At 40.8% G+C, this 144,179-nt stretch overlaps 2 protein-coding genes across 10 annotated transcripts; both read right to left on the bottom strand.

Annotated features, from left to right (window-relative positions):
- Positions 1–47,058: 47,058 nt before the first annotated feature.
- Positions 47,059–122,481, bottom strand: LOC134227168 (somatostatin receptor type 2-like). 9 transcript variants are annotated; one of them, XM_062708479.1, is made up of 3 exons: positions 122,417–122,481; positions 103,265–105,079; positions 47,059–47,786 (listed from the first exon to the last, which is right to left on the bottom strand). In XM_062708479.1, the coding sequence occupies exon 2, from the start codon at positions 104,955–104,957 to the stop codon at positions 103,362–103,364; it is 1,596 nt and encodes a 531-aa protein (XP_062564463.1). In that variant the 5' UTR covers positions 104,958–105,079; positions 122,417–122,481; the 3' UTR covers positions 47,059–47,786; positions 103,265–103,361. The 9 variants fall into 9 exon arrangements, with proteins under 9 accessions (XP_062564463.1, XP_062564465.1, XP_062564466.1 ...); XM_062708481.1 differs by having other exon boundaries at positions 103,265–105,009; XM_062708482.1 differs by having other exon boundaries at positions 103,265–105,009; positions 122,343–122,476.
- Positions 122,482–122,566: 85 nt separating this feature from the next.
- Positions 122,567–130,563, bottom strand: LOC134223068 (uncharacterized protein K02A2.6-like). The gene is made up of 5 exons (XM_062702204.1): positions 130,046–130,563; positions 128,542–129,945; positions 128,380–128,481; positions 126,804–128,290; positions 122,567–122,780 (listed from the first exon to the last, which is right to left on the bottom strand). Exons 1-5 carry the CDS (start codon positions 130,538–130,540, stop codon positions 122,567–122,569), a joined length of 3,702 nt encoding a protein of 1,233 aa, XP_062558188.1. The 5' UTR covers positions 130,541–130,563.
- Positions 130,564–144,179: the final 13,616 nt, after the last annotated feature.

Here is a 144,179-nt window from a genome sequence, read left to right as displayed (position 1 = left end):
AACGACATTTCACAAATAGAATGAAAGTAAAGAATTGTGTTCCCGCCCACTGATATGGGTGACACTTCATGCAAGATCCCTCTCCTAGCAAGTGGGAGTCGAGTGCGATTTTGTGTAGTGTATCATTCAGAATGGGATGCCAACATAGAATTATAATAGCAGAATCATGATTCTCTTGTCTATTGTTTTAGCATTTAGAGACATAGAAAGATTACTAATCCAATAACGTATCAGTCGGGATGGAAACATGAACTTCTATTTGGAAAGATAATTCTTAAAGAAGAAAATAGATCAAACAAACACACTTGCACAGACGCATAGGTATATACACTCATGGACACAAAACCACACTCATGAATTGTACTACAAATGGAAAAGTTTAGGTTTTGTAGGACAATTGTCTTGACAATTTTGTTCACAAAAAACGAAGAACATACGAAACTAAAATGCGCAAACTTAGGCAGAAATCAATAGAGCTAAAAATCTTTGAAAATGTTTTCAAATTGAAAGTCATTACGTATCCGATGGTTAAGACTTGTGTTCAAAAAGTAGAAATGAAAAGAACAAATAAATGAATATTTTTGTATTCTCCGCTAAGATGGTCTTAAAAGAGTTATTAGCACAAATGTATTTCGCGTGAATCAATTGTAAAAACTTTTCCAATTTCCTGTTTCTGGTTTTCCATCAGCAAGGGATAATAGCACCATACTCAAATAGGCACATACGTCCAAAGCCAGGCTTCCTAATAAACTTGTTGACAGGTAAGGAAGCAAAGTCAATTTATATTCAATCCCCGCCAAATCATATGCAGAGCTCATGTTCACATGTGAGGAGCATGTCTATACTTCATTTGCCAAATCACACCAAACTCAATCACGATGCATTATTATTTTGTTTACTGAGAAAGCACGTGTCGAAACAACACCAATTTCGGGGAAATCGGTGAACCGTACCGCAAATCTTTGCCATTGACCATGATCGAAAGCATCAGTTTCAATCAATATTTTTGAAACGCTTGAAAAAATTAAGGAAGCACGGTCATGACTTTGGTAAAGAAATAATGGTCTCTGAATTTCTTCTACACCATAATTCAGTCTTCCGGTATACCCAAAAAACAAATTTAACAAATTTCTATTCTGCATTTTTAATACAATAATTACAATAAATGTAAGATACTGCATTAAAATAATGCAAAATTGTAAGATTCCAATACAAGGGTTGTAAGAAAATCTTCCGCAATTATATACAGTTTCTGTAAGGTTCTTATGCAAAACTGTATTAAAATCTGCCATCCGCTGGCTGGTTGGGTGTAGTAAAGCAATGTTATACAGCAATGGATCTGTTCGAAGAAGTTATGATCAACAGTTATGTATGATCAAAATTAATTGGGTTCCATTCCCAATCCCGCCTTAGTAAGCATAAAGTATAAGTGTCCTGCCCGTGCTAGGTGTTAAGGAGGTTTTTTGCGACCTCTGGTCGAAGTCGGTAACCCCCTCTTTTATAAAATCAATTTGGGTACCTATCCTATGATGGTCGAACACTCTGTGTTGTCCGGAGCAAAACCGAATGTAATCTCATATTCCAGGTCGGTCGTTTTTGGACCGCCAGTCGACTGCAGTCGCCAGACTCTCTGCACACGCACCAACCGCAAGCGTATCTTCCTCGATTGCACACAGCCAGCGAGTGCGGGGTCTACCCCGGAGCCGACGTTCTCTTTCAGATTCTCTGCTAAACATCACTTTTGCTGGTTTCTCTTCCGGCATATGCACCACATGTCCATCCCACTGAAATCTGCTGTCATTTTTCAACCTGCCGATGTAAAATGGCGATGAAAAGGTATTTACTAATAAACAAGCACAAGTCCTTATCAAAAAGTCTCGCAAAAAGCAATCGCCAGGAGAACAAATGAACGCTGTCATCAGATGAAAAGAAGAAACTTCAAAAAAAAAATATTCGAAATACAGCACCAACTTTGTTACCTCATGCACATGCGTGCTCACTATTGAAAAAAAATACAAAAATAAGTGACAAATCGCTTTCCATTGCTTTGTTTTTGATGGGATGAATATCGGAGCCATGAGGTGAATTCCAGGAGCAGTTCCCCTACCTGGAAAATCCAGGAGCAGTTCCCCTACTTGGAAAATTTCGACCTGAGATTTTTTGAAAACCGATTCGTTTCAAGGATCAGCAATGCAATAAACTTCAAAACTAGCAAGCATTAACATAATATAATTGAACGCATCTATTGTGTAGACAATCAAAAGTCTAATCTCATGCTCCATACTATTTTCAAATAAATATCATTATTTTGAAAATCGCATTTTATATACATACATATATCTCGCTGTGGAAAATTGTCCATTATTTTACTTTTTCTCAGGATGACAACGTTCATTCTTCTCCTAGCGTATGATCTGTTTTTCAACGGTGGTGAACTGTGTTCTAATTAGCATTCCCACAGCTATGCATTATAGACTTTGCATGCCTGTCATTATCGTATGATTCATTTGGAAGGCCAACGGGATGCTATTCAACGAAATCGGTTTTTATTTTTGTTACGATGGGTTCAATCGAGTGGGTGTTGATCAGGGAGTACTGATTGATTGGCGGGTAATTGCGTTTGAATTTTCTGAGAAATAACGAAAGCTGTTGTTTCATAAATGGTTTAAAAAGTCGTCGGAAAATTGTAGTGAATAATTGCTTGGCATTCTGAGTAACGTTGATTGAAATGATTATGGAACACATGTATCGTTCAATATACAATCTACTTGATTTTTCTGTGGAACCTTTGACCTTTGAAGTTTTTTTTGCATTATAATAATTAATTATTAATTCGAATGAATGAAGTGAGGGCACATGCTTGGCACAAATTGTATCGAATTTTTATTAATTGTATTTTTCATTAATTATATTTTTCATAACAAGCTGCAAAGATTAATCTTCATTTCACATGCCAAAGACTCGGTTTTTAAACGGCTAATAAGCTCAAAATATGTTAAACCAAGTGATGTTGTCTGCATGGGTTAAAAATTTAGAACGATTTTACTCGCGCTCTCGTAAAATAGAACCCAAATTTTAAAGTCTATAATTAAAACGATGAACATAACATAGTTAAAACGATCCTGTTAAAAGAATATAAGGAATTTTGTGCCAACTGGAACAAATGTTGGCAGCATCATCTCAGATTTCAAATCAATTTCTTGGACATGTAGACTTTGTCACAAAAAATCCTCTTTCCATACTTAATTTTAGGTTGGTTTTCAAAAATGATGTAGGTTATCTTTTGAAAAGGGCCAAATTGCTTGTACGATTTTTTTTTCAAATCGATATAATCGATTTGTCATGTAATCCTACGAAAAAGTATTGTATGAGTCATTATCGCTAAATCAGTCAAATTTTTGAACAAAAATATTGAAAAAGAATCAAAATTGAGTATTACACTGAAGAAAATCGATTTTTGAAATCTAAAGTCGATTTGGTTAAAAATCCCTTTTCTGACTTGGACGAAATTATATTTAAATAATATCTTCATACATAAGAAAATGGTCTCTTTTAAGGAAAAAAAAAACAGATTAATCCACCAATCGATGATGATACCTTTCTCGCGCATTACAGACCTCTGGTTTCCAAGCTTTCTATCAAAAGTTCGGTTTTGGAGCGGTTCTATGACCTTTACGTATACATACTTAGTATACGAGATAGGCAAAACGTTTTTAACAAAACCTTTTTCTTTCCAATTAGATTTTTTTTCAGTTTAACTTCATACAAAATTAAACAACATTCGCCTATTTAGTTTTAACTAAAGTTACTACTGATTAGACTGGCCCAGGAAACAAAAAATTGTCAAATTCCACGTGGCACACCCCAGAATTGTGTCTTTAGCATTAGCATTAGCATTAGCATTGAGCAATTCGCACAAATTCGTAGGTGGTACAAGCCAAGACTATTGTATGAGAGTAGCATCACTTTCATCCGTTACCACAGATGTTGATTTGGGACTAACCACTATCTCTTAGATGGAAGCAATGCACTTTCCAATAGTCGAGATCTGTCCTGGCCACGTCCTTGCGAATGCTGAGGAAGGGGAGGGATAGTTTGTTGGACACCTACTTAAGAGAGATGTAGAGAACTCTACGACCTCTCATAGATGCCACGGGAGGTTTTGGGTTTGTTTGGAAGGTTATAACAGTAGGAATCGTTTTGGTAGAACGTGAAACACAGAAAGAACTAAGATAGAAATACAAAGTAGGAAAGGGACGAGCCTGGAATTGAACCCACGACCTCCTGCTTAAAAGGCAGAAGCGGTAGCCACTAGACCACCGAGCTCGTCTGGCACACCCCAGAATTGTGTCTTTGGGTGAGAAAATCAATCTCTGAAAATTTCAGCGCAATCGCTTGTTGCATAAGCTGGCGCATTTGATTTGAAGTTTGTATGGGGATTTCAGCCAAAATGTATAGGAAAATACACCTCCGTCACTCATTCGATCTGGAAATTGGTTCTGATTGCTTGATTGACCTCAGAATTGCAAAAACGGCAGTTGGTATGCTACAGAACAATTTCACAGAACATTGTATGATGATTAAATGAACTTTTATATATGTTTTGGCTGATGCGATTCGATAAAAAAATCCAAAAATACACAAATCAGCTCCTAATAAACCAGCCAAAACATATGTGAATATAGTGAATATATATTGTGAATGAAGTTAAACTGAAAAAAAATTCTAATTAGAAAGAAAAAGTTTTTGTTGAAAACGTTTTGCCTATCTCGTATACTGCCCATGATCGCATATTTGTAACACTCGCATTTTTGTTCATTTTGTAAAACGCCTGTGAATCGTACAGAAAGCTCAATTTATTGCATCTAATCCTACAAAAGTAAAATAGGCTTTATAATCTTGGTTATCTGTGGTAAGCTGGAAATGATTGAGTTTGTGGGGAGGATTGACAAACGATTTACCAATTCAACAAAAATGCAAATGTTACAAATATGCGATCATGGGCAGTATACTAAGTATATATACGTAAAGGTCATAGGACCGCTCCAAAACCGAACTTTTGATAGAAAGCTTAGAGACCAATTTCCAGATCGAATGAGTGACGGAGGTGTTTTTTCCTATACATTTTGGCTGAAATCCCCATACGAACTTCAAATCAAATGCGCCAGCTTATGCAACAAGCGATTGAGCTGAAATTTTCAGAGATTGATTTTCTCACCCAAAGACACAATTCTGGGGGGTGCCCCGTGGAATTCGACAACATTTTTTTCTCTCCATACTAATCTGGGCCAGTCTACTACTGATACATGGTATTGTAACATGTGGTGTGTCTGTCATTTCGAGGTGTGTGCGTTTTTTATTCCGTGTAATAAATATATATATTGACAAACCAAGAACATGTTTGAATATGCGCTAAGCATCACAACCACCCATCACCCACCGGAAAGGATGCAGCCACACCACACACAGTTCCGCTATTCACCACCAGTTGTAGGATCACGGAAAACTGGGCGGCCATTGGGGGGTGGCGTAGAAGACGCCATGATGAGCGAAAAGCTTGGAGGGGAAATGAGCTAGGTCGAGGGTATGAAAAGGAGATGCGCCATTGCTAGGAATCATTATCCAATCGACAGCCTGGTTCGACAGACGTGAGCGATAAATCAATAAAGTTAAAAAACCAAATTGAAAATTATAAGCAAAGTTTGTGAGACAGTGGAAGCGACAAAGTGGAAAAACCATCCAGGTAAAAAAAACCTCGACCAGAACTCAAACCCCTCCCTAATTAAAACGGTACTTATTACCACCTTTCCCCTATGTCCTCGCTAGGGTGGCTCAAATTAGTATGGGAAAAACTTTTTTCAATTTTTTTTATGGGCCGCCCTCTTATTCGGTTCTATTTGATGCCCTGATGCTCTGGACAAAATTTCAGCCAAATCGGTCAACGTTTGGGCAGTGCTAAACTCGTTGGAAGTTTATATGGAAAAATGTATGCAGAAACATCCAAAAACAGTAAATTGCAGCTGGACTACACAACTTACGATGAAGAACTATGATACTCATTCAGATCTTGGAGAATTTGATACAGAATGTTCTGCAGAACACCGCGAGACGATTCGAGCTTGCCCGGCTGCGTTATTAGCATTTCTCTGCAGTGGGGTTTGAGCAAATTTCGTTTCTTTTACCTTTGAAAAGAAATAAATTCACCTCTACAACACTCCAGTAAAATGCTAATAACTTTGCGTAATAAACTCTAATCTTCTCGCGGTTTTCAGCATAACATTCTGTATTTTATTTTACAAGAACTGAATTAATATCATGGTTCTTGATCATAAATTGTGCCGTCCAACTGCAAATCACTGTTTATGGATGTTTCTGCATACATTTGTCCATATAAACTTCCAACGAGTTTAGCACCGCCCAAACGTTAACCGATTTGGCTGAAATTTTGTCCAGAGCATCAGGGCATTAAATAGAACCGAATAAGAGGGCGGACCATCAAAAAATTTGAAAAAGTGTTTTTTGAGCCACCCTAGTGCTCGCAGGACCCCTCTTTTACTTGGTGGTAATTCTTACCGGGGGCAATACCTGTGATCTCCTTCCGACCGACTGATCACGTTCCCGGCCAGAAGTGCGAGAATTCGGAAGCGACGCTCGAGGCATCATTTCCGATCGAGTAGATCCACAGAAGCCTTCTTCGTGGGCGCCGCCATTTTGGCCATCAGTTTCGGGACGCTGTAAAACCTGTCCGCGATCAGCTCGAGCGTGATAGAACCGTGACGGTACGAGGAGGAGTCGAGAACACCACAGAAGTGTCCCTGAGAGTGGTAGCGGCGATAACGGGGAGAAAGCAGGCGAAGAAGCGGAACGGTGAAGGGGCCCCACCGCACCGACAGTTGGTGCAACGCGAGCAGTGCAGAGGTAGGAGATAGACGGTTAAGGAAGTGGGAGAAGTGAAGGTACCTGTGTGCTTAATAAAGTGGGAAGGTTGCTAAACAGTATTCAGGTGTTTTCTTGGTCGCGAGAGAATCAAGCGCGTATGCCGACCCTGAGGTTTTGAGGAGGGAGTCTCATGTGTGCCGAAGTGAGGGCTGCCCCATTAGTTACAGTATTCTGATTTATTATAAAGGAATATACAGGTATACCTCGATTATGTGGACTTTTTCGATGCAAAAAAAGTCCATATAATCGAGTTTTCCATATAATCGAAGCAATTTTTTTCACAAAATTTATGTTCAACATATGAAAAATCCATTAAAATAGCAATGTATCACAAGACCAAATGTTAGAAAATAGTTTTTGTAATAGAACTAGTAAAACAACTAATTGTTTTTCCGTGATTGTGACAATTGGCTTTACGATTTCCTGTGGCTATAGGACAGTAGAGGTTAATGCTATGTTACGTAGTTTTTATAAAAGCTAGAACAAATTATTTACATTTATTTCTATTTTTTACGATACTTTTCATGGGGTAGTCGAAGAAATAAATCTTAAACGGAAAAAAGTAATTACAAAGTAATAAGACTTGAATTCTCAGTCTCAGTGACTAAGATTTGTAGGATATTGATACCATTGCCTGTTCACACTCATTTCCTAGCAGTGAAAACTGAAAATGATTAGCAGCAGCAATAAAAGATGATTCCTCCGGAAGTTCCTCCAGGAAGTTCCTCCAGGAATTTCTCCGGAAGTTCCTCCAGGAATTCCTCCGGAAGTTCCTCCAGGAATTCCTCCGGAAGCTCCTCTAGAAATTCCTCCGGAAGTTCCTCTAGGAATTCCTCCGGAAGTTCCTCCAGGAATTGCTCCTGAAGTTCCTCCGAGAATTCCTCCGGAAGTTCCTTCAAGAATATCTCCGGAAGTTCCTTCAAGAATTCCCCCGGAAGTTCCTCCAAGAATTCCTCAGGGAGTTGCTCTAGAAATTTCTCCGAAAGTTCCTCCGGAAGTTCCTCCAGGTATTCCTCCGGAAGTTCCTCCAGGAATTCCTCCGGAAGTTCCTCCAGGAATTCCTCCGGAAGTTCCTCCAGGAATTCCTCCGGAAGTTCCTCCAGGAATTCCTCCGGAAGTTCCTCCAGGAATTCCTCCGGAAGTTCCTCCAGGTATTCCTCCGGAAGTTCCTCCAGGAATTCCTTCGGAAGTTCCTCCAGGAATTCCTCCGGAAGTTCCTCCAGGAATTCCTCCGGAAGTTCCTCCAGGAATTCCTCCGGAAGTTCCTCCAGGAATTCCTCCGGAAGTTCCTCCAGGAATTCCTCCGGAAGTTCCTCCAGGAATTCCTCCGGAAGTTCCTCCAGGAATTCCTCCGGAAGTTCCTCCAGGAATTCCTCGGGAAGTTCCTCCAGGAATTCCTCCGGAAGTTCCTCCAGGAATTCCTCCGGAAGTTCCTCCAGGAATTCCTCCGGAAGTTCCTCCAGGAATTCCTCCGGAAGTTCCTCCAGGAATTCCTCCGGAAGTTCCTCCAGGAATTCCTCCGGAAGTTCCTCCAGGAATTCCTCCGGAAGTTCCTCCAGGAATTCCTCCGGAAGTTCCTCCAGGAATTCCTCCGGAAGTTCCTCCAGGAATTCCTCCGGAAGTTCCTCCAGGAATTCCTCCGGAAGTTCCTCCAGGAATTCCTCCGGAAGTTCCTCCAGGAATTCCTCCGGAAGTTCCTCCAGGAATTCCTCCGCAAATTCCTCCAGGAATTCCTCCGGAAATTCCTCCACAAATTCCTCCGGAAGTTCCTCCTGGAATTCCTCCGGAAGCTCCTCCAGGAATTCCTCCGGAAGTTCCTCCAGGAATTCCTCCTGAAGTTCCTCCAGGAATTCTGCCGGAAGTTCTTCCAGGAATTACTCCGGAGGTTCCTCCAGGAATTCCTCCGGAAGTTCCTCTAGGGATTCCTCCTGAAGTTCCTCCAAGAATTCCTCCAGATTTTTCACCAGGAATTCCCCCGGAAGTTCCTCCAGGAATTGTCTCGGAAGTTTCTCCAGAAATTCCTCCGGAAGTCCCTCCAGAAAGTCCACCGGAAGTCTATCGAGGAATTCCTCTGGAAGATCGTCCAGGAATTCCTCCGGAAGATCCTCCATGAATCCTCTGGAAATTCCTCCAGGAATTCCTCCAGAAGTTTCTCCAATAATTCGACGTGAGGTTCCTCCAGGAACTCCTCTGCAAATTCCTCCTGTCTCCAAAAGTACCTCCAGGAATTCTTCTTATATTTCCTTCAAAAATTCTTCAGGAATAACTCCGGAAGTTTTTGTATTACTATAGAAGCTTCATGATGAGGTTAAAAGACTATTATTCTTCCATTTACTTCCACTATTCACTTTTTATGTATCAACAGATACGTATTTCGTTTCCTACTTGGAAACTTCTTCAGTGTTTGTTATCGACTTAGCCGATACGACCTGTTGATACATAAAAAGTAAATAGTGGAAGTAAATGGAAGAATAATAGTCTTTAACCTTGTAGCATTTCCCTAAGACGCTCTAAAATAATTATTAATTAAGCTTCATGATGTTTGCTCAGGAAATCCCCGAAAAGATCTGTAATTTCATCTAATAATTATTCTTAGAATTTCTCCTGAAATTCTCTCTGAAGGTTCCTTCAAGAACTCCTCCAAGAACACTTCATAATTTATTTCACAAACTCCGAACTTTAATAATTTGCTTCACAAACTTCCGAAATTCACATGTAATTCAACTCAACCCAACTCCCAGGAATTCTTCCGGAAAATTATCCAGGAGTTCTTGAAGAACTTCCTATGGAAATTAAATTGCAAAATCTAGATCTAGAAAATCGGGCCTCCGTGTGGTAAGATCCGCGGCTACAAAGCAAGACCATGCTGAAGGTGGCTGGGTTCGATTCCCTGTCCGGTCTAGGAAATTTTCTCGGCTACTCTACTGGAAGCCCTTTCAATGAATACTAAGCTGCGAGGCGGCTAATATCCCAATGGGGGATGTAATGTCAATAAGAAGAAGAAGAAGAAGAAGAAGAAGATCCTAAAAATCTTACGCGCATTTCTCTGGAAATTCTTCCAGAAATTCCTACCCCAATTCTCTTGAAAAGTTACAAGATCCTCGAGGGAAGTTCCCTTGGAAACTGCTCCGAAATATCATAAGGAAAATACTCCGGAAATTCTCCTGCTTTTTCTTCAGAGACTTCTTCAGAAATTCTTCAAGAATTCTCTCAAAAATACCTTTAAATTATCCGCGAAAATTCCTTCAAGAACACTTCCACAAATATCTCTATATATTTTCCTTGAAATTTCTCTGAAAATTCTTCAAGGAACTGCTCCGGGAATTTTCTCTTCTTCACGACGGAATTTTTGTAGAAATATCCGAAGGAGTTCATAAATAATATTGATGATCAATGCATGAACTATTTCTTGAAGAAATTCGCAAAGCAATTCCTGGTTTGAAACTCAGCAGAAATTTGTTAAAACATTCTTGAATGAATTTCTTTCTCGATTGACTTATAGGAAAAAAATCGAAGGAATTCCTAAAAAAGTTTCTGTAAAAATTATAGAAGTAGTTGTATAAGTTCATAAAGGCTTTAAAAAAAATTATAAACTATATAATAAACCCAATTCTTTTTTTATACGGGGGGATGCATGCCGTTTGAAAAAAATTCGTGTAAAAAAATCCGTGTTATTTCGAGAAACCGTGTAAAAATAATCCGTGTTATTTCGAGAATCCGTGCAAAAAAAACCGTGTTGTTTCGAGAAACCGTGTGAAAAAAGCCGTGCAAAAAATATCCGTGTAAAAAAATTAACCGGGTCTTTGCTAATACGGGGGATGCGTTCCGTGTAAAAATAATCCGTGCTATTTCGAGAATCCGTGTAAAAAAAATCACTGTTATTTCGAGAAATCGTGCAAAAAAAATCCGTGTTATTTCGAGAATCCGTGTAAAAAAGCCGTGTAAAAAAATCCGTGTGAAAATAATCCGTGTAAAAAAAGAATCGGGTGTAATAATGTAATTATACGCTCTTGGTTAGGCTGAAAGATTTCAAACGTTACTAGCGCCTTTATCTTTCGATGGATTTTTAAGATTTATATATCAATCGACTCAGGCACTCCCCAGCAATTTGCCAATTTCATTGAAACTTAAGATTATAAACGATAAGCTACTAAAAATTGCAATTCCTGTCAAAGCCAGTAAAAATTTCAGATGTAACCAATCCCGTGCATTTCTAGCACGGACATAAGAATGCTGTTAGTCACGGGCCGTCGCGTCCACCGCAACATTTTTTCTGAAAGTATAAAAGAAGCATTGCCTGCCGTGTGCGAATCATTACAGATTGTGACGTGCTTTTCGCTCGCGCTTGTTTTTTCTCGTTCGTTCGCTGTGTTTACCTACACAGCATGCAGAAGCCAGCGGGAGAGCTGTCAATGGGTCTGCGAATATGCATGAAAGAAGAGGAAACATTTTGTTATCACTCTGCTTGATGATGGTCGGATGCAGTGGTGTCGGTTGCGATCAATGCGATCGCCCATCGCATCACTCGGAGTTATTCTTAATAATAATCAGATTGGTTATTCTTTGCGAATATCGATTGCGATAACGATAGCGATAGCGAGAGATGTTTTTGGAGGTAAATCAAACCTCTCGACCGTATGGGGCATCAGACTACCTAACTAGCTCACGGCTAGAGGTCGATGATGGCTGAGACCTCGAGGACAGTGGACGGTGGTGGATGAAGAATAATAAAATTAGCCCAGAGAGCTGTACGTTTATCCAACGATACTTGCAGAGTATCAATAGCTTTTTTATTATCAATAAGAAATCTATAAATGCCTTACATTTGTAACTGCTGCCGACATCCATACGTCTGTGCAGTGGACGTCCGCACGTCCCAAACTAGCTTGAGATGCTCATGGTTCGCCAACTACCTGCTTGTGGGACATTACGCCAAGAAAGCTGGAGAAAGGTGGACTGAACAACTATGTAATCGACGCCATTGCATGCAAACAGGGATAGCCTATTGAAGTAATTAACACTTTGAATACATTTTTATTATTATTATATTTATTATTATTATATTTATTATTATTATATTTATTATTATATTATATTATATTAATACATTATTATAATATTTTATTAAATAATGATTTTGTGTGTGTTACTTCTACGCCAGTGGAGATATATCATCTTCCACACTGATATTCTTCCCTCCCCCTTCATACGGGAGCTTGGCAGAAGGAAGGTCGTGCGATATGTGCCATCACAAATATTGCCCTCCGCTCGCTTTCAAATCGACTTCTATAAAAACATTCTTCATGCCTGCCGTATCCTAACGGAACTATCAATTATATACTTTCGCCTCTAATTCTATCATGAACATGTACGTCTAAGTTTGGAAGATGATATTAGCATTTCCATATCATTATCTTTTATTTTTTTCAGCCTTTGACGAAGTTGGGGTCCATGATTGGCATGCGCATGTAGTGGGACATACATGTGGTTCTACGGTACCGGCAACGGGGTTCGCCGCGACTCATTCTCGACCTGTCGAAGTGAAGGTTGGCCACGGAGAAATTCGTTCTGATCCCGGCTCCGTCGAGGCTTGAATTGTATTTTCGTCGGGCTGGATCGCGGCTCCGTGGGTGGATAGTCGGCTAGAATCATAGGGTTGTACACGTGGGCGGTGAATCAAACTGACGTAGCTTTTCACGAAGTGAAAAGGGATGTTGGCCACGAAGACGTTTCTCCTGAGGAGACCGGTGAGGCTTTTCCCCGCCTCCGCGAGTGGAGGATAGTTGGCTAAACTGACGGTGTTGTACACGAGGAAGGTGGTCTAATCCGTCGTCGCTTCTTCCCAGATACATGAACTGGAAGCTGGCGAGGCTGCAGCGTTAGACAATACCTAGCTGGGTAGTGGGTATTCGTCTGGGCTTCTTCTCGCCGTGGTGGCAACCAGCCAGGCTGTAGAGTTCTGGTCACGAGATGGCCAGCAAGACTGATGATTTTCCGGTGAACTTCCGCACCGCTTGGTAAGCCCTGCTTATGGGTCGCTCGGAAAATGGGAAACTCTTGAAAAGAGTACTGCTAACATGGATGAACGGCCAAGGATTGTCGACTTTGAAATGCATTCGGTCGTTATTAACCTTCCGCGTGTGTTTCTCTCCACTAATCTGATTATGATCCTACGTGCACGGCTATCTCTAAAACGACTCCCCTCTCAATCGACAATCTCCTTTTCGTCTACCCATCTTCGTTCATTCGGCGGCGGATATTACGTTGCCTTTTCGTTCCATGCTCAATATTGTTATCAATGAACTATATGCAAGTGTGTCGATTTTTACGTTGTTACCACACGCTGTAACACATGCGCTTGTGTAAATAAGGGTTTATTAGATAAAAACAAAGCAATTCTAATTATGTATGTAATGTAATTATGTAACCAATGGGGTTTAATTTCCAGAAGTTTTTAATACTTTATTAAAGAGGCTTTTAGCCCTTGGCTAGCTCACCTTTATTCCAGAAGTTTTGAAAAAACAAATCGCCAATCATTCTACATTGTCAAAGTTGTCGTTTCCAATATCAATACCTATAATCAAGCCCCACAAATTCAAAAGTTCAATACGTTACGTTTATACAAGTCCTATGTCTACTCGCGGTTATGTTTAAAACATTATCCATCACTTTTTGCTTTAATTTTATCGTTGTTCGTTATTTATTGAGAGCGATTTCTGCAAACACTCATTATTTGTAATTATTCATTTATAATAATCGCAATTGGCTCCGTAAAATTTTTAGGAAACGTCTGAGCCTTAATATACAAACGAATAAAAAAAAACTTTTTACCCCGAAATACGTCAAGTGCTTACCCTCTGGTCACTGATCTGCTGAAAATACGCAGACCGGAAAGTAATCCGAAGGTAGGTTGAGAACAGATCGCCGGATTTAAAAAGCGATAATTATCCTAATAGCGTGACATCTTCTTCTTCTTCTTACTGGCATTACATCCCCACACTGGGACAGAGCCGCCTCGCAGCTTAGTGTTCATTCTGCACTTCCACAGTTATTAACTGCGAGGTTTCTAAGCCAGGTTACCATTTTTGCATTCGTATATCATGAGGCTAACACGATGATACTTTTATGCCCAGGGAAGTCGAGACAATTTCCAATCCGAAAATTGCCTAGACCGGCACCGGGAATCGAACCCAGCCACCCTCAGCATGGTCTTGCTTTGTAGCCGCGCGTCTTACCGCACGGCTAAGGAGGGCCCCGTGACATCGTTTGCTACTAATATCAACCTAATCAGAGCGCAGTATTCAACTACAGAACTTTCTAGTGATTTTGATAGCAGTTTCTAACTACTGCAGAAGCTTGACCAGGACCAGGTATTTACATCCTTGCATAATGCCAAAGAAGACCTATGAATAGCTAACCTGGCAAGCTCATAAAAGCAGTTGAATTTATATTTAACTATGCAGACCTCATCCTTAAGGAAGTTGTAAACTTCAATAATAACAGGAAAAATAATTGTGTCTCATCTAACCCAATTATATTCCAGTGTGCTTTTCTTGTACTGGCTACGTTTGTTGGATTGAAATAGATTAGATGTTTGTCTAAGAGATGCCTCCTTCTTCTTCTTCTTATTGGCATTACTTATTTCTTTGAAAATGAAACTCCCACAAAAAAAAGGAGCTTAAAATTTTTCTTCAGGTTTGGTAGGTTTTGGTTTTCTTTGGTAATGTTTAAGTTTTAGGTACTGCACAGGTTACTCCGACATAATTGCTTTGATAATAGATATTTAAATAAACCCCGCACGCACAATTCATCAAATAACGAGGCTGGTTTTATACGCTATGCTCTATTTTTGCCATACTGTTCGAGTCAAAGTCCCAGCGAAAATGTTTGCTACTGGCATGTTTTTCCCAACAAATGATACTGTTCACCATCGGGCTCACACACGGGATTTTACAAATTGCTCCATTAGTTCAGATGACACGCGAATAAGCTTAACTCCGCTCAAGCTCGACATATTTCCCGTCCTTTAGTAGCAGTAAAGCCATTAGCGGTGATGATGAAGCTACAAGGATAACTTATTTTTTTTTTCTTCTTCAATTTTTATGTGTATCGAAAAAATAACCCATTCATGTTATCGTACTTTCCATAAATTTCCGCAGAAATTGATTCCACGTGGTTATTTTATGCCTCATGTTACGCCGATTAATGGGGCCGCGTGTTGCGTTGAATAACATAGTTCGACGTGAGGCATTAATTATTTTTGAAACGGCTTGGCAACCGATAGCCGTAAAACATATTATGGCTTTATGATGCCGGAAAAAGATTAAATCCTCAATCTGTAATTACCCAGGTTCCAATAAATTTATCACAATTTTATCTTTTCAGTGACAAGCAAGCCAACTCAAATGGAGGATACAATTTGATGAGGATGAAGTCTCGTATCTGAACCTTGGCCTTACGGTGCATAGTTTTGTGAATGCACTAAGCCAGGATCATCATATAGTTATGCATAAATGCCGCAAAATAATCATACAAGGATTGTAGTTGCTGAAGTTGAAAAGTTGGCAAAAACAATTAAAATTCAAAGTAAATGAAAAAAATATTACACAATATGTAGTAGGAACAAAACTTTGAAGCTCTGGAAATTGCTCATAATCTGTGATAACATGTTTGAGCTCAATAGTCATCATCATGATCTTGTTTTGAAGTAACTCTATCGGTCAATACCAGAAAAGCCGCATGCATAAGTTTCTCTATGCCACAAAACTCTGGTCACGCCTCAGCTATCAATTGTCAATCATATTGACTGGCGCAACTGTGCCTAAGTTACCGCAACTTGTCTGGAATCGTTTTACGATAAATCTTTCGCTACAAGCTAGCTAACCGGTCCCTTAGGATGTTTTTGCCAAACTCTTATCACCCGTTTGATTTATGGCCAGTAAACAAGCAGACTGAAGTGAGACTGGAACTTTGATGCCCACCGTCAACTGAAACCTCCGCATGCATAGGCAATACATATGTTCCCATGGCAAATCCAGCAATTCCTGCCAATATTCCCGGTAAAGCTTCTTTGCCATTTCCAGGAACATTCCCGTGTGGGGGAGGATATAATTTATCATGGAGTACTCCCCCAGATGTCCTGCCCTTGTTTGGTCATTGGTCATAGCATGAGAGTCGTCACCGTCGGCAATCGGGGCACAGTACTGAAAACGTTGGTTTCATGATCAAAATTAATTCAGATGAATTCACTCTAAATCGTTGGTTTTCGTTTTTATCAATCTAAATCATTTTTTAGAAATTTTGCTTAAATTTGTTGTACCACACAATTAGCTTTAAAACCAAACATCAATTTATGGAAAAGTTTGTTATATATCTCAAGAGAATAAGCTATAAAATATTGTTTTATGATTTCTGAAAAAAGCATTTAAATTAAAAGATTTAAATAAAACGTTATGATTATCAGGATAGTTTAGAATATTTCTAACTCGAAAATATCTTGCTTCGTAGAAGCGTGTATCACCGTTAAGCTAAGGAAGGCCTTCTCAACATGAATATTTTAAAAGTTACTTTTTTTGGTCGGGAAATCTGTCGTTATTTCACTATGCGACATGTGGTTGCTATGATGTTGTCCTACAAAACACGGCAGCTGTGATAAGGTAACGTACAGCCTCGGCAAACATGTGCATTTTGTTTCGCAACGAAAAATATGTTGCGCATTTTGGATCACATTACCTCGTTGCATAATTATTAATGAATTTCATTTTTAATTCCAGTTACAATTTTGTTTATTTTAGTTTCCCCATGAAGGGTAAATATTTCGAGTAACGTGCAGAGAAGCAGCCATTGTTGCAAAGTAACAATATCATTAGAATGCATTATCAATTATCAGGACACAATCGAGAGCCTCTTAGTCAGAGCTGTAATATTCATTTCGTGCAAACTGAACAAATGCCTATACTGCCCACAATTGCATATTTGTCCCATATAAATAGGAAATGCAGCAAAGATGGGACTGGATATGCGATCATAGGCAGTATAACCCATTTCGAAAAACTAATTTCAAATAGGATGAATAATGTGCTTCAGCTCTTGAATTAATTACTTGCTCAACATTGTAAAGATTCAACTCCAATGTTCAAGGTGTTGAAGAGAACAAATCATCAAAAATGTCCATGTAGGTATATTCGTTACTGAATAAATTGACATTTCTGATGAAAAATTGCTCACGCATTCAAGATACAAGATTCTAACAGAAAAGATGTTGTTGAAGGCACATAAAATCCGTGTGCAAAACATTTTAACTTAGTTACCAAAGGCAGAAACCTTACTGTTGAAGCGTTAAAAAGAGGTAAAAAAAATGTCTTAATTTTGACTTATAATTGATATGGGGTAATATGATGAAAAAAAAAGTTAGGCTCTGGAAGCCTTTCAATATTTTATATTCAATTTTAATCTCAACTCTCTACGAAAAAATATCACTGACAAAATTTGTCCATTTGCGATGGTAAACTGATAATATTTGCATTATTCTGAAGCACTCAATCAAATTTGGGTTTAGGTGGTAGAGCATGGAATTACCTCTGTTTCACCCAGGGGCACCATGAGAGTTTGAGGGGAGCTACGTTGGCCCACGCCGTCATTAGCCTCTGGGTTCGTCTCGGAGGTATTGGCATGACTACTACGCACTCCTTGAAAACCCGTGTGACGTTAGGTGAAATTGAGTAGGTGGTTCGAACACTGTTTTATACTTTAATTATTTGCTTTCAATCGGTTCACTTCGCCTTCACACTCGTGAGATATAACTTCCACACTTGTTCCAAGCGTCAATGAGGTGGATAGTTGGCTAATTCTCATTAGCGGAATTTGCGACTAGTTCACTGCCCATGATCGCATGTTTGTAACATTTGCATTTTGGTTGATTTTGTAATTCATTTGTAAATCCTCCCCACAAACTCAATCATTTCCAGCTTTCCACAGATAAGCAAGATAGTAAAGCCTATTTTGCTGTTGTGGGATTAGGTGCAGTAAATTGAGCTTTCTGAATCATTCACAGGCTTGATACAAAATGAACAAAAATGCGAGTGTTTCAAAGATGCGATCATGGGCAGTTCACAGGGGAACCATTTTTCGCTATTCCCGTGATTATGTCGAAGCATGTTATAAACACTCTTCAATAGTGATAAATGTGTACATCGATTGTACGACAATTCCCCGAAAAACAATTCCCCGAATGCAATTTTCCCGAATGTAACAATTCCTTGAATGTAACATTTCCTCGAATGGAACAATTCCTCGAAAAAATAGTACCTCTAACAAACACATCTTTGCAAACGACTGTATGCGTCTAAGCAGCGGCGTTCAAAGATACGTTCAAGAGTGTTTTATTGGATATTATCAGCTGAATAGCCTTTGGTAGTATTTGATGTTCTTGATCCTCTAAGGGCCAATTTCTTCACCTCCGCTTAACTCTTAAGCGATGTTTACCATACGTTTAAACCTGGTTTATCGCCTAAGCGGAGGTGAAGAAATCTGCCCTAAGATGTGTTGTTGAGTTATAAAGATATCAGAGTTCAGTGTTTTCTAGGGTAGTTTTCTTTCCTAATAGTATCAAACTGCAATTCCGATTGAAAGCCTTTTGGTGAATATTTTTCCTATCTTCGGAATTAAACTTCTGTCCTGTATATACCTTCTTCAAAGATATAAGGTAATGGTAGATGTGAATCCTCGTAAGCTAAAAAAAATGCGTTTGCCCGGAATGAGGCAATGGTGAATGTGATTCCTTCTTTAAAAAGAATGTATCTGCTCGGAATAATGCAATGGTAAATGTGTCCCTTCTTCAGTGGGTGTTGAACCAGATAATGAATGTTATTCGTTATTTAATAACATATATCTGCCCTGAATATGATAATGGGGGATGTAATCCATTCTTTAAAAAACCCAACTTGATTCACCGAGTAGTAGAGGCCTTATACTAAACCGGATACCGCCTTCCTCGCATTTAGCCAAGACACCAACCTTATATGGTAAATATGGTTCAATGTACCATTTTCTTTATAACTTTTAAACGCAACGGTCGATCGTTTTAAATTCAATAGTGATCAACTAGCCTTAGTCTTCTGTCAAAAAAAACTTGTTGCAAGAAAATCGGTTAAGGATTACTATATGAAAAGTTGTCTAATGTTTTTCTTAGTTTTTGTGCATACATACACACACATATACACACATACATACACACGGACAGCAAGACAGTTGTTCAGCTCGTCGAGCTGAGCCGAACGATATATACCACCATGGGACTCCGAAGCTTCTATAAAAAGTTCGTTTGCGGCGTAAAATGATAGCCTTTCGCCAACTTTGTTATACGAGAAAGGCATTTTCACGAAGTAAGGAAATGGTGGATGTGGTCCTGGCGTTAGCTCGAAATAATGCAAAGATAATAAGGGCTAATCTGATCTCTTTAGATGCTTTTAGATTTAGATGCTTTTTATGGATTATACCTTTTTCAGAATGACCTTTGGAAGAATCCCGTTTTCAGAATGTGAAATTAAACAAATTGGCATTTTCTTAGATAAGTGTGGTTTAGTGTAGCAGCAGGTTTGAAACATATATTTGCTCCATATCAATCATTTCTTATACCTGGTAAGTGTGCTACTTGCTTAGTAAACGCATTATTTCCTCTTGTTGCTCTATTGCAGACAGACATCTGTCTCGAGAGGCCTGATACTATACCGGATAGACGAATTTATTTAAAGAAGGCATTATCTCCTCCATTCTCCATTACACCGGACAGACGCGATCATTTGAAGAAGGCGTTGTCTCATTCTTTCACTTTATTCCAGACAAACGAGTTCATTTAAAGAAGGGACTATCTATCCTCTTTGCCTCATACCGGGCAAATGTGGTAATTTGAGGAAGACATTATCACTTCCTTTCCCCTAATACCGGGCGATGCTATCATCTAAAGAAGGCATTATCTCCTACCGTCGTCTTATACCGGACAGACGCGTTCATTTCAAGAAGACATTCTCTTGGCTTGATACCGGGCAGATGTGTTCATCATACCGAGCAAACTTATTAATTTAAAGAAAGCATTATCTCTCTCACTTCGTCCTATACAGACTAAATGCGATCATTCAAAGAAAACATTGCCTTCTTTCAGTGCATTGTCTTCATCTTAAATGGCTCTTCATTCTATCTAAAACTAGGCCTATTTTTCAACTTAGTGTTCTTAGTGTTATTGAATGCTTTCCCGTACCTGCCAGTTACATGAATGTCTTGTGTAGCAGTACAATGGATACACTGTGCACAAGAAGCCGAAAATGCTTCCCACCCTGAAGCATCTTAGACCGAACCGAGAATCGAACTCGCAGCCTTTGCTCGCATGGTTTACCTAATACCCATCGCCTTGTGCCGCACTCAAAAATAATTCGGGGAAATGTTACATTCGGGGAATTGGTACATTCGGGGAATTGTTATTCGGGGAAATTGCATTCGGGAAAATTGCATTCGGGGAATTGTTATTCGGGGAATTGTCGTACAATCGTGTACATCGGTATTACCGGTCTGTTCTACACAGAGTATAATAGTGTAGATAATCAATAGTGACTTTTGGAATCCACAGATTTAGAAGCCATTTGCTAGAGCGCGAACAAGTATGGAGCATATAAATCTGGAAGGGACGCAAATAATGTCGTATATTGAATAACGCACAATTGTGAATCTTCTTGTCAAACCTCCTGGACAGCTTGGTTAGTGGTATGGGAACCCACATGCCTAGAACCTGTGTGAATTCTGCATAAGCCTGCCGATCGATAGAACTTCGTGTTAAACATAAAAGTACATTAGGAGATCGTTGCTTGGATTGATAGTGCGTCAATAGTACGTTGAGCAAAATTCTACATAATAATCTTTGAGGAGGTGCTCTCCATTCCTGAAATGAAGCTGTTGATGGACCTTTGAAGATACTAATCAAATAAATGCCGAATTGTCTAATAAAGAGCAAAGATTTCTCGCTTAACTATTCAAAAGGACCTAAGTAACATTGTTTTCATGAATTAATTTGAATAGCGCAATCAACAGAAACAACATGTAAGCTTTTGATTGCAGTATTTAAATTAATTCATGAAAAAATGTTACTTAGGTCCTTTTGAAAAGTTAAGCTAGATTTCTCCCCACAAGCAGGTGTCAGATTTTGGGTTGTAGGACAACAGGTCGAAGGACAAAAGGTCGAAGGTCAAAAGGTCGAAAGGACAAAAGGTTGAAACGAAAAATCGGAGTCAAAAGGTCAAAGGTCGAAAGGTTGAAGGATAAATGGTCGAAAGGTTAAAAGGTCGAAGGGACAAAAGGTCGAAACAACAAAATCTGAGTCAAATGGTCAAAGGGCCAAAAGGTCGAAAGGACAAAAGGTCGAAGGTCAAAAGGTCGAAGGACAAAAGGTTGAAAAGTCAAAAGTTCGAAACAAAAAATCCTTGTCAAAAGGTGGAAGGACAAAAGGTCGAAAGTAAAAACGTCGACGAACAAAAGGAAAAGTTAAGGGGTCAAAGGTCGAAAGACAAAATGTACAAAGAACAAAAGATAGAAATTGCGGTTGTTGGACACAACGTCGAAGGTCAAAAGGTCGAAGGTCAAAGGTCGAAGGATAAAAAATTAGGCAAAAAGTCGAGTGTTAATCAACCATTCTTTAGCACATTTATGTTTATTTTTGAATTTTTCCTTTTTTTAGTTATAGGGCGTTCTTTCGAGCTTTGCATATTAATATTTATTTGTGTTTCACCTGATTATATTTTATTGTAGAATTTTTCCTTCTTTTAATCAGAGGCATGTCTTTCGCGTTGCGCACATTTATATTTATTTGTGTTTGACCTTATTTTCATTGTTGATTTTTTTCTTTCTTTTATTTACAACTTTTTCTTTCAAATTTCGCATTTTTATACGGCATATAAAATACCAATAACACCTGATAACACCTTTTGTTAAAGCATAGGGTATTTTTTTGAAGTATATTGTCAAATCAATACCTTTATTAAAGTGTTGTTAGGCTTTATTAACTTAAATTGTAATTCCTGAAAATATTTTTTCTCTCATTTTCATCAAAATGATCATTTGAATTTTATCATTTTAGCTTAACATACCATCTGGGGTCTCCAGTAGCCTTGCGAGCAAAGGCGTAGGATTGCCAATCCGGAGATGGCGAGTTCGATTCTCGGCCCGGTCTAGGATGTTTTCAGATTGGAAACTCTCTCGACACCCTGGACATAGTGTATCCATTGTACTTGCCACACAAGATACATACTCATGCAATGGCGGGCATAGAAAAGCTTTTAATTAATAACTGAGGAAATGCTAATAGAATACTAAGCTGAAAAGCAGGCCAAGTTCCAGTTGGAATGTAGAGCCATCGAAGAAGTATACCATCTTCAAATGACAGTAACTTTATTTTTATGCGCTCAAAAGATGATACATTTTTGTTCACAAAATTTGTTTTAAGTAACCATAAACAAATATAATACATTTATTTTTATTATTAGAAACCGTTATGTTACGCCGAAAAGTAGGGAGGAGTATGGAAATGGAATGGGATACTTTAATATTTTTTTTGTAATTTTTAATTGCTCAGTCTGCAAAATTGATTTTTTCAACCTGTTTTTTCATTCAACCTTCTGTTATTTTTTCGACCCTCTTTTCCTTCGACCTTTTGTCATTTCGAAATTTTGTGCTTTCAATTCTTTGACCTTTTCGACCTTTTAACCTTCGACCTTTTGTCCTTTCGATCTTTTGCTTTCGACTTTTTATTCTTTAGACCTTTTGTCCTTTCGACCTTTTGTCCTTTCGGCCTTTTATCGTTTCAACCTTTTGTCCTTTCGGCCTTTTGTCCGAAGCCATAACTCGGCCTCTTCTTGCCAGATCTCCGTGGCGTGCACACCTATCCACGGAGAGCCGCTGCAATTTTATTTCTTTTCGGCCATTTAGGATCACACATTTTGGCGATCCTGTCAGTCTATTTTGTGGTTCCTGTCGCTGATTTCATGAGGTGAGTTGATTTCAAGTGCTTAATTTGTGAAGAATAATTTTTTTATGTATTGAAAAACAAAAAGGCACGCCTCGAAGACCGCTGGAAAAGTGGTTTGCGGTTTGGAAAACTTGATTTTGAGATGCAATAGTTTCACGTGCTCAACATTTTTGTTGGATGCCAGAGAAGCAAAAAATTGTTTATTCAACTATGGTGTTCATTTCTAAAGTAATTAATGGTTTGCTGAGTCAATATTTGTGTGATCGAATTGGAAGAGCAAGTGACATACATAGATATAATACAAGACCAGCGGATGAACGCCTTCCTTTTATTGTGCTTCACAAAATTCATTACAAGGGTATAGGAGGACTGCTCCCTAGCACCACAATTCGGGCCGATTTGGTTGCTGCAACTCAAATATGACCAAAGTCGCATTTTGGTTGAAGAAGCCCTCGGGTTCCGTTTTCCATCTCAATGAATATATATTCATCTCATCGTGAAACAGAGTAATACAGCACCAATTTTGTCGCTTTTTTTTTATTACCATGCATGCTCACTGCTGAAAAAATCATTGATATACGGAACAAATGAAATTCCTTTTCATTGTTTTGTTTTTCGAAGGATGAATATCGCGGAGCAACAAGACTTCATCTTGTTCATCAGGAGCAGTAACCCTGCATGTATTCAATTCGATGCCTACACAGGTCAAACGGGCAGCAACACTAACACAGTTCTAGAGTGCTTTGAGAATAGGTCGTATGTGCAAAAGAGAGTCTCTCTTTGCCTCCATTCTCTTTCGATTATTACAGATCTAAAATAAAGTTTACTTCAGATTTCTTGGCAGATATCTAAAGATTATAGCTTTGTCTAGCGTTCTGAAGTGAAAATGTGGCAAAATATGCAAAACTAGCTTATGTACAAGCGAAAGAGAGCGTGAACGAAGAGAGCCTCTCTTTTGCACATACGACCTATTCTTAAAGCAATCTAGAGTTTAAGAGACATTTTAGGGGAACGGTTCGGCACTTCATCCCATAGCTCCTATTTCCATCCCATCAAAAACAAAGCAATGAAAAGAAATTTGGTTTGTTTCTTATTTTTGAGATTTTTTTCACCAGAGAGCACGCTTGTTAGCAAAAAGAAGCGACGAGTTTGGTGCTGCATTTCTTTGTTTTGCGATGAGATGAATATATGTTCAGTAAGATGGAAAATGGAACAGTTCCCCTATTTCACACGTCAAAGCAGCTTTTGAACGGATACTGGACATTTTTTATAATTGACAAACTTTAAATCTGGACGAAGTTGTGACCAACGGATGTTTATGTTTAATCTTAATTTATCACTTATTTATTGAGGCATTAATTAACTACAACGATCGCCTCGATGACGATGATGGATTTTATATTGTTGACGTAATTTTTATTTGAATATTTTTTGTCTACACAAGTGTGAGCCTCGCTCGCACAATAAAGATATAAGTTATTTATAATTTATTCCAGACAATTTACACAATTGATGAAAGTGAATTTCGAATAACCAGTAATGAGTGGAAATAGATGATTGGTCTTGGCAACCTGGTAGATTGTCTTTATGCGCGATCGAAGCCGAGCTTTTGATATTGGGGGAGAGGCATCACAAGTTTAGGCGTTTTGTTGTCGAAATTCAAAATAAATGTTGAAAGGTACTTCCGAAAAGTACTGTACACTGAAAACCAAAACTACCCAAAAGTAATAACAAAATAACCCAAATTTAAGTAAATTGACTTTTCTGGCACTAGGTAGTTTGCTTTTAATCCCATGTAAACAATTTACCCAAAGCTGAGTTTAATTTATCCAAAGCAGACCTTGATCAACTAAAAATTGAGAATATTGAATTTACTCAAATTTGGGTTATTGGGCAGAGCAACCCCGGTGAGGTGTTTACATCTTGCTCTAGTTTTGACAACAATCATGAGAAAGAAAGGGAAAACTACCCAAATTTGGGTAAATTTTTTCTGCGATATTCTCAATAGTGCATATATTGAACTCAAAGTTTGGGTTGATTTATCTGTCCGTGTAGAATGTTTTGTTGATATGACGTAATTGTGAATTGCAAATCATCATCGTCATCATCATCATCATCATTATCATCATCAAACGGTTTGTGATTTACAAAATCAATTTCAATTTCAAAGGAGTTAAAAGGTTTCTCAAATGCAACAAATGTTCACCATCCTCGCGATTACATAACCCAAGCATTGCATCACATGCTAGAAATTTTGTGTAGCTTTTTAATGACAGAAAAAGGGGATTGTGGGGCTTGGTGGAGTTGATAGTGGACTCTGATAAATTTTTGGGGATTTCGACTGGAACAGCGGTTAAGCGGTTCCCAAAAACTCGTTCAAGACCTTTTTCGTTTGTCAAATCAACAGATTTATAAACCGCACAGTGCACGATCGGTCAATTCAACAAGCTAGTTGAGTTGGCCTAACAGTAAAGGAGCGAAACTCCAGGCCCTACTTCCGCCGAAGAGAACCCTTCTCGGCGAGACCGTGGTCCGTCGATAGCGTCAAAGAAGGGAACGCCGTTAATCTCCGACTACTAAGGTAGCCTCTCTGGCGTGCCGCCAGGCCCAGAAAGCCTTCGATCCCGCCATTGGATCGTGCTGATCAAGCCAACAACCTGCCATCTTAATTGGACCAAGTCGTCAAGCTTCTTTTCCGCAACAACAACGAGCGCTCGTCAACGTCGTCGAACATCACCAACGGTACGTACCTACAACGGATGCCACCCACCCACATTGACCCCCATTTTGCAATAGTACAATAAAAACCATTCCTAATCAACAATAGTTTCAAATAAACCCATATATCCGTTGTTCCGTGTAGCCCCTTCGAATTACCCAGTAGCATGCCGGCCCTGCGACACAGTTCAGGGGTCCCATGCTGCTGAGCTAGTTATCCAGGAGTCGTTTTCGTCGTGAGGCTTGAGAGCATCCCGCATAAGTCTAAGATAGTCTCAAGTCTCAAGCCTGACTTCACGTTCGCCGTTCGGCATGTTTCACGTACTGCCTAGAAAAGTTGACACGAATATGTAGAGTCCGTTGTGTTGTTTTATTTTATAGCGACGATGTTTTTCGATGACGAAACTGAACATTTTTTCGTTATGATGGACGCGCACGCCCCAAAGTACAAAAAAACCGGTGTGGATGCGACGTCTGGAGACCCGCATCGCCACAATGCGATCAAAGATTGGTCGATTAACACAGGACAAGGAATGGAAACGATCATCGAGGTTAGTTCGGAATGCTGCTGAAATTGTGAAACCCCCGTGATCTCGCCGAGGTGAACATAACCTAGTAGCACAACTCACACTGAATTGGAACTGAGATTCTCGACACCCATGTACAGCCAGAAGTTGAGTGCTCTTGCTAAACGATTGCAACGTTATGGAGAATGTTCGAAGAGGAAAAAGCAAAATCGAAATTTCAACATCAACGAAAGGGAGTTCTACTAACACATCTGAAACAACAAAGCCGGCTTTGGCGAAGGCCTTCCGGAGATTGGAAAAGTCACGCAGTTTTGGTCCGACCGATGGAAGAATCCCGTCATACATAACGGCGATGGGGTGTGGATGGCAGAAGAAGAGTGATATGGAATGGAATTGAATATGAAATATAGAATGTGGTGGAATTGGAGACATGACCGCTATCAACGTGACCGCCCAAGACATACGTAAGACCAGGTATACCAGAACTACAACAGGAAACGATTTTGTGCATAATTTCTTGTATAAGAAACTCACAACGGTCCACGGGTGGATGGCGGAATGCTTCAACACGGTACTTGATAACCCCGGGCAGTTACCAAAATTCATCACTAGGGGCGTCACTTATCGTAAGACGAAGGGTCGGGACACCTTGAACCCAGCCCCGTACAGACCAACAACTTGTCTTTTGAGTCTGTGCAAAGTGTTGTCATCGGTAATAACGAGAAGGATGCACAACCATTGTGACGTCAACAACCTGATGATCGAGGAACAAAAGGTTGTCGACGCAGCACTCTAGGATCAGGTTCAGGTCATCATTGATGTAGTCGTTGTTGGGCAGGCCCCCCACAAGCAAAGAAACCTGAACATGGCGTACATCAACTACAAGAAGGCGTATGACTCAGTTCCTCACTCGTATAGTGGTACACGATAGACGGTAAGGTCATCAGGCTAATGTAGCACGGTAGAGGGATGTGGCGCACATCCCTACACATTACCGATGATGTTACGATCCAGGACTCTCAGCATTAGGAGGGGCATATTCCAAGGCGATACCTTTAGTCCTCTATGGTTTGACCTTGCCATGAACCCTCTTAGTAGAGCACTCAACCAACACAACTAAGACTATCATTTGAAGAGTGGAGAAATGCGTTCAAACATTTCCCACACCTTCTTTATGGACAGCTTCAACTGCGGAATATGTGGAGAAGCTACACCAATTTCTGCAGCTTGTACGGTATTCAGCAACGACATCCGGATGGAGTTTGGTATCGATAAATGTCGGTCCATATATCTACACTTAGGTCACCTGGTGGATGCTGACAGTTTCCGCGTCAACGAACAGGAGAAGATTCAAAACTTGGGTTAAGGCGAAACGTACAAGTTACTGGATTTCCTGCAACTGAAGAAGGAGCTGCAAGAAAAGTTCTTGCATTGTGTCAACGGTATTTTTATCAACTTCTTGACGGCCGGCAACCAGGTAAAGGCGATAAACACGATTGCGGTGCCCTTGTTGACATACAGTTTCGGGTGAAGTGAAGCAATATTGACTTGGAGGCATTAGAACGAGCAGTACAAGAGGCGTTCGCAAAGCATCGCATAAAGCATCCAAAATCGTCCATTGGCACGCACAGCGTCACCATCACTGAGGCGTCAACAGTTGCGGAGATATTTCGTGAAGAGCCAGAATCACTACGAAATCTATCGCGCTGTATTTAAATCTGATTACGGATTCAGTGCCCTGCATCTGGCGCAGGAAGACTATCAGCAGAATTGCGAAAACAAAACTGTCGACGAGATGATCGCATCATGGAAGCAGAAGGAGTTGCACGGGACGCACCCCCATCAACTGGAGCTGGAATATATCTACAAAGCGGCGTCGAATACGTGGCTGGTGCGGGTGAACTCTTCTTAGAAACAGAATGATTAATGGAAGCCATTCAGGACCGGGTAATTGCAACGAAGAGTTATCGGCACGAAAACGCAGAAGACTACTGCAGGAATTGCAAGTCAGTAGGAGAGACGACCGAGCATACAGTATCCGGGTGTTCAACCTTAGCTGATTCAACCTATTTCGGTCGCCATAACGAAATAAGATTGGGCAACAACAACTTACTTTAAGGTCACTCCTGACGGAATCCAAGATTGAAAGTGCTCGCGTTTTCGGGGCACACCACTTGATACGGAAGCAACGCACAACTGTCATTTTTACTATTTCACGCATGCTGCGACGCAGCAAAACTAAGTCAACAAAATGACAGTTGTGCGCCGCCTCCGTATCTATTGGTGTGCCCTGAAAACGCGAGCACTTTGAAACTTGATTCCGTCAGGAAATGTTCTCACTTTAAAACAGTTGACCAATTTGTCGCCTACTACAAATATGTGTCCGTTCCGGTTCTGGAAAATAGTTTCTTGAAGCTGAACTGGTATCGCAAGATCATTACGGATGTCCTTAATTCTAATACATGCCAATCGGCCCGATATTGTGGTCTACGATAAAAGGATGAAGCGGGTAGCCCTCATCGACATTGCTGTACCGTTAGACCATAATGTCCAAACAACATTCTCCAACAAGAAAACGAAGTACCACGACTTGGCGGAGGAGTTGAAGCATATGTAGTACCTGGAAAACGTGCGTATAATTCCCGTAGCTATCTCAGCAACCGGAATCGTCCCGAAATCTCTTCTGAGATCCTCAAATGAGCTGGAACTATCGCATAACCTCCGTGGCACCTCCAAAATACAGTGGTTCTTGGAACTTGCAGCATTGTAAGAAGGTTCATGAACCACCACAGTTAATACATCTGGTGCAAACGCCTATAATAGGATTTAAGTCAACCGGCGAATGAGCCTAATACCCTTTGGCGTTTAGATTGCCCGGGGTAGGTGAAAATTTCCAGCACGTTTGTTGAGGAAGTACCAATACTCTACAATAATAATAATACCGATGATATACGATACCTTGGTTCGATTATCGTATCGAATGAATATCGATATATTCATGTATCGGAACGTTCCTACATATACATAGGCTTATTTAAAGCTCACCACAATTGACTAGGTTGTATGAAAAAGCGGTTCTAGCTCGATCAATTTTGCATTACAGTGTATGATGACATGAAAAAAAATATATCACTAGAAATTTGAAATGGAGGTGAGTCGGCCACACATTATGGAAGAACAAATACAAAATCTGTAAGCCAGCACTTGGTCAAAATGCGGAAGGACATCTTGGTAGAGGCAGACCCAGGAGCTCGTGGCGACGAAACCTTAACATAAAATAAAGAAAGTCGAATGCAATCTGACCTGGGCCCATGTCAAAACTATGTGAAGCGAGAGGCTCCCAAGGATGGAGATCTTTTGCATTAGCACTAGGCGCTCAGCACCCATGAGTGATCACTCACTCCATAAAACTTCAATTTTAATAAATTATATACGAGTACGTTGTATTTAGCATCTGATAAGTCTACTCATATTGCAGCACGATATCATTCGCAATTAGTGCTAGCCAATGTAACGAAAAATCATCGCCATCTTATCTCGTTAATGGAAGACACAGTATGCTTTCCATCTATACTGCTGCAGTAAAACCTCTTCTTTCTCAATCTCGCTGTTTGGCCAATGCGAGGCTCTATCCAATGTCTATTCACAGACTAAAAACATTCCCGTTTAATATTAATCAATTAAAATTTTAATTATTGCTCGAATTTCATTATTAGTAAAACTTCACATATTGCTCTTCATCGCTCTTGTGCTATAAATGGGGTACGAAACCTTACTACTCGGATATCATGTATCGTGGACGTCGTCGTTGTCGTCTCCGTCTGAAAATTCGCAACCGTGTCGCGTTGATTTTTCCCTTGCGAATTGTGTGGAAGCATTTGTCGACGTTTGCTTCTGGCGATAAGTGGAAGGCGGGGCGGCGGGCACACAAGAAACTTTTATTTACGACACAAAGCATCACTGTGAAAAACTGGGTCAGCTTCCACCAGCGGTGGTATGGGTTTCTGTTCCCAGACTACGGCATTAGAGTTTCGGTTGCGGGTTCAGTGCGTATCCATATCGACAAATATGGTGGTGCGGCATGACACTGGCTAGCAATTGTGAGGAGCGGAAATTATTGTCGACGTTCTTGCTTTATTAACATTCATCAATCTTGAGCTTGTCTGCCAAGATAAAAAAAAAACTGGATGTAAGGCCGTACATGGACATAGTGGAATCCTCGGATTATTCGGCGTAATAATGTCTCTATAGAATTTAATATGTGCTCTTTCGCTAGAATGTTCGAATATACATCCCACAGTTTTGACCACATTACGAGTCAAGTCACGTGCCACTATCCATGACACAGCATCAACTAACTGGCTCGGCCGCAATACTCTCTCTTTTGCAAAAACTTGCTGAGACTACTCCACAATAAAAACGCAATTTGGAAAATCATTATGAGAAGTAATGTGTGTCTATAACCATCGTTTTCGACGGCAAATAAGTGTTTCCATTAAACGAGATGATGGTGATGGTCAGGGACGGAAACTAGAAAAATGTATTGGGCCTAACTGGTACTTCAGTGTCCAATGGGAAAGTGCTTCCGACGAGAGGGAGACTCATCACTCACAGACTGGAGCGTGTGATTCCATAGTAACGTACACTTACGCTACGTCATGATTGAATGACGGTCGTATCATGTTTGACAGACACTTAACAGCAAGGTTGTGGGTAATTTCGGTGAATTCTTCTGCCTACTTATTTTGAGCGTATTGCAATAAGTCTAACACCTGGATTGCTTTATTGTACTGACAGTAACGAATGGTTACCAATAAGGGTGGTACGGTGGAAATTATTTTGTTTTTTTATTTTTCAGATTATTGATAAAATTTGTTTGCATTTTCACCACATAGTCTTATTTCTGCAATGATTTGTTATTTTGCTATTATTTTTCAAAGTTGGTACCATCTATCTATCTATCTATCTATCTATCTTTTATATATAAAGCTCAATGTTTGTATGTTTGTATGAATATTTGTATGTATGTTTGTATGTTTTTTTTCTGGGTTGACCAGGAAGTGCGGGGTTAGGGATCACCGAGGGAGGCAGGACTACATCCCCGACCCGCTAAACCGTTTCCTTTGCCGCCAAGCCCATCGTCCCTTCGGTACAACCAGAAAGTAATGCTTCAAAGGGGGCCAGTGCACAACGCACCCTCGAGGTTAGCTGCGTGTCCTTGCAGCACCGAACATCGTAACTCGCTTTTTTAGAAGAACCCCATGGTATCGTGCCAGCGCGTTGCCGATAATGTATGTTTGTATGTATGATTGTATGTATGTTTGTATGTATGTTCCAACATAACTCCTAAGCCCATTGACCGATTTAAGCCAAGTTGGGAACACACATTCTTTATCTAAAGGAGGCGACGATAGGGGGATAGGATATGTTGACGTACGACTTACGTCTTTCTTTACTATACTGGGTGTCAGTTAGATTTTTGGAAATCAAGAGCGTTACGCTGGAAGGGAAGATTTTGAACGTTACTAGCGCCTTTATCTTTCGTTGGATTTTTAAGATTTATATATGAATCGACTCGGACACTCTCCACCATTTTGCCTATTTCATTGAAACTTAAGATTATTAACGATAAGCTATTGAAAACTTCAATCTTGTCAAAGCCAGTAAAAATTTCATATGTAACCAATCCCGTGCATTCCTAACACGGACATCAAAATGCGGTATGTCACGGGCCTTCGGGTCTACCGGAAGATTTTCTTTGTGTATAAGTGCGAGTCATTACAATTTGTGACAGCAGCGCGTACTGACGTGCTTTTTGTTCGCACATTTTTCGTTTCGTTCGTTCGTTCGCTGTTTACCTATACAGCGACAGCATGCAGTCACCAGCGGTAGAACTACCGGTGGGTCTGCGAATATGTATAAATGAAGTGGGCGCATTTTTTGTCATACTGTGCTTGATGATGGTCGGATGCAGTGGTGTCGGTTGCGATGGATGCAATTGCCCATTTTTTTTTTTGTAACATTTTATTCTATTGTCAAGTTAGTGATTTATATAGAGGTAAAATATAAAATTTTCTAACCCTAAGTCTTCTGGATGTGTTTCTGTTACATTCATTCATTTATTTAGTCTACATCTATACAGATAACACTGAATCAACAATTTGACGCCACAATACACGGTTCGAGGCCGCATCTCTCCATCCTCGAATACGCCCCACGCTCGCCAAGTCGTTCTGCACCTGGTCTGCCCATCTCGCTCGCTGCGCTCCACGTCGTCTCGTACCTGCCGGATCGGAAGCGAACACCATCTTTGCAGGGTTGCAGTCCGGCATTCTTGCAACATGCCCTGCCCATCGTACCCTTCCGGCTTTAGCTACCTTCTGGATACTGGGTTCGCCGTAGAGGCTGGGCGAGCTCATGGTTCATTCTTCGCCGCCACACACCGTCTTCTTGTACACCGCCAAAGATAGTCCTAAGCACCCGTCTCTCGAATACTCCGAGTGCTTGCAAGTCCTCCTCGAGCATTGTCCATGTTTCATGTCCGTAGAGGACTACCGGTCTTATTAACGTCTTGTACATGACACATTTGGTGCGGTGGAGAATCTTTTCTGACCGCAGTTTCTTCTGGAGCCCGTAGTAGGCCCGACTTCCACAGATGATGCGCCTTCGTATTTCACGACTAACGTTGTTGTCAGCCGTTAGCAAGGATCCGAGGTAGACGAATTCCTCGACCACCTCGAAGGTATCCCCGTCTATCGTAACACTGCTTCCCAGGCGGACCCTGTCGCGCTCGGTTCCACCCACAAGCATGTACTTTGTCTTTGACGCATTCACCACCAGTCCAACTTTTGTTGCTTCACGTTTCAGGCAGGTGTACAGTTCTGCCACCTTTGCAAATGTTCGGCCGACAATGTCCATGTCATCCGCGAAGCAAATAAATTGACTGGATCTGTTGAAAATCGTACCCCGGCTGTTACACCCGGCTCTCCGCATGACACCTTCTAGCGCAATGTTGAACAACAGGCACGAAAGTCCATCACCTTGTCTTAGTCCCCGGCGCGATTCGAACGAACTGGAGTGTTCGCCCGAGATCTTCACACAGTTTTGCACACCATCCACCGTTGCTTTGATCAGTCTGGTAAGCTTTCCAGGAAGCTGTTCTCGTCCATAATTTTCCATAGCTCTACGCGGTCTATACTGTCGTATGCCGCCTTGAAATCAACGAACAGATGGTGCGTTGGGACCTGGTATTCACGGCATTTTTGAAGGATTTGCCGTACAGTAAAGATCTGGTCCGTTGTCGAGCGGCCGTCAACGAAGCCGGCTTGATAACTTCCCACGAACTCGTTCACTAATGGTGACAGACGACGGAAGATGATCTGGGATATCACTTTGTAGGCGGCATTAAGGATGGTGATCGCTCGAAAGTTCTCACACTCCAGTTTGTCGCCTTTCTTGTAGATGGGGCATATAACCCCTTCCTTCCACTCCTCCGGTAGCTGTTCGTTTTCCCAGATTCTGACTATCAGTTTGTGCAGGCAAGTGGCCAGCTTTTCCGGGCCCATCTTGATGAGCTCAGCTCCGATACCATCCTTACCAGCTGCTTTATTGGTCTTTAGCTGTTGAATGGCATCCTTAACTTCCCTCAAGGTGGGGGCTGGTTGGCTTCCATCGTCCGCTGAACTGACGTAGTCATCTCCTCCGCTGCCTTGACTTTCATTGCCTGTACTCTCAGCGCCATTCAGATGTTCCTCGTAGTGCTGCTTCCACCTTTCGATCACCACACGTTCGTCCGTCAAGATGCTCCCATCCTTATCCCGGCACATTTCGGCTCGCGGCACGAAGCCTTTGCGGGATGCGTTGAGCTTCTGATAGAACTTGCGGGTATCTTGAGAACGGCTCAGCTGTGCCATCTCCTCGCACTCCGCTTCTGCCAGGCGGCGTTTCTTCTCCTGAAAAGGCGGGTCTGCTGTCTCCGCTTCCGCCTATAACGTTCCACGTTCTGCCGGGTACCTTGCTGCAGCGCGACCGCCCGCGCTGCGTCCTTCTCCTCCAGAATCTGTCTGCACTCTTCGTCGAACCAATCGTTCCGTCGACTCCGACCCATATACCCGACGTTGTTCTCCGCTGCGTCGTTAATGGCTGCTTTGACTGTATTCCAGCAGTCCTCAAGAGGGGCCCCATCGAGCTCACCCTCTTCCGGCAACGCTGCCTCGAGATGCTGCGCGTATGCAGTGGCGACATCAGGCTGCTTCAGTCGCTCTAGGTCGTACCGCGGCGGTCGTCGGTACCGAACATTGTTGATGACGGATAGTTTTGGGCGCAGTTTAACCATCACCAGATAGTGGTCAGAGTCGATGTTAGCGCCACGATATGTCCTGACGTCGATAATGTCGGAGAAGTGCCGTCCATCAATCAGAACGTGGTCGATTTGTGATTCTGTCTGCAGTGGTGATCTCCAGGTGTACCGATACGGGAGGCTGTGTTGGAAGTAGGTGCTGCGAATGGCCATATTCTTGGAGGCGGCGAAATCAATTAGTCGTAGGCCGTTTTCGTTCGTCAGCCGGTGAGCGCTGAACTTTCCAATAGTCGGTCTAAACTCCTCCTCTTGGCCAACCTGAGCGTTCAAATCTCCTATGATGATTTTGACGTCGTGGCTTGGGCAGCTGTCGTACTCACGTTCCAGCTGCGCGTAGAATGCGTCCTTATCATCATCAGTGCTTCCGGAGTGTGGGCTATGGACGTTGATTATGCTGAAGTTGAAGAACCGGCCTTTGATCCTCAACCTGCACATTCTCTCGTTGATCGGCCACCACCCGATCACGCGCCTTTGCATGTCGCCCATCACTATGAAAGCTGTTCCCAGCTCGTGTGTGCTGCCGCAGCTCTGGTAGATGGTATGATTACCTCTAAACGTTCGCACCATTGATCCCTTCCAACAAACCTCCTGCAGCGCTACGATGCCGAATCCACGGTCCTTGAGCACATCGGCGAGTATGCGTGTGCTCCCGATGAAGTTGAGAGATTTGCAGTTCCACGAACCGAGTTTCCAATCGTTAGTCCCTTTTCGTCGCAGTGGTCTTCGCCGATGGTTCCGGTCCGTACTCTCTTGTTGATTGTTCGTTGCTTATGTTTTTTTAAAGGCTGGCTTGCAGGGCCTGACACCAAACCCCCTAAATTTCCGGAGGACCATTCCTCCTTATTTCCGGTGGACCATGGTGCACAGTTTCACTTAGAGCCCCTCGCTGGCACTCGGACGATGATCAGCCGCCCCTAACATGGAGAACAGACGCTGTTGTGAGCCGATCCTGACATGGAGAACAGACGCTCAGTAAGATTTGCACCTCTGGAGAGGAGGTCAGCATACGACCATAGTTCCCACCGGGGTTGGTTACCCGATCTTCCGTAAGGCTGCTCGTATCCCGGCCAGCACCACGTGGAGGTAGGGATAGGAGTTGCTGAGTAAGAGGCTAAGGACCGCGAGATGGGGTCTATTTTATTCCTTCAGGTACGCGAAGTACCAATGGTACGCTTTACCCAGCATATGCCGTGCCGTTTCTGTTACATAGCAAAAGTATTTCCCTAGTGCTTCAATTATAAATTTTTGAGAAGTGCGCCTAAAATTTCGAAGATTAGGATACACAAAATCCTCTGGTTCAAGTCTTTGTAATGTAGCTTCTTGTTCTGTAATTCGACTTCGTTGATATCTCCAGATATTCCGGACACGTTCGCAGCGGAAAAGTTTGTGCACCACGGTTTCTGGTTCTCCTGGACAGACCTCGCAGAATAGATCATCTACGACGCCTCGTTGAAACAGTAACTCTCTATGTTTGATTTTCTTATGCATTATCATATACCACGATGATCGTTGAGAAGACGTTAAATATTTGCTGTGGAGATGTTTAAATGCATATTTCCATTCACGATGTTCTGCTGATACAAATCCTGGGTCCGGCTTGAGGGTTAGAAAGTGCTGGTAGATTCCAGCAGATGATGGAGCGTTCTTTATTTGATCCGGAAGATTACGAAGTTCTGACTTCAGTAGGATTATGTGGCTGAATATAGCTGGTATGGGAGTATTGGGGTTCTCCATGATGCTGCTTTGAAATGGAAGTTGCTGATTCAGACTCATTAATCGGTTAAGCAAAAGAGCCTTCGATTTTGTTTCTGGGCAATGTAGGTTTAAACCACCACGATTTTTTGGCAAGGTTAAATTGGAAAAAGCTACTCGTTGAAGGCTTTGACCATGCCAAGCAAATTTCCCTATCTCAGCCCTAATTTTAGTCGCGAATCCTCTGGTAAGTGGTATGTTTGATGCCATGTACCAAAGTTTTGAATTTACATAGTTGTTGAGAAGAATAGATTTTTGAATTAAATTTAGTTTCCTCGGATGATGAAACCACAATCGCGTTCGCAGTCCGTTCAAAACAGCTTGCCAGTTTTGCTTGTGTGCTTGCTTAATGTTGTCTCCATAGCGAACTCCAAGAATGTTCACTATATTCTCGATGTGCAGCCATTCCGTCTCTGCTGTTAAGTTGACGTCGCCTATCATCACAGCAACTGTTTTCTGTTTATTCAATATTGCACCAGAACTTGATCCAAAGTCATTGAAGATGGCTACTACTTGCGTAACGACGCTTTCATTGTCAAAAAACATGGAGATGTCGTCAGCATATGCATTAAAAACAATGCGTGGGAAAAGCCTTTCAAAGGTGTCTAGCAGCGGTTGAAGGTATATTACGAATAAGTGCATAGACAGTGGGTCACCCTGTCTAACAGACCGATCTATTTTGATTTCAGGGGTTAAGTGTCCATTCACTAGAATCTTTGAGAATGACTGGTTCCAAATCGTATCGAGAAGGTTTACAAATTGAGGATTGAAGTTCATTCGTAGCATTGTTTGCTTCAGAAATCGATAGTCCACTCTATCGAATGCGTGGTCAAGATCGATACTAGGAGGGAGCTCCGCCGACGATATTTCAGTTGTGCAATTTTGTCAGAAATGCGACAAGTAGCTTCGAAAATATTACTTTTCCATTGAAACACTTCTGGTGTTCCGAGAGTACCAATGGGAGTAAGCTCTGCATTCTCTGTTTAAGGACTCTTGCTAGAACTTTATAATCGTAGTTCAATAACGATATTGGGCGATATCCTTTAGCGTTTTTGTCATTTCCTTTTTCTTGACAAGAACTATGATTCCATCAAAAATTGCTTCATTGCGTTTCCATGAAGAGCATCATTGATCACGTTTGTGAATTCAAAGCGAATGATCCCCCACGTTTTCAGAAAGAACTCTTTTGGTAAACCATCCATACCGGGAGACTTTCTTGAGCAACTTCCTTTGATTGCAGCGAGAGCTTCGTCTTGTGTCACCGCTTGCATTAGATTTTCATTTGCGAGAGTGTTTTCGGCAATGACCCTGGCTGGCATGAAATTCAGAGAGTCACTGGTCTCGGCCGATGTGTACAACGTTTCAAAGTATGATTTGATATGGTTTTTTATTTGATTTTGATCATCGATTTCACTGCCATCTTCAATCTGGAGCGATTTGATTGTAGTTTTAGATCTTTTCCCATGGATTTGAGCAACATGGAAAAGAGTAGTGGATTCCCCGGCCAGAAATGTTTCGTTAATTCTACGGAAGCTAGTTGAAAACTTTCGTTGATGTCGAAGCATTTGTGCTTTGATGCGATTGATTGTTGCAAGTTGTTCAGGATTATCAAGATAGTTGTCATATGCTCTTTTCAGTAACCCACGATATAATTCCATTGTGTCTCTGAAGTCACGATGTGTGATGGATGATTTCCATTTCAAAAAAGAAATCAGTTTTGGCTTACAGTAAAGTACCCACCACTCTATCCAAGAGCGGTAATTTCTTTTCGCACGTATCCAGTATGTCCACTTCCTAGTTAGTTCAGCCATCACCTCCTGCTCGTCAAGTATGTGTGGTTGAAGACGCCAAATGCCACGCCCTGCTGGAGTGCCCAGGTTGGGAAGAGAGATTCTCACTATGTAGGCTTTATGATCCGAAAATGCGGTAACAGAAAAATGTGCAGTATGAAGTTGGTGTCTCATCGCATTCGAAACCAGTATGCAATCAAGGCGTGATGCAGTATTGGGTCTAATATAAGAAAATTCTACCCTGTTTCCATTAAGAACTTCCCATGAATCGATTAGCTGTGCAGCACTCACAGGACGTTTACACATCGGGCTAATATTCCCACTCCCTGTTACATCTTTTGGCTTGATAATAATCGCTTGAAATCGGCTTGAAATCACCGCCCAACACTACGTGCTGCGTAGAATGCTGAAGATAGTGCACAACAGATGAATTGAAAAAATCTTCCCTATCGCTCTGCATGGCATTACCTGACGGGGCATACATGTTAATGAACGTAACTGGTCCTATTCTTAACGATATTATGCGATTGTCTAAGCTCCTTTCTATGTTCTGTATATTATATCGATCTCTAACTACCACAGCTGTACCTCGTTGCTGACCATCAACGTTGAAAATTATTTCAAATCCTGGTATTAACAACTTGTCATTTTGCACTTCTTGTAAAAATATTACATCCAATTCAGCGCATCGAATGAATGATACCAGCGCATCAATTTTTGTTTGATTAGATATGTTACAGATGTTGATCGTTGCAATGTTATAGCTTAATAAATCCATCACCTTAATAAGAGCAGAGACTTATCTTGTAGCGTTCCCGGTCACTGGCGTCAGAACGAATGGAAAACGGAATAGATGTCAAAACGTCGGTTGGTCTCGTGATGTCATTCCCGTCGTACTTCTGTTGTTGTTTTAATCGTAAAGTACGTTTCGGTTCCGCAGATGTCCGGGGAAAAAGATACGACGTAGTGTAGTTCCATTCAGTGTAGTGTTTAGTGAATGAAGGAAGCCTCACTGATGCCGCATACATTGTACACGGAGGCGGTTGAAATAACAGGGGCAATGCAGCCGGCGGAATCCACGGAACATTTAGTGCGCGACTCTCTCTTAGTGCTGAAAGTGGTGTATACTTTTCTAGTGCGGTAGTATCTCGAGATGCTTCGGTAGGACATATACTTTGGCTCTCTTTGGCTTACCTCACAGAAGGAGAAGCCCGCGATGATAGTGGTGAGTTTTGTAGTGCCGAAGAATGATGTTTTCATCGCTAGGATATATATTTCGTTGAATGGTATTACTAGATGAACATTGTCCCGTGCGTACGAATGTTGTTTTATGAAGAGAGATACAAATTGCTTCAGAATGGTGGTAGTATTAACTTCGGCAGGACATATACTGGGGCTTACCTGACAGAAGGTGAAGCCCTTGCTGGTGTTTGAAGTGGGTTTGCTGTATGCTGATTTCCGTGCTATTTTGCTGTTGCTTTCCAGGTGAGATTGTTTTGAATTCAACCAGTGGTGTGTAGAAATTGACAATGAAAAGAAGCGGGTGGATATTGCTTGAGACGAGTGGTAGTATCGGGATTTGCTTCGGCGAGACATATACCCATAGAAAAGCTTACCACAGACAAACAGACATAACACTCATCAAATTTCCATCGTTCACTGATTTACTGGTCAATTCAAATAATCATTAGTTGGCCAATCGATCACCCGTGGCGCGCGCATCGGATTTGCTTTAGTTTGACGTTTGCTCACTACCGCTATCTGGTTCGTGATTTGCCCAACTAACTGAAATCAACAGATGTCGTTAGTGTTTGAACGACGATGAATTTGATGAGTGAATGTTCAATGTGTTATGTCTGTTTGTCTGTGAGCTTACCGAGAAGTGTTGTTTGTTCTGCTTCGGCTCTTGCGTTTCACTTCTAGAAAGGGTGCTTCGGTGGGAGTTGAAGATTTCGGTGATCGGTGTCTTTTTGGGGGGACGATGCTTTTTGTTACATCTTCGGCATCATCCGAAATATTAAAATCGGAATTACTGCGTTGAGATGCGATGTCATCTGTGGTCCTTTTAGTGATAAAAGGAGAACTAGTTCTGCTTGGGCCAGCGACTTGAGATGTTCCCAGTGGAGTGCGAGTTAAAGATGTAGGTCTTATTAGATTCGTACCAGTGTCCATGATACGATCTGTAATCACGGTAGCCAAGTTTTTATGCGAGCTAGGATTTTCGCTTTCGGTTGTTTCCATTTCATCCATTGTGGAGATCGAATTTGGTTGATTGTTCCTCGATATCGGGGCAGTAGGTAACATTCCCTGTACAACCTGTGCTGCAGTTAAACGACTATTGATGTCGAGACCCATCTCTCTGCGTGCTTCAGTGCAGGAACGGCCGATATGCAATGGCCGCACACAGTACCGGCAAGTGCGAATCTGGTTCCGATATGCGATAAAGGCAGTGTGTGTTCCCAGTGAAATATACGATGGAATCGCTTTTTGCAGTCTCATTCGCACTATTCTTACTCCTGTCGGCAGGCCAGGCCAAAAGTCCTTCCACACTTCATCTTGTGTGGAGAGAACTTCACCATAGGGCACTAGGTGTTTAGTGATACTCTCGGTCGTGATGTATGATGGGAGATCGGCTACCTCAATGGCGTTGTCATACGGTACCAGCGGAATGGCGTACTGTTTATTGTTGAGCTCGACCGTATGCTTTAGGCTGTGCTCGGCTACCAGCTCTTCCACATATTGTTGTGATTTGAGCTCGATAATGACTCGCGACTTGGACATGCTTGGCTGGATGCAGTTTACCTTTGACATATCTGGGTTGATTTTTTGGCTGATGAGCTCAAAAACTTTCTCTAGTTTGGGGCGGGCTGGCATGGTGCTAAAACCTAGATAGAGAGAATCCTTACGATGACCGTTCATCTTGAGGATGTATTGGCCAGCGACCACGGAGACGTAGATTTCGGCAGCACGTTGTTATCCGATGGAAAAATGTAATGGCGATTGTTTTCACTCAGCAGTAATCACAATAACGTATGAATGATGTATTGGCCAGCGACCACGGGGACGTGATTTGCGGCAGCACGTTGTTATCCGATGGAAAAATGTAATGGCGATTGTTTTCACTCAGCAGTAATCTCAATAACACTATGAAAGCTAAATGTCAACTATTTTGTTTTTTTTTCCATTCGCACACCAGTAGGGTAAAACTAACCTGTCTCACGACGGATCGCATCACTCTGAGTTCACGGCTAGAGGCCGATGATGGGTGAGGCAGCGAGGGCAGCGGTGGTGAATGAAGAAGAATAAAACTGGAGAGATTTGATCTGCTCATCCAGGTGATTGGTTTCATAATCCACATGATCCCGCGATGGGTACGTGTCATGGCATATGACTGGCCATATGTTAAGTTGTTAAAACATGGTTATACTATAAAAAAAATCAAATACACTGATGAAAATAAAAATTTGATTAAAATAATTACTTTCATTGATGCACAATCAGCAATAAGGGTCATATCCATTTTAAATTAGAAAATTTCGCTGTATTACATGTGAATGTTTCAAAAAAAGTCCGCAAAAAATAATTTCCAGAAGAATATTTAAATCAACTATCTTATTCTCTGTTTTTCATTTTCTGAGAAGTTGTATTATTAAACTTGACGTAGACTTGGAGTTTGGAATCATAACATTAAATAATTTTTCGTTAATGTATTAGCAGTACCTCCTCTATTTTAGTAGAGTTACTGCTCCTTGACTTGTTTCTTATTGTTGTGATTTTTTTCATCAGTAAGCACGCATGAAATTGGTGCTGTATTTTTTTGTGTGGAAAACGGGAAAGTTCCCCTAAAATAGCACATTTTGCCCAAGTTTGAAAATGTTATAAATAGAATTTTCAAACTTCAAATACTATTATCAATAATAAATCTTTAAATGCCCTGCATTTGCTTGAGTAAATGAGGGCTTAATAGTTAGAAACAAAGCAATTCTAATTATGTATTTAATTATTAGTTTTATTTCCAGAAGTTTTGAATAAACAAATTGCTAATAATTCTACAGACCGATTTCAACCAAATTTGGAACATAGGTTTTTTATCTTAGGATGATGATGAAAGGGGGGATGATCTTCAGAAAAGGGAAGGGTGTAATGGAGAGATATATTGTTTAGCTATCGATCAACTCAGTTAACAACTTCTGAACCCCTTGGCCGATTTCAACCAAATTTGGAGCAAATATTTTCTGTCCTAAGGAAAATTTTAGTGAAGGTGGGTAGGTCATATGAAAAGGGGAAGTGTGTATTGGGTAGGGGAAGGGATATTGCTTATTTATCGATCAATTCAGTGTAACTTCTCACCCTCTTCACCATTTCTACCCTCCTAACTATTTCGTAGTGTCATAGGGGAAAGGAAGAGAACTTTTGAATAATTTAAACCAAATGTGTAACACGTAAAGACTAGATCATTAAGAAATGGGGCACTTTCAAATGCGTGTATTTTTTAAACTTTTTGTTTGATTGAAAAACTTTCTGAGAATGAAACAAAAAATATGTGATTTTATTTCATATGAATGACTGAAACGAATCATGCACCGTTATTTCGAAGAATCTCGTACTTTTCTGTTGATGCCGCTTCTCAGTTGGCGCACACCTTTCTCAGTCATGATTTTGGCTAGCTGATTCCACTAATCCTTCATACGGCCAATATCAGTGGTGACTGCCTCCTTCATCTTCAGTTTCTGGTTGATAATCACCCAAAATGACTCTATTGTATGAAACTGAGGGGCCATCCATAAAGTACGTCACGCTCCTAGGGGGGAGGGGGGTTCCGAGCAGCGTGACGATTCATACAACAATTTTTGTTTTTTAATACAAAAAGTGTGACGAAGGGGAGGGGGTTGAAATTCGCCAATTTTTGCGTGACGTACTTTATGGATCTTCCCTGAGGACAATTTGATGGATTCAGTTTTTTTACAATGGCAGCTGGCTAAATCTAGCTAAAACGTAAATGGGGCATCATGGGACCGAATGAAGGGTATAATCCGTCTTTGAGGACATGGATTTTGTAGGACTGTGCATAATTATTTTTAGATTTTCTTCCTGCATGATGAATATTTTGAAACCACTTAGTTTCAAACTGTGATAAAAATAGACCAAAGTGAATGGTTTACTAATTATGAAACGCTGTGAAAAACTTGCATATCCGACCACATGGAACGCCACTATCTCTTAAATGGAGGGCCCCATTTCTAAATGATCTAGCCATAATTCTCTTTTCAAAACAAACGATTATGAAGATATTGGGCGGTTCATTATGAATGCGGGAGTTTATTGGAGTTTGATATTTTTTAGGAAACAAATATTTTAGTTCAAATTTTGTACACCTTAATCGATTTCCACCAATATTGGGACATCTATTCTGAATTCTTAGCAGACAATTATAGATGGGGTGAGACAGTCATTGGAAAAAGAAGAGAGTGTGTGATTATGCATGAGTTTGTAAAGCATAAATACTCTTAGACATAATGTATGTTGGGCATAATGGACGTGATGCATAATTTAAATTCCCCATTCATTAGCTTATCCGAGGTTATTTCAGATTGTTTGATTCCCAGAAAACCAATTGTTCGAATTCCTCTAATAGCAAATCCTCGAAAATAACATTTTTCCGAAAAAAAAACATTTTCCCAAAAATCCAAAATTATATTTTTCCGAAAATAACATTTCCTCGAAAATTATATTTCCTCAACAATCAAACAAATGCCCCATGGACTTAAAGCCATTTGATATAACGTCATTTGACATAAGGTCATTTGACGTAAAAGCCATTTGGCATAGCTGTGACCAGTTTCAAAAGTGATGATCATTGGGTATGACGGACGTTTGACATAATTGTTTGTGTTGAATAAAATAGTTATTTGACTAAGTGGTGCTCAGAATAAGACATTGGTGGATATGATTTCTTCTTTAAAAGAAGGCATTTACCCGGAATAATCCCTTTTTCAACAATATGCGCTTGCCCAGAATAAGGCATCGCTGTATGTGATTCCTTCTTTACAAATAAGCGTTTGCCCGGAATAAGGGGATGGTAGCTTTAATACCTTCTTTAAAATATGTCAATGTTTTCAAAAGTTAAGTCTGCCTTCATTAAATCAAATAATGAAGCACCAATAATAAAATGCATGAAAATGAAGCACCAATAACAAAATTACCTTGTTGACCAATTGATTTTATCAAGGGTTTTATCATGTTCCGATTGTAAAAAAAAAACTGCAAATCAAACTGGCAGCTCCAGGCCAGGCCGGGTACATACAGCTTCTTGTTCATATAACAACTTGTTGAAAAGTTTTATGTAAATTTGAAGTTTTTGGCTCAATTTATATCTCAATATAAAGCAGGCTTTGGGACAGTTCGTCGAATGAAGTTTCATCTAATAACGTTTAATCGAATGACATTTGGTCAAACGGACATTTAGTCGAAAAGACATTTAGTCAAAAGGATATTTAGTCAAATAGACATTTAGTCGAAAGGATATTCAGTCGAATGGAAATATGGCCGAATGTTTAAAGTGAATTTTAGTTGAATAGGCCGGTGATAGATAATTAAGTAAAAGACAGACAATAGAGTTTTGAATAAGTTCGATTCAATCCACACGATTTATGGATGGATTGATTGGAGGTTTTCAGTGGACGTGAGGAAGTTCAATCAGCAGCGGAAAAAAACTAATACGGAAGCTAATAAGGATTTTTCGTCAGAGCAAACGAGATCTTCTGGAGACCCTGGCGGACTACAGAAACATTGAAAACCTACAGAAACAGTAAAATATTAGGAATATTAGGCAGGGTTGGTCGGAAGGACGTTTAGTCGGAGAGACATTTGGTAGCATGGACATTTCATCTAAAGCAAAGCGCAGCTTATGCTTTCTTATTCTTTTGATGGATACTCTTTCTTTCACTTAATGTTCACACAATAAAATTTACTTCCGTTAAGGGTTGGCCGAAAAAAAAAATCAACCAAATGGTCATGCAGCATAATGCTTTTTCGATGAAATTTCATAGATTCATCGTAGTTGGTTGGAAGGGTTCACTAAAGTCAATAATCTGCCGGGAAAAATGACTATTTTCTAATTATTTATTCTTTTCATGAACCCATCTTTCTTTGGTCAACATTGGAGCAATCTAGTATTTTGCGCTAAGTAATGGCGGCGTGAGTTCCTCTTATTTTGACATTCAGTAGGTAGAAAACATCATCAAGTTTGCCATGATGTAATATTTTCTCTGAATGAATCAACAAACGTCAACTATCAACTGCATCACAGAAATTAATCGTTCCTTGAAAATTGGATTTTGATACCTGATATCAATTTTAATAAACCACGAGTGTTTGTAACTTTCCCGCTACCAGTTTCTGTAACATGAATATAATCATTTGGGTGATAGAATTCTTAAAGGAAAAACAGAGTTTCACAAACCACTTTAAACATAGTCAACTAAGGGACTTAAGAATCTAGTACTTAAGAATAAAATACAAAAAGCCTTCTATAAAAAGTTCGGTTTTGGAGCAGTTTTATAGCCTTTCCGTATACTTAGTATACGAGAAAGGCAAAACTTCCATGTCATGAAATTTAAATTTATTCCGAGATTGTTCGGCTTTCGTCCGTCTGATGATATACTAAGCTTAACTCTTCTTCTTCTTCATTGGCATTACATCCCTCATTGGGACACTGCCGCCTTTGCTGCTTAGTGTACATTAAGCACTTCCACTTTCGCACTTTCTGCATTCGTATATCATGAGGCTAACACGATGATACTTTTATGCCCAGGGAAGTATAATTTTCAATCCGAAAACTGTCTAGACTGACACCACGAATAGAACCCATAGCCACCTTCAGCATGGTCTTGCTTTGTAGCCGCGCATCTTACCGCACGGCTAAGGAGTGCCCCCAACTAAGCTTCATTACAGCTATCAATATCAGAAGGCCTAAAAATATGAACATTAATTAAACAGAGGAACAATTACTCCTTATGATACCAATAATTATTGATGTTTGTTTGTTTACTCAGAAAAAAAGTAGGATTATGGCAAACTTGATAAGATTTTCTTTGTTTTCTACCTCTTGAATGTTAAAATGAAGGAAATTCAGGCCGAAATTACTGATCGCAAAATACTGGTGGAATATTTTGAAACGTCGAAATGAATCACTTAGCTTTAATCATTATTCTTTAACATTTTTTTTCTCTTTCAAATATTTATTTAACCAAACGTCATTCGATGCAATATGCCAATGGGGTCCCGTAACGTAGTTGGCTACACTTTCGCCTTTCGAGCGAATGGTCATGGGTTCGATTCCCAGCAATGAATTTCAGAAATATTGCTCAAAAAATCCGAAGACATCTTTTGATACATATAATTTAATATATCATTGTTCTTTACAATATCTATTTCTTGAAACACATTTGACTTTTGAACAATTTTGGCAGTAGATATATTAACAGCACTTAAGATTGATTCAGAAATTAAAAGGCAAGTTCAGTTTAAGTATACTTTTTTCGGCTTATTACAACGTGAAACTGTGAACTGGACTGGTGAGCTGGTGAACTGGAGTGAACTGGTTCTGCAAATAGAAAGTCTTAACTCCAAATCAAACACTCCGTCCCATGCAACAATCGATTGAGCAGAGATTTAAAGAATTGGAAGGGTGTCTCCCCCATACTAAGTTGAGCTAATCTAGTTTGCAGTCAGGCACATCTAAGAGACGCGATCACTCCGTTTAGTGCTGGGCCAACGGGTAAGATATTAAATCATTTCAGAACAGCACGAATGAATTGGAATTTGAGAATATGATAGATACTTGATTTTTGGTTCAATGTTAGTTTACGCTCGTTTCGTCTCCCAATGTCACGTGCATGACTAGTCATTGACTACACTTGATTCACCGAGGATTTCTTTCTCAAGCAAAAGTAGCTCCGCACCTACGATTCAAAATAGTAAATTTATTAAAGTTATCACTTCATGTTCTTGTTGTGTGTGTACTGCGAGAAAACTATATTTCTAGTATGTATCATTTTAAAATTCCTAACAAGTAGTATTCACAGAACTTAAAGCTACCATGTAGGTAATTCTATTTTTCGCATTCATTCGTTCATCATTATCAACGTACTTCACACTGGGCCGCATCATCGTTCCGCAGCAAAAGAAAAAGGACGCTAGAAAGGGCTCCGTTAAGTGTGGACCTATTCCTTTTGCTAAGCTTAATTATTTTCGGTACTCAACCGTTTCCATCCTAATTAGCATCATCCACTTTCTCCATCGTTTTCATATTTTCACATTTTTTTTCAACTTGTTCTCTGTTTACAAAACATTCGGCATATTTAATACAGATCCCAACACGATCCTTTCAATTATTCTACAAACTTTTCTTGCATGAGATTTTCAAAGCTAATCCCATTATAGTCGCCTGCCACTGCTTCCGACCAATTTTCATTTTGTACAAACATCTCTGATACATACTCCGGGAAGCTGTTTTCTATCTATTCCTAGGCATTTGTTTATTTGTGACCAAGAAATGAAAGTTGATTAGTTCCCTAGAGGGTCTGATACAAATATTACATTTCGATACATCTCTACCACGAGTTGTTTATCATCATCTTGGAGTTGATATCTGCATATCGGTGTGCTGTGATGACCTGCGGCGACCAGTACTGTGAATGAAATAGGAAAGAGAACATATTACAAATTTTGATATTAATAAATCGGCATTGCATGTTCTTCCAGAACGACAATAACAGCATTTTATTTGCCTATACATTTCATACATTCGAAATGTATTCAAGCAAGTAAATAACATTTTCAATGGTTATACATATCACCATTTCAGTGCATTTTTATAATATTCAGAAGAAATATTTTACAAACTCAGTTGTAAACGGTGTAGAAAAAATATATATACACTAGTTTATTTGTGGACGCAGTAACGGGCAAGTATTTTTTTTAATATAAACGGTTCATTAATTCATGCATTAAAAAAATCAAAATTTTCAACGTCTGTTGTCTGTGATTTGTTTTCATCAAATGCTGTGTCTGGTTGTCTTAGGTTGTCACTGGTTTTGTTTTCTGCATCTGATAGTAAAAAAAATTGAAGTGTCAAATATTTTATTTTTTGTGAGAATTTCCCCGCGTACTGCGTCGAGTTGGCTAGTCACCGGACAGACAAACAGGGCTATTATATATACTAAATACTAATAATAATCTTATATATAAAAATGAAATGGTCTGTGTTCGTATCCGCATATCTCGAAAACGGCTGGAAAGATTATATTCATTCCGTCAGCAGATATGTTCGTTATCGTTCCCGACGGGTTTATATGATATTTCCTTTTGCGAAAATCGTGAGTAAAATTGAGTAAATTGTGAAACACTAAAATTTAGATTTGTATAGAAATTTTGCATAGCCAGTTCATAACGCGCTTTTTCGCCTACTAAGCGGGACAACGTCTGCCGGTTCAACTAGTAATATATATAATTCAAATCTTTCCATAATTATTTATTCAGATTAAGACCGTAGTCACTTCTGTACGTAAAAGTCGTCTCCATTAATTTTGATCCATGGTTGGGAGCCGTACACATATTACGTAAGCATTTATGGGGGGACGGGGGGTCGGTCAATATCTTACGCGCCATATAAATAAAAAATCTTTTGTATGAAAAAAATCTTACAGGGGGGGGGGTGGGGGATCGAAAAACCCAAAAAAGCTTACGTAATAAGTGTACGGTTCCTTGCACGTCGCCTACCACGCACCCTACAAATCGTCTTCCTCCTGATCGATTCACCTTACTCGTTGCGAATCGAATCGCTATCAAGAACCATTTTCACCAGTTTATAGGCCGACATTCTGGATACGTGCCCGGCCCACCGCAGTCGTTCCGATTTTTCAAGTGCGCGACGGTCATCCACGAGCATTATCCAGGTCTTGGGTCCATAGAGATGTACTGATCTAATGAACGTTTTGCAGATAGTCAGTTTGGTAAGCAGCGAAATCTATGTGATTAAAGCGTCTTGTGGAGTCTAAAGTACGCATGGCTCCCTGCCGCTGTGCGTCTTCGAATTCAACTGTTTGTATCGTTTTCGGAGGTTACCAATCACTTCGAATTCGTCAGCACCGATACAAATTCGTGGTTCGATGACCTGAGTCCCTAGACTAGATCTTGATCTAGACTTTAAATATTGCAAACCATTTGCGGCTCGCCTACGAAGCTGCGCATCTTGTTTCGACCAGAAACACTCTGGGTTTTATAACATCGAAAATGGCTTCTAGGCTGGGTCTGGTCAACTGGAATGCCTTCTCTCTGAAGTGCTGAATAATCGAGCTCAGCAATTTCCTTTAGGAGAAGGGCATCGACGTGACGTTCATCACTGAAACCCGAAGTAAGTGTAACAATTTTTAATTTCATACTGGTCCGAGATTCGGCGGCGGAGGCGGCGTGATTTTTCTATTATTTCTTTGAGATTTTCTTTTGCAATTTTCATTTCAATCGCATGACAAAATATCATATCCAGAATGACAGACCTCAAAAATAGTAATATCTCAATAACAGCCGCGCTCTCCCAGACAGTACCGAGCCGTTGTAGAAATTAACCAAAGTTTTAAATTTCAAGAGAAAAAATGCGATAAGAATACTTGGTTGTTTTTAGCGTAACTTAATGCAAATGCGTGTATGTATGTTTAACACGCCGAATACCGTGATCAGAAAATCATGGGAACTAAATTTTCAAACAGCTGGTTCTCAGTCGTCTTTTGACCGATTTTCACAATTCTTTTACGGATGTCTTACCCATCTCATCTAGTTTCACCATACTGGTAAGTTATGTTTCTAGGGATGCTCATTTTTTCTCTAGAGGGGCGAGAGTTTTTCCAAAATATAGTAAAATTTACTTTACATGACATATTTCAGTGTGAACAACACTTACAGGTTCCAAAAATGTTTTATAACACTATTCTACCATTAACTATACTATGTGTGAACAATATGTTAATTCTGGACATCCCTAGCGACTCCAAAACGACCTCTATAACTGATGAAAGATGATGTGCATATTTTACCGAAGAAAACTACGAAACCCGTGCCAATGGAAACCCGTTATCTCCATGCCAGTTCACATATGCCCAAACCAAACTGTTCTGGAGTTTGGATCCATTGGTCTACCAAGTCAACTGCGCTCGATAGCTATCCGAAATTGACCAGTCCTGTCCATACAAGTCCGTAGTGCCCACGCGTATGATTTGCAACACAGATATACCCAAACCAGATGTTCTAGGCTTTCCAATGTGTTTTGGAGTTTGGATAAATTGGTCTACCAGGTCTAGACCTAGACCTAGAGACCTAGAGTGACTGAAGCAACCTGATGTCGCCACTGCATACGCGCAGCATCTCGAGGCAGCGTTGCCGGAAGAGGGTGAGCTCGATGGGGCCTCTCTTGAGGACTGCTGGAATACAGTCAAAGCAGCCATTAACGACGCAGTGGAGATCAACGTCGGGTATATGGGTCGAAGTCGACGGAACGATTGGTTCGACGAAGAGTGCAGACAGATTCTGGAGGAGAAGGACGCAGCGCGGGCGGTCGTGCTGCAGCAAGGTACCCGGCAGAACGTGGAACGTTATAGACGGAAGCGGAGACAGCAGACCCGCCTTTTTCAGGAGAAGTAACGCCGCCTGGAAGAAGCGGAGTGCGAGGAGATGGAACAGCTGTACCGTTCTCAAGATACACGCAAGTTCTATCAGAAGCTCAACGCATCCCGCAAAGGCTTCGTGCCGCGAGCCGAAATGTGCCGGGATAAGGATGGGAGCATCTTGACGGACGACCGTGTCGTGATCGAAAGGTGGAAGCAGCACTATGAGGAACATCTGAATGGCGCTGAGAGTACAGGCAGTGAAAGTCAAGGCAGCGGAGGATATGACTACGTCAGTTCAGCGGACGATGGAAGCCAACCAGCCCCCACCTTGAGGGAAGTTAAAGATGCCATTCAACAGCTAAAGACCAATAAAGCAGCTGGTAAGGATGGTATCGGAGCTGAGCTCATCAAGATGGGCCCGGAAAAGCTGGCCACTTACCTGCACAAACTGATAGTCAGAATCTGGGAAACCGAACAGCTACCGAAGGAGTGGAAGGAAGGCGTTATATGCCCCATCTACAAGAAAGGCGACAAACTGGAGTGTGAGAACTTTCGAGCGATCACCATCCTTAATGCCGCCTACAAAGTGATATCCCAGATCATCTTCCGTCGTCTGTCACCATTAGTGAACGAGTTCGTGGGAAGTTATCAAGCCGGCTTCGTTGACGGCCGCTCGACAACGGACCAGATCTTTACTGTACGGCAAATCCTTCAAAAATGCCGTGAATACCAGGTCCAAAAGGCACCATCTGTTCGTTGATTTCAAGGCGGCATACGACAGTATAGATCGCGTAGAGCTATGGAAAATTATGGACGAGAACAGCTTCCCTGGGAAGCTTACCAGACTGATCAAAGCAACGGTGGATGGTGTGCAAAACTGTGTGAAGATTTCGGGCGAACACTCCAGTTCGTTCGAATAGCGCCGGGGACTAAGACAAGGTGATGGACTTTCGTGCCTGTTAATCAACATTGCGCTAGAAGGTGTCATGCGGAGAGCCGGGTGTAACAGCCGGGGTACGATTTTCAACAGATCCAGTCAATTTATTTGCTTCGCGGATGACATGGACATTGTCGGCCGAACATCTGTAAAAATGGCAGAACTGTACACCCGCCTGAAACGTGAAGCAACAAAAGTTGGACTGGTGGTGAATGCGTCAAAGACAAAGTACATGCTTGTGGGCGGAACCGAGCGCGACAGGGCCCGCCTGGGAAGCAGTGTTACGATAGACGGGGATACCTTCGAGGTGGTCGAGGAATTCGTTTACCTCGGATCCTTGCTAACGGCTGACAACAACGTTAGTCGTGAAATACGAAGGCGCATCATCTGTGGAAGTCGGGCCTACTACGGGCTTCAGAAGAAACTGCGGTCGAAAAAGTTTCGCCACCGCACCAAATGTGTCATGTACAAGACGTTAATAAGACCGGTAGTCCTCTACGGACATGAAACATGGACAATGCTCGAGGAGGACTTGCAAGCACTCGGAGTATTCGAGAGACGGGTGCTTAGGACCATCTTCGGCGGTGTGCAAGAAGACGGTGTGTGGCGGCGAAGAATGAACCATGAGCTCGCTCAACTCTACGGCGAACCCAGTATCCAGAAGGTAGCTAAAGCCGGAAGGGTACGATGGGCAGGACATGTTGCAAGAATGCCGGACAGCAACCCTGCAAGGATGGTGTTCGCTTCCTATCCGGCAGGTACGAGACGGCGTGGAGCGCAGCGAGCGAGATGGGCAGACCAGGTGCAAAACGACTTGGCGAGCGTGGGGCGTATCCGATGATGGATAGATGCGGCCTCGAACCGTACATTGTGGCGTCAAATTGTTGATTCAATGTTATCTGTTTAGATGTTAACTAAATAAATGAAATGAATGAAAAAATGTGTACCAGGTCTACACCGCTCGATATCTATCCGAAATCGACCAGTCACGTCCAAACAAGTCCGTAGTGCCCACGCGTATGATTCGCAACTCAGATATACCCAAACCAGATGTTCTAGGCTCTCCAAACTGTTCTGGAGCTTGGATCAAATGGTCTTCCATGTCAACTGCGCTTGATAGCTATCTGAATTCGACCAGTCAAGCCCATACAAGTCTTTAGAGCCCACGAGTATGATTTGCAGCTCAGATATATCCAGACCAGATGTTCTAGGTCTAACAATAATTATTTGGTCTACCAGGTCTACTACGCTCGATAACTATCCGAAATCGACCAGTCATGTTCATACAAGTCAGTAGAGCCTACGCGTTTGTTATGCGATTCTGTTATATTCTAACCAGATGTTCTTTGTGTTCCAAACTGTTCTGTTGTTTGGATTAATTGGTGTACCAAGTCAGCTGCGAGCGATAACTTTCTCAAATCAATAAGTCAAGTCCATACAAACCGAAGATTCCAGAAGAAGATGACATTCCACTAAAAAGAGCTTAAAATATTTTTTTGGGGATTCCTCCGGAAGTTTTTCCGAGAATTCTTCTCGATGTTTCTGCGGAAGATCCTCCGGAAGTTCCTCTGGGAGTTCATCCGAAAGTTCCCCCAGGAATACCTCCGGAAAGTCCTCCAGGAATTCCTCCGGAAGTTCTTCCAAGAATTCCTCCGGAAGTTTTTTTCTTGTCTTTATTAAGGAGACTTTCAGCCCTAGGCTGGCTCGTCTTCGACCTCCGGAAGTTGATCCAGGAAGGAGGTGGATGAATTTCAACTGTACATTTTGTAGTCCTATTTTCGGAGTGGCTTTCAGTCGTGAATAATGGCGATGACAATTTCATTTCATCACCGACGTTTCGATCCATGGATGGGATCTTCTTCACGGCTCGATGGCAGTCAATTTGTTAATTACCGCTATATTCGTACGGAGTTTTGTCACTTGATAAGTGGAAATTGTTTCTGGCCTCATTGGACAAAAAATAGCTCACTTGGAACACTTTTCGACATTGATTTTGTCACACACTACAGAAGGTTTTTTGCAGCCAGAGGATGGGTGATTACATTTCATCCCCGGATCAGAAAGTCGGCGATGAAATAAAATTGTCAACGCTATCATTTACGACTGAGTTAATTTAGGAATTCCTACGGAATTTTCACCAGGAATTCCTCCTGAAAAATCCTCCGGAAGTTCCTTTAGGAATTCTTCTGGAAGTTCGGACTTCTTCCCGCCACACCAGCTGAGGCTGCAAAGAACCGAATGCGCTAAAGCATTTCGCCATCGTGTGCTAACGGCTATTTGCCTGGAAGCCGCCGCATATGCTTCCACCACATCTGGAAATCATAGGAACCCTCTCCTTGTTCAAGGGGATCGGATCATGCACACGATGCCCGGTATCAATCTCCTTCCGGTGGCTAGGGTATTCTGGCATGGAGCGAGGAGCTGGCACTCTTCCACAACCAACATAAACAGCTCCATTGCTAGGCAATATGGAGGGGACAACACGGAAGCTCTTCGAAGATCGGTCACCGAGTTGCTAAATACCTAGTTTAGGGACCATGAGCATCGAAACACAAACGGATCCCTTTCGAGAGAAGGGGTTGACTTAGGCGATACTGGCTTAGACCGACCGTGATTGATCTCCTGTTTTGTCAACCAGCTTAATTTTTATGAACCAACCAATTTTTTTACGCTTTTCAAAGTGTGTAGTTATATATTTTTGTATTTATTATGAATTGTACTCTCTGCTTGCGGAAGGTCCCTAGGTTGGGCCTGAGGGTCGCTGCTTTTAGCGCCCACCCTTACCAGTAGCTCCCTTACAGCTGGCAATAGCATGACAAATAAACAACTGAAGTCATTTCAAAATTCACAGAAATAAAAAAAAACTGTTTTAAAGAAGCAGTGATAAAATCTCTACAAAACGATGTATTGTCACCTAATTATTGATAACATCAACATTATCCCCCGTGACCCAACGTACATAAATTTAGAAGTATAAATTTTCATTGGCTCAATAAAAAAGGTTATCTAAAATTATATTCGCATTCTAAATGTCCGATAGCTATGCATTGGCCAATAACTCTTCTGCATTGAGAATTTACAGATACAGTGATTAGTGGTTTCGCATGAAACCACATCCCACAGGGCAAGTTTGTCTGCAAGAATGGAATGCGACAACATTCAACCACATGTAGCCAACTGTGAAGGAAACATCGATTGCCACCGCAAAATTGAATGCCATTGCAAATCACCGTCACCATTGTATGGCGCTTTGCATTGTCGTCGGTCTCACCGTAGCACGTGAATGCAATTTAAGGGCAGGGTTGCCCTTTTTTCGCTCCTTGTACAAGGATCCTATTCGAGTAGTCAGCAACTGCAGTCGTCACCACGAATCGATTGAAATTTGGTAAAATGGCCATGGGAATGGTACGGGAAGACCCATTTGGTATGTCACATAAAAATGGTGATTTGCATCTCCAAGTGAGATGTACTTCATGGACGACCCCCATTCAACATACGCTTTCATTGTTGCGTCGCACCTGAGGAAAGTATTCTGATTGAAATGCTGATTCCAAACCATAACTAGTTATCATCGATGGCATAAAATGGGAATGCGAAGTCGTCAAAAGATATGCATACAGAACAAGAAAAGAGTCAATGTGACTGCGTCATGTGAAAATCTTCCCAATAGCAATGTTATTGAAGTGTGAAACCCCGTGCCAGAGGAAATAGAATACTATGTAGTGAAGTAGAGACACATAACTAAAATTCACATGTGAAATAATAAAACATAGAAACCGCATCAAAATATTTCAATCGCTAATTGGGTGACTATCACACGGAACAATTCGAACAACTATTCAATACCCTCAGGATTGAATGTGATACCAAATCAATGAAACGCATACCTTAATTGGGCGGTGGTCTCGCCAAATGAAAGCAGTTGTGGTAAACGAATCCACATTGGTGGTAATTGGTTTCCTAAGGAATTCCAATTAGAGTTTACTGTGATGGCGTTGATGAGAGCTAGACTCCAGTATAAAAATATTCGTTTGTTAATCTGTTACAGATTGTTAATTAAAATTGAAAGTTATGTTCGTTTGTTGTAATTGAAGATTTTAGTAGCATTTAATCGATGTTGGGAAATTTACAGGATAATGTTCCTGCATTGCACTGCTTACTGTTCATTTTAGTAATTTGTAATTATAACTCATATTTAGTTACCTTTTCGGTACGCGCGCCATCCTAATACCCCGAAACTGTTGTACAAATAAACAATATTTTACATATAATAAACAGCGATTTATTGTAATTTAGGATCTTAAATTTGCACGATTAAGCATGCAGGAAAATGTTATTTATTCATTAGAGCTCCAATTATTGATTGTCATAGGAACTAGCTTTAATTCGAAGCAGCCAAAAGCTCGGCTCGAACATGTAGACCAATATTAATAACGTATTAGTGAAGAAATTTCTTCCATCAGAAATAAATTGAATACCATGCTCACATTTCTTAGTCCATGAAGAAGTGAAATTGGCATTCAAAGAGACATGCTTTGTTTGAATGCCCACATGGTTGGTATGAATTATCTTGGCCACCCACGCCCTCAAATTGATGAATAATTATTACCTTTTCCACTAGAGTCTAGGCTCGGGCAATGGCTATCGATATCATCATGGTGGTCAACAGACAACACATAACGCATCCATTATAAGAACGGCCAGCAAGACCAACCGTCTGGGCCAAAATAGTTTTCTGAGTGTTAATCTCACACCATATAGATATGTTGTCTTGTCTAAGCCATTATAATCCTCAGTGAAATCCAACACACCCGAACTGCCGTAATCTGGCAAAGTGACGTATGCGCCAAATGACAACATACAAGTTTTTTTTTATTTATTGAAGAGATCTAAGCGTATTGTGTACTCGTTAACACCATTATTAGAAAATGACGTATACGCCACTTTCTCAGATTACGGCAGAGATGTGTGCATTATTCCTTCACATGATTGAATTCCACTCGCTCCATATAGCATAATTATTCAGAATCCATTAAAACAATTTCTATACTGTAATGCCTCGACAATACAAAACCTTCTCAGATTTCAGACAGTATACACCGATAATCGTTGTAAGAGGTGCATGATCGTTTTATGGAATTAGGCTTAAGCACTGCATCTGTAGTCTTAGTTCGGTCGAAATATTAATCCTATTCAGAAAAGTTTGGTGAAACTAAGCACCTTCTACTTTCGCTTCCAATTGGAGCAGAAACCTGCTCTCAATATTAAAAGTCAACGAACAGATGTAATATAAATACACATATCCACAAAACTAAAATATGAAAAACCCTTTGACCGATTTCAAATATCCTTCGTGCATGGGGGATTTTTGGTTACAATACTTAGATTTGTCAGCCATCAGATTCGTAAGTCTTCGCCTTATCATGTTAACGACGCTTTCAAAACGTACCAGTGTGCAACCACATTAGCGTGGGCGATGGGGAAATTAATGGCAATCCGCTTCTGGGAATGTGCGTGTTTTCTTGGTTTGTTTTGCGCTTTTCACATGTGTTCATATCTCGGGGAAAACGTTAACGTCCAATATGGGCTCGACTATTCGAATGAGAATCATTGTAAAAAATATGAAGGAACTGTTTGTATTATTTGCAGTCCGTTTATTTTGTTTTGAGTCTTCATAATAATGCGATGGGTGCTGGATACAACTGTTTTGAACATATCATGATCGCCAATTTTTTTTTTGCACGTCCGGGTTTCCTTCGTACCTGGTTTTACTGTTAGCATTCTCATTATAAAGTGGACTTCTTTTTTATTTCAAATAAGTTGTATGATTTTCTGATTAATGTTCATTATAACACCAATTAACATAGCATTGTTTTACCTAATTGGCCGAAAAATATATTAAGCTCTTTTAGTGGAATGTATTAAACCGTCTAAGACGAATTAAGTACTGTCCATTTAATTCCACTAGTTAATTTTCGAAAATTAACTAGTGGAATTAAATGGACAGTACTTAATTCGTCTTAGACGGTTTAATTGGCCGGTTGAGTGGATGGAGTCTTGTCAGCCGACTAAATTTTTCAGCCAAACATGCTTAGACCAAAACGAACTTGAACACATAATGAATCGTTTGGGTTCTTTTTTATAGGATAAATTAACGTAATTTGGTCAAACATCATTGTGTTGAAAAGGAAGTTTGGTTGTTCACTATGTGGACAGTAAGGTCCCGCTAATGACAAGGTCCCGCTATTCAGACCCTTCACAGAAAGCAATCCCATTGAAGGCGCAACCCTTGTCAATAGAAAATCAATCCTTTCTTGAGAAAAAAAAATCAGAAGTGTTGTATACAAGACACGACCGCTCGACGTAAACTACGTAAAACCTCTTAGTGCAATGAGAATCGTAATATCATATGAACATTAGGTTGTATACATGACACAATAGCGATTATCAACCAAAAATTATCTTAAACTGTTTTCAGAACAAACATTTTTCTCAATCACCACCGACGACCATACAGATGTTACTTGGACCGCCATCGTCTCACGTCAATTCAAAAAGCTGCTCTCACGCGCGCGTTTGCGGTTCTGCTTGAAATCATCGTGCGGTTGTCATCAGCATCGGCAGCGTTCAATAGAATTTGTTTAAATTTTTTATTTGAACAGGTTTGTCGACAGCGAGTTAAAATGAAGAGAAAATTGCATTTCCACAATTCTGCTGTCACCGACGACAGCCACTCAATGATTTTTCGCTTATTTGCTACTTACGTCATCTTTGTGAATAATTTACTGCAACAACTACCCGTCGACGACCGCCAATGGCCGCAAGACACGACTATGCACAGGAAAAATGAAGCGGTGGGCCAAAAGGTGCGCGCGTTACAGCAATCTGATGTCCGTGTTGGGGATGCATGAACGGAGTTGGTTAGTTCTGAATCTTTTACCAGACGTGAAAGAACTAAAATTTTCAATAGTTTTACGTTGATAATCAATAGTTTCAAAACAATAAGCGAATTGGTAGAAAGTTTCTGAATCCATTGATAAAAAAATCTCGAAAATCCATCCGAAAAATAAAGTCGCTATTAAAGTTTGAAATCTTACATGATTTCGTGACGGTCCCCAATTTGGAAATTTTCATTTGGCACCCTGTATCCGAGGCTTCCCCTCAGACGTAGTTTACGTCAAAATGCTGGCAAATTAATTCTTTTGTGTAAAATGGTGATTCTGAAAAATCATAATCTTGAGAGAAAATTTCACTTGGAAACAACTGACGCCATCCATACGAATACATATTTGCAGCACCTACGATGCACGCCCGTAATTGGGCTGCTGAAATAACAAAACCGAAAAAGAATCTTGAAAGAATTTCACTGCCACTGAAGCCATCTCCCTCCGATGCGTGCTCGTGATTCTGCTACGGACGGCAGGCAACTTTATGGCGTCGCCACTCGGTTAATTTTCACTTTGAATAAAATTCGCCTCGCCTCAACCTTCTTTTTTTGTGGAATGGTGGTCCTGAGAAGAACCGATTAATACCAAATATGTAATTCATATTTCGAATCACTAAGAGCTGTCGACGACGACCACACGATCCACTACACAGGCTGGAATAAAATTCGCTCAGCAACTCCCCGATGCTGGGACCGCTCTCCGCGACATTTCAAATGAAATGTTACGCGCGCGGGGGACAGCAGTTTCCTTATAATCAATAAAGATGGCCCATTAGTCCCGCCTCTTTGTTGTCCGGTATGGCTGCACATATTGTGTAACCGTCACATACTCACCAAAGGGGCGTAGCTACAGGTTCAACTTTATTGATTACAAGACAGCCGCGCGCGCGAGCCATTTCGTTCGAGATGTCACGGAGAGCAGACCGTGGTACCACCTTCGGCATCGGTGGAGCTCCTACCGGAAATTTTATTCCCGGCGATGGTGTGGGTCGCGCGGTCGCCGTCGTCAGCATCAACAGCACTCAGATGGAATTTTCTTGCGTGTTTCTCTACGATGGGGCCTATGGTGGTGTATATTTCTGCAACGGTTGCGTCTGAAGTACCATTGATTAGCTGTCATCAGTGAAAGCAGCTCTTAAGCCATAATTTGAGGCGAGACGAATTTTGATCAAAGTTCATATTAATCGCTTGGTGATGGCTGATAGTTTCCGTCGGTGGCGGAATCATGACCGTGCGTCAGGGACGCTACAAAAATTTATTTGCATGGATAGCATCAATACCAGTGAAATTTCCCCTCAAGATTATAATTTTAGTAGATAGACTGCTACTTGTTTCAGGTTTAATTTCCATCCATGCGAATACATTTTGCAGCTTCCTCTTCTGACGCACGCTCTTTGTTTCCACCGATGGCGTAGGTAGCCCTCGTAACAGGATCGTTGCGACAGAGAATCCAACGATGGCAATATGTTGCAGTGTAGCGGTAAAATTATAGAGCCAACATCTGCATTTAAGTGAAATACTCTTGTGATATTCTGACTATCGAACGGTTGCTGTTGTGTTGGTGATTAGGAATCCGTATGATCTGAAAACTGTCCTTTTCAGGGCATTAATTTTTTCATTGGAGGAATTTGGTTTGACTTAGAGTAAATTCATGAGATTGTTGCGTTAAATCGGCAGCAGTAACACAAAAATTCATAAGATTCAATCCATCATTTGACTTCTGCAGAGTTAGTGATTAAAAATCCATCGAAAGATAAAGACGCTATTAGCGTTTGAAATCTATCCTAATTTCGTGACGGTCTCGAATTTGGAAATTTCCGTTTTACACCCTGTATCTGAGTCTTCGCCTTAGACGTTGTTTACGTAAAAAAAAAAAAAAAAATTGGCCATAACTTCGAAACCCATAGTCCGATCTGTCCAACTTTCAATACGAAACAATGGGACAAGATTCTGCGTCGAATGAAACTTGTTGCGAGTGAATCAGCTAAGAGTAAGTGCCTGAAACGTGAGTGAGAATTTTTCCTGTCCGGAGGCGAGCCAGCCTGGGGCTGCAAGTCTCCTTAATAAAGCTAATAAAAAAAAAAAAAAAAATTTCTTGTAAAAAAATATATTTTAACCATAACTTCGAAGCCCATAGTCCGATTGGGCCAATCTTCAATACGAAACAATGGGACAAGCAGTGTTGGTAAAAACTCAAATTCCCAAAACTCATGGACGATTCAAATCAAGCGTGAGTTAAAACGCACCCAACTCAGCACCTAAAAACTCATGGATGAGTCATTCATTCATCCATTTAAATCATCGTAGGTTTTCTTTTTTCTCCTTCGTTAAAAACAGTGAATTGACGTTTGTCGCATAAAATATTAGGCACTCTTCCATGTATAAGAAATAAATTGCCCCCAAATTGGTTTCAAATGCGTTTTAAACCAAAATGATTTTTTGACAAATGAGTGAAATGATGCGTTTTCGCATGAAAAATTCAAGCGTGATGCATTCCTTTAAAATCGCAGACGATTTCGTTCGCACGGGAGAGCTCGTTGATTGAGGTTTCTGAGTGATTTTACCATCACTGGGGTAATGCAACTTGTTGCGAGCAAATCGGTGAAGGATAAGTGCCTGAAAAAGTAAGATTTTTTTGCGCACACACACACACACACACACACACACACACACACACACACACACACACACACACACACACACACACACACACACACACACACACACACACACACACACACACACACACACACACACACACACACACACACACACACACACAAATACACACAGGGGCAGCAGGGACTTTGTCCAAGGGCTTGACGATTCCTCCCATGGCCACTGCGAGTTAGGGGCCTGTCTAGAACGTGGTGGGGTTTGAAGGTGGGCTCTGTTGAACCTCTATAAAAGCTGCATGTGTTTGCAAGCAGGCCCTATCACAGCGACCGTGCGCCGCTCAAAGCACACAAGCCCAACAGGTGTGCCAACCGGCACATCAGGATTGATGCCAGTAAGATCCTGATTATGGTATACTGGTCACGGCAAACGACATTGGACGATTCTCGGTTTTTGGATAGGATTAGGCGTATATGGGCTGACAGTCGAGCTATTCTGTTTCCTGAGTAAAAAAGAGTGACATCCTTTTGAAATGGCAAGCAGGCTAATGGTTCGTCTGCCTCCGTCCCGGTAAACAACCTGGCAGGCCTCCGGTAACGCTCAACACTTGTCACCTATACCGGTGGGTAGTAGGTTCAGATGCACCATTCCTGATTTACGCCGATCCGGCTCTGAACACGGTGTTATAAGGCACCGGAGTCAACCCTTGCATGGACCTCACTGTTACAAAGGCACCCATGGGATCACAAGAGGGACTATCTACAACAGGAAGAGATAACGGCCCGGAGGGGGACCCTTTTACATGGAAACAAATTCTACAATCAACGAAGGAGCAGGCGGTGCGAATGTTTTCGCAAAGAGTGGGAGGCTGCAGCGATCTCCAGTGATGGCGCAGGCAGCAGTAGCAAGTACCAGCAGTATGGCCAAGGCTGCTGAGAACCAGGCAGGCCAACAGGAGCTAGGATCCGGAAATAGGGTGTCCACCCCAAAATCGGAAAGTAGTGCTATTCAGGAGGATCTACAATTTGGGAGGTCCAACCTGATGGAGGTGCGGAAGCGAGTCAACGAGCTCTATGACTTCGTGAAGGACAAGCACAATGTTCACACGAAGATCAAGCTTCTAGTGACGAGCATCAAGTCCGCCGTTAAATCTGCTGAGCACGAACAGAACGCGCTCAAAAGAAGAGCGGAAGCAGCTGAAAAGCACTGAAAGATGCAGCGGAGCATACAACAGTCGAGGCACTGCAAACACCAATGAGCTCCCGAAATACTCGCACGGAGAAGCGAAGCAGGGACTCTCCAGGAGAGCAGGAAATCCCGAAGAAGCAGCGGAACGTGCAAGATAGTGCTAGCGTACTGAAGGAAGGCGTCAAGAACGGTGATTGGCAAACCGTGGAAAGTCAGCGAGAGAAGAGAAAGAAGCAGAAGGAGTACGTGGAAAAGAAGAAGGAGCAGAAGAAGAAAGAACATCGCTCTTCTCGTGAGAGGGTCAAGGGGACGCCTTGATAGTCGAAGTGAGCGACAAGACGACATACGCAGCGATATTACGGAAGGTGAGAGAAGACCCGGTGCTCAAGGACTTGGGTGAAAAAGTGGTGAGGACTAGGCGTACTCAGAAGGGGGAATTGCTGTTCGAGCTGAAGAAGGATCCCACGGTCAAGAGCTCGGCCTTCCGGGAGCTCATTGCCAATTCCTTAGGTAGTGAAGGAAACGTAAGGGCTTTAACGCAGAAGGGCCGTGGTCGAATGCAGAGACCTGGACGAGATCACCACGATAGACGAACTGAGGGATGCACTGATCTCACAATGCATGCTGGGCGAAGTTCAGATGACCATTCGGTTGAGGAAAGCGTACGGTGGTACACAAAAAGCAGCGATACGACTACCGGTAGATGCCGCCAACAAAATGGTGGAGGTGGCCAAGGTGAAGGTCGGATGGTCAATGTATCCGTTGAGACTCACCCCTCGAATCACCAAACAGATGGAGCGATGCTTCAAATGTATGGCGTTTGGACACCAGGCGCGAAACTGCAGTGGTCTTTGTAGGAAATGTGGTGGAGAAGGACACGTTGCTAGGGACTGCACGAAGCAACCAAGATGCCTGCTCTGCAAACCGGAGGACGGAAACGACCATATGACGGGTGGCTTCCAATGCCCTGCCTACAAGAAGGCGATGACGGGCCGAGATTAATGGAGATCATCCAGTTAAATCTCAACCATTGCGACACCGCACAGCAGCTGTTGTGGCAGTTGACAACAGAAGCAATGTGCGACGTGGCAATTATTGCTGAGCCGTACCGGATTCCTTCTGACAACGGCAACTGGGTGGCGGATGCTACGGGGATTGCGGCTATCCAAGTGATGGGCAGATTTCCTATCCAAGAGGTGGTAGACAGTTCAAGCGAGGGTTTCGTAATCGCCAAAATTAACGGGATCTTTGTCTGTAGCTGTTAAGCATCCCCAAGGTGGACTTTGGAGCAGTATAACCGGATGCTGGACTCACTCACGGAGAAGCTGATCGGCCGAAATCCAGTGATCATCGGAGGCGATTTCAATGCTTGGGCAGTGGATTGGGGAAGCAGACTGACTAACGCCAGAGGTTACAGTTTGCTGGAGGCGCTGGCTAAGCTGGAAGTAAGATTGTGCAACGAAGGTACCGTTAGTACATTCCGCAGAGATGGCAGGGAGTCCATCATCGATGTCACGTTCTGCAGTCCGTCGATGGCGAGGAACATGAACTGGAGAGTTTGTGAAGAATATACCCATAGCGATCACCAGGCGATCCGATATAGTGTTGGAACGCGAACGCCGACGGTACGACGGGAGACAAGGTCTAGTTGGCGAAGATGGAAGACGAAGGACTTCGATAAGGATCTTTTTATCGAAGCACTTCGAGTGAACAGCGACGCTACAAACCTTGACGCAGACCAACTGACGGAAACGCTAGCGAGGGCTTGCGATGCGACGATGCCGAGGAAATTGAGCCAACGAATAGCCGACGGCCAAGTTACTGGTGGAACGAAAATCTTGCTAACCTTCGCGCTGCCTGTCTCAGAGCTAGGAGACACGTTCAGAGGGCACGGTCTGAAATGGTCAGAGAGGAGCGAAAGATAGTTTTCCGTGAAGCTAGAGCGGCATTCAAACGGGCGATCCAAATCAGCAAGTCTAACTGCTTCAAGGAGTTGTGCCAGGAAGCTGACGCTGATCCTTGGGGTAACGCTTATCGAGTTGTGACAAAGAAGATCAGGGGTCCAGCGACGCCAGCCGAAATGTGTCCAGACAAGCTGAAGATCATCGTGGACGGTCTTTTCCCGCAGCATGGTTCTACGACGTGGCCGCGTACGCCGTACGAAGATGAAGACCGAGTAACCGCTGCAGGTATGCAAGTCACCAATGACGAGCTATTATCAGTGGCGAAAGGTTTGAAGTTGAAAAGCTCCGGGTCCGTATGGAATTCCAAATGTGGCTCTAAAATCCGCGATTTTGGCGTTCCCGGATCTGTTCAGGATGGTGCTGCAGAAGTGTTTAGTAGACGGTAATTTTCCGGACACGTGGAAGATCCAGAAACTGGTGCTGCTGCCGAAACCAGGAAAACCGCCGGGGAATCCAGCATCGTATAGGCCCATATGTCTGCTGGATACACTGGGGAAGCTTCTGGAAAGGGTTATCCTTAATAGGCTTACACAGTTCACGGAGGGTGAGACTGGCTTATCGGAAAAACAGTTCGGATTCCGCAAAGGCAGATCGACTGTGGAAGCAATCAGGACAGTCATTGAAGGTGCAGAAAGGGCGTCCAAAGAGAAGAGGAGCAGCAATCGGTTCTGCGCGGTAGTGACGATTGACGTTAAAAACGCGTTCAGTGCCAGCTGGGAGGCCATCGCAGCAGCGCTGCACGGAATGCGGATCCCCGAATTCCTGAGTAAGATCCTTAGCAGCTTCTTCCAGAACCGGATTCTGGTTTACGACACGAACTCGGGGCAGAAATCGATCAGGGTTACGGCGGGCGTTCCACAAGGGTCCATACTAGGCCCGATGTTATGGAATGTGATGTACAACGGGGTGCTGATGCTGAAGTTGCCCAAAGGTGTAAAGATTTACGGATTCGCGGATGATGTCGTCCTAACGATAACCGGTGAGTCACTGGAGGAGGTGGAAATGCTGGTGGCGGAAGCGACCGACGCAGTAGAAACCTGGATGAATGGAGTCAAGCTGCAGCTGGCTCATCACAAAACGGAAGTGATGCTGGTCAGCAACTGCAAAGTAATCCAGCGGATGCAGATTACCATTGGAGGGCACGACATCCCGTCGGTGCGGACTCTGAGACATCTAGGTGTGATGATTGATGACCGGTTGAACTTCAACACCCACGTGGACTATTCCTGTGAAAAGGCGGCTCAAATGATCAGTGCGTTAGCAAGGATCATGCCGAACGTCGGCGGTCCGAAAGGCAGCAGTAGGCGTCTTCTTGCGTCAGTATCATCCTCGATACTAAGGTACGGAGTTCCAGCCTGGGGAGCTGCGCTCAAGACGAAACGTAACCGGAGGAAGCTGAATAGCGTGTTTCGTCTAATGGCCATTCGAGTCGCGAGTGCGTACCGAACTATTTCGTCGGAGGCAGTTTGCGTTATCGCAGGGATGATTCCAGTCTGCATAACCCTAGCAGAGGACATCGAGTGCTACCAACGGAGGGATACCAGAAATGTGAGGAAGGCGGTGAGACTGGACTCTATGGTGAAGTGGCAGCAGGAGTGGGACAATGCGGATAATGGAAGGTGGACCCATCGGCTCATCCCCAATGTGTCGACGTGGGTGAACAGGGAGCATGGTGAGGTGAACTTTTACCTCACACAGTTCCTGTCCGGACACGGTTGTTTCCGCCAATATTTGCACCGGTGTGGCCATGCGTCATTGCCATTCTGCCCGGCGTGTATCGACGTAGAGGAGTCTCCAGAGCACGTGATATTCGACTGCCTGAGGTTTGCGGAGGCACGTAGGAGAATGCCTGCCATAAGGGCGGACAACATCGCAGAGCGAATGTGTCGCGATGAAGGTACGTGGCATGCGGTAACCAGAGTCGTGACACAAATAATGTCAGAGCTGCAGCGTCGATGGAGAAGGGACCAGCAAGTAAGCGTCGGTTTGGAGCAAAATCCAGCACAGTGAGCAGTGTTGGGTCTCGAGTCGTCGGGGCGCCAGCGAACCGGAAGTCTTCTGCCAACCGGAATCGTCGGACCGACCTCGGCACTCGAACCGTCAACCTGCTGAAGAAAGAAGAAAGAAGAAGGAAGTGCTTCGGGTATGTAGGGCACCGCCAGTGCGGACGTTATCCACCACCGGAACTGTCGGACCACCTCTGCAACCCGAAGACGAAGTCGGCGCAATGCGCGAAAGCGTCCCTTGCGATAGCCGCCGGTAGTCGGGGCACCATCAGTGCGGAAGTTTCCTTCACCGGAACTGGTGGACCACCCTCGACGCCGGGGGAAGTCAGGAGGATTCGAGTGAGGAAGTTTGCGGCACAACCGCCGAGGGATCGAGACGTAGCAGTGGATCTCAGCAAGCCAGTCGGCGAACTAGCCTAAGCTAGGGGCCGGAATTTTAAGAAGAAGTGCATGAGCACAGCCCCCCCCGAAGTAGTCGCAGCATCCAGTGGTCCCGGGGGGATCGAGGCAAGGAGGATAAGGGACCCGGTTTATCCGGGAGGCACATTTTTAGCAGGTCGGGAGGAGCCCATCCCTGTTCGCCTTCGAGCATAGTGTGGATGCTCGAGGTGTCTGTCGCGCAGATTTTTGATGGCCTTTAACCCTTGCAAAAAAAAAAACACACACACACACACACACACACACACACACACACACACACACCGGGGCAGCAGGGACTTTGTCCAAGGGCTTGACGACCCCTCCCCATGGCCACTGCGAGTTAGACCGGGACCATCGTCCCTAACCCCTAATCCCAAGGCGTTAAGCGACCCGTGCCGAGGGGATGCATGGCCAGGGGGTGGAATAATGAGCTAGGCCTTTAACGGAGCCTGTGGGGTACCTGGGCACCCTCCACAGTAATTGTCCCTTACCGCGTCATGCTGGGCTCTGGCGTGGTGGACCTCTTTTCCCGAGCAACTCGTGGGACCAAAATGGAAAACCAAGTCAATTCTTCAATTAGTGGTAGTAGTGTAGGCGACAACCCCTTCCCAAGAGGTGGGTTGTTCAGGTCTCCGCCTAGGAGGCCAGAAGCAAAAGTCGGCAGCTCGGTGCGCAGCGCCGGCGTGGGTCACTTAACCATCTCCCAGGCTACGCCGGTAGAGGTTATGGACGGCCCATGGCTTGTGAAGGCGATGAACCGCAAACGCGATGGGCTTTCGGCCTTCGAGGTGGCGACGGAACAGCTGGACGCCATCATCGACTTTGCATCATCGAAGCATAATATCAGTACGGACCTCAAAAGGAGCTTGCTGAAACTTCGAAAGTCGATGTTGGACGCTAAGCTGGAGATGGCGGTCGGGACGGCCAAGTGTAAACTCGTGAAATCCTTGGAGTCGAGGTCTACCCAGACTTAGGGCCAAGGATTCGCAGACTCGGGAAAGGTGGGATCGACCGAGGGCGTGCCAGCGAAGACGGTGGTGCCAAAGTCTACCCAGACTGAGGCTCAAGTATTCACGGGCACGTCGGGGGTGACTGCTCCAACGGAATAGACACAAAAACAGGGAAGACAGTCTCCAGGGGATGAGCTCCCTGGGGTCCACTCCAAAACGCGGAGGGTTACTACCCCGAACAAGGGTAGTGAGGCTGGGAAGCTGAAACCCGGCCAGGTACCTCCAAAACCGGGGGAGGAAGGACCTGGAAATGTCCGTCCATCCAGGAAAGACGGTGGTAAGGGGTTACGGCAGGCTGGCAGCTCTCAGCCGCCCCAGACCAGGGAAATAGTGGGGGGTGACGCCTCCTGGACACTGGTCAAGAACAAGAGGAAACCGAAGACTCAAGGGCCGAAAAGAAGGCCCAGGCGAATGAGGGTAGCAAGAAGTCTAGGGTAGGCGCCAATCGCTTTAGGGGCGATGCCCTAGTCATCACGACGGACGAGGCAGAGTACTCGGACGTCTTGAAGGCGATGAGAGGTGACGTCAAGCTCGGTGAACTCGGCGCCGACGTACGTCGAATAAGACTCGAGCTGAAGCGGGGCGTCTCGCGCAAAAGGGCACCGCCTACAAGAAGTTGGCGAAGTAAGTCCTAGGCGAGACGGTCAAGGTGCGGGCACCAACGATGGAGGTGAATATAAGGGTTAAAGACCTGGACGAGATCACCGAAGTCGAAAAGCTCGTCACGGCACTGCGGCGACAGTGTGAAGTGGAAACGCCCACCGCAACCGTTCGGCTACGGAAAGGTCCGGCAGGGACGCAGGTAGCATTGGTTCGGCTATCTGCAGGGGACGCCTCCAAGGTAGTCAAGTTAGGGAGCGTCAAGGTGGGATGGTCGGTGTGCCCTGTAGGCATATACGAGCAACCCGAAGTTTGCTTCAAGTGCCTGGAACCGGGGCACAAGCAATGGGACTGCAAAGGCCCTAACAGAAGCAATCTCTGCCGACGCTGCGGATTGGAGGAACATAAGGCACAATGCTGCACGAACCCTCCCAATTGTTTGATTTGTTCCAGCAAAGCTGTGAACAGCATGCACCCCATGGGGGGTTCGAAGTGCCCGGCGTTTAAGCGTGCTGCAAAATCACAGTGCAGATTACGCAGCTGGCTTGCTCGGCCTCGCCCGAGTGTTTGGTGTGCGCAGGTTTAGAGGAAACGGCGGAACACGTGTTGTTCGTTTTCGCGCAATGCGTGACCACATGCTTGCCACATGTGGTCTGGACACTACCCCGGACAACCTAGTTCGGAGGATGTGTAAAGATGAAGTTGGCTGGAACGCCGTTTTATCGGCTATCGTCCAAATCGTCTCGGAGCTACACAGAAGGTGGCCCGTGGACTCAAGGATGGCTAGTTCAGGCCCAAATAAGAGGTAGTCCAAGGGATCGGAGTCGGCTTCATGGGTCATACTGGAGGTCATGCCCTGTGGCCGAACTCGATCCTTTTATAGAACAAGTAGCCGGGCGAAGAACAACATGGTATCGTCGCTTTCGCAGCGTCGGTCAACCGGGCGGGTTCCGAACCCGAGGACGGAAAGGGGTCCTCGTCAAGGCTGGTGCAGGCGAAGGCCTCCCTCGTTTGCTGTTGGAGGTGATCCCCAACCCCGCACTTCCTGGACAACCCATGATGTCTGTTGAGCAGATTTCCCCTCCATTGCTTAGGAAGAAGTGAAGCTTAGGAAGCAAAAAAACACACAGACATCACCTCAATTCGTCGTGCTGTGTCGATCGGTATATAACACTATGGTTCTCCGGGACTCCTATAAAAAGTTCGTTTTTGGAGCGAACATATAGCCTTTACGTATACTTTGTATACGAGAAAGGCAAAACCCACTTGCCGTTTTACATACAAAATGGTCTTTTTTGGAAATTCAGATTGCGTGTGAACAAATGTTGCTGAAAATTTGACCAGAGCTCAGACATAACTTGAATTTTACCAGTTTCGACCGTATCTATTCACACGGTAAAAAATTATTGCGGAACGAATTTTTTGACAAAAAATAGATTTTTAAATAGATCTAGATCTCCAAAGTTGACCATTTTGTATGAAAAACGGCAAGAGGGATTTTTATTATGCCGGTCACTGTATTTCTAAATAAAAAGATGCGTAGTGTAGATAATGCATTCTGGTGGAGGCGCGTGATATATTGTAGGTTTGTACCGTTAGGGTATTTTGCTGCGACAAAACAAAGTGTTCTATAAACATGTAAAAACTCTCTTTATCAACGCAGGTATTTTTTATCTTAGTCTCGAAAACCAATAAAAGAGACACTTTTTTGCCAAACTCATCCGTACCAAATCGTAGCTCAGGAGGCGCAAATAAGCGTTCCTTTCGTTGATTTTACCCCCTACGACGATGGACGGAAATATCTGCCGTGTCCCTACATTCATGTTGTGATGATGTTCATCTAATTTACATAATTAAAGGCCTTGCCTTTTCTACAACTTGTTTCAAAACATGATTGATGAAACATCGAAAAATCTCGTTAGATAAACGTACAAGTTCAAATTATGTCGATAAAACATGTTTAAACAGATGCACAATTCGTTGGTTAGCAATTGTCCATCAATGTACCCAAAAGGGTCAGTATTGCACACGTGACAACGTGAGTATTTCTACTTAAATGATTCATATAATTCAAATTACTTGCTAAATTCCCGAGATGAAATGAATGCGTTTCATATTATTTCCGAAAAGAATGTCGCATCTGGATTTTTTTTTCGGGGAAGTAAACGACGACATTCAAAGGACAATGAAAATTTATCCCGTGTAGGTGAACGCAACGCGTGGAGAAATGGTTTCGGTAAATTTCGCCAGAAACAGCTGGAGGGTTTCACTTGTTGCGATCATGGTAACTCCAATACCTGGTAAGTATATTTTTCGCTTGTTGATTATACATACTTCTTCGATTGGCTGTCAAAAAGACGTTGATTGAAATCTGAAACGTAATTCTTTCGGCACCCTGAAGGCTGATGGTTTGATTGATAGCCCACCTGCATTGTTGGGTATTCCAATTGCTGTACATTGATGGATACATTTCCAATTACTGATGAAAGATATTTTTATCTTGAAGGCGATCGAATTACCATCGTTTGAAAAAAGAGAAAATTTCGTTTACTGTTTTCAATCCAGTTCAGACACCAATCTGCGAAAAAAATTACTTCACTCTGTTTAATGAGCAACACTTGAAAGCGAAGGGAGAGTAAACCATACGTCCGACCCAAGAACTTGAAAAAAAGTTGGCCACGAATTCGCCGAAACCAACTTCAAATCCGTGTCGAAGGGATTTACAGTACCGTACAATAGGGTATTATTGATAATTCTGAAAACATTAATATTCAAAGCGCAACTTGAAGTTTGTAATAATTGACTAAAGTTGCGCCCAAATAACATTGTTCCTTATAATTCTGTTTGAAAAGCCATTGAAAACCGCATAATTATATATAAGGTAGATGGTCCGAATGAAAACGACAAACCACTAAAAGAGAAGAGAGAAATGATGACCGAGTTAAAAGGTTTTCATTTTGCATTTCTCGTACGAGTGTACGTAAAAGGCATAGGATCACTCACTTGTTAAAGAGCTCTGAGACCCATAGTGCGACTCAGCTCGACTATAAGTGTGTTGAATTGAATCGATTCAGTTCTCCCTACTCTAATATATTATTGTCACATATCTAACCTTCCCTGCTCCTGAAAATTTCTTCGCACACCTTCAGCTATATATTACTTTTGCCCCCTTGTTTGTTTTAACGACCGATTTTTCTGGAAGAGAGGCATGCATCATGCGCTACAAAACCTTTGCGTCACAAAACCTTTTTCATTTCAACGATACCCCATTTCACGGTAGTTATAAAGGCTCTCATGCGAAGTATGCAGTTAACGCAATACCGAATCGTGACGCTTCTTAGAATTAAAACATAATTAAAAATATATTTCTGGCGCAATGGTATATCGTTGTAGGTGTAGAGCAATATAATCTCCTATCATAAGACGTTATACAGTATTGACGCGATTTTGTCACTCACCCTTTTTAATCATAACTTTCACCGCCTGTGCTTTATTATGAATCATTCCTGAGTACCTGAGGTTTTCGAAAAGAAATCACGGATTCCTTTCACGTATTTTGCCTTTCCAAGGCGTAAACTGATTTATATTTGTGGAACAAATTAAAAAAATGTATCAAAAAACTTCTGATTTTGTCACATTTCCCATTTTATCACCCCAAAAACTACCAGAGGGTTATAAAATCGGGATATTGCTGTATCGCAACGGATCCCAGATAAGGTTAACCGCAAACTTTATTCGAGCGAAAAATAAGTTATTATGCTTCTGCTGCTGACGTATCCACAATTATTTTCAAACCCAAAATTTTACGTCGTAAAAATCACTAAACATCATAAATCACAAAAATATAAATTTTCCACTACAACGATTTTTCCAACGACACAAGCATACCTTCTAATGGAAAGGTCTAAAAATTTATACGTTAAATGGAGGGCTATTTGAGGCAACATCGTCATCGAAGTAAATTTTCGCACGGCTTGTGTCGATTATTATATTTTCTAATAATTTCTAGTACATGGAATTGGCATCAACTAACTTAGAAATGTGTAAGTATTTCTTTTGGTGTCAGGCCATTTGGCCAAATGCCGTTTGGCCGAATGCCGTTTGGCCGAACGCCATTTGGCCGAATGCCGTTTGGCCGAATAGTTAAAAAAAATTAACCTCAGTTTACGAGTAGTCTTTCTTCCTCCTTCCTTCTTCTTTCTCCCTTCTTCTTTCTTCCTTCTGCTTTGTTCCTTCCTCCTTATTCCTGCTTCTTTTTTTCTTTTTCCTTCTTTTCTGTTTTTCCCATCCTCTATCTTCATTCTTCCTTCTTCCTTCTTCTTTCCTCCTTCTTCCTTCTTTCTTCTTCCTTTTTCCTTCTTCCTTCTTCTTTCTTCCTTCTTCCTTCTTCCTTCTTTCTTCTTCCTTCGTCCTTCTTTCTTCTTCTCTCTTCCTTCTTTTTTCTTCCTTCTTTCTTCTTCTTTCATCCTTCTTCTTTCTTCTTTCTTCTTCTTCCTTCTTCCTTCTTTTTTTCCTTCCTTCCTTCTTTTCTTCCTTCTTTCTTTTTTCCTCTTCCTTCTTTCCTCTTCTTTCTTCCTTCGTTTTTCTTCCTTCCTCTACCGTCCTTCTTCATTCTTCCTTATCACTTCTCTTATTTCTTCCTTCTTCCTCCTTCCTTTCTCTTCTTTCACCCTTTTTCCTTCTTTCTTCCTTCTTCTTCCTTCTTCTTTATTCCTTCCTACTTATCCCTTCTTCCTCCGTTATTCCTTATTCCTTCTTCTTTCGTCATTCTTCCTTTTTCCTTCTTCCTTCTTCCTTTTTTCTTTTTCCTTCTTTCTTCTTCCTTCTTCCTTCTTCTTTCTTCCATCTTTCTTCTTTCTTCTTCCTTCTTCCTTCTTTCTTCTTTCTTCTTCCTTCATCCTTTTTTCTTCTTCCTTCTTTCTTCTTTCTTCTTCCTTCTTCCTTCTCCCTTCTTCTTTCTTCTTTTTTTCTTCTTCCTTCTCCCTTCTTCCTTCTTCCTTCTTCCTTCTTCCTTCTTCCTTCTTCCTCTTCCTTCTTCCTTCTTCCTTCAACCTTCTTCCTTCTTCCTTGTTCCTTCTTTCCTCTTCTTTCACCCTTTTTCCTTCTTCCTTCTTCCTTCTTCCTTCTTTAGTCTTCTTTCACCCTTTTTCCTTCTTTCTTCCTCCTTCTTCCTTCTTCTTCATTCCTTCCTACTTATTCCTTCTTCCTCCTTCTTTCTTCCTGCTTCCTCCTTCTTCCTTCTTCCTTTTTTTCTTTTTCCTTCTTCCTCCTTCTTTCTTCCTTCTTCCTTCTTCCTCCTTCTTCCTTCTTCCTTTTTTTCTTTTTCCATCTTCCTTCATCCTTATTCCTTCTTCCTTCTTCCTTCTTCCTTCTTCCTTTTTCCTTCTTCCTTCTACCTTCTTCCTTTTTCCTTTTTCGTTCTTCCTTCTTTCTTCTTTCTTCTTCCTTCTTCCTTCTTCCTATTTCCCTCTTTCCTCTTCTTTCACCCTTTTTCATTCTTCTTTCCTCCTTCTTTCTTCTTCCTTCTTCTTTATTCCTTCCTACTTATTCCTTCTTTCTCCTTCCTTCTTTCTTCTTGCTTCTTTCTTCTTTCATCTACCTTCTTCCTTCTTTCTTCTTCCTTCTTCCTTCTTCTTCCTTCCTCCTTCCTTCTTCCTTCTTCCTTCTTCTTTCTCCCTTCTTCCTTCTTCCTTTTTCCTTCTTCCTTCTTCCTTCTTTTTTCTTCTTTCATACTTCTTCCTTCTTCTTTGTTGCTTCTCAATACTCACTTCTCACTTCGTAAGAAAGCGTATTTCAACCATTCGGCCAAACGGCATTCGGCCAAATGGCGTTCGGCCAAATGACCCTTTCGGCCAAATGGCATTCGGCCAAACGACATTCGGCCAAATGACCCTAAACCTTTCTTTTCTGTTTTCAATTCAACATCAAATAATGTATCAGAACCATTATTATCGCATTTAATCTTTAATGTATCCCTCCATCCGACACCATTGGCGGTTAATATTATTATCATAACAATTTCCGCGCTTATATTCTTATCATAATTGGAATGAGGAAAATCATCATCGATTGATTGATGAAGGCGTATTTCAGCATCGGCCACCGGTGGCGGCGTATGAAAGCAACACCCTTGATCCAAATGCGATTTCATTTCCAAACATCCACCCGCGGCAAGTCCACCTCCTCTCTTGATCGATGGTGATGTAGCAAATTGCCACCCATTTGATATTTATTTCATGATTTTCCATCGCTCTCATTTCAGCACTGCATCGGGCCTGGATTAAAGTGAGTGGGTGTATTTATTTGGGAGGCTAATTGGAGGGTATTCAGATGAATCCATTTCGCTAATAAGATGGATCCACCGGATGTACTACTGGTAAGCTCGACAGAATAAAAGAAATTGAATAAAAATTGAAATGAAGAATTGGACCTTGATTTTAGCGTGCATCCATTTTAATTCAATCATATTGATATTGATGATCCGAACTAATCCCTTGTTATTGTCACGACATGGTCATTAGATGACCAGAAGTATGACTTTTCCCCAGCAAATGATTGTTTTGCAATCAATTATGATCATTGTGCCAAGCACTGGTACGCTTGATACAAATTTTATAAATTAAATGTATGCAAACAACCCAACATTTGTCAATATCTAATTAATTTGCTTTTTGTGCAACTTCATGTTGTATTCAACATTCCTATGGAACAATTCACACCACAAACTTTTAATTTTGTAGAAAACAAATTATTATTTAAAATCTAAACATTTGCGTCGCATCGCATGTATGGTTCCACACCCCATCTACATTGGATTGGCCAACCGGGAAAGTGGATGCAAAACGTACGCAACAAAGTATTAATGAAGCGCTTTAATATTCCGAAGGCGTTCGACCTGTGATACGGCTACCCAGAGTCAACCAATCGCACCCCCTTCGCTTTAGACGAAGAATGCTTATAACCACCAACGGGTACGATTTTTTTTATAAACAGTGTTCCACCATCAGACAGCAGCAACGGAGACAACAGCTTACAAAGTGTCATGAGTTTGTGCAGCTATAGAAGTGATTTTTTATGTCGCAAAAGATCACCCACTCATACAGGAAGAAAATATCTAAAAGGAATTCACCAAGCTTCGGTCTTGCTGGGAAGTAAACATGCTTACATGTGTTTTTGCACGAGTCGCTCCGTGTTCTACATGCAGGAAGCTCACAGAAGAAAATTAAATCTAAAATGTAAAACTTAGTCATACCGCTTGCGGAGAGTTTCTCATCCAACTACCAACCACCACCATTACGGGGTCACATTAAAAGCAATTCATATAATTGTGTATGTCAGATCCCGTCTTCAACGATAACACCACAAAACCCTGGTTCATTCGGTCGTTATTCGTTGAACGGGATGCAAATCGGATGAACAAACATTAATTTATTCATCTTAAATTAATTGATTCGTTTCCTAAAATAACAGCTCAATTATCTTCTACTTCTATCCCACGAGCGCACCCAAACTGACTTGACTTGGTCGGTCAAGCGAGAAGGGATGATGAGTAGCCCGCCATTGAGCAGCAGCGCCCCTTTCGAACTTCCTTCATAATGTAGTCGGACAGTTTTCCGTCAGTTTAGTTTCATGCGTTTGGTTTCGGTGGTGTACCATTTTGGGAGCGCGTTTCCGTTGCTGTCGATTTGCCAAGGTCCCCAGGAGCGTTGCCAGGGATGCCAATAAGAGGGTTGGTGTCGAAAACACCCTATTTTGGCCAGGCGAACCAAGGTGTATAACTGTTCAGGTCTAGCAACTTATCGGAAGCATTATCGAATCCCTGGGCGTGGTATAATAAAGCAACACAACACAAATTAAATTTCATACAATGGCAGATATACTCAGGCAATAAACTGCGCGATGCTAAAAAAGAAAACTAATTGGAAATGCAGACCGAGTCTAATAAAGAAAGAATATTCCAATTTAGATAAATGAACAATTATTTAAAATTATGTACATTTGAAGTCATCAAGTTGAAAATCCTGAACGTCCTCGTCTAAAAAACTGCCCAGTAACGTCGCTGCTAACCGTTCATTGTGATGACCAATGATGCGTAACGGTTAAACGAGGTCATTAAAATCAAGACCTTTCGTCCCGGAACTTTGAATAGGGTGGTGCAAAAGATGGTCGAGAGAATTTTAGAAGGAAAAGTCTGTCTGATGAACAACGACCCTGTCTAGCGTTGTTGAAGACATCGAATGGAACGATTATGTTCCATTCCATGCCGGAAACCGTGGCTCTTAACCGGTGCGCTGCGGCCAGTTGTTTTATCATTATAGTTCGTTCGGAACTCTTCTTACCAATTCCGTTGTTGAAAATGCTTTATCCCGTGGAGCGTAAAATGGCTTGTTTTAATTTCGTTAGGGTAATAGTTTAGAGATTGAACTACTGATTTGGTCAAGCGATGATTAAAGCCAATTAAATAGAGTAGGTAAACACAGTAAGGGTGAGATAAACCAATCAATTGATGTCATCAGTATCCAACAAAGCAATACACTTGTATTGCAGACACTTGTTCTTTAGTGGATATTATTGCTACAATTAGAATGGCTTGCGTAGATTCAAAAAGTCTATACCAAAAGTAAGTCTAAACGAAATTTGTTGTCGTATTTTAATTTACAACACTACAGTTAGATTGTAGATTCATTCTTTTATTGAGTCTACTTTCCATTACTGAATACGCGCAACTTGCCTTTCCCATGACTAATACGGTTTTGGTGGTCAATGATGGGCCGACTTTTTTTGATACTTTTTGATTCTTTAGAGACAATTACTAATCTCGCGCTTTTGACTTTTGATCTTCTTCTACTTCAAATGGAACTGTTTTTCAACACATTTTCATTTTTTATGGGCCGTTCTCTTATTTGGTTCTATTTCATGCCCTGATGCTTTGGACATCATTTCAGCCAAATTGGTCAATGTTGCTAAGTTCGTTCATATGAAAAAATGTATGAAGCAACATCGAAAACAGTGATTTGCAGTTTGATGGCATCATGTACGATGAGGAACTATGATACTCATTCAGTTATTGCAGCTATCTAGCCGAATTCCATTTGGCCGAAGTTGACGTAGCCGAAACGGTTATTATGCCGAAGACGGTTGGGTCAAAAATTATTATTTGGCCGAAGAGGCATATGGCCGATCGGCTTTTTTTTCGAAACGGTTGTTTGGCAGAATTGGCCATTTGGCCAAAAATATATTTTTTCTGAACGCAATGAAATGTCGTTTGGCTGAAACAGGTAATTTGGCCGAAAATGTATAAAAAATCCGGTGTTGAAAGCCAGCTGGAATCCAATGTTATTTCTTCCCTTGAGTTGTGTGAACTGGAAGTTTGAAAAAGGTAATTAGAAGTGCGAAATAGGTACTTCTCTCTCGTCATTTCTAATGTAACTTTTGACAAGGGTCTAAGCAAAAACACCTTGAACACTTGAAAAAAATATAACTCAAAAACGGCTTGTCCGATCGTTTTGATCTCTTGGGCAAAGTTTTAGGTAACCAATCCGATTATATGAAAGTACGTTAAATTTCCAATGGAAAAATATACGATTTTTTTTCTAAGTGCAACCGTTTCTGAGTTACATAGAAGAAAAGGTAGCACTGAAGATTTTTTTTATTTCCCGTCTTTTTTTAATGTTCTTAAAATTTGTCAACTCAACTCAACCGATTTGCTCGCAAGTTACATTCGACGCAGAATCCTAACTCATTGATTCCTATTGAAAATTAGCCCGATCGGACTATGGGATGAAAAGTTATGGCCAAAATAGATTTTGCCTATCTTGTAATCTAAGTATACGGCAAGGCTATATGTTCGCTCCAGATCCAAACTTTTTATAGGAAGCCCGGAGACCCATAGTGTTATATACTAATCTGCTCAACTCGACGAATTAAGGTGATGTCTGTGTGTGTATTTAATTGGGGCGCAGTTGTATGGAAAAATGCATACAAGATCTAATCAAATGAAATCAAGATTTGTCTGACTCGTTTTGGGACCTTAATCAACTTTGCCAAAGATAGGCTGTATTGATTGCGTGCTCGCATTCCTCATCGCGTTTGACATCTATATGAAGATTAGTATTGGAAAACATACTTTTTTGCATTTTTGCTCCTATTGGCTTCAATTTATCGCCAATCACGTCACTCAATACGTTTGCATATAGTTTGATGCCGAAAGACTTTGCTAAAGAAGGCACGTTTACAAAAAATGTTATAACGCTTCGAAGCTGGATTGTTCAAACCGTGTAAAAGAAATCAATGTTTCTGCCAGCACTACCGGGTAGCCTATGGTTGTTAAAAATAAAAACTCTTCTGTCCGGATTTTTACGTTGATAAATGATTTCCAATAACTTCAATTAGCTCTCCAGCCCAAGAAGATCAATAATTTTAAAACAACACTCAGTTAAATTATAGGTCCACGTACAGGGTCCGGCAATTAACGTGATACATTAGAATAAACAGAAATATCAAAACAAAAATATTTTATTTCAATTTCCTGTCACTTGATGACTCGCACAAAAAGCTTCTAATCTATATAAAATTAACGTATTTAGGCTCTGATTGATTTTATTTCACAATTTAACTTTTAAAAATGTTATTTTCAATATTTTGCAATATAATTGTCATAGCATTATTCCATAAATAAATACGTATATTAACCTGTTTTTTAAATACCTTTTTTAGAAAAGAATGATTGAACCCTACTGGTTTTCAGTAGGGAATCTCGAGCTCGTTCAGTAGCCGCTAGGTTGCGAAGGCCGACGGAGGTCCTTCGTAGCTTAGTTGGTTAAAGCACCAGTCTAGCGTACTGTAGGGTCATGGGTTCGAGTCCCATCGAAGAGAAAGTGGTTACCTCCAATACATTTTCCAAATCCAATATCTTCCACATAACGTACATATTCACATATGAGTTTCCATAACATTGTAAATTAACGTCCAAGTCGGGTGGTTTAATCCCCGGAAATAGGCAATTAACTTTGATTGAACTATGCTTTGCTTGTTTTGGAGGAGATCAAAGGTGTTATCGTATCACAGAGGCGCATCCACGTTCCGAGTCGTGGGTAGGACAAATGGAAAATACTGATTTGGGCTACAGTCTTGTATTAGCGGTAGCGTATAAATTCGCAGGTGTTACAAACCTACTCCAGAAGCATTTTGATTTTATGCTTGTTTTTGTGAAGGTCATGTAAAGCAAATTATGGTTTTGGAGATCGTTATTAAATTAAAAATGTTACTTGGGTGGACTATTGTATGGAAGTAGCATCACTTCCATCCGTTTACACAAATAATGATTTTATTTGGGACATCTATACTTAGAAAGGAGCTACGTCCTCTTATCGGTGCCACAGGAGGTTATGGAACAGTCAGTCAGTTATGGAACAGTCAGGTATAACGGTAGGAATAGTTTTGGTAAATCGTGAAACACAAAAAGAACTAAGACATACAGAATAGGAAAAGGTAAAGGCTGTGGTCGAGCCCATGACCTCCTGCTTGTACACAGATAAAAATATGTTGCTATTTTAAATATATTTTCATGCACATATTTGGAGCATGCAAATAAACGCAATATTCAGTTCATTTTACTGTTCTATTAAATCAAAATAAACTTAAACGGTGCTTGCTAGAAAAATACAGTCAAATTTAATTGAATATTGAATGTTAATTCGCACAGCAAATAGTTTTGAAAATTCAACGACGTGTAAAATTGCAGCTAACCCTTTCAAACGAATGAACATTCAATATTCTATTAATTTTGATTGAATTTTACAAGCAAGAGCAGTTTAAATTTATTACGATTTAAAAGAACAGTGAGATCGATTTAATGTTACGTTTATTTGCATGTTCCAAATATGTGCATGAAAATACATTTAAAATCACAACATATTTTTATCTGTGCGCTGAATGGGCTCAGCTGCAATTTTACACGTAATTGAATATTCAAAACTATTTGCTGTGTAGGCAGAAATGATATCCACTAGACCACTGAGCTTGTCTACGAATTGGGCAACAATTCTGGTAATGAGAAATCGATGCACAATGCACATTCTAACTATACTTAATACTACCACTGAAAGCATAACTGTTCCATGTTGATATGAAATCCATTTCGCTATGGGAAAGTTATGTTTGCCATTTAATCAATTTTAAAAATAATCAGGGCTTGAAAAATTCTTACCTCCAGAATATTTATATAATTTGAAAAAATTTCCTCGATTTTTAGGACAAATATTGTTTTTCTATTATCGATTATCGAATATCTCCTTACAAGCTTCAAAAAGAAGTTAGGGGTCACAGAAATTTGAAAAAATACTCAATGGTTTTAATAAAGTATTGCTTACTGCTAGCATTTCCTATTATAGAAAATGTTATGGATCTAGCGATACAAATCAAACCACCAAAAATCACATGATTGCCAAAGAATCTGTTTTGGGAGCTCAGAATCACTTACGGATAAGATTTTGAGCGGACTTCGGTATGTTTCTGGCTTCTCAAATTTCAATAGATCTATTAAAGTTTGAAGAAAAGTTTTTCCGTAGGATTCTAATAATCGTGCTTTATCATAACTTCTAAATAAATATTTATATATTCTAAAAAGTAAAGTTTAGACATGTTTGAGAGCTTTATGGATTATAAAGTGCCTGAAGTCCTAAAGAACAATCAGTCTTTTTCTTTAGGATCCCAAAAACATCTATGATTATTGTTTGGACTCTGTTAAACTTCAAAATAACATTCTGCTAACACAAAATTTCTTACCATCGAATAACTTCATATGTTCTTACTATAATCATGAGTAGGACAATGCTTTGACTGTCTCACCCAGAAAAATTCATGCGTAGGACATGTCCTACTTGTCCCACCCACTCCCGGCGCCACTGTACGTATCATATGAATATGCTTTATCGATTTGAACTTGTTTTGTGGTGATTTGATTGGCCATTTCTCATATAAAGCACTAGTTCGACAACTGGTGCTATAGTCACAACTGGTACATCTAGCCTTTACGTAGCCAAAAACTTGGAACAAATTTTGAAAGAGTTTGAAATATTTAAAAAACCAAGTTTGGTCAGAAGAATAAGATAAGGGTAGAAGAAGATTCAATTTCGACCAAATGGCATTTTTGGCTAAACGACATTTTCGGCCAAATGAACTGATCGACCAAATAACATTTTCGGCTGTACAACCTGTTCTACCAAATAGCTCATTCTACTAAATAGCTACCCAGTTCGACCGAACGGCGATTTTGGCAGTATGTCCACTTCGATCAGACGGCTTTCGGCCTAATCTTTTTTATCAAAACTGCCTATGATCACATAATTCCAACAATCGACAAAAGTAGGCATGGGAGAAATGGAACGATGGAGATTGTGATAAGCATAAGTATGCAAATCTCAAAGATTTTCTAAATAATCCCAAAAATTGCACAAACAATTTATCCAGCTGGAATCGTCGGTAGAAACATTTCCATTACTTGATATTTGAATGCAAACTATTTCGAAAATTGTTGTATACAGCACATGGCGTACCGGCAATAATGTTTTCTAGTGTTACAATTATGCGGCCACTTTGCTTAATGTTACAAAACAACTTGGTAGTTTTTTCGAGTTTTTTTTTAAACTAACTTTTTTATTTCACCTGGTCAGCTGGAAAAACTACACCCAAACGGCGGTTGTTAGATTTTCTAACATTTCTGTATAAGAATCTAACAAAACCTGTATAAGAACTGGGCATATGCGAAATTGTTAGATTCTTATACAAGAAATGTAAGCTCTCAAACAAATATTGTAAGGAAAGCTTACAAAATTGTTAAATTCTCATACATATGATTCTCGCATATGCCCAGTTCTTATACAGGTTTTGGTAGATTTTTATAAAGAATTGTTAGAAAATGTAACATCCGCCGGTTGGATGTAGCAATTTGGAGATGATTCATCTCAAATCAATGGGCAGTATATTCGGTCAAACAATGTTCGGCCTAGTGGCTTTCGGCCAAAATTCAGAGGTCCAAACACTGATCAGGCACGGCAAATGCTGGGTAAAGCGTACCATTGGTACTTCGCGTACCTGAAGGAATAAAATAGACCCCATCTTGCGGTCCTTAGCCTCTTACCCAGCAACTCCTATCCCTACCTCCGCGTGGTGCTGGCCGGGATACGAGCAACCTTAGGGAAGATCGGGTAACCAACCCCGGTGGGAACTATGGTCGTATGCTGATAGGGAAGGGGGGTTTGCTCCTCTCCGGAGGTGCAAATCTTACTGAGCGTCTGTTCTCCATGTCAGGATCGGCTCACAACAGCGTCTGTTCTTCATGTTAGGGGCGGCTGATCATCGTCCGAGTGCCAGCGAGGGACTCTAAGTGAAACTGTACACCATGGTTCACCGGAAATAAGGAGGAATGGTCCTCCAGAAAGGGTTTTGGTGTCAGGCCCTGCAAGCCAGCCTTTAAAAAAACATACGCAACGAACAATCAACAAGAGAGTACGGACCGGAACCATCGGCGAAGACCACTGCGACGAAAAGGGACTAGCGATTGGAAACTCGGTTCGTGGAACTGCAAATCTCTCAACTTCGTCGGTAGCACACGCATACTCGCCGATGTGCTCAAGGACCATTAGAGGTAATTATACCATCTACCAGAGCTGCGGCAACACACACGAGCTGGGAACAGCTTTCATAGTGATGGGCGAAATGCAAAGGCGCGTGATCGGGTGGTGGCCGATCTATGAAAGAATGTGCAGGTTGAGGATCAAAGGCCGGTTCTTCAACTTCAGCATAATTAACGTCCATAGCCCGCACTCCGGAAGCACTGATGATGATAAGGACTGATGATGATAGCTAAAGCCGGAAGGGTACGATGGGCAGGACATGTTGCAAGAATGCCGGACAGCAACCCTGCAAAGATGGTGTTCGCTTCCGATCCGGCAGGTACGAGACGGCGTGGAGCGCAGCGAGCGAGATGGGCAAACCAGGTGTAAAACGACTTGGCGAGCGTGGGGCGTATCCGAGGATGGAGAGATGCGGCCTCGAACCGTGTATTGTGGCGTCAAATTGTTAATTCAGTGTTATCTGTTTAGATGTAAACTAAATAAATAAATAAATAGTAACTAATAAACATTGATCACTACCTCGTTGTCAGTAAAATTCCACCAGGTTGAATAGAGATCGGTACGAGGAAGCAAGAGCCGCCGAAAAACGAACGTATTTGGAACAATGGATTAGCAAGGCGCAAGAAAGAATGGAACAGATGATATCCGGAGGGTTCTTGAGACTGGCAATGACTTGCCGTGGAAGAGAGCGCCATTTGCAACGACCAAGAAGGGAGTTGGCTGACAGATGAAACTGAAGTGGCTGCCAGGTGGAAGCAACACTTCGAGACTATGTTGAACAGTGTAGAGGAGTATTTGAGCGAAAGGTGCTGCGAGTAATACGTTGCGGTAAACAGGAGAACGGCATCAGATGGCATCAGATAAATAATGAGTGATACCTGATGTATATAGCGACTGAAAGTAACTTTGAAAAGATGGAAGAAACCACACCCGACCCGAGGGATGCTAAGCGAATCAGACTACTCATCATTACGTAAGCCATCCCTCACGAGTTTGTATCGGTGGTGATGAAATCGAGGTGGTTAAAGAATTTGTGTAATTTAGCTGACTGGTCGAAAACGACACCAGCAGAAAAATTCGCAGACGCATCGTGGCAGAAAATCGTATCCCGCAAGGCGGAGCGCGCTCGAAAAGAGTTAGCCGCCATACCAAACCGACCATCTTTTTGGAGTTTTTGAATGGAAAGTGCTCCGTAGACTGCGTAATTGGCAACATGAAGCCATATATCGAGCTGAATGAAGACAACTGTTATGTACTACAGACGCCACTTCGGCCTCGTTCTGAACAAACATTTTTTTTTTTTTGCACCTGTAAAAAATAAGTTGCTCCGTGATGGATTTTAAACGCTTTTTTGAGCGATTTTTCACCTAATAAGAGAAATGTTGTGATGCTTTCTATTCCATATCTATTATAAATCCTTTGATATGAATGATAATACATGGTATGCCGCAAAATATAACAAAAAGGACAAAAAAGGGAGATTGACATGGATATTAAATTTCCTTTCCTTCGTAAAATGAATAAAAACGATCAACAGATACATTCACTCAGACTGAGCTGTGCCAATCCCATCATTGAATCCGGATCCAATGAATGGCTTCAATTAACTTTGCGCTGATAAATCCATTGTCCGCACAAATTGCCTGGATCCGATACAGAACGAAGTCGAGAAAAATAAGAAACAGCTTTAAAATGGATTCGCTCTTCCGAAGCGTTTTCCACATTTTTCAACACAGCTTTCATTGGCTGTCATTGGCCTTGTCGCCGACACATTTGCCGCCGACCGCCCCCGTCATTCCGGGGATACAATTACTGTCGCTCACTTCCAGCTTTGACTCCGAGATAATCGCCCAGGATTATGTCGCGGCTCTGAAGAAATTTTTATTTCGCCATCATCCCCAGATGAAGTCAGGCAGCCGAGCCGGCTGGCTGCGGGTGACTAACGCACACCGGATGAAAAATTTCAACCACATTGGCGCCCAACCGGCACGAGCAGCAGATAATCGCGTCGATTGGGTGGCAGAGTTTAAGGTTGACAAGTCTCACTCGTTTGAATTTTTGTGTCGCCCCACTGGGATTCTATCTTATTGGACTTTTTTTTCGTTCTGCGTCTGAAAAGTTTATTACACCGAGGGTGGCTAAATTGTGAGCCATTTGTGACTAAACGATGTGAGAAATTCACGGCAAATTGATTGTTGTTTTCCCCATGAAATAGAATTTGATATGAAGTTAATGTGGCTATCAATTTCAGCAGTGGATTAAAGTCATTCAAAGTTGCGTTCAGTATTACGATTGACTGGTTGTCGGCAAGATAAGTGTCAACAGGCGAGTGATTTAGTATTTCTAGGCGTAAGCATATCCACAACAAAAATCATTGCTTTGATTTACGACACTTGATTTTCAAATTTTGATTCATGACACTCGCTTTTTTATTAGAATTCGAATTAGAATTTTCATTTCGAGAAAAGTCACTGAAGATGCCTCACATTATACTGACTCATTAGAGTTTACTCCTGTTATGCCGCTATAGGATGAAACATCAATCGCTTGTTCCAATATTCCCTTCACTTCACAGGAAAACATGCATCGACGTACTCGTTTAATGTGAACAATCTATCTCCCCAAACTCCACTTTTAAATTAAAGCAATGATATTATTAAATCCCCTCTAATCTTGCCAACGACAGCCCAAACTCCAAAGATGTAACTTCTCTGAAACCGCAACAAAATAGTAAACGAATTAACAAACTGCTTGCCGCAGAATCCCTACAAGTGGAAAGTACTCCGGGATCGTGGAAATTAAGCAGACCACCTAGAGGAAACAATGGTCGTTCCTGGATCCACGAGTGATGGTGTTTTCCGTGACTTGAAACAGCCCAGCCAGTCAGTGCCCAACCAGAAGTTAATGACAAATTGTTCCGAGCTTAGTCGAGCGGAGCTCATTACCCATTAGTGCGCACGACTCATTCCAAAGATCAAAGCATTTTCCCAGGAGGGAACTATTTCATCCATGTACTTCATTACGGTGTTATTTGAACTCAAGAGCGTAAATAATTACTAATTAAATTAGATCAAACGTGGAAGTTTTTTACCTGCCAACAATTTTATTTAGTTCTACGTTTTGATTTTTCAGGCCAGATTGAACAGCTTCCGGACAAATTTGTCATCGTATATCTTTCTACGAACATGACAGATAATTCCTGATGATATTTTAAAATTATATTTCATCTGCGCATCTCTGATTTATTAGAGTTGGATTGTGTACTGTGAAATTTATTGATTTCCTTTAAAAACATATAACAAACAATCAGAGATGCCTTTAATATGGGGTTTCAACACGTCATCTTCGATAACATGCGCATGTGTTAATGGTAATCAATGATTTCCAAAGTACACATCCCAACTTCTGACAAACCAGTCCAAAGCTAAATAAATTGTTCTGGATATACCAACCGCCTGTTTTGCAAATATGGGCTCAATCGGGCTTTTCGAACCAATTTTCAAAAAAAGGGTGGTTTCCCCAACTAAAAGAAATGATTCCCTGATTGAAAAAAAAATATTTTGATTTCATGCACTACTGCTGAACATATCCGTCAGCCACAGCTTCACGAAAAAACTGAAATCTCACTTCGATATGTTTCACTCGTTTGTTTCTTCCTTTTAAGCCATGGCTGTGGCTCCCTGGTTGTCTTCAAATACTGAAACATCTTCTTCTTATATATAAAAATGAAATGGTCTGTGTTCGTATCCGCATAACTCGAAAACGGCTGGATGGATTTTTTTCATTTCTTCAGCAGAAACATTCGTTATAGTTTCCGACGGGTTTATATGATATTTCCTAATGCGAAAATTACGAGTAAAGTTGAGAAAATCGTAAAAAACTAAAATTGTGATTCCTATGCGAACTTTGCATGGGCAGTTCGGAACGCACATTCTCGCCTACTATGCAGGACAACGTCTGCCGGGTCAACTAGTCTTATATATAAAAATGAAATGGTCTGTGTTCGTATCCGCATAACTCGAAAACGGCTGGATGGATTTTCTTCATTCCTTCAGCAAATATGTTCGTTACCGTTTCCGACGGGTTTATATGATATTTCCTCATTTGAAAATTACGATTAAAGTTGAGTAAATTGTGGAACACTAAAATTGAGATTAGTATGGACTGGGCAGTTTATAACGCGCAATTTCGCCTACTATGCAGGACAACGTCTGCCGGGTCGACTATCTATATAATAAAAATGAAATGGTCTGTGTTCGTATCCGCATAACTCGAATACGGCTGGATGGATTTTCTTCATTCCTTCGGCAAAAATGTTCGTTATCGTTTCCGACGGGTTTATATGATATTTCCTCATGCAAAAATCACGAGTAAGGTTGAGTAAATCGCGAAAAACTAAAATTAAGAATCGTATGAAATCTTTGCATGGGCAGTTCAGAACGTACATTTTCGCCTACTATGCAGGACAACGTCTGCCGGGTCGACTAGTATTTACATATATCTTGCTCTAAATAGATCTGTCAATATGCCAACATACTGTCGGCACAGATCCAATCAATGCAACTTCAGGATCGTTCTTTCTATAAATATTTCAGCGATGTCTGCCAGTTACAGCCATTATTGGCGTAACAAACGAAAAATTCCAGGGGGCTTTTTTTTATATATGATTACAGTCAAAACACACAAGGTTATCTTTTTCGCTTAACACTCGACCCAACTCATGTATACCGTTCGAAAACTGGCCTACAGCTATTTCAACATATCAATTGACGACTTGAACCTTACAAATAATGTTCATTGAGGCTCAGCCCTGACATAAAAAAAAATCAAGAGATGTCTTAGGACTCTCGGAAACTTTGGTACGTTTTGATAACCATAGGAACTTAGCAAACCAAAAGAAGTCTTTGGAGTTTTATAAATCCATCTGAAAGAATTAAAAGTTATTATACATTTAAATATTAGTTACCTCTCCTTGAAATCTTTGGTGATGTCATGAAATTTCTATCAGAAAGGTCGTGCATCTTTTAGGTCCATGTTAGATCACAATAAGATCACACGTTCGGTAAAAAAGTAAAAAAATGCTCACAAAACTTTGGAAATAACTTAAAAATATAAAAGCATTAATCCTTTGCTGAAAAACTCAAAGGTGCAGCCCAATCGGGTTGTATGCAAAAGTGACGTAGGACTACGTAGCTCTTCGAAATTGATGGTATTTGCCATAATAATTTGTGTCGTTTTATTAACATTGAGCAAACTGCTCGGAGGCCAACTGAATCAAGAAGTCGAATAGTTGTTCCCAGTAGAATGGACCTCGAGTCTTTAACCGTGGAATTAACATGACTCATCGGCTGCTGAAGCCACTCGACTGGCTTTCAGTCAGGGACATCACAATCCTTGCCACGTACGATTACATCGCGTGAGAAAACTAAACGTTGCAAATAATTATATTTGTGTTTGGTTTCACGCCACTTCTGATTCTGCTTATTTCTCCTTTATTTCGGCTCTTTTTGAGGATGGTGTCCTCCAAAAAGATCTTTATACAAAAGAAGGTTGATCCGACAATCCGATATGAACTTTCTTTAAAGTGCAAAACTCAATCGTAACTAGCAAATTTTTTTAGCGCGGCGGAGGGAAAACTGTAATTAATTTGAACGGATGGAATCACTCACGGCAACCAAGCAACCACGCTTATTCTGATGCCGCCGAAACAATCCATTTCCGCAATTATAACTCTTTCTTTCTATAAAATGTTGGTCATGAGAAGAACCAATAACTAACTGCATCCAATCGCTTGTCGACACCTTGCGTTGCAACTGTCCGACCACCACTTGATGATTTTTCGCTCAGCCTTCAAAATTTTAAATAAATTTTCAGCATTGCCACACTGCCACCTACTCCTTCGTGCTGCTGTGTCGATCCGCTCGATTTAAAATGGCTCGCGCGCGCCGTACATCAGCTTTCTTGTATTCAATAAATTGGGCCGGTTGGCCCCGCCCCTTTGTGATCTGTATGGGTGTTAATATAATATGCACTCATAACGATTAATGAAGGGGCAGGGCTAATCGAATTACTTCATTAGATATAAGAAATCTGCTTTCCGGCGCTCGAGCCATTTTGATCGGGATTCCGCAGACAACGGACCGATTGGAGAATGACAAGTTCTAAGAATCCTATGAAATTTTCTCGCAAGATTCTGAATTGGGTATGAGATGTTGTTTATCTAAGATGCGTTTTGTTGCGATGAATAACAACAGAAATTTGACTCAAGACGAAGTTTCGTCATATTACAAAACATTATCTCTTGGCACCTGTCTGTCCGAGCGACGTTCACCGATGGGTGGTTGCTGTACATAGTTTCCACTGAGGTGGCGTCTTCATTGATTTTATATAAAAGCCACCATTTTATACAAAAGGAGCAAATTCGATAGTGTCCCGACGCGCTTTGAGATTTCCCAAACCACAATCCATTTTCCAGCGGTCTCCCAGAAGCGCTTTGTGATTTTCCAAACCACAATCCATTTTCCAGCAGTCTCCCAGCTTTTCCCAACCACAATCCATTTTCTAGCGGTCGTCCCGACGCGCTTTGTGCTTTTCCAAACCGCAATCATCTTCCAGACGCGCTTTGTTACAATACAAACCACATTGCTTGTGATTTCTTTCAAACCAATAAATAATGTATTTTTCACACATCAACCTCTTAAAATAAACTCACCTTTTAAAATCAGCGTCAGGATACAAAAAACAACCTGGCAAGATCGCCAAAATGTGTGGCTCTAAATGGCTGGAGCAAAATGAGATGACAGAAGCTCTCTGTTGATGCGTGTTCACACCACGGAGATCTGACGAGAAAAAAGGGCGAGTCATGGCTTGCTGCTCACCGATTACCGCGCTGGGAAGGTAATATATAATCACACGCTGATGGTAACTTACTCAAACCCCACAAGAAGAACCATTTTTCATATCCCAATGCGACTTTCCAATAACTAACTGTAAATTTGAATGTGTGCAATCACTAACAGAAACCAAGCTTCCACGCCAAATACCGATGCCACCGAAACAGTCCATTTTCGCAATTAAACTTTTCTGTTCCGAAAATGCTAGTCCTGAGAAGAACTAATTTTCTTTCCCCAATGCGCTTTCCCAATAATGTAATAAAAGCATCGCCACTGGCGGCACGGGATCGCAACAGTGCTATTTTTATAGTCAACCCTTTCTTCATATAAAATGCTGGTTCGTTGAGGTTGAATGATCTGCAGCAACACACCGAGGACCACCGCCAATGCGATGGATTTCCAGCGCCTCCGTGATGCTGTGTCCGCTCCGCTGCGATCGCTTTAATGCGTCCGCTCTGCGTGAAATCTTGTTCAAACTGAGGATTAGATCCAAACCCGCAAGTGATTGATTCCTGATGTCTGTGCTAGTGATACATGTACGTGATTGGTTGTTTTAGCTATTTCTAAACTTTTTATCAATTTTCGATAAAACATAGTTGAGAATCAGTATTTTCATATGAATACAAGGAAGCGTTGACTCATTCTTGATCGAAGGTCAAAAAAAAAATTGAAAATCCACCGAGAAACGGCTGAGATATTAAATTTTTTTTTTGTCTTTATTAAGGAGACTTTCAGCCCTACGTATATTAAAGTTTAAAATCTATCATATTTGCGTGACGGTCCCTGGTTTTTGCAATCGTAAAGTGTACCCAAATATAGAAAAGACAGACGTCCTCCTACGTCAAAAAATCCATTGAACATCAGGGTTTGTTAGAAATTTTCCGGCAATCTAAGCCGCAAAAGTAAAGTATCATCATAATACCTTATATTTTTCTCTGTTTTGTACCAATAACTGCGATAGTGTTTCTATAGTTGCGAGTCCCGCATGAAAACAACAGGATTTGCAACTATAGGATCACGAATTAAAAAATACCACAACTATCGGAACACTGCACCAATAATTAAAGGTATTATTTTGGTCAACAACGATGGATTCTGTTGAGATTGCATCAATGTTTGTCTGAAACATTATCGATGAGCTTTCAAATGATCATTTAAGGTAAGTGAAATAAAGAACAGAATTGGTGTAAGTAAAGAAATAGTGGTTGAACATGCTATATTCCTCCACGATTTTGGTTCTTCAAGTCTGTTACTTCCATTATTCATTCAATCAGCATTGAATCAGCATGAAATCACTGTTTCTACTGAAACATCCTTAAGTAATGATATCTGGTGCTGAAGAATCGAGGAAGCTTAATATCCTTCGTTTTCAGCATTCCTATCGCAACATATAACAATTGTTCAAATTTTGAAAACTTGATAAAATAGATTCCACATGCTCGTAGAGGGCTCTCCTAAGCCTAGCGGTAAAACGCTAAACGGTAAAACGCTAAAATAGCAAGACCATGCTAAGGTTAGCTGGGTTCGATTCCCGGTGGCGGTCCAGGCAATTTTCGGATAGAAAATTGTCTCGATCTCACTGGGCATAAAACTATCCGCGTGTTAGTCTCATGATATACGAATGCGAAAATGATGCCTTGGATTAGAAACCTCGCCGTTAATAACTGTGGGTGTAAGTGTTTAATGAACCTTAAGCTGCGAGGCGGCAATGTCTCAGTGGGGGATGTTATGCCAATAAGAAGAATAAGATGCTAGTAGAGAGAGTTTATGACTTGGGGGGGGGGGGATGTTCAGGTCATTGACGGAGCCTGTATGAATGGATCTGTCACGTGGGCTGCTTTTGCGGCAGAGTGGCAGTGCGTCGTACCCACATAGAGGTGCACGGTTTCACTCCACTATCGCGAACGCCAATATCCCGAATTCCATGACCCCGAAGGCCACTACTCCGAATAGTACAGTACCCCAAAAGACATTATTATGTACTACAGTCGACTCTCCACATCTCGATGTTCTATGTCTCGTTATCTCTCCTATGGTTTCCTCAGTCCTTATAATCTACATACATTTGGGCTCTCTACATCTCGATAACCTCCCTATCTCGATATCTCTCTATCTCGATGTGTTCTGATCATATTTTGTTCAGGATTCACTCTCCTTATGTCGATATGGTCAAATTTTTAGGCTACTAGACCACCTTTGGACAATAACAAAAACATCAACAACAGGAAACGACATTTGCTTTGTTGACGTTTTTCATAGCAACGACCTTTTTTGGATCTAGTACCCATTTCAATTTTCCTTCCATTTCTCGATTTCTCCCTATCTCGACGGTCCCTTCAATATTGATATGTGGAGAGGCGACTGTATATAAAAGAAAGAACTGTTTTGAAGGAACTAGGGCTACTTGTCTGTTTTGTGAGAACAGTATTCGGAACCATTACAGAATGCTTACTGGTAATGTTCGGCAAATGTCACAGAGTCACTGGAAAGAATAGATCGGATTTGAAGCCGCAAAAAATGCTCACTGGCAATGTTCGGAAAATATCGCAACGCCACATTTGTACGTGTAAATCTAACCCGAGAGAATTAGGTTTACTGTGTCCATTCCAACAGGAACGGATATCCAGAAGCATCTTGAAATCCTTACTGGTTAAGAATGGGAAATGTCAGACCCTTTGGTATGAATATTATCTGATATTTTTCTTTTTCGCTCGACTATAGTATTGAGCTTGCTTGGGAAACATTTGGCTTCGCAGTCTTGGAGGGAATTGAAAACTATGTTTTTAATCTTTTCCCGACGTTTCGGTCCATTTAGGGCCTTTTTCAAGGGGTCGATTTGTTAAAGTTTCTTCGTCAATATGTTTCTGGGTAACGTACAATGTCATGTGAATCAAATGGTTCAAATTTGGTCCGAATGAATTCTTCATCGGACAATTTGGACGATTTCTTGCTTTTCTAAATTCAATGTCTGGACTTGCTAATTTCCACCATTGCTTTCCATTGCGTTGCAACGTGCGTGTTTGGGGTTATGTTTCTGTATCGTGTGCTTTCCTATCTCTCGGTTACGTGCGACGGCTCATGCTATTTCGTTCATGCCGCGCTGACCGGTACAACCTTCGGTAGCGGGCTCTCAAAGTCACTTGCGCAAGGACAACACTACATTCACGAATGAGTACTCACGACCTTTTTATGCTGCCGCCCGGCGACTGATGACGGATGAACAGGAGATGAACAGGGGGTGGTGAGATGAACCCGCCGGGTGCCTTACCTCGACGGAACTAGGCGGAAAATCGCAGCGAATGAGTTCGGTGAACGGTGTCTCGTTCTCGCCCTGCCTAGGGCACGCTTTTGGCGTACGATACCCTCTTCCGAGCGTACCCAGGACACCTCTGAAGCTGATGGTGGGGTCAGCGATGACGTTGTCCGATGTGGTGTGATCGGGCACATGCAGCTTACTTAGGCCACGAACCTTTATAGATAGGAATTTAAAAGAACCGTTGCACATGCACGTTTTAAAGCTTTATCGCACACACTAATTCCACACACGTTTTACCTTTCTTGTTCGGCAGTGTTTGCACGCCTTCTCACTGCACGAAATATACTTTACGACTATCTACGATCTGGGAAAGAATTTTGTTAAAGCAAACTGATTGAACGAATTTAAATCACTTCTACCTCAAAATTCAAACCACGGCGCGAGGACAACTTCGGAATCACTGCTGCCTCTTCCACTAATCAGTTCAAAGTGATCGAGAAAAGACTTTCAAATCCTCAGATTAACCCATTTTCGCGATCTTCGGCACCGGATATCAAAAACCAACGAAGTTGAATTTTCGTGATAAGCCGAGTTATTGAATCATCCTCTCGACAATTACATCTCTCGCTATTTTTTTTTCTCATTCTAGCTAACAGTCATAATCAGCCTGTTTGCAGAAGTTTATGGATGGGAGGGATACGAGCAAAAGGTTAATAGAGCCTGAAAGGATTTTAGTGGGGTCGCTGCCCGCACGATTTTTGCATTGCTAGAGAGATCAACCGCCAAATCGAAATATGTAGGTGAACTATATTCAGGCACTCAGTTGGAGACTCATTTACATTTTGTTATGTCAAGTGGTAGGGTTCTTGTTCACTCGCGTGTGAAGCGCGGTGGGTTTGATCGAATTCAATTTAAATAAAAACTAATATTTAGTTTAATTAATTGTAATTTTAATTTAAATTCAAGTTATTTTAATTTCCGATTTTTATTTTAAAAGCTACTTGCTACAAAGTTAATCTTGGGACTAAGTCACCACTACCCCGAATGCCATTACCCCTAAAGGGACAATACCCCGAATTAGTCATTATTTCAAGTTTATACTTCATTTCAATGAAAAAATCACTCAATAAGTTGATTCCGTTCCACTTTGTATGGCACCCTTCAAGAATCCTGAAGGGTGGGGGAGAATTATGAAGCAAGTTCTCATGCACCATTAAGAGAGTCAGAGGCATTTGCGGTCCACGTCAGCATGGCCACAAGGGCAACAAGGTTGAAGTTGTTCCTTGGTTGTTGTAATGAAAGCAGGGGATTCTGGATGAAGCGTGGTCTCAGAATCGAAGAGTTAGTGAGTGGGTGGGTAAGAATGAGCGAATGAGGTGAGTGAATAAGAAAGAATGAGTGAGTATAAGTGAATGGATGAGCGACTGAGAAGGAATGAGTGAGTAAAAGTGGCCGAGCAAGTGATTGAGTAAGAGTTAATGACTGACCAAGAGTGAAGCTCGATGCCTACGTAGCGGTTAAAGCGGAAACCCAGCGCCGTTTAGGAGAAGAGGCCCCAAAACGCCCCCCGAGGCAAGACGCCTTTTGTGGTTTCCCTCATATTTACCGTCATTAAGATGTCCGTAACAAAACTAGATCTAAAATTATGTAGGTTAGGCGAAAAAAGTTTCAAGATAGTGTATAGGAAGGTCGGAAAAACCGAAAATTTCCACATTTTGAAGAAACATCTAACATTTTGGCGAGGCAAAACGCCCTAGTGGCGCTAACCTACAATGTACTTGCGTCTCCATGCACTATCCATACCAGAATGCTGATTCGCCGACGCATGGTGCTTTGTTCCCTAGGAGCTGCCAGCTAAAAGGCGTTTTGCCTCATGAGTTTTCCGGCAACAGAATATCACCACTTTTTTGAAATGTGAATATTATCAATATGATTGAGATTTTTGACAACTTTTGAACGGCATCAACTAGCTATCTTGTTTAACTGTTGCATAATGTAAAAATACCCATGAATAGCGTTACAAATGAGACAATAAAGCAGTGTTTGCTTAGCTAGGGCATATTGCCCCCCTTCCCCTACGTGGACACGGAGTTTGCGCACGTGGACACGGCGCGCTGACAGTTTGGAAAAAGGCAACGTGAGCACCGACCCTAAGAATGAGCAAGAAAGAGAGAGTGACTAATGGAGAGTAAATGACAGAGTAAAAGTGTGAGTGAGTAAGAATGGATATTGGGATGATGGACTAGTGTCCCATTCGAGGTAATGGTTTTCAGGGTACTGTCCCATGCGGGGTAGTGGCCTTTGGGGTAATGGCATTCGCGGTACTGGCATTCGGAGTAGTGGGGTGGAGCCGTTATTAGTTGGGTTCAGGGTATGATCTTGAATAATAAATTTACCACTGTGTGGATAAAAAATTGTGAATGAGGCAAATTTTTCAAATTATACATTAGTTTAAAATTGGCCAGTTCTCACCTCTCAGAGGGGGGCATTCAAATGTTTTGGGAAGAGTACAGCAGTTGTCAAATCTGAGTTTTTTTTTTTACTATTGAAATGTATGTGTATGTGTACTTTTTCATATTCGTTGCTTCTGGGTGTGTGCACAATTTCACCCCCTTAGCGTGCATTGCACATTGATATGAAAAAAAGAAGCGCTTTATGAAATATTAATGAAATTCGATAAAACAACAACAGAGCATCGTAGCATAATAATCAGGTATCCATCTATCGAAAAATTTGTTATGTTATGAACGCGTATTTTCGTATTGTTTACCTGGCCAATAAAAGCAAGTCGAAGCGGGTGATTTTCTGATCAGAGCCAAGAACGAGAGGGTAACGAGAGGGTAAACATGTAAAAATCACACTATTCTGGGCACACATAACTCTTTTCCAAATTTACCTGAGACTTGCACGATTCAGTTTCAGAATGCAAAAGAAATTACATACTTACTTACTTACTTACTTGATGGGCTACAGCTCTTCGATGAACCTACGCCGAATGGAGTATCCTTCTCCACTGGACTCGATCCTGGGCTAATCGCTTCCAGTCGCCCTGAACATTGAGCGCCCTCAGGTCCTCTTCAACTGCAAAAAGCTATCGTGTACGCGGCCTTCCACGAGTCCTGCGGCCTCTTCCTGGTTCTCTACTAAATATTATTTTCGCTTGACGTTCTTCCGGCATGCGAACAACGTGACCAGCCCACCGTAGTCTGCCGTGTTGTATAAGCTTAATAATATCCAGCCCATTATACACCTGGTACAATTCGTGATTCATGCGACGCCGCCAGATACCTCCTGTTTACCGCCGAGTATTGTCCGCAGTACCTTACGCTCAAACACTCCGATCAGCCTCCTTTAACGTCCATGTCTTATGGCCGTATAAAGCCACCGGAAGAATTAGAAATTACATACATTCAGGTGAAAATCGTCTACATTTACACTATTTTTGACATTCCTCTAATATGCTTTATTTTCCGTGTAAATTTCAACAATTTTTGACATCTTTGTGTAATGAACCACCAAAGTCTGCTCGATTCCCTTCATTGACAGGGATCAACTTGCAACAATCCGCGTTAATGCAATAACAAACAAACCGCGAGAGAAAAATACTACTTCGACCAAAGATGTCAATGGATGAGATACGGTGTGGCAATTTGCGTTCGACTCGACGGGGAATGATTGTCTGATCTTTTTTGACTAATTAATGTTAGTAATTTGAAAAGGTCTGATATAGCCTATTCGGTAAGCGTAAGGCATTCCAAGTCTTAGGAGGGGAGTTCGATTCCCTATCCATGCAAATACAGACTTTTTTTTACTTTTCTTGGCACACAGTATCATTGTACTTGCCGAACAATATACATAGGGTGGTTCAAAAAATCGATTTTGCTCCACAGCGCTCATCCGATTCTTTATCATGTTCTGAGTGTCCTCTGAAAATTACTAATTATTGGAACGACTAATTAAGATGCGGTTTTCAATGAGTGAAAGCTTTTGAGTATTCCTTTTAGCTATGTAGGTTTTCTTTTAACCTGCGCTTATTGAGGAAGCGTCATTGTCAGTATAATGAAAAAATAAATTTCCCCATTACTAATTTGCATGCAATCTTGAAACGGCTTGTGCTAAATCAGTTGTAATCCAAATGAGCTCAAATTTTCCGAGGACACTCAGAACATGATAAAGAATCAGATGAGCGCTGTGGAGCAAAATCGATTTTTTGAGCCACCCCAATACATATTTACAAAGCAAAGAAGAAGAATTTTATTCCAAAGATTTAAAAGTACAAAACATCGATGAGACACCGAAAACGCTTCAGATACCACGGAATGTAATAATAACAAACGCCAGTGCCAACAGTTTAAACCGGCACCCTTCTTCATTACAGAATAATTTCATCGAGCCCCAACGTCATCGGTATGCCATTCGGTTACCGTGTTTGCTATCGAATATTGGCGAGATCAGTCACTGCCGCCGAAAGAGGCTTTATTTCTAAGGTGCGGGTGTTTTTCAATCAACAACATAAATATCACATAAAATTTCAAGCAGATAACAATTTAAACATTTAATATTGGGCTGGTATTCAATTGACATGGCACAGTATGGGTCGGTGATATGGAATATAGACAAAACTAAATTTCAATACCTGATACATCACGTGCTCGAAACCGTGAACAAATCGATTTGATTCACATTGTCCTACCATCATGATGCAACAGGACTATATATACAAATAATTGAAAAGACTCCCATATCACAAGTGAACGAGGTGAAACAAGTTCATATGATCCGTTCGATTACAGTGCAACAGTTCAATCAATGCAATGTGCAGACTTTTATCCCCGCTAGCTCTCCTGCGATTGCTACTGGACGAGAACATAGTGATGACGTCTGATAATTCATTTGTTTAAATAAATTTTGATAACAAAAAACGGCAAACTCGATTGTATGAATCCATTTTTACAACATGCAACCACCGAACAAAAGCGGAAAAACGAAAGCATATCTATTCATTCGCTGTGTAAATGACTTTATTTGCTCGACTAAAATCGACCGGGACCATAGGTTGAGTTTCAATATCATCGTATTTGCTGATCTATGAATTTTAAACCCCTGCAAAAAAAAGTTCCTGTTCAGCACTGCCAACTATTGTTAAGGTAATTGTCGCAATGCACCCCGCATATGGTTGTCATTTCTGCCTTACGATCAGATTCAATGCCAGGCCCGTTCTTGAAAATTGTGCGCTTTCGTTAGTACGTTAGCCAAAGTATCTTTTGAATAGAATAACATTTCTAAACAATGCGTGGCACTCAAGAAGCCTTTATGCCATGGTTTCCCAAACTGTGGGTCCCGACCCCCAGGGGGGTCGCGAGTGGATTGTTGGTGGGTCGCTTAGAACAAATATTAATTGCAGCTCGAATGCCGAACCTTTTGATCATTTTTTCAGGAACATAATTTCAAAATCAAACCGCATTTTATTTTAAATATTCATCACCACGCTATTTTAGAAAACATTTATGCCTAAAAGCTGTCCCTTTAATGAAGTAAAATAAAAACATTTTGACAAACAATATCATGTTTGACATTTTTGCATTTGTACATGAAGGTAACGTAAATATTTTTGTAAAACTTGCCGAAACAGATGACATTCTGATTCAATTAATGCTTAATACTACATGGTCCTACATGGGGCCCTCCTTAGCCGTGCGGTAAGACGCACGGCTACAAAGCAAGACCATCCTGAGGGTGGCTGGGTTTGATTCCCGGTGCCGATCTAGGCAATTTTCGGATTGGAAATTGTCTCGACTTCCCTGAGCATAATAGTATCATCGTGTTAGCCTCATGGTATACGAATGCAAAAATGGCTTAGAAACCTCGCAGTTAATAACTGTGGAAGTGCTTAATAAACACTAAGCTGCGAGGCGGCTCTGTCCCAGTGTGGGGTCCCAGTGTGGGGATGTAATGCCAATAAGAAGAAGAAGAAGAGCTACATGGTAAAATGCATTTTTTCATAGGTGGGTCGCGAGACATATCGAATTTTGCTAGGTCACTATGGGGGATCCCCATACAAGCGAGCGGTCAAAAATAAAATTGGACTTTTAAAGTGATTTTCCACTTAGTTTTAGCTGTGTATGGTCGAAATAGCATGAATATACAATTTCCAACCCCCCCCCCTTTGGGGATCGTCTATGAATTACGTAATTATTTTTTTCATAGGTTCGATTAACGTGACAAAGCAAACCTATTTGGGAAGTTGAAATTTCGTGCGTTTTCTTAAGGAGAAGGAAGGGGGCTGTACAAAAACTAAGTTCAGCAATTTATGGACATTATGGCGGCGATCATGTTAAATGACATTAATTTCATGACATTCCGTGATATTTTTTGTTCTCACTCTCATGCCTCACAATTTGTATTTAGAACAATTTGTTTGACAAAGTACTAGGATCTGAAGGATCATAAAGCATTAAATGTTAATCAAATAATCAGAATTGAAAATAACTTTTGAAAAAGGGTATTAGCAAATTAGAAATCGCAATCCCATGACATTTTTACGTGTACAAGTTATTCAAAAATGAGATTAATATATTCTCAAAAATGTGGACATTCATTGTGGAATGTAAGAATGCTCCATTCTTCCGAAAAGCAAAATTCTTTTAATTTAAATAACAACAATATTTGAATTACTTTTGATTTGTTTTCATGATTTCTACAAGTTATATACAGCATCATTCTTTTTCTGTGTCAAGGTTTAAGTCTTCAATGATATTTTCTTCAATTCCATCAACGATGGAAGATGAGATAAATTCATCTAAAGTATGAGAAGATAAAGAACTTTGAAAATCTTCAACTATTACGAAATTACGCATGGCATGAGAATGACTAAGTGAAAACTTTTTTTTCCAACGTCTCCTCGTTATCCAAATCGAGCTTAAAATGGATCTGATTCATGTAAGGCACGAAGGAAAATGTCAACATTTGCCTCTCTTGATCATTTTCTTGCATTATGAGTTCTAAATTTCTTCAACTGTTTATATTGACTTTCCGCTGGTTGTTCAGCCAGTGAACCTCAAAGTGTAGATGAGTGAATAAATATTTCCCTACCATTAGCCAGACATTCATGAACACTAGCAGGAATTTCATACGCTCCGTTCTAACTAAGATATTGTTCGTCTTTACTTTTGCAATAAACATGTCGGGAATTATTGATTCTAGGAGATTTATAAATATTTACATATTATGAAATCTCATATTTAGTTCTCCATCAGTAGCTAATGAATAGCTCAGAAAATTAGGTTTAGAGAATGACTCAAACCACTCAAGCCCCAAACGCATTTCAGCCGAATGGCTACGTAAACAGAAAAATTTGACAGGAAATATATGAGCGAACTGTTAAATCCTTCCGTTACCGTTGTGCTGCATTGCATTGGGGGTTTTATTCATTTACTCCTTTGAAAAGTTAATTAAATGAGCTCAAATGGTTATAAATAAAGTCGAAGTTATTACCAATAAATGTATTTTGACCATACCCTTTGAGCGCATAGTTCAGTCTGACCCATTTTCAATAGGAAACGATGGGACTAGATTTCCCGTCGAATGAAACTTGTTGCGAGAAAATCGGACACAAATAAGTGTCTAAATGGCGATTGCGTTCTTTTGCGCACATACATACAGACGCGCATGCACACACATACAGACATCACCTCAATTCTTCGCGCTGAGTTAGTTGATATATACCACTAGGGGTCTCCGGGCCTTCTATCAAACATTCGTTTTGGAATGAGCATTAACCTTGGAGTACGAGAGAGGCAAAACACGGTAAAAAACAAATGAAAAAAAAATCAGAGTGACTTAACTCTGTTAATTGCAAATACTGGCAAGAAATTCTTTCAGGACATTTTAGTCGAAGCTTTGTCCTTGATGTGTATCATAAAAGAACCTGGGGATTCCTGAGGAAAAAAAGTTCTTCACTATCAAAGTTGAAAATAGCGTCGTTTTTGAAAAAATATTGCTTCCGCATTTTTTCAATTTTTTTCACAGTGTAACCATTAGTTTTTGCACACCATTTAAAAGCTTATACAATAACCTTTGTAATGATGTATTAACATTGAAGAAAAAACATTTAAAAATATTTCAATAAATAGTTGAAAATAAAATATTTTTTCAGAAAATTTGCTAACTTTTTTACCCATTTCTGACTTTGCCACCTTATATCTTTGGAACTAGTGCACCTAGAGACTTCAAATTCAGAATTTCTCTTAATTAGAGTATTGACAATGGAGAGAAAATATTTTAAAATAATTCGGAAGACATGACATTTTCGATTAATGACCGCCCGAAATCCTATAGTGCGGTGGGTCGCATACCCAAAAGTATGGGAAGCTCTGCTTTATGCTCCATGTGGTCCTCTCTTTTCCAACAAAGCATTCATTCCCTTTTCGGAAGAGCATGACTATCGCCCTATCGCGGAACATAACACTTTCATTACGTTAGGTATTTTTTTTTAAGTTTTCTGCACTCGTATTAACCTTAGGGGAAAAGGCCCCAAAACGCCAGACCTTCAAACCCACACTTCACCTCACCGAGACAAAACATCTTTTGAGAATTCCCTCATATTTACCGTATTTGACATGGCCGTAACGAAACTAGACCTGAATATATGTAGGCTAAGTGAAAAAAGTGGCAAAATAAAAGATAGGAAGGTTAGATAAACCGAAATTTTCAACTTTTTGATGAAGCATTTATCAGTGTTGGTAAAATCACTCATAAATCTCAATCAACGAGCGCTCCCGTGCGAACGAAATCATCTGCGATTTTAAAGGAATGCATCACGCTTGAATTTTTCATGCTAAAACGCATCATTTCACTCATTTGCCAAAAAATCATTTTGGTTTAAAAACGCATTTGAAATCAATTTGGAGGCAATTTATTGCTTATACATAAAAGAGTGTCTAATATTTTATGCAACAAACGTCAATTCACTGTTTTTTAACGAAGGAGAACAAAAGAAAACCTACGATGATTCAAATGGATGATTCAACTCATCCATGAGTTTTTAGGTGCTGAGTTGGGTGCGTTTCAACTCACGCTTGATTTGAATCATCCATGAGTTTTGAGATTTTGAGTTTTTACCAACACTGGCATATATCTAACATTTCGACGAAGCAAAACGTCCCAGAGGGACTAATCTACAATGTACTATGCGTCTCCACGCACCATACCAGAATACTGATTCTCCGACGCGTGGCGCGTTATTCCCCAAGAGCTGCCTGCTGAAAGGCGTTTTGCCTCAAAACTTTTCCGGCAACGAAATATCACCACTTTTTTGAAATGTGAATATTGTCAATATGGTTGAGATTTAGCTAGCTAGAGTATATTGCCCCTCCTTCCCCTAATTGAAAATGTCATTTCACGAACATGTTTTACCTTCTTTTTATGGAATCTGCTACAACTATTACTCGAAACTAAATTAATATATGAGAGATCAAGAAATGGTTATTAAGGACGCATAACTTATGCATTAAGCAGATATTAACAGTGGTATTGAAATCTTCAAGCTTGACTGTTATTAATCATAAATATGGAGGAATACAATTCAATTTTAATCACCATTTATACAAACGAATCTAGGTAAAAAAAAACTTTATACGACACCAAATCGTTTTACCTTAATGTGCAGTATTGCGGAACAAAAGTTTTTTTTTTACATTTCAATCACAGGGATTAAATCCGACGAACGATTAAAACTTGTGGGGCAGAACAGATCTGCGTAGTTATGTTTACACTCTTTTTATGATTTTTTGCCTAACTGGTCTAACAGCATTTTATCTGTGTGGTAAAGCCTGCATAACATATTTGCTGAAAGTTTCATTTGGCGAATACTAATAAGCATACGAAGGGAACTTTTTTTTGTCATCAAGAATCCCAGACTGAAAACACATGAACTCGAAACCACCCCGATATGCATATCAGTATCATGCTATATGGATTACTATACGTTTAGATCAGAGTTGCATAAATCGGCAATAAATAAATACGCACTACCTACCTTTTGTGGGTGGCATGGAATCCTCGGTTTCTCTTGGAGACATGCGGCAGACACAGCCTGATTTTGTGAGTTTCGGAAACTGGAGTACCGCAAAGCCTTACAGATCCGTGTGCAGCACGGGGGGTCTGGTGCTAGCGTCGAGAATTTTGCTGGAAATTTGAGCCGCATTCGAGCTTGAGTTTCCACCTCCACCCGTCGTCGTGGTAGTCATGGTCGTTGTTGTGTTGTTTCCATTCGTGTTGGTATTGCTGAAGGGGCCGCCTGGTCCGCAGCTCCGACTGCTTCCATTATCGACGGTTGCATTGTTGATGTTATTATTATTATTGACGGTATCGTTGGGATGAGTTTGATCGCCCACCTTTTGTCGGCAGGGGTTGAGAATTTTCGTAGAGGCGCCCCTTTCCGAGCCTCTGTTTCGCGCGAAGCGAGGAAAGAAGCTGTTCTCTATCTGCAGTTGGGCGTTTATATCCTTACCCTTGGCGCAAGTGCAGGCCTTGAGGAAGCTTTTCTTGAAATTATCCGAGAGAAAAGCGTAAAGAATTGGGTTCATGGCCGAGTTGGAGTAACCAAGGCAGCTGACTAGGACGAAGACGGTAATTTCCAGACGGGATTTGCAAATATCCGGAGGAGAATTAATTAATGCCACCTGGGAGATCCAATAGGGTAACCAGCAGAGAACGTAAACCGTGATGACGGTGAGCACCAGTTTGGTTACCTTCCGATGGGAGCGTTTCTTTTCCTTGGACTTGCTCTTGGGGCCAACTGTGCGTAGCTTACGAATCACTAGATAATAGAACATTAGGATGAGCGAAAGGGGAATCGCAAAGCCCAGGATAAGTGAGTACAATGTGAAGGTCGTGCCTGAATTGCTGGCGTTTTCTGACGGCCAAACAATGTTGCAGGATATTTTACCCTTATCTCGGTGAACCGTGTTGGCGTACAGCATCACTGGTAGCATTATCAGGGCGGAGGTTGTCCATGCAAAAAATGAAACAATCTTCGATACCAGAGGCGTGCGAAATCGTGGCGACGAGATGGGATGGCACACGGCAATGTAGCGGTCCGCAGACATGATGAAAAGAAATATCGACGAGGTAAACTGTGTTATCGATGTCGACACCATGTATGCTTTGCACATGGTATTGCCGAACGTCCACTCGCCCAGGTGCATCGTAATGATGAGAAATGGTATCCCAATTAGGAAGCACTGGTCCGCGATGGCCAGATTTAGGATGTACATGTTGGTAACGGTTTGCATCTTGGAGAAACGCAGCACCACATAGATGACGAGCGTGTTTCCGAACAGTCCAATTAGGGCCACAATGGCGTACAGAATCATCGAGATCAGATTTCCAATGGGCATCTGAATGGACGGACACGAATCAAACCCCGTGTCGTTGTACAACGGGAAAAACGGATGGAGGGGAAAGCGTCGTGATAAATTAAACTCATTCGAAGGCGATGTCAGGGCTCGGGTGATGTTGCTCAGCAAATAGGACAGATTGGACGACGCGGATCCTGTTGCCGTCTGCCGGATGAGAGTCAACAGATCCGAAGGGAAGGTAAGCCCTGCGATCGGGGGTGACATTACAGGAGCCATCAGAGTTGTAACCGTCGTCGGTGCCGATTCAATGCTATCCATTGTGTAAAGTTCACTTCCATTGTCACTGGCAAAGGTATCGTTCCAGTTCATTTTGAAGCACAAGATGCGATGCGCAATTTGAGCAAGATTTACACTTCACTTGCTGATTGTTTACACAAATCGGAAACTATTTTAATTGGCGGTCATTATGCGATGGTACGTCTCGAATGTTTCTGAGAAGGAAAATGATATTTATTTACAATAATAAAACTAAGAAATTTTGAAATAACAAATAGTATAAGATTTGTTGCAACAAAATTACATAAGGCAACAATAAAAAAAATCAATGCCTAATGTCAAACTTCGCCAATTGATTCGAGCAAATAAATACCGATTCATTGTAAAGTAGGTAAATCAATAATTCAGTGGCAGGAATTGTAATGTATCTCTGAAACTGGTGATAAATTTTGTTTCTGCCCGACTCTGCATCCAGCATCGCTTAAATACAGTGACCTAGTATCTTTGCGTTTTATAAGCTTCTTTCTAGTAACTATTATAATGAATCGTTTTCTAATTTTCACAAATGAGGGGGTCAAACGCAAACCGTGACAAAGTGACAAAAAGTTAATTTTGAGAAAAATGGATGCAAAGCTTTTCAATGTTTTGTCGTTTCATAAGAAGAAATTACTAATTTTCTGTGAATTTTTACATTTTTTATAAACAACGTACAAACTATGTCAATATAATGCCGCAAAGCTCTAGAACCAAAGCATTTTTACAGTAGTCAACTCAATTTTCGAAAATTTTACTTACACCCCTGTATAACAGACTTATCCCAGCCGATACAGTACAAGATCATTTCATATAAACTCATTCTATTCAGGAGTATGGTAACTTCTCATACAATTTTATTTCAACTTTGAATGTATGGTCGTCTTCAGTTTTTCAAATCGGGCTACAGTTTGAAGCACTACCTCGACTTATAAACATGTGACAAAATTTCTTATAAAATATCGTGGGGCATCGAAATCCGTACATTTAAGCACCTCAGTATATGAAAAAGTCATTAGAAAAGAGGAATCGAATGTAAATAAAACGTTTGTCATTAACACAGGAGCATGAAATTCTACTTTTGCAGTGTTTCGCATTTACTTGAGCTTGAGCTTAATTGACTGCTCGTAGTTGCTACTCCATTATGACCAGATCAGCTGTTCTTGCACAGGGAACCAACAGATGTTTGCTTGGGACTAGCACGTATCTTCAATGTACAAAGTACTGGTGATCTCATTTGTTAGGTCATACTGGCGCCTGCCACGTCAGAATGCAAGTCAATGTAGGGAAGGGGGAGGAAATGATGATGCAATCACTCGCCCACTGCAAGCCGAATATACCTCTGCACTTGCCACGAGTTCATGCGGAATTTGTTGGAATTGCTGGGTTAGGTTGGAGAGGCAGGGGTCCGTCTTGGTTAACGAGCTGCCAATGTGATAGATAGGAGAAGGTAACTGATGGAATTTCTAATTGGATGTAGGAAACGAACTCTATAGTTCATTTCCAATTCTAGCAGATTACTGTTAGAATACTCAAGTTGAAGGTATAGGAATAGTAATGGAAACGGTATGGAAGTCCATTTCCAGTTCTAGCGATTGCTAGAACACAAGAAATAAAGAGAAAGATAAAAAGAAGGAGAATGGAACGGACCTGGGATTGAACCCATGACCTCCTGCGTATGAGGCAGAAGCAGTAGCCATATGACTACCAAGCCCGCTTGAAGTGTTTCGCATTTACTCAATAAAAACTGCTAAAAACATGATAAAATAATGAATAAAATCAACTACTCCTGACTTGAAATCCGTCCACCGTGGACGGATTTCGAATCAAAGCATCAAAATCCGTACAGCTATATTTTAACTAAATATTTAAATTGAAGCAGTCTGATTGACTAAACTACCACTGTAAATAATTCGATACGCACCTTGAGAAGCGATCCATTCGTATTCCGCTTATCTTATGTGATGATTCGCAATTAGCAATTAAAACACAGTTACTTTAGGTGCAATTATGCTCTACCCGAAAACAAAATGGCGGCAAAAACTCCGCGTTTGGTAGGTAGCGATTTGTGTGTTGATTTTTGATGTTTTAATATCAAAGCCTTCTTTCCATTTCTATGCCCTAAAAGCTTACTGCAAAGTATCTGAACAGGATAAGATAAATTATTTCTACATTAGGTAATTGAAGGTAATTCAACCCCCCTTAATTTATTGATATCTCATGAGGTGGACGGATTTCGGTGCTGTACGGATTTCGGTCCCGTACGGTATTCACCCTTTATTTCTATTGTTCCTGTTGTGTATAAATAATGCATTATATGCGAGTGTATTTGTGGTTATAAATCATAGTCATAAGCATTCACTTAAATAAATAAAATTGAATTTCAATATCAGATTATGTGAAAAAGTTTAAAATAATGAACAATTTATTAGCTACTCCTGCTTCTAGGCAATGGCTTAGAAAATGTAAAATTTTATGTTTACTTTAATGCACATATAAACTCGATATACTAGGGTCGCAACTCCTATATCGATAGGTCAGAACTAATAGATGGAGGCATGAATAATTGAATTTGGCAAATCTGGCACCTGTTACGCCTGTATGCTTACAGATTTGCATTAGAAACGCTCAAGAAATGAAGATGCATTCATTTGCCCATTCATAGAGCTTCCGGATTGTTGTTGGGAGTACTTACTCGTAATTTAGGGCAAGGAAAAAAAATGTAGTGTACACACATATATGGGTCATTGGGTCACTTTGTAACAATCATTAGTCACTCCAATTTGCATGTTGCTTAAATGGATATGACTCATATTAGTGTGTGACCCATGATTGTAGAGTCAGTGTATCCGCCATTCAGAGGCGCATCCGAATTTTTTAATGGGTTTTATCAAAAAAAAATCTCCTAAAAAATCGATATAAATCAATGCTTGAATTGAAGGAAGGAGTCATCGCCTTCCTGGCTTATGCTGGGCAAATGAATCGTTCGAAAGATGCGATCATTACTTCCCTTTTCTCAAACTGAACACATGCCTAAATTGGAAACAAGAATCATATCGTATTTGCTTCGGTTATATCGGTGGTGACGAAATCTAGGTGGTAGAAGAATTCTTGTCCTTGGCTCAGTGACCACCGATAACGACACTAGCAACGAAATTCGGAGACGGATAATGGCTGGAAATCGTACGTACTTTGGACTCCGCAAAACGCTTCGATCGAATAGAGTTCGCCGCCGTACCAAACTGACTATCTACAAAACACTTATTAGACCGGTAGTTCTCTACGGACACGAGACCTGGACGATGCTCGTGGAGGACCAACGCGTACTGGAAGTTTTCGAAAGGAAAGTGCTGCGTACTATCTATGGTGGGGTGCAGATGGCGGACGGTACGTGGAGGAGGCGAATGAACCACGAGTTGCATCAGCTGTTGGTGGAACCATCCATCGTTCACACCGCGAAAATCGGAAGACTGCGGTGGGCCGGGCACGTAGCCAGAATGTCGACAGTAGTCCGGTGAAAATTATTCTCGACAACGATATAACGGGAACAAAAAGGCACAGCGGGCAAGGTGGATCGATCAGGTGGAGCACGATTTGCGGACCCTCCGGAAAGATAGACAAAAGGTCGAAGGTCATAAGGTCGAAAGGACAAAAGGTCGAAGGGTCAAAAGGTCGAAGGGACAAAAGGTCGAAACAAAAAAACTGCGTCAAAAAGTCGAAAGGGAGAATGTCGATCTTATTTTTTCTCCCTTGTACCTTCTATTTCCTTCCTTCTTTATTTTTCCTTCCTCGTTCTTCCTTATTAATTCATGTTTCCTTCCTTCTATTATCCTTGCTTTTTTCTTCCGTCTTCCTTCCATACTTTACTTTCCTTTTTTTCTAACTTTCTTTCTTCTTTCTTCCATTTTTTCCTTTTTTCTCTATTCTTTCTTCCTTCTTTCCACCTTCTTCCTTCCTTAATTCTTTCTTCAATCTTTTTTACGTCTTTCTTCCTTCTTTTGCCTTCTTTTTTCCTTCTTTCTTTCTTCTCTCTTTCTTCAATCTTTCTTTCTTCCGTCTTTCTTCCTTGTTTCTTCCTTCTTTCCTTCTTCCTTCCTTTATTCCTCATTTTTTCCTTATTTCTCCCTTCTTTGTTCTTTATTTCCTCTATCTATCTTTCTTCCTTCTCTGTTACTTGGTTCTTCTTTTTATCTTTGTTTTTGTTTCCTTGTGTCTTCTTCCTTCTTTCTTTCTTCCGTCTTTCTTCCTCTTTCTTCCATCTTTCCTCCTTCTTTCTTTTTCCTTCCTTCTTTCTTCTTCCTTCTTCCTTTTTTGTCTTCCTTCCTTATTTCTTACTTCTTTGTTCTTTATTTCCTCTATTTTTCTTTCTTCCCTGTTGCTTGCTTCTTCTTTCTATCTTTGTTTTTGTTTCCTTGTGTCTTCTCTCCTTCTTCTTTCTTGATGTTTTCTTCATTGTGTCTTATCTCATTCTCCTTCATTCAATCTTCTGCTTTCCTTCTAATTTCTTTCGTTTTTCCTTCATCATTTCTTCCTTCTTTCTCCCTTTTCTCTTTTTTCTTTCCACCTTCTTTCTTCCTTATTTGTTTTCTTTCTTTTGTTTTTCTTCCATCCTTTTTCTTTCATTCTTCCTACTTTCTTCTTTCTTTCTTCTTTTTTCCTTCCTGTTTACGCTTTTCTTCATTCTTTACTCTCTTTTTTTCTTCTTTCTTTCTTCCTTCCTATTTTTTCTGCCTTTCTTTTTATCTTTCTTCCTTCATTTTGCCTTTTTTTCTTTTCCTTCTTTCTTATTTCTTTCTTCCTTATTTTTTCCTTCTTTCTTCTCCTCTCTTTCTTACTTCCTTCTTTCTTATTTCTTTCTTTCTTTATTATTCCTTATTTCTTGCATCTTTCTTTTTTTTTCCTTCCCTGTTTCTTGCTTCTTGCTTCTTTTTCCCTTCCTTGTGTCTTCTCTTCTTTTTTTTTCTTCTTTCTTTCTTCTTTTTCCCCTTAATTTTTCTTTCTTCCATCTTCCCTCTTTATTCCTTCTTCTTTTCTGGTTCTCATTTGGTCGGGGTTCAGCCAAACCGCACAAGCGGCTTTCCGACTGACTTGTGATATTTTGTTCGTACAAGGACAACGGAAACAGTTTCATATTAATGTAAGCACGCATTTGCTGTAGGATATCCTCAGCTATGGGGTTGAGAGTTATCCGATACGATTTGCGATCAATTAAATCTACCAAACGAAAGTGTGAGTAGAAAAATGGGTAATTGGATAATTGGAAAACGCTTGGTGCGTTTTGGCTGAACCCCGACCATTTGTACTTATGTTCTTCTTCCATCCTTTCTTTTTCTTACTGTATATTTTTCCTGCCTGCTTCTTTCTACCTTTTCACTTGTCATCTTTATCTCATTTCTTATTTCTCCCTTCCTTACTTCTCACATGTCTGTTTTTATTTCTCATTTCTTCTTTTATACTTCTCACTTCTCATTTCTCATTTTTCAATTCTCAATTCCCACTTCTCACTTTCCACTTCTCATTTATCTATGGTCATTACTCCCTTCTTACTTCTTACTTTTCACTACTAAATTCTTGTGTTTTTGTCTTTTCGACCTTTTGTCCTTCGACCTTTTGACCTTCGCCGTTATGACACATATTCGACCTTTTGACCTTTCGACCTTTTGTCCATTCGACCTTTTGTCCTTTCGACATTTTGACCCTTCGACCTTTTATCCTTTCGACCTTTTGACCTTTCGACCTTCGACCTTCGACCTTTTGACCTTCGACCTTTTGATCCCGATTCCTCCGGCCTTAGTCTGGTAATAATAATAAATCGTATTTTGCCTTCTGACGGTCGAATGCATCTTTTGAAAGAATGGAAGAAGACTCTTGCCTTAAACCGAGAAATTTCCTTAATTGAACAAATGAATCATATCCTCTCTTGCCTTCTGCCGGTCAAATGCATCCTTTGAATCAAGCAGATGTATCCCTTGTGTTATGCAGAGCAAATGCATTATTTGAAAAAAGGAATCGTATCTTCCTTTGTCATATGCCAAAAAAAATCATCCATTGAAGAAGGGAGCGCGACATCTCATGATTTTGCAAAACAAGATCAATGAAGCTAATTTTGATGGTTTCTGGATAAGTTGGGCGTGTTCCGGAATCTTCCGACCAGTTGACCAGTTTTGCCTTTCTCGTATACTAAGTATACGTAAAGGCTATAGGATCACTCCAAACCCGAACTTTTGATAGAAGGCTCGGAGACCCATAGTGTTATATACCAATCGACTCAGCTCGACGAATTGAGGTGATGTCTGTATGTGTGTATGTATGTGTGTGTGTGTGTGTGTGTGTGTACAAAAATGTGAGACATACTTTTTGGTACTTAGCATTATTCGATTTGCTCGCAACAAGTTGCACTCGACGCGGATTGTGGTCTAGTTGTTTCCTATTGAAAAATGGCCCGATCGGTCATTGCATTCCAAAGTTATTGAAAAAACATTGTTTTTCTGCCAAGGGTCCCCCCTTGGTAAAAAAAATCAAAAACGAAAAAAAAAAATTTTTTTCAAAGATTGCAGCAATGCATTCAAATGACCGCAAATGCATATGAATTGATGGAAAAAGTAAAATCTATCCCCCTAAAGTTCTATTTCGATCTCTCTCATGTGTTTTTCTTATTTTTTAATGCGCGAGAAAGGCACCACCAACGCTAGGTGGATTGATCTGGGTTTTTATCTTTTATGAAGCCTTGCTTGCAACATGTCAAACTTCATGATTTTGCGCAAGCAATGGATTTAATTTAGAGGATTTCTGGACATGTTCCGAGATCTTCAGATCTTATGCTCCTGGGAGAAATAGCCATTTTTGATCTGTTAAGGTGATTATACAATCAAGCCAAGTGGTGAATTTCAAATTCACCACACGGTTTCTACTCCTGTTATGAAAAGTTCAAATCTAGCGTAATAATTCTCGTACAATGTTGAAATTAAAGTCGATTGTTTAGCATAAGTAAGCAAACGATCTACGGATGTTTCATCTCCATAGGCGTTGTGGTTCTCTCAATTCGTGCTCTTAAAAAATCACTAGAAAAGCACGTGGTTTCCAAGATGGCCGATTTGTGGCTTTGTTGTATAACCACCTTAAGGAGCCTTGCTTACGACATCGTTGGTTGTCTGACATATTTGACATGTTTCAAAATATCCCTGATTCCTCAGGAGAAAATACCTATTTTTATCATTTTCAAGCCTCAATCTACGGTGTGTCAAACTACATGCTTTGTATTCAAAATAAAATCAATATAATCTAAATTGTGGATTATTGCATATATGGAACATGCTCATGGAGTAAAATAAAAGTCTTTTGAAGAAAGGGGTCATTGTTGCATAATTAATAAAAACCAATTTTACAACAAGTAAAACATCATGATTTTGTTTATTTCCTTATATGCAAAATTATGAAGTTTGACTTGTTGCAATATTACAAATTGAGTAACAGATTTTCAAATATGTACATATGCGTGCCTCGTAATGTCTTGCAAGCTTCTAAGGATCATTGAAGCTATAGAAGCCCCAGAGACCATTTAACAAAATTTGAAACGGATGTTACAACATTTTGTTTTTTTTGTCCTTTTTAACCAGAACTTCAACGGATTGCTGGGCTACTGAGGTAACACCAAAGGTTATTTTGTTGAAGATCCAGACATTCGGATGATTCCGAAACATACCAACTTGCACAAAGTCTGACATGCAGAGTATTTAGAAATGATCGAAAATTACCATTCTGGTTAGAAACCTACAACCCCAGAAAATTCCGGAACATGTCCAACTTGTACAAAAACCACAAAAAAGCTTCATCAATCTTACGTTGTAAAATCATGAGGTATGAGAAGTCACTAGCGAAGTTTTACATCTAAGAGAAATGGCAATTTTTCTTGAAGGATCAGGATTCTAGAAGATTGAAAGATATGCCCTACTTGTTCAAAATCTCCCAAAATGAGCTCAATCCATCCAGTTTTGCAAAATCATGAAACCGTCGAGTCAAGTACGAGACACTGAAGACGACCACACAGTTGTGGTCGAAATACGTATCTGCAAAGATATCGAAATAATTGGTGGAATTTAATGGAGCATACTTAACTCGTCTTAGACGGTTGAATACATTCCACTAAAAAAGGGTTAAAATATTTTTTCTGAAAAGCATGAAGTTTATGATGTCGAGATTCTATAAATGATCAAAAATGACCATTATCCCCGGAAAGTTTTAGAACATGTTCAACTTAGTTGTCCAAAACTTAGTATACGAATGAATCTTGTTTTCCAGAATCATGAAGTTTGAGATATCGCAAGCAAGATTTTATAACTGATAAAAATGGTCATTTTCCCAGGAGCATCAGGATACTCCATAGATCTTCTTTTTTCTAAATAATGAAGCTTAAGCTGGCGCAAGTGAGGCCTTATAAATGATTAAAAATTGAGGGGGCACCATACCAGAAATTTCGGAACATGTTCAACTTCTCCAATAACTATCAAAATAAGCTCCATTGATCTTGATTCGCAAAATCATGAAGTTTGAGATGTCGCAAGCGAGGTTTTATAACAGAAATGGAGTTTTTCCCGGAGCTCCATTGATCTTTTCTTTTGCAAAATTATGTAGTTTTAGATGTCGCAAGCAAGGCTTCATAAATGCTCAAAAACGTCATTTTCCCGGGGGGGTTCTCCATTCCGGAAGAATCCGGAATATGTCCAACTTGTCTAGAAACCCTCAAAATGATCTTGTTTTGCAAAATCAAGGAACCTGAGCTGTCGCAAGCGAAGCTTTATAAATGATCAAAAAGGCCAATTTCCCCGGAGGCACTATTCCGGAAGATTCCGCAACATGTCCAAGTTGTTCAGAAACCCTCAAAATGAGCTCCATTTATCTGCTTTTACAAAATCATAAAGTTTGAATTGTCGCAAGCGAGGCTTCATGATCAAATGATCAAAAATGGCCTTTTTTCCACGGGGGCACCATTCCGGAAGATTTCGGAACTTGTCCAACTAGGGTTGATGACTGATAAACATTTTAACCGGCGTACCAGGTTTCCGGAACATTCCCGGACACGTCCAACTTGTCAAACTCAATTGATCTAATTTTGCAAAATCATGAAGTTTGACACGTCGCACGTTGACTTATAGAAGTGCTAAACAAGTGTTCCTACTGGTGCCAAAAAACCTACCCTAGTATACCCCGGAATAATTTCGGAACCAAGTGGCTAACCAAAAATATTTTCCCATTTCCAAAAAATAGAGATCTGAATGTTTGTTTTGAAATGCAGATGTTATGATTTTTTGTAGTGATTAGATGAAAGCGTGAATCGTACGTTCAGACTTTGCGGGTTCAAAGTAGACACTTCCCGGAATAAGGCAACGGAGGATGTGATCCCTCTTGCAAGTGCTTGCTAGGATTAAGGTAATGAGGGATATGATCCCTTCTCTAAAGACAGGCATTCATCTTGATTGAGGCTATGGTGGAAGTGATCCCTTGTTTAAAAGTAGGCAATGGTGAATGTGATTGTTCCTTTAAAAGTAGCCGAGTGCCCAGAATAAGGCAATTGTAGATGGGATCCCTTTTTGAAAGTATGCGCTTGCCCGAATTAAGGCAATGGTGGATGAGACCCCATCTTTAAAAGTAAGCATTTTCGCGGAATGATCAGTTTTTCAAAAGTAGATATTTCCCAGAATAAGGTAAATGTAATTCGTCCTTAGAAAGTAGACGTTTGCCCGGATTAAGGCAATGGTGGTTGTGATCCTTTTTTTACAATTAGGTGCATGCCCTGAATGATACAATGGTAGATGTGATCCCTTCTTTAAAAGTAGGCTCCGAAATCTTCGTAACCTTACAAAAGCGAAGGAAAAAGTTTTTCGACGATAAGGATCAAATAAACGCGATTAATCTATGTTTTGCTATAGAAAAGTCGAGGGAGGTGTCCCCCATTGCCCGACACATAAGCCATATAACGGAAATCCTTACGTTTTAACGGTTTTTATACGAAATATGATTATTGTTGCTTCATACAAACAATGTTTGAGCAATCGAACGCAATTTTCGACGATGTATTTGGGTGATGAATTTTGGTAATGAAATTTGGTTCAAAATAGTGACCGGACACTATTGCATCATCTATATATATAAAAATCAATCTATGTATGTATGTTCGCTAACTACTTCTGAACCACTTGGCCGAATTCAACCAAATTTGGTACACACGTTCTCTATCCTCAGGGGAAGTTGACAAAGGGGGTGGGAGGGTCATTTAGAAAAGGGGGAGGGGTTTTGTTTAGAAAACGAACAATTATGTGTAACTTGCATCTCCTAGGACCGATTTCAATCAAATTTTGTACACATATTCAATATAAGGAGACAACCATATGAGAGTGTAATCTTTGAAAGGGGAGGGTCTGGAGGGAGGGTATGGTTCAGAAAACGGGTAATTCAGAGTAAATTCTGAACCCCTGCACCGATTTCAACCAAATTTGATACAAACATTCTCTACCCTAAAGAAAAGATAACAAAGCGGGTGGGGCGGTCATTGTAAAAAAGGGAGGGTATGGGGGAGGGTTGTCTTTATAAAACGAGCAATTCAGTGTAACTCCCAACCCCAGTACCCATATCAACCAAATTTTGTACACATATTCACTAAGAGTAGTCGATCATATGGAAGTGTAATTTGGGAAAGAGGGAGGGGCTGGGGGAGGGTATTGTTCAGAAAACAAGCAATTCAGTGTATCTTTTGAACCCCTGGACCGATTTCATCCAAATTTGGTACACACATTCTCTATCCTAAGGAGAAAATAACAAAGGGTGGTATGATCATTGGGAAAAAGGGAGGGTAAGGGGAAGGGTTGTATTTAGAAAAGAGCAATTCAGTGTAACACCTAACTCCCAGGACCGATTTCAACCAAAATTGGTGTACACATTTTCTATCCCAAGGAGAAGATAACAAAGGAGGTGGGAGGGTCATTGGGGAAAAAGGGAAGTTATGGGGAAGGGGTTGTCTTTAAAAAAAATGAGCAATTCAGTGTAACTCCCAGGATAAATTACAACCAGATTTGGTACACTTATTCTCTATTTTTGGAAGATATTTATTGAAAAGGTAGAAGGGCCAAACAAATATATAAAAATAGATTGATACAAAGGAACAATTCTATGAGCGGTAGATCTACCTCTGTGGGTTTTGTGGTACAGCATTGGACATTTTAATTGAATAATTTACTTTTCAGTCCCTAGCAAAGCCGAATACATATAGCTATTAGCTATCTATATATCTCGGATACTTATTCAACGTATGTGACGTATGTGATTTTGTAAACAAAAATTTAAACGTTGATTTCTGCAATCTGATAGCACTCCCACGCAAACCATCGCCACATACAGGTAGGGGGAGGTTTCGGCTACATGTTCGTTGTGTTGGTTTGCGTAGGAGTGCCATCATATTTGACAAATCGACGTATGCATCTTTGTTTACAAAATCACATACGTCATTTTGAATAAGTACCCGAGATATATAAAACTCAATGTTTGTATGTTTGTGTGTATGCTCCAGCCTAACTTCTGAACCCATTATTGTATTGTTTAGTTATCGATCAATTTAACCATTTATCGAAATTATGGTTGCCCAGTGACAAGCAATGATTAATGTGTTTCCTTCTGGATGGTGAATGTGATCCCTTCTTTAAAAATAGACGTTTGCCCGGAATAAGGCATCGGTGGATGTTTTTCCTTCTTTAGAAATAAACGTTTGCCCGGAATATGGCGATTATGAGTTTGCTCCCTTCTTCAAAATCAGTCAATGTTTTCAAATGAAATCTGCCTTCTTCTGATCAAATGATGAAGTATCGATAAGAAAACGCAATTATCCTGTTGACCAATTGGTTTATTCATTTTCCGATTGTGAAAAAAAAACTGCGAATCAAACTGGCAATTCCGAGCAAGGCCGGGTACATAAAGCTAGTCTTTCTTCTATATATATAAAAACCAATCTATGTATGTATGTTCGCTAACTACTTCTGAACCACTAGGCCGAATTCACCCAAATTTGGTACACACGTTCTCTATCCTCGGGGGAAGTTAACAAAGGGGGTGGGGGGGTAATTTAGGAAAGGGGGAGGGGTTTTGTTTAGAAAACGAACAATTCTGTGCAACTTCTATCTCCGAGGACCGATTTCAACCAAATTTTGTACACATATTCACTATAAGGAAACAATCATATGAGAGATTTTGGGAAAGGGGAGGGTCTGGAGGAGGGGTATTGTTCAGAAAACGGGTAATTTAGAGTAAATTCTGAACCCCTGCACCGATTTCAACCAAATGCGATACACACATTCTCTACCCTAAAGAAAAGATAACAAATGGGGTGGGGCGGTCATTGTAAAAAAAGGGAGGGTATGGGGGGGAGGGGTTGTCTTTATAAAACGAGCAATTCAGTGTTACTCCCAACTTCCAGTACCCATATCAACCAAATATTGTACACATATTCACTAAGAGAAGTCGATCACATGGAAGTGTAATTTGGGAAAGAGGGAGGGGTCTGGGGGGAGGCGTATTGTTCAGAAAACAGGCAATTCAGTGTTTCCTCTGAACCCCTGGACCGCTTTCCCCCAAATTTGGTACCCACATTCTCTATCCTAAGGAGAAAATAACAAAGGGTGGGATGATCATTGGGAAAAGGGAGGGTAAGGGGAAGGGTTGTCTTTAGAAAAGAGCAATTCAGTGTAACACCCAACTCCCAGGACCAATTTCAGCCAAATTTGGTGCACACATTTTCTATTCTAAGGAGAAGATAACAAAGAAGGTGGGAGGGTCATTTTGGAAAAGGGAAAGTTATGGGGAAGGGTTGTCTTTAAAAAATGAGCAATTCAGTGTAACTCCCAGGATAAATTCCAACCAGATTTGGTACACTTATTCTCTATTTTGGAAGATGTTTATTGAAAAGGTAGGGCCAAACAAAGATATAAAAATATATTGATACAAAGGTTCAATTCTATGAGCGGTAGATCTACCTCTGTGGGTTTCGTGCTACAGCATTGGACATTTTAATTCTATAATTTACTTTTCAGTCCCTAGCAAAGCCGGATACATATAGCTATTAGCTATCTATATATCTCAGATACTTATTCAACGTATGTGACGTATGTGATTTTGTAAACAAAAATTTAAACGTTGATTTCTGCAATCTGATAGCACTCCCACGCAAACTATCGCCACATACAGGTAGGGGAGGTTTCGGCTACATGTTCGTTGTATTGGTTTGCGTGGAGTGTCATCATATTTGACAAATCGACGTATGCATCTTTGTTTACAAAATCACATACGTCGTTTTGAATAAGTTGCCGAGATATATAAAACTCAATGTTTGTATGTTTGTGTGTGTGCTCCAGCCTAACTTCTGAACCCATTATTGTATTGTTTAGTTATCGATCAATTCAACCATTTATCGAAATCATGGTTTTGCCCAACGTAAAAAGCAATGATTAATGTGTTTCCTTCTGGATGGTGAATGTGATCCCTTCTTTAAAATAGACGTTTGCTCGGATTAAGGCATCGGTGGATGTTTGTCCTTCTTTAGAAATAGACGTTTGCCCGGAATATGGCGATTATGGATTCGCTCCCTTTTCCAAAATCAGTCAATGTTTTCAAATGAAATCTGCCTTCTTTTGATCAAATGATGAAGTATCGATAAGATAACGCAATTATCCTGTTGACCAATTGGTTTATTCATTTTCCGATTGTGAAAAAAAAAACTGCGAATCAAACTGGCAATTCCGAGCAAGGCCGGGTACATAAAGCTAGTGTTCAAATATAACTAAGTTCATATTACAGCTGCAGACCCAACAAACAATGTAAGCCAAATAAGCTTGTTTTTCAGTTGAAGAAGACGATTTGTTGGGGAGCTTATTAAAATCTTGAGCTATTTTTTTGCATCCTATTCCAAATTCCCACCTTTTTCAGTTTCGTCTTCAATTTTTTCAGGTGTATAAAATGGCTTTTTGCTCACATGAAAAATCCGTACCGACCAAACTGCCAAATACCGAAATTGAATACTATCCTGAAATTCTCCCATCATATTTCTTTCGGATTGCTACGCCGGACCTTCATCACACTCACGATACGGATCCCAGGGACATGTCCTGATTTGATTATACTGATTGGGTATTTCGGTGGGTAATCAGCAATATGAAGATCAAACTTGCTGAAATTTTATTTGCAGACAGATTGATCTATATTGTTTAGTGTCTCTCAAATGCACAGCTAATAATTTTGAAAATTCAACGACGTGTACAATTGCAGCTGACCCAAACAAACGAATAAACATTTGATATCCAATTGAATTTGATTGAATTTTACAAGCAAGCACAGTTTAAATTAATTTTGATTTGGAAGCACACTAATATCGATTGAATTTTGCGTTTATTTGCATGCTCCAAATATGTGCATGAAAATACATTTAAAATCACAACATATTTTTATCTGTGTGTGTAAACCTTCGGTTGGCCATTCCGAAACAGGTTCCCCGAAAGAACAGAAGTGGCCATACACTTTTTTCGATGGAGCATCAAAAAGATTGATACTTATAACTGAAGCTGTCTTAAGTGTTTTATGATTTATATGGGTTCAACCAGATATGGCAGCTAATGCACGAACACGAATTTCCTGATAAACTTATAAGCAACCGCCTAAGACGAGTTTGGTACTTTCCATTTGATTCCACATCCGGAGAAGTGACCAATCTTCGAAACTCTGTGGAATAAGCGCCGATATTTTTTAAATCAATTATTGTAGCAATGTTAGAGCAAAACCATTACAAGGAACACTCATTGCACTAGGGTGGCCACCAACTGCTCCTGAAATACTGCAGCATACGGAGCAGAGGTCAATTTTTGATTTTCGTCATAGAACGTTGTGGCTTTTCATAAACCGTGTGCTGTAGCTAATTAAGTGGTTCTCCGGAAATTCATTAAACCAGACTAGTGGCAAGTGTACGCTTTTCAATATCCGATGATGGCTGAATGAAGTAAGCTGAAACGTTATTAAAAAAAAACCTGATTAATTCACCTACCGGTGATGGTGCCTTTCTCGTGCAAATAAAAAATAGTATTTTGGTCATAACTTCTTAGCCCATAATTCGATCTGGTCAATTTTCAATAGGAAACAGAATGCTGCGTCGAATGCAACTTGTTGCGACCAAATCGGTTGGAGACTAAAACCCCACCAAATACACCATGTATACATATAATGTTTCTTTCGGCTCTTAGAGAACAATGCACCATGTGTCCGCTTTTCTCTTGTTGATATGGACGAACGACACTATATGAGCAAACAACGTCATAGGTAGGAGGTTTAACATTTGTTTGCTAAAAAAGATTAATAATTTGGCGTTTGAATAATAATTAGTTCGTATGGCTATTGCCCACGCATTGACAGCAGGTTATTCGTGATCAAGCACTATGAACTGGAACAGTAAGAAACGCCACTAGAAAGAGAACACTAGAGTGAGGTGTTTGATATGTTGTTGAGTGACGATATTCCAACATTATTGAGAAATTGATGTCAAAGTTCTCTATTCAAAGAAATGCATATCCTGTATTGCCTTACAACACTACATTCAACATTCTACATTGTATTAGAGGTGTCAGAACTATGGGTCCTATGGGAAAATTGATTTTAGTCAAAGAATCGACTGAAACCATAAAATGAGAAACAAATGTTTGACAGAAGGCGATGATTCAAGAAGAGATTTTTCTCGGATTTCCATGCATTTTTTTGTTTATGTGAAGTATAACAAAATACATGACCCCCTCAATAGTGTTTACATCATATCAATCCACATATTCCTTGTTTCTTGTATGATGAGCTCCACCATGATCAAATTGTTCAGAAGCACACGCTTCCTGAAGCACTACTGCACAATAGTCAAAAGTTCTCCTTTAACATTAATAGAATGAAGCGATGCGCTAAGTAGAAACTTCAAAATAGACTCCCGCACTTTGCAAACTTTCCTCGTTCACACCTTTTGAAGCCTGGAAGAAAGACGTAAGTCTTATGCACCGTCAGACTAACATGAATTGGAATAAGTTTCAAGTTGAAAAATGCAATTAGCTGAATTTCAGAAAACAATTTTCCCAATACCAGACGTCCTTTTTTTTGCTAGCTCCATATATGTACTTAGTAGAATGTCTTTATAATTCTGAAGCAGCGATTTCATGCTATCCCATTTATTTGCACTGCATTAATTTATTTACGCTGCGTTTTGTTGGGTTTTTATACATATCAAAATGCGCGAATATTGTGCCATCGAAAATGCATTTTTGCATTTTACATTGAAATTATTATTTTTGACAAATTATATCTTTTCAATTCATCATGACTGCACAATCTACATATGTTTGTATATTTCTGGATTCTTATGCAAAAATATGTAAGCCTCTTATATAGATTTTGTGCAACTGCTTGTAAAATAAAAAGATATTTTTCAATATTTAATACAAGTATTTAACAATATCGCATACAAACTTTCGTAGATTGTGACAGATTTTACAAGAATTCTGACATGCACTGGTTAGGTAAGTGACCAATATTCCAATAGGTTTTCGTAAGATCTTCCCACAATTTTTCCCAACGCATAGTCCATTTAAAACAAAACGCTCTCTCAATCTCTCTCAATCGAATAGCTCATGACACTTTCTGCCATTTATTTTGATTGAATGCTATTCGTCTAAATGTCCAAAAGTCAACTTAATTCACATCTAGGAAGATGGTTAAATTTAAAATCGCTTAATAGAACTATGTAAATCTAAGAAGGACCTAATAAAATATATCGAAAAACGTATTTTGTTAGTTTTACTGCCATGCTTATTATGTAAATTATTTCTGTGCGAAGTAACCCGAAACACACGCAGCTCGCATAATAACCGCCTTTTCTGAAATAGCACACAGCTCTATTTCTGCTGCTCAAATCACCAATAAACAAATTCGATCTCTGATCACCTACTTTTCACGTAACGACGACCATAATATCACAATTTTCGCGAGTTGTCTTTTCGCACCGTCATATTTCATGCCACGCTTTCCCGCTTAACAAGCCGGAAAATGCAAACCACTAACCAAACAAACAACTGAAATCTCGTCGGTTCGCTTTATGCTTCGATTCTGATTCACTGACGCATGGTTCCTTCTTTCCTTCTGATCGTAGCCAAAACAAACGTTAAATTTATTGAACACATTCTTCAACACCTGTCCTCCGACCGGCAGCACGGTTTATTTCCAGATTTCTCACGCCTTGGGTACATTAATAATATCCCCTCATTCGTTTAACCAACAAACATTCAATCCAAATAAAAATGCGCTTTGTTAGGATTCCTGCCGAACACGTGCATTATTTATGGAAACCACTTTCATCTTCCACAACCCGTCACATTATTCATATCTCACGGAAGCGGTCCCAGTCAGAAAAATCCTCATCTGTTTGTTTCGATTTTGATGTTTATCCAATGCCACCAACGAACCGTTCTTTATGCCATCAAGACATCAGAGCCGGAGCTCACTTCCCAAAGACGAACCGACCGGTAAGACGCTCAAACGAGAACTGATGCGATTGGCATCGGTGTCCGTGGGAAAAAGTCACCATCAAAGCCGAGGAAATCGGGTCCATCGGACTAGTACCACAGCCGGTTGTCTGTATCCACTGTCACCGTACTAGAACAATGTGCTCCTTGATCCTGCGCCGGAATTACGATGGTAACGAGGCACCCCGGTCCCTTCTGCCGCCGACAGCATGCTGGCGCTTTGTTGAGAGCGGCACTGCCGACGTGTACGACGACGCCGACGACAATGGCACTTTCACTTTCATTCATAAAAATAGCGATGGACCTGTGGGTGGTGGACGGTTGGATTGTTTGGGAGAAGGCTGAGATGGGTCGATTAGGGTAGGGGGATGCAGTACTAGATTGTTTGTTTTTGTTCATGCCGAGCGCTCGGAAAAACTATTCGAACCCGAGGCTACCGGCTGTAAATAGTCGATGATGAAGGTGGATGAATGATGTTCCCTTTGTTCCTATTAATTGAGCAGGAAAGAGTGCACGCTGCTACATGTTCAAGTGCAAGTGCTATTTAATCATATGTTTTTTTGAAGCAATTCGCATGAAGCTTTCAAGTGAAACATTTTGGCAAATCCAGACCAGAAAATAATTTTGTATTATTGTATGCTATGAAGCCGGTTTGGGTTTTGTTTTTTTTGGGTTTCTTATTTATTTTTTCTTGCTTGTAAATGCAATGCCTTCAAATGGAGCTCCCCACCAAGAAAAAAAGCGATTTACACCCAGGTTTTTTTTTACACGGTTTGGTTTTGGTCGTTTAAGACCTTCAGCGTCAATGAAGCAATAAGTTAACCCCACCAAAAAATTCACAAAAAATCAAAGAAAATTCATGGGGCATTTAGAAAGGTGTGAAAGTTTAGGTTAACCGAGAAATTAATGAATTCCAACCGTGTAAAAAAAAACCTGGGTGTATTTATTTGAATATCCATATGGGTAAGATTTTGGAGAGAGTTTTGTTTTTGTTTTCTTAATGTGTAATCTGAATGAAAGTTTTTGTCAAGTCCCATGCCCAAATTAGTAACCAATCTAAACTTTATGAATAGTTTTTTCACAGATGAATGCAAACTAATAGCGGTAACTACTGAGAATAATTAAGCTCTTGTTTGGTTTTTAAATTGGAATTATCTTTGCGAGCTTTCAACAGTTGGGATCAGAGGCGCCGTCACGTTCCGAGACGTGGGTAGGACAAAAACTGGGATATCAAATCTATTGAATACTTTTAGGGACTTTCCGGAGATCCCCTCGAATATCTAGAGATTTTTACGGACATCCTCAGATAAGTTATAAATTCCCTGTTAGGACAGTCTTTAAATTTTATAAAATATTTGATGGTTTCAAGCAATTATCACTAACTTCTAGGAACTCGAACCCTTAGAAATATTCAGAAACAGCTACGATCTATCAGTGAAGCTTATGATCGTCCAAAAATCTTTAAGAGAGTTCAGTACTATTTACAGTTTTCCAGTTTTCTTTCTAACTTTCAAGATTTTATGCAAACGTAGGTATATTTGCGATTCCTACAGATTCCAATAAACTCTTAGAAGCTTTCAAAATTTGTCTTCACATAGGCTTACTACCAGACATCCGCATGTGCTACAATCATCATAAACTGCTTCATATTCGCATATTTCTGCGATTGTTCTCTCATATCTTTGTTTCTTTTCTCAACTTTTGGAGACGAGCTCAAGACAGGAGGTTTAGCGAAGACTATACAACTGCATCACATAATGTGAAATAGGCTACATAATTTTCAAAGTTAATCCTCGATCTATACCTTTGGTCATCTACCTTACACAGATAACTAAGTTTCCTTTCCGTGCTAATGTTGGAATTCTGAGGTTTTCTCGGTCTCTAGTAGCAACAATAACTACACACTAACATTCCTCTCCTTTCCCAACTGACTGGAGCCGTAGGTAGTAAATACCAACCTTTATTTATTTGTATAGTAGCGAAATTTACACCAGTTCTAACTAGTCACGGAAAAGCAACTATTGACAAGTACAGTCAGTCGTAGCTACATTAAGTTCAGGGTTGTTACGGAGATCCTGAAGTATTTTCCGCGCTGACTAAAATCAAATCCGCGCCATTTCCGCGCATAAGATCATAATTGATGAATAGATGAACTTGGCAAATAACAAAAAATCTGCCGAAAACGGCAATTTTTTCTGAAGTAATAAGTTATGCAACTTTGTTGTAATTATAAAATTGCGTAATCCCCAGGGAACTTATGCGGAAATTCATTCTGGAATTTTGTTATAAATTGAATATAATAATTTGATGAAAATTCAAGTAAATTATTTAAAAACAACTTCGCGAAAATCTTTAGAGACTACATGCGGACATCCCTTCATTAGTTCCTGTGCAAAACGGTTAGGAAATTCATGCAGAAATTGACTGCGGGTGACTTGCTGCAAAAAAACTTCCGAAAAACCTTTCGTCCAATTCGAGGCGCAATTTGAAAGTTTTTTTACAGATATTCCTGTGATTACCGCTAAATGGGAAAAAATCTTCCGGAAATACATTCGGAGTTTCCTTTCCGGAAGACTTCCTTTGGTGAATGCCGGTGAATAACATTCCAAGAATTCTTTCGTAAATTCAAGGCAACATTACTGCAACCTTTTTTACAATAACTGCTGCGGTTAGCGCTTCAAGAATTTACGCAGAAATTCCCCCATTTTTTATAATTTAACGGATTTTAAATGCTGCAGAAATCCTCTTTAGGCTGTAGACATTTATTTATTAAATTCTTCATAGAATCCTTGTCAAAATTTCTTAGGAGGTTTCGTAATTTTTCTGTGTGTATTCCTGTGAAGCATCGGAGTTATCCGAAAATATTGCAAAAATACTCATGAAATTACCACATTTTTACAGGAATATCTTTTGAAGATCTGTGGAAGCACTTACCGTTTTGACTCAAATTCCGAACATGACTCATATTCCAAACACTCGTTTTTAAAATGCCATTCTGGCTTTTTTCGTGTATTTTTATCCATAGGAGCTTGAATTCGTTTGTAATCCTCATGCTCAGTTCGGAAAACCGATGAAAATTATAAAGTTAGAGCGCTAAAACGCCAGTGTTCGGAATATGAGTCATGTTTGGGATTTGAGTCAAAACTAATATTCAAATAAACGTCCAGAGAATCCTGAGATCTAGCATTTTATTTATTAAATTTTCACCTTAAACTAAATCCGCGCCAAATCCGCGCGAAGTCCTAAAATCGTTATGTAAATCCGAGCCAAATCCGCGAAAATCGCGAAATCCGCTTAGTTGGAACAACCCTTTGATTACTTCACCTGTCAGCCTGTCAATTCTTATAAAATTTCAGAAATTATCTGAGCATCCCTGAACTAGCATAAATAATTACTGTGCAGTTATATTGTATCCGAAAGGAATCACCCCAAATAGTGTGCGGTCAACCTACCTAAGCTGCAGTTCGTTTACGAGTGAGCCAGAGCAATCATGCTGTGCTCTAACGTCTGCTCAAGGCCGGGATGCCAACATTCAATGTCGACTTCACAGATTCCTTCACAGTATATTCTTCATGTGGTCACAATGCCATCTGTATCTCACATCTTCCCTCTTCTCACATAAAAAATACCCTTAAAAAAATAATGACAGGATTTTATCATTTTCATTTAGTCTTTAATTTCAGTGTTTATTTTTTCAATTTCGTGTATGCCATAAATGACTTTTGGGTAAGAGCACTTCACCGTGTATATATAAAAAGAGATTTTCGTACTTGTCGCTAGGAGGCGTCTGATGGAACTTTAACTTTGACACTTTATTGTGTTGTTTTCTTTTCCGTACGAGCTGTATGAGCGAGTATATAGTTTTCTGTGGAAGTTCGTGGGCTGGATTTCAAAAGCAGATAAATACTAGTAAGACTCCGCAGATACCGTCCTCATCACTACGGAATGCTACATAGCAGCTGATGTTTTGGATTGGCGTCATCACTTGATTTTATTGGGCCCAGCGTGCATCGTATATTGCTGGAAGTGCGCCGGAGTTTCACCGTGAGTAGTGTTCCTGCCGTGCAAAACATAAACAATTTCAATGTTGCAACACGGCTATTGTTTGAAGAGAAACATCAACGACATGGATCCGTCTAACTCGGTCAACCAAAGGGAGGAAAAAACAACGGAGTGGCTAATTGTTTATGTATTCAGCCAAAATGTAAGTTAGTGGAAGTTTTTGCATAATTACACCTTTGTATAAAATAAATGAAAATGTCATCTTTTGAGTAACTTTATTTGGCGTTCAAAACTGCAAGTAAGACAAATCAAAAGGTAGCATTACTGTTCTACCATACGAACATAGTCACCGAGATACGACGGCTTCTTCGTCTCTCTCTTTGGTCTCTCACTTGAACTTGATGTCATTGCGTAGTCAGTATTACCTCCTTCCAGCGATCTCTTTCGATTTTTGGTCCACTCGTGTACTTTTTTGGTTTGCGTCACGTGGCGTTTTAACGTACTTCCGTCTTCGTCAACCAGCAATAAACTACCATTTGTTTCCTCGATTACTGTATAGCGTTTCGAATCGAATCTTGAGTCCCCTTTTGCGCGCATTTGACGTTCAACAATTACAACATCGCCTGGCTTCACCCGACATTTTCGAGCTGATCGTCGACTGTCTTCTGTTTTCTTACCTCTAAGCTTGGCTTCCCGGTCGCGTTTGTTCAGCAATTCTTCGTCGTGGTGAACATTGACTCGTTTTAAAAGTGGCAGTCCCCTTCTGACTTTTCTTCCTAGCATCACCTCCTCCGGTGGAACCCTCGTTACCGAATTTGCGGCCGCGTTATGAGCTCTAACAGCTGCTTGCAGTTCTTCATTATAGTTGTTTCCAGTACTCACTGCTGTAGCCATCGCTTTATTTATAAGTTTCATGTACGTTTCGGCTAAGCCGTTTTGTTGAGGGAACAAGGGTGTGGAATACTTGTTCACAATTCCCCGTTTGGAGCAGTATACCCTATATTCCTCCCCGTTGAAGGGCGGCCCGTTGTCGCTCTTAATTGTCTGCGGAAACCCTTCCCTGTCAAAAACTTCGTCAAAAATCAACTTCGTGTATTCGAAACTTGTCGATTTCACTGGGCGAGCAATAATATACCTCGACCTGTAATCCACTAGAACAAAAATATAGATGCCACCGAATTTGGAATATGGACCGTTGAAGTCTACCGCGATAGCCTCCCAGACCGTCTTAGGAGCTAGAGTGCGTTGCATAGGAGTAGGCTTCTCCGGTTTTCCGTTTGTGGCGCAGACGCTGCATGCTTTGACCCAATTTTCTGCATCGCTTGGCATGCCAGGCCACCACACGCGTTCTCTCAGGATGCTTTTTAAATTTTGCAGACAAAGGGTGTCCGCTGTGAGCCACTTCCAGTGTTTTTTCCGTAGTCCTTTTGGAATGACGATGCAACCGTTTTTAACGATCAACCCGTTGGAGACGTAGAGGTCCGAAGCTACCAGCCGATACCTATTTAATTGATTAGACCACTCTCCTGAATTTACTGCCGTCATCACTTGGGAGAGTATGTCGTCTTGAGCAGTGGCTTCGCGAATTTCGTCCTCAGTCAGGAACCTTACCGGATTTGCTTCTAACCTAGCGATCTCCCACGGGCTGCAATCTTCGTCGAATGGCCCATCACTTCCGGTATATAGGCGAGACGGCGGATCCGCAATGTTATCACTACCCTTCACATGCTCGACCTCGTAATTGTAGGGGCTTAATCGTAACGCCCAACCGTCAGCTCTGGTGAGCACTCTTTTTGAGTCTTCCGTGAGCGACTGAGTATAAACGATATGCCCTTTGAATCGACACGCAACGTAAAGTGCCTCCCCAACAAGAAGTAGGCAAAGTGCTCAACACCCCATACCGCGCCTAGCGCCTCCTGCTGGTTCTGAGCATATCGTCTCTCTGTGGGGGTTAAGGCCTTCGAGGCGAAACTGATGATGCGATGAGTACCCTTACTATCGACCTACAAAAGCACAAGAGTAATATAAAAAAAGGTCGAATTGATTATAATTTGACCCATCACCTGTACCAGAACCGCACCAAGTGCGATCGGTGACGCGTCCGTGTAGAGAATAGTTCTGTCCATTTCACAGAAGTATCCTAGAGTTACAGTGCATTTCGCGATTGCTTCCTTCACTGCTTCGAAAGCTGTTGTTTGAGGTGCGCCCCATTCCCAACTATTTTTAGCTGCAACCGTCCACAAAGGTCTTGTCAGGTCAGCAAAATTCCTGATATGAGGGCTTAAGAACGAGGCCAAGCCTAAGAAACTGCGTAATTCCGATGCTGTTGCTGGTCGTCGGAATTCGAGTATGAGCTTTGTCTTCGCCTCATCGATATGAAATCCCTGCTCATCAAGTTTATGTCCAAGGAATGTTACCGAGCTTTGGTCGAATTCACACTTTTCTGGATTTATCGTCAAATTGTTCGCTCTTAAAACTTGCATCACATCCGCTACGGTTTTCCTAAGTTCAGGCAGAGTTTCAGCGAAAATCAAGATATCATCTATGTAGATGATGACGTTTGGGAAATCCTTGAGGATTCTGGTCATCTCGCGCTGAAAAATCTCCGGTGCGCAGTTGACACCGAACATTAGTCTTTTGAAGCGGTACATACCGTACTCCGACAAAAAGGTCGTTAGATCTCTGGATCCTTTTTCTAACTCCAGGTGGTAGTACGCGTTCGACAGGTCGAGCTTAGAAAAATACCTAGCACCGTGCAGCTTAGTTTTCATTTCGTTGATCGGAGGGAGCCGGAAATACTCTCGTTTAATAGCTTTATTAGCAGCCCGCATATTGACTACTAATCGAAAATCTCCTTTACCCTTCGCCACGGCGGACATCCCGCTGATCCATTCAGGGGCGGTTGACACTTTTTCGATAATGTCCTTCGCTTCCATGTCCTGTAACCGTTTCCTTGCAGCTTCTCTGAACGCTGCTGGAACGTTATAATAAGCGTTCCTTACAGGGGGAATCGTCTTATCGATACAAAATCGAACCTTCACTCCCGGCATCTTCGGAAATGGTGACTGTGGTTCTGATTCTTCACATGCGTTTACGCTTGTTCCGATTTTCAATAATTTCATTTCGCCTGCAGTTCTCCGGCCTAGCAACGATCGACGTCCTTCGGGTACTACTACAAAATTGGCCCACACGGAAGGTTTAGAGAATCCCACCGTTTCAATCTTCGCACTGAAGCGCTGCTGAATTACCATTGGCTCGGCAGTAGCATAAGCATGAACTGTAAAAGCAGGGCAATTGTCTAAGGGTGTGATATACTCATGAGTTTTTGCCATGTCGCTCTTCAATTGTTCCCAATCGCGGCCACCAATAACATTGACGTCGGATCCCGAGTCAATTAAGAACTCTATCGTCGAGGTACCTATGCGACAGCTTACCAAAGCATCCTTATAGGAAATTACGCTAAAGGACTGCAAGAGTGAGAGAAAAAAAATGATTGCATCAGTTTAAAAAGACGCTTTATTCCACTTTACATTTTATGCTTAAATGCTTAAAATTACTGAATTATACCTCTGTTTTCTGATCGCTGGGCTCGACCGATGTAGCTTCCTGTGATGCTTGATGGACTTCGTCGATGTAGTTAATGCGCGTTTTGGGGCACATAACTGCAAAATGGCCTCGCCTTTTGCAGACGTTACACGAACGACTTGTGGCGGGACACATGGCTAGTTCCTTATGAACCGGGCGCCCGCATTGCTTACACGACTCTTGTGTGTTCGGCCTGAAACGTTTCCTGGCGAAACCATCTCGGCTGAATGTCGGTTTCCTTTCTTTTTTGAATGCAGCGCTTGAGTTGCTTGAACGTCCGAATTTTTTGTATGTTCTCTCCATAGCCATGGCAGCCGGCGGTGCAGATGACGGGCCCGGCAGCAATCCAGCCTCATATGCCTCATTACGTGTGGCGGCTTGCACTACTTGAAGTGTGTCGTGTCCGTACATTCTGGCATATTTGGCCAGTTCCTGGTTCCGCATGCCCTTGAGAAGCTGGAGCTGTACAAAACGCATTTGATCCCCAGAGCTATACTCGCACAGTCTAACTTTCTCTACCAATCGTGTATGGAACCGGACGATAGACTCGCCTCCAACTGCCGCATATTGAGAAATGTTTCGTGCTCGACGGCTGGGTCTGACATCGATTTGAAATATCTGTCAATCCTTTGTATAAACTTGACGTAGCAATCGGCTTCATCAAGAGGCGGACGAAGTTCTGCAGCTCTGACGATTGCCTGCATTTCCTCACCCAATGCCAGATACAACAATCTGCATTTGTCCGCCGGTGTATTAGCGTTACTAAACTCTGCTCCAATCTCGAAGGTTTCCAAATATCGACTCCAAGTTTCCCATAATTTCGACGACGGCACGTCCTGTGGAAACGGTTTAAGATGCTCCCAGCGAATGTACACAACATCGCTCCGGAGTTCAGAATTGCCTCTAGCCCATTGATCTGCTGAAGATTTGGAGGCTTCCTCCTTTCCACTCTGTTGAGAAGCTTCTGCCATTTTCAGCACGATTTGCTCTAGCCTTGAAAACCTCTCCAATAAATTCTCCTGATTCTCTACACCTTCGTATCGGGAAAACTCGGTCGGTTCGCTCGTAATCTCTACCTCAGCTCCCACATCTGGAGCCTGCCCTTGCTCCTCCCGAGGCGCACGCACATATTTGCCGATTTCCATTTTCTATAATCAAAATTGGAAAATGGATGGTCCGTTATATTTTAACTTTGTTGTCAAGTAGTTATTGATACAAATAGATCTATTTTAGTCTAGCTACTTGATCTGGACCTTCAAACCGATTGAAAACTACGAAATCGATTAACTTTGTCAGCAGATATTGCTAGGGATTCACCCTTTTGGCAAACAACATACTGTGAGCTTTATAGTTGCATGGCATATCAACTAAACCGAGAACAGTCCTTTCTCATGGATGGCTGAAAATGTATTCTGAGTGCTTGATTTGACATTTGCGGCAAAACAACAGAATCGATTAGCTGTATCATCAGCAGACATTGCCAATTTATTGGCAAACGACACGCTGTAAGCTTTCGATACGACATTTGCATAGCAAAACAACGAAATCGTGAGCACCTCAGCATTCCGGAAAAAAGTTGCTAGCCTTTGATTTGACATTTACAGCAAAACAACAGAATCGTTAGCTTTTCATCAGCAGACATTGCCTAATGGCAAACAACACACTGTAAGAGTAAAATCAGCAGTGATTCAAATCGTTCGGGGCTGTCAGTTTGAATATGAATCTGAAACATTAATTTTCCCAGCAGCTGTTCTAGATTCAGTTTTTATACCAGTCAACTGTCAAAAAAATAAAACTGGTATAACGCTCCGTTCTATTTTCTGCAGATTTGAACCACGATTGAATGACGAGATTCAAATATTTTCAAATGTTTTTGTTTATGGATGCGTCATTTTATTACGGATCAATCCACTTTGCAATTTCGGCTCCTTTCTTGGCAGTAACATAACAATTAAATGAAAATTTGAAAAACATGAATAGAACACTGCTGGGGAAACCAACGAGTTTGTTCTATTTTGCTCCAGATTCAAACTAGAATAGTGGTCGAAAATTTAGAATGAAACTGAATCACTCCTGATTTCACCCTAAGCTTTTGATCTGACATTTGCATTGTAAAACAACAAAATCGAAACCACGCCATGCGATTACTTGATTTTTTCCTGACAAAACAACAGGACCGATAAGCTTCTCCATCAGCGGACATTGCCAGAACTCGGCAAACAACACACTGTCAGCTTCAGGTCCGACATTTGCCCGACAAAATCAAATTTAGATTTTTTGTTTCCAGTTGCACCAATTATACAATTCTATGTACAAGAGTCAGAATTGCCGCCATTTTTCTTGACGAGCATTGCCTTCTTGGTAAACAACACGTCACTTATTTCTCTTTCGCAAATAGTTTAAAGAAGAATTTTATGGGGTGATTCCTTCCATTAAACAAGGAGGTTGATATTTCACTTCGCAAATTAGCGAAGGCCTGACACAGTCGCCAAATGTGCAGTTATATTGTATCCGAAAGGAATCACCCCAAATAGTGTGCGGTCAACCTACCTAAGCTGCAGTTCGTTTACGAGTGAGCCAGAGCAATCATGCTGTGCTCTAACGTCTGCTCAAGGCCGGGATGCCAACATTCAATGTCGACTTCACAGATTCCTTCACAGTATATTCTTCATGTGGTCACAATGCCATCTGTATCTCACAATTACTTAGTTCCAGAATATGTTCAAAAATTATATGGAACAGCAGCAACTATTAGAAACTTGAAGACTTCTTGGAAAATCTCAATACAGCATTAAGAACTTTTTAAAATGGAAAGAATTGTTCATAGACTCTAAGAAGTTGTTCGGAATAGATTTCTCCTTTACTATTCCGGAAATCTCCACGATTGTCAATTTTACCTCTGATTAACTGTGAAACGTCTTAATGGTATTTTATAGATCTAGAAATTGAAATAGGGGTAATGACGGCTTTGGCAGGTTTTGTTCTATTATTAGCAGGGGGTTTTTATGACTGATTATGCTCAAATTTGGCCCAAACATTCTTTGCATATCAAAGAATATTGTGGCCAAATTTTATAAAATTCGGTCGACAAAAACCCCCCTGCCAATAATAGAACAAAACCTGCCAAAGCCGTCTGTTCCCCTAGTATTGATAATATTAGATCTTTTAGTCATCCATATGGTATTTTCTTACCATAATCATGGGTAGGACAATGCTTCGACTGTCCTACCCAGGTGTTTTCATGCGTAGGACATGTCCTACTTGTCCCACCCACTCCCGGCGCCACTGGTTGGGATAGTATTGAAGGTCTGAGCATCTATTGGTAGTGGTATGTGGGGTTTATTTTCTAAAGTACTAAAAAATGTATCCAACCCGGAATCTTTTATGTTTCCGATAAACTTCTGGGGTGATTTTCTTGTCTATTGGCACATATCAATGAATCTATGACAAAAGGTCGAAAGACAAAAGGTCGAAAGGACAAAAGGTCGAAAGACAAAAGGTCGAAAAGACAAAAGTTCGAATTGACAAATCGACAAATTCGAATTGATCGAAAAGACAAAACGTCGAAAGGGACAGAAGGTCAAAAGGTACAAAAGGTCGAAAATAACAAAAGGTCGAAAGGGTCAAAATGTCGAAAAGGACAAAAGGTCGAAAGGGACAAAAGGTCTATCAAGAACAAATTAATAACAATGTGGGTGTATTCCAAAAGAATTTATGAAATGCATTCAACTTTAAGCAGAAATAACGCACTCATCTAATCAATCAAAGTTGAAGAATGAGCAATTTTCTAAGAAAGAGTAATTACTATAAGACAATATTATGAATATCTAGATAGTTCTGAAATAGATAAAAAAGTAGTTAATAACAAATGAATAAAGCTTGTATTTCGCGAGACAGAGTTGTCCTATTCCACGCAGGCGCACGCATTGCACACTGGGCCACGGTGCGGAGCTAGCCCGACAAAATACCTTGGAGCTTAGAGGATGCGTTATTTGTTGTGAGTTGGGGTCATCGGAAGAGTGTCGTGTTTTAAAAAATATGAAGCCCAGTGTCGAGCATTAGTTCAAATTTTCGCCGCATAGGTGGCGCTGCGATACAAACTTTTTTGTTTTACGTTTTAGAGCTTTGGTGTCTTCGGCAAAGTTGTAGAACGTAAAAAAATAACTGTAGTCGCCGAAGACACCTAAGCTCTATGTCTTCAAATTGCTGAGATATAGTTAAAATTGTAAAATTTCATTGATTTTCATATTTCTCGCACTATTTTACCCAAAATTGTAAAAAAACTAATCACACGCGACAGAACTAACTGATTTACACAACTGATTATGGTTATGGTCCATGCTTGAGTTGTTTTTACTGTAACTTGGTATAAAAGTATCATAGAGTTAGGGAAGTTATTGAATTCGAAATATTAAACTATCATATTAAGATAAAGGAACCGATCAGAGTAGTCCATATTTTTATCGAGTAACAAAACTTCTTCTCTTCTTATTACTGGCATCACATCCCCCACTGGGACAATGCCGCCTCGCAGCTTAGTGTTCATTAAGCACTTCCACAGTTATTAACTGCGAGGTTTCTAAGCCAAGTTACCATTTCTGCACTCGTATACCATGAAGCTAACACGATGATACTTTTATGCCCAGGGAAATCGAGATAATTTCCAATCAGAAAAATGTCTACACCGGTACCGGAAATCGAACAAAGCCACCCTCAGCATGGTCTTACTTTGTAGCCGCGCATCTTACCGCACGGCTAAGGAGGGCCCCATCGAGTAACAAAACACATAGTACAAATCATCGGATAAAGATCGATTTCAATGAGTTAATGCAATCTAAACGCATAACCTCAGACAAACAGACATAACAGTCGTCAAATTTCCATAGTTCACTGATTTACTGGTCAATTCAAATAATCATTTGTTGGCCAATCGATCACACGTGGCGCGCGTATCGGACTTGCTCGAGTTTGACGTTTGCTCACTATCGCCATCTGGTTCGTGATTTGCTCAACTAACTGAAATCAACAGATGTTGTTAGTGTTTGAACGACTATGAATTTGATGACTAAATGTTAAATGTGTTATGTCTGTTTGTCTGTGGCATAACATTATTGACATTTTTAGTCATATATATTTGTTTACGATAAGTTCAGTCCTACTACTAGGATGTTCAATTGGGTTGTTTAGCAAAGAAAAATATGAGATTTTATATAGTATAACATAAAAAGCATGCTTAGCTAATCTCGAACAAATTTTTATTTTGTTTGTAAACCTTTTATTTACATGTTTATACAGCAAACAATAAGCCATTTCAATCGATAGAATGACACTAACATTCATAGAATGACAGTTGGCCCATAATGCATTCAAAATGCAAATTAAAAATAGTTCCAAGGCTCAAAAAATTCTGAAAAATTGGGGTTAGGCTCAGTTTTTTATGCAGATTCAGAATATGTAAAAACATTAATACCCCTAAACAACCCAATTATAGTTTATGTTGATAATCGATGCACAGTAACGTGTTCTGCAAATCTTTGCCACAACATATCGATTAAGAATCGTAGTAGGCAAAGCGTATGCTGTTGATCTTAGTATACATATTTACTGAGGGTTATGCAGGTGAGATTTCAAAATCAAAACATTTCATCTTCATTAATTGTGGTTTTCTTGTTAAACATTATAGCGAATGTAAAAAACACATTTGCTTTTATCCGATAATCGATATGGCTCAAGGTAAGCTATTTAATCAGTTTATACATATCATACATTTATTAGTATATCAGTATCCAGTATCACCATACGAACAATTGTCGAGAAAACAGTTTCCTCAAACGGCCAGATATTTTTTCCCAGAATCAGTGCAACTACTATTGAAGTGAGCAAATAAAAGCATTTTCATAATTGTTTGTATATTAGTAATTTTTATTATTTTTTCTTTCATATGTCACGTTGTCCAATGAAAGTTGAAGTCTGGGAAAAGAATAGAAGGCAACTGAAGTGTATTGTGTTTGCAAACTCGTTTTCATGGTTAGCCATGAACTGTTTGCTTTGACCCACTAATGTTTCAATATTCAGGTTAATATTTCTCTTTCAACTTGATGAAATATCAAAACTCTTGCATAAACCATGAGCACTATCAACTGTGACAGACTACTATGTTTTAATATGTTATTTTTTACATTTTCGTAAATAGTCCAAGAAAATCGAAAAAAGATGAAACTTTACAATTTTTACTATATCTCTGCAAATAGAAGGTATACAGCTTAGGTGTCTTCGGCAACTACAATTATTTTTCCACGTTCTACAACTTTGCCAAAGACACCAAAGCTCTAAGCCGTAAAACAAAAAAGTTTGTATTGCAGTGCCACCTATGCGGCGAAAATTTGAACTAATGCTCGACGCTGGGCTTCATATTTTTTCAAAACACGAAACTCTTCCGAAGACACCAACTCAAAATAACGCATCCCCTAAGCTCCAAGGTATTTTGTCGGGCTAGCTCCGCTCCGTGGCCCAATGCATTGAAAATACACCGGCGTACAGTGCACGTCGGTGTATTTGATCGAAGTGACATTTAAAAAACTCAAACATCCATCTATTAGTGGTACTTATTGAATGAATTTTATGTAATTGTTAAAAAATGTAAAAACAAATGAGTAGAGTTTTTGCTAACTGTGCAGGGCAACTTCTGTGCGGTATATAAGAGTCTTCTCCATTCGGCTCGGTCCATGGTTACACGTAGCCAACCACGCAGTCTACGGAGGGTCCGCAAGTCATCTTCCACCTGATCAATCCACCTTGCCCGCTGCGCACCTCGCCTTCTTGTGCCCGTCGGATCGTTGTCGAGAATCATTTTCACCGGGTTACTGTCCGACATTCTGGCTACGTGCCCGGCCCACCGCAGTCGTCCAATTTTCGCGGTTTAAACGATGGATGATTCTCCCAACAGCTGATGCAACTCGTGGTTCATTCGCCGCCTCCACGTACCGTCCGCCATCTGCACCCCACCATAGATGGTACGCAGCACTTTCCTTTCGAAAACTCCAAGTGCGCGTTGGTCCTCCACGAGCATCGTCCAGGTCTCGTGTCCGTAGAGGACTACCGGTCTAATGAGCGTTTTGTAGATTGTCAGTTTGGTACGGCGGCGAACTCTATTCGATCGGAGCGCGTCTTGCGGAGTCCAAAGTATGTACGATTTCCAGCCACTATGCGTCTCCGAATTTCTCTATTGGTGTCATTTTCGGCAGTCACCAGTGAGCCCAAGTACACAAATTCTTCTACCACCTCGATTTCGTCACCACCGATGCAAACTCGCGGTGGGTGGCTCTCTTGAACCTCTTCCTATCATGTACTTTGTCTTCGACGTGTTGATGACTAGTCCGATCCGCTTAGCTTCCCTCTTCAGTCTGATGTAGGCTTCCTCCATCTTCTCAAAGTTACGTGCCATAATATCTATGTCGTCGGCGAAACCAAATAGCTGGACGGACTTATTGAAAATTGTACCGCTCGTGTTAATCCCTGCTCTTCGTATAACCCCTCCCAAAGCGATGTTGAATAGCAGACACGAAAGACCATCACCTTGCCGTAGCCCTCTGCGGGTTTCGAAGGGACTCGAGAATGTCCCTGAAACTCGAACTACGCGCATCACCCGATCCATCGTCGCTTTGATCAACCGTGTCAGTTTATCCGGAAAACCGTGTTCGTGCATTAGCTGCCATAGCTGGTCCCGATCGATTGTATCATATGCGGCTTTGAAGTCGATGAATAGATGATGTGTGAGCACGTTGTATTCGCGGCATTTCTGCAGTACTTGGCGAATGGCGAACACCTGGTCCGTGGTGGAGCGTTCGCCCATAAAACCCGCCTGGTACTGCCCCACGAATTCCCTTGCAGTTGGTGCTAGTCGACGGCATAAAATATCTATTCTTATTGATACTTCATCATTTGAATAAACGAAGGCATATTTCATTTGAAAACATTGACCGATTTTGAAAAGGGATCAAACCCAAAATCGCTTTATCCGGGCAAACGTCTATTTCTAAAGAAGGGAAAAAAACAATTGATGCCTTATTCCGGGCAAACGTCTATTTTTAAAGAAGGGATCACATTCACCATCCAGAAGGAAACACATTTATCATTGCTTTTCACTGGACAAACCATGATTTCGATGAAGGGTTGAGTTGATCGATAACTAAACAATACCACTTCCCCACACCCTCCCCTTTTCCATCCTTAACCCACTACCCGAGCAAAGTCTGACAAACATAATGAGAGCATATAGAAAACATATTTTGATATTGATATCAAATCGAAATCATAATTTGTTTTCAAATATGAATCATCATGACTGATTACATATTTTGATCTCATTTTGCTGTTGATTTCTAAATTGTATGATCTGACATCAAACTGTGTACTTATTTTGTTATCGGAACCAATATCAAAATCAGTTTTCAATTTGCTCTCATCGATAGCAGGAATAGTTTTCGTTTTGATGTCACAGTAAGATTTTTCTGCTGTAGATTTTGATCTTTTAACCGTTAAAACGACCAAAAGGATATCAACCTGAGTTATCAAAATTAGGCGATTTCACAACATCAAAATTAGTTATCGATTTGCTCTCAAGCTTTGCTCGGGTATCGTCGTCTCCTTAATATGAAGAAAGTGTGTTGCAAATTTGGCTGAAATCGGCTAAGGGGAGATCAGAAGTTGCACTGAGGTGATTGAGAGCTGAACAATCCCAATCCCTCCACAATCTTCCCGTTTTTGCCTTTCTCGTACAACAAAGTTGTACCGAAAGGCTATCATTTCACTCCAAATTCGAACTTTTGATAGAAGTCCCGGAGACCCATAGTATTATATACCATTCGACTCAGCTCGATGAGCTGAACAAATGTCTGTCTGTCCGTGTGTGCGTGTGTGTGCGTGTGTGTGTGTGTGTGTGTGTGTGTGTGTGTGTGTGTGTGTGTGTGTGTGTGTGTGTGTGTGTGTGTGTGTGTGTGTGTGTGTGTGCGTGTGTGCACAAAATGCCATAAAAAACATTAGCCAAATTTTCACATAGAAACTCTTAACCGATTTTCTTGCAACAAGTTGCATCCGATAGAGGCTAAAACGCTGTTGATCACTATTGAATTTCATAATAATTGCAAATTGCGAAAAATAGATAATATTTAAATAGCGATGAGACATAGTCTATGAATATTTTTAATATTTATCCATGGCTTGCTCCCATTAAGAGTTTCATCGTACTATAAAGATGCTCGTGTTGCACGCATTTAGCCGTAAGTATGCTCCTCGTTCAGTTTCATAGTACTATGAAATGAATTATGGGCAGGGGCCGATTTTCTACTCGCCGCTGTCACATCCAGGCGCTATAGTATATGCGCAAAATAGCCGGCATGAGTTAACCGCCAGAAATTTGTATGGCGAAAGACATCTAACGCGGGTTTTCTCAACAGCAGGAGCTTTTCACGAAAATCTATTTGGTACCAGTTATGTAGGAAGGTGTCTGCTACTACGCCTACCAAATATTTTTTCGATTAAGTTGCTTATTTTCGAGATATTAAACCTTAGATGCTTTTCGCCATACTGATTTCAGAAAGTTAACTCCTAGTGTGCCGCTGTAAGCACGCTCAAAGCAGGCGATTCATTGTCCGAAAGTCAAAATTCGAACATAGGAAATGAATCGACTGCTTTGAGCGTGCTTACAGCGGCACACTAGGAGTTAACTTTCTGAAATCAGTATGGCGAAAGGCATCTAAGGTTCGATTTCTCAAAATTAAGCACTTTAATCGGAAAAATATTTGGTAGGCGTAGTAGCGGACACCATCCCTCATAACCGGTACCAAATAGTTTTTCATGAAAAGTTTCTAATTTTGAAAACCAGCGTTAGATGTCTTTCGCCATACAAATGTCTGGCAATTAACTCTTGCTGGCTATTTTCGCATATACGATAGCGCCTGGAAGTGGAAGCCGCGAGTAGCAAATCAGCCACTGCCAATAATTCATTCGAGAAACTTTTGACAGCGCCATCTGTCGTCTACTAGTGTAAATTTTCTATCATAACATTAGACCACAGACAAACAGACATAACACTCGTAAAATTTTCGTCGTTCACTGATTTACTGGTTAATTTAAATAATCATTAGTTGGACAATCGATCACTCGTGGCGCGCGCATCGGATTTGCTTGAGTTTGACGTTTGCTCACTACCGCCATCTGGTTCGTGATTTGCCCAGCTAACTGAAATCCACAGATGTCGTTAGTGTTTGAACGACGATGAATTTGATGAGTAAATGTTCAATGTGTTATGTCTGTTTGTCTGTGATTAGACGGTGTAACTGTTTTGCCTTTCTTGTACATCATCGAGGTGTAAGCGTAAAGGCTACATTTATTACTTTTTTACGCGAGAAAGGCGCCATCACCGCTAGGTGGATTAATCTGGGTTTTTTAAATATCATCCCTAATCCCTATCTTCACCTTCTTAAGAAAAAGAATGTGTGTTCCAAATTTGGTTGAAATCGGCCAAGGCGTACAGAAGTTACACTGAGTTGATCGATAGCTGAACAATACTCCTCCCCACACACCCTCCCTCTTTTTCAAAGAGCATTCCTAACACCCCTATCGTCGTCTCCTTAAGATAAAGAATGTGTATTCCTAATTTGGTTGAAATCGGTACAGGGGTTCAGAAGTTACACTGAATTGCCCGTTTTCTGAACAATATCCCTCCCTCCAGACCCCTTTCCCAAATTACCATCCCATATGATCGGCTCCTCATAGTGAATATGTGTACGAAATTTGGTTGAAATTGGTTCTGGGGGTTGGGAGTTACACTGAATTTCTCGTTTTCCAAAGAAAACCCCTCCCCCTATACCCTCCTCTTTTCCCAATGACCATCCCACCCCCTTTGTTATCTTTTCCTTAGGATAAAGAATGTATGTACCGTATTTTACTCTTAATTGCCCGTTTTCTGAACAATACCCCTCGCTCCATACCCCTCTCCCTTTCCTATATTACCCTCCCATATGATGGTCTCCTCATAGTGAATATGTGTACAAAATTTGGTTGAAATCTGTCCTGGGAGTTCAAAGTTACACAGAATTGTTCGTTTTCTACACAAAACCCCTCCCACCACCCCTCCCCCTTTTCCAAATGACCATCCCACCCATTTTTTAACTTCCCCTGAAGATAGAAACTATGTGTACCAAATTTGGTTGAAATCGGCCAAGTGGTTCAGAAGTAGTTAGCGAACATACATACATAGATTGGTTTATATATATATATATATATAGAAGAAGAAGAAGAAGAAGAAGAAGAATAAGATAGAAGATAGATTTGGCGTTAAGGTTTCGTGGTAGTAAGGAAATAGAGTTCAAAATGTAACGGTACATGCCCACATCAAGATACTATTTTCAAACGATTCCTAATCGCTGGCGAGTTTTAATCACTTGATATTTAAAAAGTAAGATCGCGGGCAGGGATTGAATCCTAAAGAGAAAGAGCAAGTCTCTCACTTATCATCTCTGTATACATATACGATATGTAGCATACCGCGAGAAACTTTTTTCGCAAGCTGTCATGATAGAGAACTGATCCGGGATGCTATACCCCATGATAAATTTCTTTTAGAAAGCTCCAAATGCGGGGAGCACTGGCTCTGATGATGCATTTCAACTTGTTCTACACACCTGTGCAGTAACCAACACGAAAGGAGCGAAAACAAAGCGAGAATCACAATTTTTCTGTGGGGGCTGCCTATCCGATTCTGTTTTTTCGCACTTGTATACAGTAGCTTGGCTCAAATTAGTATGGGAAAAACTTTGTTCAATTTTTTTGATGGGCCGCCCTCTTATCCGGTTCTATTTGATGCCCTAATGCTCTGGACAAAATCTCAGCCAAATCGGTTAAGGTTTGGGCGGTGCTAAACTCGTTGGAAGTTTATATGGAAAAATGTATGCAGAAACATCCAAAAACAGTAAATTGCAGTTGGACTTACCATGAAGAACTATGATACTCATTCAGGTCTTGGAGAGTTTAATACAGAATGTTCTGCAGAAAACCGCGAGAAGATTCGAGTTTGCCCGGCTAAGTTATTAGCATTTCTCTGCAGTGGGGTTTGAGCAAATTTCGTTTCTTTTACCTTTGAAAAGAAATAAATTCACCCCTACAACACTCCAGTAAAATGCTAATATCTTTGCGTAATAAACTCTAATCTTCTCGCGGTTTTCAGCATGATATTCTGTATTTTATTTTACAAGAATTGAATGAGTATCATGGTTCTTGATCGTAAATTGTGCCGTCCAACTGCAAATCACTGTTTTTTGATGTTTCTGCATACATTTTTCCATATAAACATCCAACGAGTTTAGCACTGCCCAAACGTTGACCGATTTGGCTGAAATTTTGTCCAGAGCATCAGGGCATCAAATAGAACCGAATAAGAGGGCGGCCTATCAAAAAAATTGAAAAAGTGTTTTTTGAGCCACCCTAGTATACAGGTTTGATAAACTTGTTATTAGTGTTGATCAACCCCAATTTTTTGAAAATTTAATTTTCAAAATAGTGTCTATCCCTGTCAGACACTAATTCAGAAAAGACATATTTTTGCACTGTACTTGCTTAACGACTGTATGATATTTAGCTTTATGGTTTTCTTTCAGCCTTGGCAGTCTGTAAAAGCAGCAAAACGTGTTTGCCTTTACATCCGACGGCCCCGGCTTTATATTAAACCTTTTTCAAGGAATCTAAAAATATTTCAAATAATAACTTTTGTCGGCTCAACACCTAATTCTACTACTTACAGAGGCTCGCTTTTTTGTTAAAACATGGACATGTTCCATATACGTTCGTCTGGTTAATCAAAATGGCGCCCACCCCGGTGCTGTCGTGTCGATAATTTTGGGGGTCACTGTGATCGCCACTAAACTGTAATTTTATCTCGATTTCTGCTATCGGTATTTTTATGTTTTTGTTGTATCGCCTACACTTTCTTCTCGACATCTACGTGTTTCTGCGTAACATTAATGTTTGTGTGGAAACTTTGTGGTCATTAGCAATTTTAGTAGTTGTAATTTTTATGGTGGTGGTTGTGTTAGCATGTGTTGTTTACAATTTGGTTGATTTCTGTTTCACATTCATTTCTTGTTTTTTTGGATTTTACCCATCGCTTGGAGAATGCCAGCATAGATTACATGGAGACCATCTCTGTCTGTTCGTTTGTTTTCAGTGTTCTTGTGGTTTGTTATGGGACACATTTCCAGAAATTGTAGTGTTTGTGTTGCGTTAGCTCGATCTAATATTTTGACTTTGTTTAGATCGAAGCGGTGATCTTCAGTGATACTGTGTTTCATTAGTGCCGTTTTTTCTCCTAGTAGTACTATTTCTGGATCGTTTTTGTTTAGGCCTTGTTTTACTAACCTGTCCATAGTGTTGTAGTATGTTTTGTGTCCGCTCATTCTTGTTTTTAGTCGGTTTGTTGTTGGTATGGTATGTAATAGACGACATTGGATTGGTTTTCTAGTGGAACAGGGTCTTTCACCTTGGAGAACAGATTACCTACGGTTCTGCAGTTGTATTTTGCGAGTTTTATGTTGGGGTATTCTCGCCGGAATGCTAAAATCCGGGCATGCGCCTTAAGACCAGATCAAATCCACCATTGCCTCAATCCAGTCAAGCGCCTAACTTTAAAAACTCAAGCAATACACTTGTCGTAGACGAGTTACTGAAGCCAATCAAGTCACATATGAGTAACTGGAACCAAATCCATCTGAACTATGCTACTCGGGGAAGAGATCACATCTAGTCATCTACCATTGATTTAATCCCGGTAAGCGCCTACTTATAAAGGAGCCGCACCTACCATTTGCCATAATCCGGGCAGGGCCTACTTTTAAAGAAGAGATCAAATCTACCATTGCCACAATTCAGGCCACATACCTACTTTTAAAGAAAAGATTGCATCTACCATTGCTTCAATCCAGGCAAGCGCCTACTTTTAAAGAACGAATCAAACCCTCCATTGCCATAATCCGTGCAAATAACCCATAATCCGTGCAAGCGCCTATTTTTAAAGAAGGGATGACATCCACCATTGCCTCAATCCGGGTATGCGCCTACTTTT

The sequence above is a fragment of the Armigeres subalbatus genome, chromosome 3 (genome assembly GCF_024139115.2).
Source record: "Armigeres subalbatus isolate Guangzhou_Male chromosome 3, GZ_Asu_2, whole genome shotgun sequence".
Taxonomy (NCBI): Eukaryota; Metazoa; Arthropoda; class Insecta; order Diptera; family Culicidae; genus Armigeres; species Armigeres subalbatus.
This window is presented reverse-complemented; position numbering and strand designations above follow the sequence as displayed.

What these genes read in the sequence shown, in the direction of transcription:
- LOC134223068 (XM_062702204.1), bottom strand. Translation starts at nt 130,540, where the DNA reads ATGCGTTTTGTACAGCTCCAGCTTCTCAAGGGCATGCGGAACCAGGAA. An exon ending in CCAGCGATCAGAAAACAGAG is followed by an intron (nt 129,946 to 130,045) that starts GTATAATTCAGT and finishes TCACTCTTGCAG; the next exon opens with TCCTTTAGCGTAATTTCCTA. An exon ending in TATGTTCGTATGGTAGAACA is followed by an intron (nt 122,781 to 126,803) that starts GTAATGCTACCT and finishes CACCACCCACAG; the next exon opens with GTCCATCGCTATTTTTATGA.
- LOC134227168 (XM_062708479.1), bottom strand. Translation starts at nt 104,957, where the DNA reads ATGAACTGGAACGATACCTTTGCCAGTGACAATGGAAGTGAACTTTAC.